Source organism: Bufo gargarizans, chromosome 3 (genome assembly GCF_014858855.1).
Source record: "Bufo gargarizans isolate SCDJY-AF-19 chromosome 3, ASM1485885v1, whole genome shotgun sequence".
In the NCBI taxonomy this organism is placed as follows: Eukaryota; Metazoa; Chordata; class Amphibia; order Anura; family Bufonidae; genus Bufo; species Bufo gargarizans.
The window spans coordinates 3,685,273-3,808,518 of record NC_058082.1 but is presented as its reverse complement, the minus strand read 5'-3'; the positions used below and the strand labels follow the sequence as shown (position 1 = coordinate 3,808,518).

The 123,246-nt window shown below is 49.1% G+C and overlaps 2 protein-coding genes across 3 annotated transcripts; one reads left to right on the top strand and one right to left on the bottom strand.

The window, feature by feature from the left end:
• Positions 1-18,413: 18,413 nt before the first annotated feature.
• On the top strand, positions 18,414-43,524 carry ILK (integrin linked kinase). 2 transcript variants are annotated; one of them, XM_044286768.1, is made up of 13 exons: positions 18,414-18,460; positions 22,851-22,958; positions 23,030-23,195; positions 24,452-24,547; positions 27,192-27,288; positions 30,020-30,103; positions 32,172-32,257; positions 32,328-32,437; positions 33,449-33,576; positions 35,901-36,022; positions 36,269-36,368; positions 42,134-42,264; positions 42,354-43,524. In XM_044286768.1, exons 2-13 carry the CDS (start codon positions 22,870-22,872, stop codon positions 42,501-42,503), a joined length of 1,359 nt encoding a protein of 452 aa, XP_044142703.1. In that variant the 5' UTR covers positions 18,414-18,460; positions 22,851-22,869; the 3' UTR covers positions 42,504-43,524. The 2 variants fall into 2 exon arrangements, with proteins under 2 accessions (XP_044142703.1, XP_044142704.1); XM_044286769.1 differs by having other exon boundaries at positions 18,420-18,465.
• A 5,468-nt stretch (positions 43,525-48,992) lies between these two features.
• On the bottom strand, positions 48,993-86,157 carry TPP1 (tripeptidyl peptidase 1). The gene is made up of 13 exons (XM_044286684.1): positions 86,080-86,157; positions 80,072-80,152; positions 70,597-70,736; positions 58,578-58,728; positions 56,865-56,986; positions 55,625-55,803; positions 54,430-54,628; positions 54,082-54,270; positions 53,509-53,581; positions 53,248-53,368; positions 53,000-53,158; positions 51,820-51,954; positions 48,993-50,051 (listed from the first exon to the last, which is right to left on the bottom strand). Exons 1-13 carry the CDS (start codon positions 86,088-86,090, stop codon positions 49,917-49,919), a joined length of 1,695 nt encoding a protein of 564 aa, XP_044142619.1. The 5' UTR covers positions 86,091-86,157; the 3' UTR covers positions 48,993-49,916.
• Between the last annotated feature and the right edge of the window lie 37,089 nt (positions 86,158-123,246).

Here is a 123,246-nt window from a genome sequence, read left to right as displayed (position 1 = left end):
TATCCTGGAAAATATAGAAGTACAAGCTGAATGGCTTACAGGCACACTGGACATTCAATCACTCTATACTGTGATTGACCATCGTCAAGGAACGAATGCCGTTAAGCAACAACTAGAGAGGGACAACACTGAGATTTTATTATAGATGGGATAGAATATATTCTAAACCACAATTATTTCTTTTTCGAGAGGGAATACTTTTTACAGAAAGGTGGCACCGCCATGGGGACCAGATTCGCCCCTAGTTATGCTAATCTGTTCTTGGCCGAATGGGAACATAACTATATTGAGCCAAGACTGGGGTCAGAGCTGGCTATCTTTCAGAGGGTAGGGTGTTCCCTCTTCTGGGCTAATAGGACCACGCCAGAGCTAGCCAGACGGGAGCCACCACTGTTATTACAATACCTGAATTATTATTATGTAGAATAGTCATTTTTCTGTAAATGTAAGTGTTTTTCCTTTCACCTTTTATTAAAAGAATGAAAAATCTTATTTGCTAAGTCTTCCGTGTTCTAAGCAAAGGAATTAACAAATCCTGTCTCTGAAGAGAGTAACGTTACCATTTTGTGTGAGAAAGGTCATTTTGATTGTTGCTTGGCTGAACGATTGCGATCGCCCAGCGATATAATTCAGTATACTGCCACCATGTGTTTTAACGGCACTCGAACCGACTACCGGTCACTCACGCAGAGCAGGGAATGAACCAGGTACCGCTTGTACTAATCAGTGACGGGCGGCGCTACCTGACTGCAGCTTATATAGAGCCCGGGTCACATGCTGCACTGGCCAATCACAGCCTTGCCATTAGTAGGCATGGCCATGATGGCTTCTAAGGTCAGACAGTTAACCGCTTGTACCTGGTTCATCCCCTGCTCTGCGTGAGTGACCGGTAGTCGGTTCGAGTGCCGTTAAAACACATGGTGGCAGTATACTGAATTATATCTATAAAGGGTTAACCGGAAGTTAACCACCCCTTGTCATGTGCGGTATGCGTCTGCGTACAGGTACGTTTGTGACATACTCCACCGCAGCTCGTGCTTTGCACTTAGGTGCCTGGTCATGCAGGTTGTGCTCAGGTTGAGAACGTTTATGCCTCGCTTCAGGCTCTGATTGCACAGCGTGCAAACCACTCGTGTCTTGTCATCAGCACATTGTCTGCAGAACTGCCACGCCAGGGAACTCCTTGGAGCTGGCTTTGGTGTGCTCGGTCCCTGGGCGCGGCGGGCAGTAGCAGGCGTACTGTCTAGAGGACGGCCGCTCCGCTTTTGCACCCTGCTCCCTCTTCTGCTGTGCTGGTGTCTCTGTGCGACCACCGCCTCTTCCTCCGAACTACATAGGTCACTCGCATGACCTTGATTCCATGTGGGGTCGAGGACCTTATCATCCTCCACATCATCTTCCACCCAGTCTTCACCCCTGCCCTCCTTGTCGGTCTGCACACTGCAGAAAGCCCCAGCAGTTGGCACCTGTGTTTCGTCATCATCCAATGCGTGCTGCGATCAGGGCCGGACTGGCCATAGGGCAGACCGGGCATTTGCCCGGTGGGCCGGGCCACCTCAGGGGGGCCGCCTCAGGGCTCCAGTGGGTGTGCCGTGACTGCCGGCTGGGTATGGCCTAATCACACCCCTGTCACTGTGACTGCTCCGCCTCCTGCCAGCCCACAGACACATAGAGATACTGACTGTGACTGCTCCGCCTCCTGTGCTCCGCCTCCGTGCTCTGCCTCCCATCTTCCGGCGGCCGGCAGCGCAACGTCGCTCACTCCGACGTCACGCGCCTGCTCTGCCTTCATTAATAAAGTGGGAGGAGCATGCGCGTGCAGCGTTACGTAGTGAGTGACGTCACGTTACGCTGCCGCCGGCCGCCTAGTTTGAACTTGAAGAGCGGGACTGGAGCCACCCACCAGCTGCCACCTGCCCACTGACTGTCCAAGGGCCTTGGACCAAGGTAGTAAGTTAGTGATGATAGTGATTGATAGATTATTAGATAGTAACTTATGTAAGTGAGCTATTGAGCTTGTAAATAAACTTGTGCAAAGTATATGAGTATTTACTAACCACTCATATACTTTGCACAAGTTTATTTACAAGCTCAATAGCTCACTTACATAAGGAACGGCGGGGTCTGTCTTACAATAGGGAGGGACACTGTTATGGGGGGGGGGGGAGATATCTGTGGATCATGTGGATGATGACACATATATATAGCACAAGATGCTTGCGCTGCCATATATGTGTGTCATCCACAGATCCCCCCCGGCCACCTATAACAGTGTCATCCACAGATGCCGCCATAACAGTGCCATGCAATCCACAGATATCCCCTTAACAGTCTATTAAGGGGATATCTGTGGATGACACTGTTATGGGGTGGGGTCTGTGGATGACGCACTGTTAATAACAGTGCATCATCCACAGATGTCCCCATAACTGTGTGTCATCCACTGATGCCCATAACACTTGAGTGTCCTCCACAGATGCCCATAACAGTGCGTCATCCACTGATGCCCCCATAATAGTGTCATCCACAGATGCCCCATTAATAGTGTAATTCACAGATCCCCCATAACAGTATGTCATCCACAGGTCCCCCCATAACCGTGTGTCATCCACTGATGCCCATAACACTTGAGTGTCCTCCACAGATGCCCATAACAGTGCGTCATCCACAGATCCCCCATAACAGTGCGTCATCCACAGATGCCCCCATAACAGTGCGTCATCCACAGGTCCCCCCATAACAGTGTGTCATCCACAGATGCCCCCATAACAGTGTGTCATCCACAGGTCCCCCATAACAGTGCGTCATCCACAGATCCTCCATAACAGTGTGTCATCCACAGAGCCCCCATAACAGTGTGTCATCCACAGATCCCCCATAACAGTGTCATCCACAGATCCCCCATAACAGTGTGTCATCCACAGAGCCCCCATAACAGTGTCACCCACAGATCCCCCATAACAGTGTGTCATCCACAGATCCTCCATAACAGTGCGTCATCCACAGATACCCCATAACAGTGTGTCATCCACAGAGCCCCCATAACAGTGTGTCTTCCACAGATGCCCCCATAACAGTGTGTCTTCCACAGATGCCCCCATAACAGTGCGTCATCCACAGAGCCCCCATAACAGTGTGTCCTCCACAGAGACCCCATAACAGTGTGTCATTCACAGATCCCCCATAACAGTGTGTCATCCACAGAGCCCCCATAACAGTGTGTCATCCACAGAGCCCCCATAACAGTGTGTCATTCACAGATGCCCCCATAACAGTGCGTCATCCACAGATCCCCCATAACAGTGCATCATCCACAGATCCCCCATAACAGTGCGTCATCCACAGATCCCCCATAACAGTGTGTCATCCACAGATCCCCCCATAACAGTGCATCATCCACAGATCCCCCATAACAGTGCGTCATCCACAGATCCCCCCATAACAGTGTGTCATCCACAGGTCCCCCCATAACAGTGTGTCATTCACAGATCCCCCATAACAGTGTGTCTTCCACAGATGCCCCCATAACAGTGCGTCATCCACAGATCCCCCATAACAGTGCGTCATCCACAGATCCTCCATAACAGTGCATCATCCACAGATCCCCCATAACAGTGCGTCATCCACAGATCCCCCATAACAGTGTGTCATCCACAGATGCCCCCATAACAGTGTGTCATCCACAGATCCCCCATAACAGTGCGTCATCCACAGATCCCCCATAACAGTGTGTCATCCACAGATGCCCCCATAACAGTGTGTCATCCACAGATCCCCCATAACAGTGCGTCATCCACAGATCCCCCATAACAGTGCGTCATCCACAGATCCTCCATAACAGTGTCAGTCATTCACAGATCCCCCATAACAGTGTGTCATCCACAGATCCCCCATAACAGTGCGTCATCCACAGATCCTCCATAACAGTGTCAGTCATTCACAGATCCCCCATAACAGTGTGTCATCCACAGATGCCCCCATAAGTGTGTCATCCACAGATCCCCCATAACAGTGTGTCATCCACAGATCCTCCATAACAGTGCGTCATCCACAGATCCCCCATAACAGTGCGTCATCCACTGATCCCCCATAACAGTGTGTCATCCACAGATCCCCCCATAACAGTGTGTCATCCACAGATCCCCTCCATAACAGTGCGTCATCCACAGATCCCCCATAACAGTGTGTCATCCACAGATCCCCCCATAACAGTGCGTCATCCACAGATCCCCCATAACAGTGTGTCATCCACAGATCCCCCATAACAGTGTGTCATCCACAGATCCCCCATAACAGTGCGTCATCCACAGATCCCCCATAACAGTGCGTCATCCACAGATTCCCCCCATAACAGTGTGTCATCCACAGATTCCCCCCATAACAGTGCGTCATCCACAGATTCCCCCCATAACAGTGTGTCATCCACAGATCCCCCATAACAGTGTGTCATCCACAGATGCCCCCATAACAGTGTCATCCACAGATCCCCCATAACAGTGTGTCATCCACAGATCCCCCATAACAGTGTGTCATCCACAGATCCCCCATAACAGTGTGTCACCCACAGAGCCCCCATAACAGTGTCATCCACAGATCCCCCATAACAGTGCGTCATCCACAGATCCCCCATAACACTGCGCCTGCGCACTGAGGAGAGACAGAAAGGAGGGCACATAATCAGTGGAAGCAAGCAGAGGACGGTACAGCAGACGACTGAATAGCTTCTTTTGTAAGTAAATTGTTTTATTATAAATGTAGTTTAATGTTTTTGTCTTTTATTATATTCTGGCTTTTGCTTGGTTATGTATGATGCTTTTTGATAATAAGTAAATGTAGTGGTGCTGTAATGTGGCCCCCAGGCCGCTCTGATGTCCTGCAGGCTGGGCTGGCGCTGTAATGTGGACCCCAGGCCCCTCTGATGTCCTGCAGGCTGGGCTGGTGCTGTAATGTGGCCCCCAGGCCGCTCTGATGTCCTGCAGGCTGGGCTGGCGCTGTAATGTGGACCCCAGGCCGCTCTGATGTCCTGCAGGCTGGGCTGGTGCTGTAGTGTGGCCCCCAGGCCTCTCTGATGTCCTGCAGGCTGGGCTGGTGCTATAATGTGGACCCCAGGCCCCTCTGATGTCCTGCAGGCTGGGCTGGTGCTGTAGTGTGGCCCCCAGGCCTCTCTGATGTCCTGCAGGCTGGGCTGGCGCTGTAATGTGGACCCCAGGCCCCTCTGATGTCCTGCAGGCTGGGCTGGCGCTGTAATGTGGCCCCCAGGCCTCTCTGATGTCCTGCAGGCTGGGCTGGCGCTGTAATGTGGACCCCAGGCCCCTCTGATGTCCTGCAGGCTGGGCTGGCGCTGTAATGTGGCCCCCAGGCCCCTCTGATGTCCTGCAGGCTGGGCTGGCGCTGTAATGTGGACCCCAGGCCCCTCTGATGTCCTGCAGGCTGGGCTGGCGCTGTAATGTGGACCCCAGGCCCCTCTGATGTCCTGCAGGCTGGGCTGGCGCTGTAATGTGGACCCCAGGCCCCTCTGATGTCCTGCAGGCTGGGCTGGTGCTGTAATGTGGACCCCAGGCCCCTCTGATGTCCTGCAGGCTGGGCTGGTGCTATAATGTGGACCCCAGGCCCCTCTGATGTCCTGCAGGCTGGGCTGGTGCTGTAGTGTGGCCCCCAGGCCTCTCTGATGTCCTGCAGGCTGGGCTGGTGCTGTAGTGTGGCCCCCAGGCCTCTCTGATGTCCTGCAGGCTGGGCTGGTGCTGTAGTGTGGCCCCCAGGCCTCTCTGATGTCCTGCAGGCTGGGCTGGTGCTGTAGTGTGGCCCCCAGGCCTCTCTGATGTCCTGCAGGCTGGGCTGGTGCTGTAATGTGGACCCCAGGCCCCTCTGATGTCCTGCAGGCTGGGCTGGTGCTGTAGTGTGGCCCCCAGGCCTCTCTGATGTCCTGCAGGCTGGGCTGGCGCTGTAATGTGGCCCCCAGGCCCCTCTGATGTCCTGCAGGCTGGGCTGGCGCTGTAATGTGGACCCCAGGCCCCTCTGATGTCCTGCAGGCTGGGCTGGTGCTGTAGTGTGGCCCCCAGGCCTCTCTGATGTCCTGCAGGCTGGGCTGGCGCTGTAATGTGGACCCCAGGCCCCTCTGATGTCCTGCAGGCTGGGCTGGCGCTGTAATGTGGACCCCAGGCCCCTCTGATGTCCTGCAGGCTGGGCTGGCGCTGTAATGTGGACCCCAGGCCCCTCTGATGTCCTGCAGGCTGGGCTGGTGCTGTAATGTGGACCCCAGGCCCCTCTGATGTCCTGCAGGCTGGGCTGGTGCTGTAGTGTGGCCCCCAGGCCTCTCTGATGTCCTGCAGGCTGGGCTGGTGCTGTAGTGTGGCCCCCAGGCCTCTCTGATGTCCTGCAGGCTGGGCTGGTGCTGTAGTGTGGCCCCCAGGCCTCTCTGATGTCCTGCAGGCTGGGCTGGCGCTGTAATGTGGACCCCAGGCCCCTCTGATGTCCTGCAGGCTGGGCTGGCGCTGTAATGTGGACCCCAGGCCCCTCTGATGTCCTGCAGGCTGGGCTGGCGCTGTAATGTGGACCCCAGGCCCCTCTGATGTCCTGCAGGCTGGGCTGGTGCTATAATGTGGACCCCAGGCCCCTCTGATGTCCTGCAGGCTGGGCTGGTGCTGTAGTGTGGCCCCCAGGCCTCTCTGATGTCCGGCAGGCTGGGCTGGTGCTGTAGTGTGGCCCCCAGGCCTCTCTGATGTCCTGCAGGCTGGGCTGGTGCTGTAGTGTGGCCCCCAGGCCTCTCTGATGTCCTGCAGGCTGGGCTGGTGCTGTAGTGTGGCCCCCAGGCCTCTCTGATGCAGACATCCCAACCTGCAAAAACTCATTTCAGGGAGGTGCACTTCTCATTTCAGGGAGGTTTTTTTTTTGGTTTTTTTCACGAACTTTTTATTACATTTTCCAAACATATGAAGTATCTGCACACTTTTCTCTATGGTGTGGAGGACCGGGATCATTACCCTGCCCCAAATTATCATATTTATATATATGATTAAAGCATCCAGGGGGTGTGAATTTAACACTGGGGTAAATAATATAATTAAAATGGAGGGTTAAATGTGTAAATGTATAAAAAAAAAAAAATACATCTCTTTCAATAGTTCTATAGCTACTGAATGAGACAGAAGGGATGCCTTTAACATATATATCTCCTTGAGAAGCCAATTTGACCCTAAAGGGTTAATTCAACCTGTAATCTAAACTCTGTCCTGTCACTTCTCTTATCTCTCTGCTCTGCTATCTGACTGAGATAAACCTTTCCGGGAGATATTGTTTCACATGCGGGTGTCAGGGAGCCGCTATCTAATAGCGGGAGACTCCCTGAACCTCCGGGAGAGTTGAGATCCCTGCTGATGTCCTGCAGGCTGGGCTGGTGCTGTAGTGTGGCCCCCAGGCCTCTCTGATGTCCTGCAGGCTGGCGCTGTAGTGTGGCCCCCAGGCCCCTCTGATGTCCTGCAGGCTGGGCTGGTGCTGTAGTGTGGCCCCCAGGCCTCTCTGATGTCCTGCAGGCTGGCGCTGTAGTGTGGCCCCCAGGCCTCTCTGATGTCCTGCAGGCTGGCGCTGTGGCAGCATACGGTTGGTCAGGCAGCAGAGAGGCTCTGGGGCTGTCATTGTGCTCTGGAACTTTTCCCTTCACAGCCACAGCTCTCTCTCTCTCGTACAGCGCGGACTCTGCAGGAGGCTTTCCATTTGCTCTCCGTCCTCTTAAAAGTCTATGGGAATCAAAACGGATCCATCTGGTTCCTGTTATGCAAGACGGAAAACAAAGTCCTGTCGACAGGGACCCAGACGGCTCCGTTATGCTTTCTCATAAACTTCTATTAGGACAGAGCAAAACGGAATGCCTTCCTGATCTGTTACGTTTTTTGCGGAACAGATCTGGACCCATTAATTTTCAATGGGTCCTGAAAAAAATCGGACAGCACAATGTCAGATTTTTTTTTCAGGACCCATTGAAAATGAATGGGTACAGAACTGGTCCAGATCTGTTCCGCAAAAAACGGAACAGATCAGGAAAGAAACAACGGACGTGTGAATGGACCCTTAAAGGTTTCCATTTTGCATTCCATCTGGCCATTCCGTTATATTCCGTTTGAAACGGAACGTATAACGGAATGGCATAACGCAGATGTAAACCCACCCTGTACGGAATAGGTGGTATTTGTCAGAGTTGCTGGAGAACTGTGAGTGTAATTTCGGGGGCACTGACCTGTACAGGGTGTGGAGGATTGGGAGGTTGAGATCCACTGAGGATATTATAAGACTTTTCTGTAGATTCCTATATTGTTGCAAAGCTTGTGTGTTGGCTGAAGCCTTCCTATCTTACTGGTGGCTGGCCCTGCCCCTCAATTGTGCTTCCGGATTTGGCTCCGCCCCTAGACTGCAAGGGGGTGGGGCCTGTTGGGGGTCATGTGATTGGGCTGCTCAGTCAAAAATGCCCGGGCCTATTTCTTGTCCCAGTCCGGCCCTGGCTGCGATGGTCCTCCCATGTACTCATCCTGAAAGATAAGTGGTTGGGCATCGGTGCCCTCAATCTCTTCCACTTCTGGGGCAGGGCTAGGTGGATGGCCCTGGGAAACCCTGCTAACAGTCATCAGAAAGCAGAGGAGACTGCTGCATGACTTGGGGCTCAGACTGCTTGGCTGATGTGCAAGGGGGTGAGGTGAAAGACTGATGAACATGGGCTGCAGGTGCCAACTGTGGTCTTTCAGCAGGAGACTGGGTGGGAGACAATGTGAAGGAACTGGATCCACTGTCAGCAACCCAATCTACTATCGCCTGTACTTGTTCAGGCCTCACCATTCGTAGAGCCGCATTAGGCCCGACCAAATACCGCTGCAGGTTCTGTCGCCTACTCGCACCTGAGTAAGGGGTTTCACTTGTGCGTGTAGCTGGCACAGATCGACCACGTCCTCTCCCTGCAACAGGAGCTCCACCAGCAGCACCACGACCGGGACCACGTCCTCTCCCTGCAACAGGAGCTCCACCAGCAGCACCACAACCGGGACCACGTCCTCTCCCTGCAACAGGAGCTCCACCAGCAGCACCACAACCGGGGCCACGTCCTCTCCCTGCAACAGGAGCTCCACCAGCAGCACCACAACCGGGGCCACGTCCCTTATTTGACGCTCTAATTTTTTTATGTCACCCACTGAAGTAACAGACGTTTTTACTAAATTTAGTTCCTTGTGAACAATGCAGAGCGGGGGTTTTTAAACGGCAAAAATGGGTTAATGTCACCCAACAATGGAACAGACAATTTTTTTAAAATTATCTCCCTGTCTGCGATGTAGAGCTGGGGTATAAAACAGCCGACAATGCAAATACTGTATGTCAACCCCTGAACTTACAGACAGATTAACTATATTATTGTCCCTGGCGCAGGTGCAGGTGTACTTCACACACAAATTGGCTTGTCACCGAACCAACAAACGGATTAAGGATTCAATTATTTATATATTTTTTTAGATGTTGCATTGCGCCCACCAAAAAATTGCTGTAGGAAGGTCAGCTACACAATGAACAGACAAATTATCTTTCTGTGTCTGGGGTGTAAAAATGGTGCATTACACCTGTGCCCGGGCTGGACAATTGTGTACCTGGCCTCTGTTGGTGCAGGAACCCACCCTCCGAGCCACTAGTGATAAACGTGGAAATGTCACCCCACAATCCTACAGATGGATTTACTGTATTTATTTGCCTGGCTGTCAGATATGCAGCGCAGGCCGCAAAGGTACTTTTTTTCACCCACAATGTCCCAGTTTTTTCACTGATTATATTTCACTATTACCTGATTTTCTTTCACTATCACAAATGCAGTGCAGGCCGCAAAGGTAGTTTATGGGGGAAAAAAATGTGTCCCCCCAGAATCTAACAGATGGATTTACTGAATTGATTACTCTCCCATATGCAGCACAGGGTACTTTACAGAAAACAATGTGAATGTGTCGCCCCACAATGGGACAGATGGATTTAACTGATTATATTTCACTCTCAGAAATGCAGCACAGGGTACTTTACAGAAACAAATGTGAATATGTCCCCCCCTGGGTCCCTGAACTCACAGACGGATTGCCTATATTATTTTCCCTTCCCCTGGCACATATGCAGTGCTGGTGCACTTAAAAAATGGGTATATGTCGCCCACTGAACTAAAAGAACAAGATTCAATTATTGTCCCTGGCACATATGCAGTGCTGTTGCACTGAACTTGCACAAAATGGCCGCCGATGCCCACCTAACAGACGGAAAAAACGTCTGGTTCACTGGGCTCAGGGCAGAGTACAAAAATGTTGCATTGCACCCACAAAAAAAAAAAATCGCTGTAGATCGCAGAGTTAACAACAAGTTCTGATATCAGATTCTCTCCTATTCTCTCCCTCACAGCAGCAGCATCCTCCCCCTACACTGATCAGAGCAGAGTGATGTGCAGCGCTACGTGACTCCAGCTTATATAGAGCCCGGGTCACATGCTGCTCTGGCCAATCACAGCAATGCCATTAGTAGGCGTGGCTGTGATGGCTTCTAAGGTCAGACAGTTAACCGCTTGTTGATTGGCTGCTCTGCAGCCTTTCAAAAAGCGCCAAGAAATCGCCAAACCTGAACTTTTACTGAAATGTTCAGGTTCAGCGTAAAGAATCGTAACGTTTTCGCTCAACCCTATCTGTGAATAAAGCAGTGATATGTAGATGAGCTTTCTGAGCAGATCTCAGTGTGATGAAGCTATAGTACATAGTGTATATGATATGTAGATAAGCTGAGCAGATGTCAGTGTGGTGAAGCTATAGTACATAGTGTATATGATAAGTAGATAAGCTGAGCAGATCTCAGTGTGGTGAAGCTATACTACATAGTGTGTATGATATGTAGATAAGCTGAGCAGATCTCAGTGTGATGAAGCTATAGTACATAGTGTATATGATATGTAGATAAGCTGAGCAGATCTCAGTGTGGTGAAGCTATACTACATAGTGTGTATGATATGTAGATAAGCTGAGCAGATCTCAGTGTGGTGAAGCTATAGTACATAGTGTGTATGATATGTAGATAAGCTGAGCAGATCTCAGTGTGGTGAAGCTATAGTACATAGTGTGTATGATATGTAGATAAGCTGAGCAGATGTCAGTGTGGTGAAGCTATAGTACATAGTGTGTATATGATATGGAGATAAGCTGAGCAGATCTCAGTGGGGTGAAGCTATAGTACATAGTGTGTATGATATGTAGATAAGCTGAGCAGATCTCAGTGTGGTGAAGCTATAGTACATAGTGTGTATGATATGTAGATAAGCTGAGCAGATCTCAGTGTGGTGAAGCTATAGTACATAGTGTATATGATATGGAGATAAGCTGAGCAGATCTCAGTGTGATGAAGCTATAGTACATAGTGTATATGATATGGAGATAAGCTGAGCAGATCTCAGTGTGGTGAAGCTATACTACATAGTGTGTATGATATGTAGATAAGCTGAGCAGATCTCAGTGTGGTGAAGCTATAGTACTGTCCCTGCCAGTTCTGTGAGAATGTCTGGCAGATGTTCTTCTCTACCTCTTGCATGACGTTCTTTGTTTTGGTTTCACTTTGTCATCTCCTTTCCTTCTCCCAGGTGTCACCTATTTAGACTAATTGTCTCCCTTTATATTCCCTCCCATACTGCCTCACTTTGCGGCTTATACTACTTCCTGGAAGAGGTGTTCACTGCTGGAGGCTGCTGTTTGCTAAGATAAGTCTTTTTCTTTATTTGTGTTTCCTTGCTGGCTTGATTCTAGGTGACCCTGACTCCGTCCGTATTAAATGCAGGGAGCCGGTGGTCGTGGCCCCTCACTATTATAGGGTCTTCAGATGTCACACAGTCTTAGGTACGTGGGCATGCAATCGTCTACCATTCAGACCCTTGCATGGGCATAGCAGTCAGGGAAAGCTCTTAGGGTTTTATAGGGCTCACCCATATGTTCCTTAGTTTGGGATCAAGCCAGTCGGATGTTTATTTATAAGTTCCAGCTTTCTGCAACATCATCCGTGACATTATAAACCGCCATAACCGTCTCAAGCATGGATCCGGTTTCAGTCTTGATTGACCGCATGCAAGGTCTTTCACTGGAGGTAGCAGATCTCTGTAAAACTGTTTCTCAGTTTCAGGTGACCGGTTCAGCTTGCGTTTATGGAGTTTGTTCTGAGCCTAAGATCTCGCTCCCGGATACGTTCTCCGGGGGTAGTGAGAATTTTGTGCGTTTTAGAGAGGCTTGCAAACTCCATTTTCGCCTACTTCCCCATTCCTCTGGTGATGAGGAGCAGAGGGTGGGGATCATCATCTCGCTGCTCTCAGGGATAACGCTCAGTCCTGGGCCTTTTCGCTGCCGGTCAGGGCACGGCCCCTCCGATCGGTGGATGAATTTTTTGTAGTCTGGGTCTGATATATGATGACCCGGATGGTATTGCTCTGGCTGAATCTAAACTGTGTCTTTTATGCCAGGGTAAACAATCCGCAGAGATATATTGTTCTGAATTTCGGAGATGGGCAGCTGATACTGGTTGGAATGATGCTGCACTCCGAAGTCAATTTTGCCATGGTCTTTCGGAAAGATTGAAAGATGTATTTGCTTTTCATGAGAGGCCTACCTCCTTGGACTCTGCCATGTCTCTAGCTGTTCGTATTGACAGGCGTCTTAGAGAGAGAGGAGAAATCACTCCTTCCTGTCATATTCAGTCCAAGGACAGTGCGGCGGTCTCATTCAGTGCGCAGGGGTCTCAGTCTCTCTCAATTCCCTCTGAGGAGGCCATGCAGCTGGGTTTGCTTGCCTCTGATAGTAGAGGATTCAGCTCTCAGAGGAGGGTTTGTTTCTGTTGTGGGGGTATAAATCATTTGGCTAATGTTTGCCCCTCTAGGAGATTCATGGAGTTTTTTGAGGGAAATAAAATAAAAATAAAAAACCTCTAAAAACTTTCCATTTGCTACTATTGGCAAGGTGGATGCGGAAATTGAAGGTTTGCCGTTTGCTTGTAGTTCCCGTTTTCTCCTACCTGCCAGGGTGGCGCTAGACAGCAAGAACATTGTGAGATTTTTTTAAATAGTGGAGCAGCTGTCAATCTCATTGATAATCAATTTGCTATAACGCATGGTTTCCAGGTGTGCACTTTGGAAAAGGATATTCCTGTTTTTGCTATCGATTCCGCTCCACTTTCTCAAAGATCGTTAAAGGGCATAGTTCACAATATCCGTTTGACTGTGGGTGACGCTCATGTTGAGGATATGACTAAAAAGGGGGTAGATTTTTCCTCGTGGTCGGTAGAGGCGCTTAAAGCCTTTTCTAGTATCAAAGAGAGTTTTGCTTCCGCTCCCATCTTGGTACAACCTGATATTTCTTTACCCTTCATAGTTGAGGTTGATGCTTCTGAGGTGGGTGTGGGGGCGGTCTTATCTCAGGGTCCCTCTCCTGCCAAATGGAGACCGTGTGCCTTTTTCTCAAGGAAACTCTCCTCTGCAGAAATTGCGATGTGAGAGATAGGGAGTTGTTGACCATCAAATTAGCTTTTGAGGAATGGCGCCATTGGCTAGAGGGAGTCAGACACCCTATTACCGTGTTTACCGACCATAAGAATCTGGCCTACTTGGAGTCAGCCAAGCGTCTGAACCCGAGACAGGCCAGATGGTCTTTGTTCTTTTCTAGGTTTAATTTTGTTGTCACGTTCCGCCCTGGGGTTGAAAATGTGAAGGAGAATGCCCTGTCACGTTGTTTTCCGAGAGGGGGGACTTTGAAGACCCAGGTCCCATTTTGGCTGAAGGGGTGGTGGTCTCTGCTCTTTATCCTGATTGGGAGGCAGAGGTTCAGGCAACCCAGGCAGAGGCTCCTGATCTTTGTCCTCCTGGGAGGTTGTTTGTGCCTCTCGCTTTACGACACAAGGTTTTTAAGGAGCACCACAATACTGTCCTTGCTGGGCACCCGGGGAGTAGAGCCACAGTGGATCTCATTGCTCGGAGACTCTGGTGGCCAGCTGTTCGTAAGACGGTTGAGGGTTTTGTGGCAGCCTGCGAGACCTGCGCTCGTGCCAAAGTCCCTCATTCACGGCTATCTGGTTCTTTCCTCCCGTTACCCATTCCTTCCCGTCCTTGGACGCATCTGTCCATGGACTTCATAACGGACCTGCCTCGTTCCTCGGGAAAGACTGTGATTCTGGTGGTAGTGGACCGTTTTAGCAAAATGGCGCATTTCATTCCCTTTCCTGGGTTACTCAATGCTAAGACGTCGGCGCAAGCGTTTGTTGATCACATTGTTAAATTGCATGGCATTCCTTCAGACATTGTTTCTGATAGGGGCACGCATCCTCAGAATTGGAAGATCCATAATGTTTTTCACATGTCCCTATTAAAACCTTATGTCCAACCCACTGTACCCTCCTCTTTGCCTCCTTCTCTGATTTTTGTTGATGGCAATATTTAATTTCAGGTCTTTAGAATTGTGGATTCTCGCATTATCCGCGGTTCTCTCCAGTACCTCGTTCATTGGGAGGGTTATGGTTCTGAGGAGAGGATGTGGGTCCCAGTGGCGGACATTAAGGCCACTCGTCTCATCAGGGCTTTCCATAGGTCTCATCCTGAGAAGGTGGGCTCTGAGTGTCCGGAATCCTAACCTCAGTATCTGAGGAAAGGGATTTAGGGATCATTATTTCAGAAGACTTAAAGGTAGGCAGACAATGTCACAGAGCAGCAGGAAATGCTAGCAGAATGCTGGGTGTATAGGGAGAGGCATTACCAGTAGACAGAGGGGGGCGCTCATGCCGCTCTACAGAGCACTAGTGAGACCTCATCTGGAGTATTGTGCTCAGTACTGGAGACCATATCTCCAGAAGGATACTGATACTTTGGAGAGTTCAGAGAAGAGCTACTAAACTGGTCCATGGATTGCAGGATAAAACTTACCAGGAAAGATTAAAGGACCTTAACATGTAGAGCTTGGAAGAAAGACGAGACAGAGGGGAGATGAGAGAGACGGCTAAATACATGAAGGGAATCAACAAGGTAAAAGCGGAAAGAATATTTAAAAGAAGAAAAACTGCTACAAGAGGACATAGTTTTAAATTAGCGGGGCAAAGGTTTAAAAGTAATATCAGGAAGTATTCCTTTACTGAGAGAGTAGTGGATGCATGGAATAGCCTTCCTGCAGAAGTGGCAGCTGCAAATACAGTGGAGGAGGTTAAGCATGCATGGGATAGGCATAAGGCTATCCTTCATATAAGATAGGGCCGGGGCTATCCATAGTATTCAGTATATTGGGCAGACTAGATGGGCCAAATGGTTCTTATCTGCCGACACATTCTATGTTTCTATGTTAAGTCCACCCGTAGAGGGAGAGGTACTGTCACCACCAGTTCTGTGAGAATGTCTGGCAGATGTTCTTCTCTACCTCTTGCATGACGTTCTTTGTTTTGGTTTCACTTTGTCATCTCCTTTCCTTCTCCCAGGTGTCACCTATTTAGACTAATTGTCTCCCTTTATATTCCCTCCCATACTGCCTCACTTTGCGGTTTATACTTCTTCCTGGATGATGTGTTCACTGCTGGAGGCTGCTGTTTGCTAAGATAAGTATTTTTCTTTATTTGTGTTTCTTTGCTGGCTTGATTCTAGGTTACCCTGACTCCGTCCGTATTGTACAGGGAGCCGGTGGTCGTGTCCCCTCACTATTATAGGATCTTCAGGTGTCACACAGTCTTAGGTATGTGGGCATGCAATCGTCTACCATTCAGACCCTTGCATGGGCATAGCAGTCAGGGAGAGCTCTTAGGGTTTTATAGGGCTCACCCATATGCTCCTTAGTTTGGGATCAAGCCCGTCGGAGGTTTATTTATACGTTCCAGATATCTGTAACATCATCCGTGACAAGTGCATAGTGCATATGATATGTATATAAGCTGAGCAGATCTCAGTGTGGTGAAGCTATAGTACATAGTGTATATGATATGTATATAAGCTGAGCAGATCTCAGTGTGGTGAAGCTATAGTACATAGTGCATATGATATGTAGATAAGCTGAGCAGATCTCAGTGTGGTGAAGCTATAGTACATAGTGCATATGATATGTAGATAAGCTGAGCAGATGTCAGTGTGTTGAAGCTATACTACATAGTGTGTATATGTAGATAAGCTGAGCAGATCTCAGTGTGGTGAAGCTATAGTACATAGTGTGTATGATATGTAGATAAGCTGAGCAGATCTCAGTGTGTTGAAGCTATAGTACATAGTGTATATGATATGTAGATAAGCTGAGCAGATCTCAGTGTGTTGAAGCTATAGTACATAGTGTGTATGATATGTAGATAAACTGAGCAGATCTCAGTGTGGTGAAGCTATAGTACATAGTGTATATGATATGTAGATAAGCTGAGCAGATCTCAGTGTGGTGAAGCTATAGTACATAGTGCATATGATATGTAGATAAGCTGAGCAGATCTTAGTGTGGTGAAGCTATAGTACATAGTGTATATGATATGTAGATAAGCTGAGCAGATGTCAGTGTGGTGAAGCTATAGTACATAGTGCATATGATATGTAGATAAGCTGAGCAGATGTCAGTGTGGTGAAGCTATAGTACATAGTGTGTGTGATATATAGATGTTAGGACACAGCTCTGCCCCAGCATGTCTTCCCTATACTTATAAGATAACAGATATTACTGGTGTCTGTATAATCATACATTGTGTCTGTGAATAAAGCAGTGATATGTAGATAAGCTGAGCAGATCTCAGTGTGGTGAAGCTATAGTACATAGTGTGTATGATATGTAGATAAGCTGACCCGATCTCAGTGTGGTGAAGCTATAGTACATAGTGTATATGATATGTAGATAAGCTCAGCAGATCTCAGTGTGGTGAAGCTATAGTACATAGTGATATGATATGTAGATGCTAGGACACACCTCTGCCCCAGCATGTCTTCCCTATACTTATAAGATAACTCATATTACTGGTGTCTGTATGATCATATATTGTGTCTGTGAATAAGGTCTGATGCACACAAACGTTGTGTGTCCATTCTGTGCATTGGGGATCGCAATTTATGGGCATGGGCAACGTATTGCGGCGGCTGGGACGGATTGAGACCCATTCAACTTGAAAGGGTCCGTGATCCGTCCATAGAACAAGTACTATTTTTTTGCGGTGCGAAGGCACGTCCAGAAACACCATGACGCAGCGCGTCCCTCGGTTACAGTCGTGACTCCGCAGCGCGTCGACCTGTTACAGTCGTGACTAGGCAGCGCGTCCCCCTGTTACAGCCGTGACTCCGCAGCGCGTCCCCCGGTTACAGCCGTGACTCCGCAGCGCGTCCCCCGGTTACAGCCGTGACTCCGCAGCGCGTCCCCCGGTTACAGCCGTGACTGCGCAGCGCGTCCCCCGGTTACAGCCGTGACTCCGCAGCGCGTCCCCCGGTTACAGCCGTGACTGCGCAGCGCGTCCCCAGGTTACAGCCGTGACTCCGCAGCGCGTCCCCAGGTTACAGCCGTGACTCCGCAGCGCGTCCCCCGGTTACAGCCGTGACTCCGCAGCGCGTCCCCCGGTTACAGCCGTGACTCCGCAGCGCGTCCCCCGGTTACAGCCGTGACTCCGCAGCGCGTCCCCCGGTTACAGCCGTGACTGCGCAGCGCGTCCCCCGGTTACAGCCGTGACTGCGCAGCGCGTCCCCCGGTTACAGCCGTGACTGCGCAGCGCGTCCCCCGGTTACAGCCGTGACTCCGCAGCGCGTCCCCCGGTTACAGCCGTGACTCCGCAGCGCGTCCCCCGGTTACAGCCGTGACTCCGCAGCGCGTCCCCCGGTTACAGCCGTGACTCCGCAGCGCGTCCCCCGGTTACAGCCGTGACTCCGCAGCGCGTCCCCCGGTTACAGCCGTAACTCCGCAGCGCGTCCCCCGGTTACAGCCGTGACTCCGCAGCGCGTCCCCCGGTTACAGCCGTGACTCCGCAGCGCGTCCCCCGGTTACAGCCGTGACTCCGCAGCGCGTCCCCCGGTTACAGCACACATATGGTTTCTTCCTCACACATTATACTCCCTCTCTAGTCTCTACACTTAGTCCCCTCAACAGCTCTGACATGGTACCGCCCTCACTCCTCAGCCCTATAATGGTATAGCCTCCGTAACACGTGATCACCACTCTCTCTCCACCTCCCTATATATGGTCAATAAGCTAAGCTCTAGTAAGGGGCGGAGTTAAAGTTTCCGATCTCATTCATTGGTGAACGAAGTTCTTTCACACGCCCCGTCATTCAGCTCCACTGAACTGTGCCACGCCCACAGCTCTAGTCCATTGGCTGGCGGCCGAACGATCCCGCCCATGCTTCATAGTCATTGGAAAGAACTTTCCTGGCTCCACCCAGTAGCGACGCCTTGCAGCGGAATGTGACGTGTCCGTGGAGCGCGCACGTAACGGGGCCGGCGGGAGCGAGCGCGGAGGTGAGGTGTGTGCGGATAACTGTGTGTACAGGGTGGAAAAGACAGAAAGTGCGTTATATGGAAAGCGTGCGATATCTTCCGTGTGATAGACACAGTGTGTGTGATATATATAGAGAGGGTGTGTGATAGATACAGGGTGTGTGATATATACAGGGTGTGTGGTATATACAGGGTGTTATATAGAGGATGTGTGATATATACAGGGTGTGCGTTATATACAGGGTGTGTGATATATACAGGGTGTTATATAGAGGATGTGTGATATATACAGGGTGTGTGATATATATACAGTACGTTATATACAGGGTGTGTGATATATATACAGTACGTTATATACAGGGTGTGTGATATATATACAGTACGTTATATACAGGGTGTGTGATATATATACAGTACGTTATATACAGGGTGTGTGATATATATACAGTACGTTATATACAGGGTGTGTGATATATATACAGTACGTTATATACAGGGTGTGTGATATATATACAGTACGTGATATACAGGGTGTGTGATAGATACAGGGTGTTATATAGAGGATGTGTGATATATACAGGGTGTGCGTTATATAGAGGATGTGTGATATATACAGGGTGTGCGTTATATACAGGGTGTGTGATATATACAGGGTGTTATATAGAGGATGTGTGATATATACAGGGTGTGCGATATATACAGGGTGTGTGATATATACAGGGTGTTATATAGAGGATGTGTGATATATACAGGGTGTTATATAGAGGATGTGTGATATATACAGGGTGTGCGATATATACAGGGTGTGTGATATATACAGGGTGTTATATAGAGGATGTGTGATATATACAGGGTGTTATATAGAGGATGTGTGATATATACAGGGTGTGCGTTATATACAGGGTGTGTGATATATACAGGGTGTTATATAGAGGATGTGTGATATATACAGGGTGTGCGATATATACAGGGTGTGCGATATATACAGGGTGTTATATACAGGGTGTGCGATATATACAGGGTGTTATATACAGGGTGTGCGATATATACAGGGTGTTATATGGAGGGTGTGCGATATATACAGGGTGTTATATGGAGGGTGTGCGATATATACAGGGTGTTATATGGAGGGTGTGCGATATATACAGGGTGTTATATGGAGGGTGTGCGATATATACAGGGTGTTATATGGAGGGCGTGCGATATCTACAGTGTGTTATATACAGGGTGTTATATAGAGGATGTGTGATATATACAGGGTGTTATATAGAGGATGTGTGATATATACAGGGTGTGCGATATATACAGGGTGTTATATACAGGGTGTGCGATATATACAGGGTGTTATATGGAGGGTGTGCGATATATACAGGGTGTTATATGGAGGGTGTGCGATATATACAGGGTGTTATATGGAGGGCGTGCGATATCTACAGTGTGTTATATACAGGGTGTGTGATATATATATATATATATATATCAGTGCGTTATATACAGGGTGTGTGATATATACACAGTGCGTTATGTAGAGGGTGTGTGATATATACACAGTGCGTTATGTAGAGGGTGTGTGATATATACACAGTGCGTTATATAGAGGGTGTGTGATATATACACAGTGCGTTATGTAGAGGGTGTGTGATATATACACAGTGCGTTATATACAGGGTGTGTGATATATATACACAGTGCGTTATGTAGAGGGTGTGTGATATATACACAGTGCGTTATATAGAGGGTGTGTGATTTATACAGTGCCTTATATAGAGGGTGTGTGATATATATATTACACAGTGCGTTATATAGAGGGTGTGTGATATATATATATATACACAGTGCGTTATGTAGAGGGTGTGTGATATATATATATATATACACAGTGCGTTATGTAGAGGGTGTGTGATATATATATATATATACACAGTGCGTTATGTAGAGGGTGTGTGATATATATATTACACAGTGCGTTATATAGAGGGTGTGTGATATATATATATATATATACACAGTGCGTTATGTAGAGGGTGTGTGATATATATATATATATATATACACAGTGCGTTATATAGAGGGTGTGTGATTTATACAGTGCGTTATATAGAGGGTGTGTGATTTATACAGTGCGTTATATAGAGGGTGTGTGATTTATACAGTGCCTTATATAGAGGGTGTGTGATATATATACAGTGCCTTATATAGAGGTGTGTGATATATATATATATATATATATATATATATATATATATATATACAGTGCCTTATATAGAGGGTGTGTGATTTATACAGTGCCTTATATAGAGGGTGTGTGATATATATACAGTGGCCTTATATAGAGGGTGTGTGATATATATATATATATATATATATATATATACAGTGCCTTATATAGAGGGTGTGTGATTTATACAGTGCCTTATATAGGGTGTGTGATATATATACAGGGTGTTATATACAGGGTGTGTGATATATATACAGGGTGTTATATACAGGGTGTGTGATATATACACACAGGGCGTTATATAGAGGGTGTGTGATATATATACAGGGCGTTATATAGAGGTGTGTGATATATATACAGGGCGTTATATAGAGGGTGTGTGATATATACACACAGGGCGTTATATAGAGGGTGTGTGATATATACACACAGGGCGTTATATAGAGGGTGTGTGATATATACACACAGGGCGTTATATAGAGGGTGTGTGATATATACACACAGGGCGTATATAGAGGGTGTGGATGTATACACAGGGCGTTATATACAGGGTGTGTGATATATACACACAGGGCGTTATATACAGGGTGTGTGATATATACACACAGGGCGTTATATACAGGGTGTGTGATATATACACACAGGGCGTTATATACAGGGTGTGTGATATATACACACAGGGCGTTATATACAGGGTGTGTGATATATACACACAGGGCGTTATATACAGGGTGTGTGATATATACACACAGGGCGTTATATAGAGGGTGTGTGATATATACACACAGGGCGTTATATAGAGGGTGTGTGATATATACACACAGGGCGTTATATAGAGGGTGTGTGATATATACACACAGGGCGTTATATAGAGGGTGTGTGATATATACACACAGGGCGTTATATAGAGGGTGTGTGATGTATACACAGGGCGTTATATACAGGGTGTGTGATGTATACGCACAGGGCGTTATATACAGGGTGTGTGATATATACACACAGGGCGTTATATAGAGGGTGTGTGATATATACACACAGGGCGTTATATACAGGGTGTGTGATATATACACACAGGGCGTTATATAGAGGGTGTGTGTGATATATATATATATATATATACAGTGCGTTATATACAGGGTGTGTGATTTATACAGTGCGTTATATACAGGGTGTGTGATTTATACAGTGCGTTATATACAGGGTGTGTGATTTATACAGTGCGTTATATACAGGGTGTGTGATATATACAGGGCGTTATATACAGGGTGTGTGATGTATACACACAGGGCGTTATATACAGGGTGTGTGATATATACAGGGCGTTATATACAGGGTGTGTGATGTATACACACAGGGCGTTATATACAGGGTGTGTGATATATACAGGGCGTTATATACAGGGTGTGTGATATATATACACACAGGGCGTTATATACAGGGTGTGTGATATATACACACAGGGCGTTATATACAGGGTGTGTGATATATATACACACAGGGCGTTATATACAGGGTGTGTGATATATATACACACAGGGCGTTATATACAGGGTGTGTGATATATACAGGGCGTTATATACAGGGTGTGTGATGTATACACACAGGGCGTTATATACAGGGTGTGTGATGTATACACACAGGGCGTTATATACAGGGTGTGTGATGTATACACACAGGGCGTTATATACAGGGTGTGTGATATATACAGGGCGTTATATACAGGGTGTGTGATGTATACACACAGGGCGTTATATACAGGGTGTGTGATATATACAGGGCGTTATATACAGGGTGTGTGATATATACAGGGCGTTATATACAGGGTGTGTGATATATATATACACACAGGGCGTTATATACAGGGTGTGTGATATATATACACACAGGGCGTTATATACAGGGTGTGTGATATATATACACACAGGGCGTTATATACAGGGTGTGTGATATATATACACACAGGGCGTTATATACAGGGTGTGTGATATATATACACACAGGGCGTTATATACAGGGTGTGTGATATATACACACAGGGCGTTATATACAGGGTGTGTGATATATACAGGGCGTTATATACAGGGTGTGTGAGGGCTGATGGGCTTCTCCTGGGTGTAAGGTCACAGCAGGTGGTTCCCTCTCCACCTTGCGTGTCCAGCCGCCGTGGTTCATGTATGATGCCGTGTATTCCAGGACACGGACTGCTCTCATCATGGATGACATCTTCACGCAGTGTCGGGAGGGGAACGCGGTGGCCGTCCGTCTGTGGCTGGATAACACTGAGAATGACCTGAACCAGGGGTAAGTCGTCTTCCTGCCGCCCGCCGTCAGTGTGAGGGGTCTTCACTTGCTCACTGCGGCCTGTCTTCCAGGGATGACCACGGCTTCAGCCCGCTGCACTGGGCGTGTCGTGAAGGCCGCAGTAACATCGTGGACATGCTGATAATGAGAGGAGCGCGAATCAACGTCATGAACCGCGGCGACGACACTCCGCTGCACCTCGCCGCCAGCCACGGCCACCGCGACATTGTCCAGAAGGTGAGGCTTGTGACTGGGCTGTGGTATTGTGAGGGGAGAAGTTTGGGGGGGGCGGCGGCATTAGGAGGGGAGAAGTTTGGGGGGGGCGGCGGCATTAGGAGGGGAGAAGTTTGGGGGCGGCGGGCCATACATAGGAGGGAGAAGAAGTTTGGGGGCGGCGGTATTAGGAGGGGAGAAGTTTGGGGCGGCGGTATTAGGAGGGGAGAAGTTTGGGGGGCGGTCGGTATTAGGAGGGGAGAAGTTTGGGGGCGGCGGTATTAGGAGGGGAGAAGTTTGGGGGCGGCGGTATTAGGAGGGGAGAAGTTTGGGGGCGGCGGTATTATGAGGGAAGAAGTTTGGGGGCGGCGGTATTAGGAGGGGAGAAGTTTGAGGGCGGCGGTATTAGGAGGGGAGAAGTTTGGCGGCCGGTATTAGGAGGGGAGAAGTTGGCGGCGGCGGTATTAGGAGGGGAGAAGTTTGGCGGCGGCGGTATTAGGAGGGGAGAAGTTGGGCGGCGGCGGTATTAGGAGGGGAGAAGTTTGGGGGCGGCGGTATTAGGAGGGGAGAAGTTTGGGGGCGGCGGTATTAGGAGGGGAGAAGTTTGGGGGCGGCGGTATTAGGAGGGAGAAGTTTGGGGGCGGCGGTATTAGGAGGGGAGAAGTTTGTGGGCGGCGGCATTGGGAGGGGAGAAGTTTGGGGGCGGCGGTATTAGGAGGGGAGAAGTTTGGGGGCGGCGGTATTAGGAGGGGAGAAGTTTGGGGGCGGCGGTATTAGGAGGGGAGAAGTTTGGGGGCGGCGGTATTAGGAGGGGAGAAGTTTGGGGGCGGCGGTATTAGGAGGGGAGAGTTTGGGGCGGCGGTATTAGGAGGGGAGAAGTTTGGGGGCGGCGGTATTAGGAGGGGAGAAGTTTGGCGGCATTGGGAGGGGAGATGTTTTTAGGGCTCATACACATGACCGTTGGGTGCTTCATTGTCCACAAATTGCAGACCTGCCGTGTGCATTTGACATTTTGTGGGCCGGCCGGCCGGCCCCTAACAGTCCTGTCCTTGTCCGTAATGCCGACGCATGGACACGGAGTCATGGAACGGACACGGAAACCACATCCGTTCGTGTGCATGAACCCTAAGGGTAGAGATTCTCAGACTTGTGTTATGAAGTGTTTCGGCCTGCAGGTGTCACCAGTGAGGGGCAGATTAGTGCATCACTAGTGCCCTCTGCAGGTTGGATCCATGTACTGCTGTCTCCCCCTGGTGACCGGACACTTTGGTCTCCCGCAGCTCATCCAGTATAAAGCGGATGTCAATTCCGTCAATGAACATGGGAACTCCCCCCTGCACTACGCCTGCTTCTGGGGGCAAGATGACGTCGCTGAGGTAAGCCCCAGAGCTGTCACTCCATGTCTGATGTCACTGTCGATGACTCCATCTTCTCTGCTCTGTCTCACATCGCTATCACTGATGACTCCATCTTCTACGTCTCATGTCCCTGTCCTGATGCCTCCATCATCTTCTCTGCTTCTCTTGTCCCTGTCCCTGTCACTGATATTTCCATCTTCTCTAGATCTCATGTCGTGGTCACTGATGACTCCTTCTTGTCCTCTAGGTCTCATGTCATGGTCACTGATGACTCCTTCTTGTCCTCCCTGTCTCATGTCATGGTCACTGATGACTCCTTCTTGTCCTTCCTGTCTCATGTCATGGTCACTGATGACTCCTTCTTGTCCTCCCTGCTCATGTCATGGTCACTGATGACTCCCTTCTTGTCTCCCTGTCTTCATGTCGTGGTCACTGATGACTCCTCCTTGTCCTCCCTGTCTTCATGTCGTGGTCACTGATGACTCCTTCTTGTCTCCTGTCTCATGTCGTGGTCACTGATGACTCCATCTTGTCCTCCCGTCTCATGTCGTGGTCACTGATGACTCCATCTTGTCCTCCCTGTCTCATGTCGTGGTCATGCTGACTCTTCTTGTCCTCCCTGTCTCATGTCGTGCGGTCACTGATGACTCCTTCTGTCCTCCCTGTCTCATGTCGTGGTCACTGATGACTCCTTCTTGTCCTCCCCTGTCTCATGTCGTGGTCACTGATGACTCCTTCTTGTCCTCCCTGTCTCATGTCGTGGTCACTGATGACTCCTTCTTGTCCTCCCTGTCTCATGTCGTGGTCACTGATGACTCCTTCTTGTCCTCCCTGTCTCATGTCGTGGTCACTGATGACTCCTTCTTGTCCTCCCTGTCTCATGTCGTGGTCACTGATGACTCCTTCTTGTCCTCCCTGTCCTCATGTCGTGGTCACTGATGACTCCTTCTTGTCCTCCCTGTCTCATGTCGTGGTCACTGATGGACTCCTTCTTGTCCTCCCTGTCTCATGTCGTGGTCACTGATGACTCCTTCTTGTCCTCCCTGTCTCATGTCGTGGTCACTGATGACTCCTTCTTGTCCTCCCTGTCTCATGTCGTGGTCACTGATGACTCCTTCTTGTCCTCCCTGTCTCATGTCGTGGTCACTGATGACTCCTTCTTGTCCTCCCTGTCTCAATGTCGTGGTCACTGATGACTCCTTCTTGTCCTCCCTGTCTCATGTCGTGGTCACTGGATGACTCCTTCTTGTCCTCCCTGTCTCATGTCGTGGTCACTGATGACTCCTTCTTGTCCTCCCTGTCTCATGTCGTGGTCACTGATGACTCCTTCTTGTCCTCCCTGTCTCATGTCGTGGTCACTGATGACTCCTTCTTGTCCTCCCTGTCTCATGTCGTGGTCACTGATGACTCCTTCTTGTCCTCCCTGTCTCATGTCGTGGTCACTGATGACTCCTTCTTGTCCTCCCTGTCTCATGTCGTGGTCACTGATGACTCCTTCTTGTCCTCCCTGTCTCATGTCGTGGTCACTGATGACTCCTTCTTGTCCTCCCTGTCTCATGTCGTGGTCACTGATGACTCCTTCTTGTCCTCCCTGTCTCATGTCGTGGTCACTGATGACTCCTTCTTGTCCTCCCTGTCTCATGTCGTGGTCACTGATGACTCCTTCTTGTCCTCCCTGTCTCATGTCGTGGTCACTGATGACTCCTTCTTGTCCTCCCTGTCTCATGTCGTGGTCACTGATGACTCCTTCTTGTCCTCCCTGTCTCATGTCGTGGTCACTGATGACTCCTTCTTGTCCTCCCTGTGTCATGTCGTGGTCACTGATGACTCCTTCTTGTCCTCCCTGTGTCATGTCGTGGTCACTGATGACTCCATCTTGTCCTCCCTGTGTCATGTCGTGGTCACTGATGACTCCATCTTGTCCTCCCTGTGTCATGTCGTGGTCACTGATGACTCCATCTTGTCCTCCCTGTCTCATGTCGTGGTCACTGATGACTCCTTCTTGTCCTCTAGGTCAGTGTTTCCCAACCAGTGTGCCTCCAGCTGTTGCAAAACTACAACTCCCAGCATGCCCGGACAGCCTTTGTCTGTGCGAGCATGCTGGGAGTTGTAGTTTTGCAACAGCTGGAGGCACACTGGTTGGGAAACACTGCTCTAGGTCTCATGTCATAGTCACTGATGACTCCTTCTTGTCCTCCCTGTGTCATGTCGTGGTCACTGATGACTCCTTCTTGTCCTCCCTGTGTCATGTCATGGTCACTGATGACTCCTTCTTGTCCTCCCTGTGTCATGTCGTGGTCACTGATGACTCCTTCTTGTCCTCTAGGTCTCATGTCGTGGTCACTGATGACTCCTTCTTGTCCTCCCTGTCTCATGTCGTGGTCACTGATGACTCCTTCTTGTCCTCCCTGTCTCATGTCGTGGTCACTGATGACTCCTTCTTGTCCTCCCTGTGTCATGTCATGGTCACTGATGACTCCTTCTTGTCCTCTAGGTCTCATGTTGTGGTCACTGATGACTCCTTCTTGTCCTCCCTGTCTCATGTCATGGTCACTGATGACTCCTTCTTGTCCTCTAGGTCTCATGTCATGGTCACTGATGACTCCATCTTGTCCTCTAGATCTCATGTTGTGGTCACTTATTTTTCCTTGTTTGTTTTCAGGACTTGGTGAATAATTCTGCACTGATTTACATCTGTAACAAGTATGGAGAGACCCCACTGGACAAGGCTAAGCCCCATCTCCGCGAGCTGCTCTGCGGTGCGTTATGTGTTATGTGTTGTGTGTATGTGCTGTACACGTCTGACTGTAGGTGTGTATGTGCTGTACACGTGTGGTATGTGTGAGACCCCCCCCCCCCCCCACCCCCACCAATCCCATCGTTCTATGCCACAGTTGCCATCCAGGTCTCGTCCACTAGAGACTTCTGGAGACGAATCCACTGTGAGCACAGCAGACGCATAAGATTGGTTGGTGTGCCCACACATGGTACAGTCGGTAAAATTATCGATTTCACGATGGAATTCCGGTTAATTTGCTGCCACCGCTCTTCGTAGTGAATCGGGCGCAGAGACCGCGGCTAGATAATCCTAAAGGGAAGACGCAGTTATTTGCAGCCGAGCTAACCAATCAGCAATGTATAGAAATAAGACGGTGGAATGTCTCCTCTGAGGACAGAGCTCTCAGCATAGACCAGATAATCAGGGAACAAGAGCAGAACTGGACCCATGAAATCGTTAGTTTTATTATAAAAGCTACATTATAACTGACAGATAAATCTACCGGCCGGACAGATTGGTCGGATGGAAATAAGTAAGAGGTGGAAGGGAACAGAATGTCTGTAAGGTCAGAATTACCGAGTCCAGTAAAAGATAAAGTCTATGTAAGGAATAATCCAAGATGGCGGTGTGCCCGTGTCCAGCGGGCGGTCGTGATGTTAGTCGACGTCAGATGGTAGATGACGGACCTGAGTGGGTCGCTGTGTTTTACCCCCTCTGGAGCTGGTGGTGGCTGTGACACGTACAGGTCCAGCCTTGTGGAATTGGAGCAGGGGGCAGTTCTTGCCTCAGAGAGAGTCTGGCAGAATCCCTGCTTTGCCAGTTTCTCCGTACCCGGAGGTCAAATCAAGAAATATAATCATATTTATAATCAGTAGAACTTTACGAATCATCTGATACCAAATATGACTAGAAGACAATACCGTGCGCCTGAGAACCGCCATATCGCAGAGCGGGAATCTCCGATTTGCTTGCGGATTTCCTGGAAGGTGTTAGAATAACCCCAACCATTTCTGAAGAGATTGTTCATTCTGTATTTTCCTAACCCAAGAAATATGAAGAAAATATGGGAAAAATATGCGATCTATGGATTGGAGGTGACTTTCAGGTCTTCTTGTACCAACCGGCTGTGTAATTAGGATCTGTCATTCTCTTCTGAAGTCTCTGACCAGGCTTAGGGTGTTAGGACCCCTGCGGTGCTGGGGCTGCTCAGACTGGAGGGAAGGCACTTTTATGGGGTTTTGTCAAGACAATATCAGATTGATGGATGTATAACCTGGCAGGGGGTCAGGAAGAATCTTTGGCAAGGATTTGCTAATTAACCCCTTCTCTGTGAGCTGTAACTGAGAGTTTTAACTCTTTGTGTGAATTAGAGGGCTCTTGTGATTTTTGTAATTTTAAAACGGGATGCATTCACGATTTCTTAGGTAATCAATATTGCAGAGATTGCGAAGCATCACAATGTGCTGTTCATGTGGGTCTGTGGGTGCGCCTGTGCTGTACACGTGGGTCTGTGGGTGCGCCTGTGCTGTACACGTGGGTCTGTGGGTGCGCCTGTGCTGTACACGTGGGTCTGTGGGTGCGCCTGTGCTGTACACGTGGGTCTGTGGGTGCGCCTGTGCTGTACACGTGGGTCTGTGGGTGCGCCTGTGCTGTACACGTGGGTCTGTGGGTGCGCCTGTGCTGTACACGTGGGTCTGTGGGTGCGCCTGTGCTGTACACGTGGGTCTGTGGGTGCGCCTGTGCTGTACACGTGGGTCTGTGGGTGCGCCTGTGCTGTACACGTGGGTCTGTGGGTGCGCCTGTGCTGTACACGTGGGTGCGCCTGTGCTGTTAGCGGGAGAGTGTACACCCGTGTACAGGGTGAGAAGGCTCTATGCCTCGATCGCTTTCCCACCGCCCCCTCCCTAGACTGGCGGAGATCACACCTGGATGAGGGGGGGGTTTCACCTGATCTATCTCAGGCTGTGTAGCAGCTAAAGATGGGAGTCTAGCTTTAAAGCAAACTACAAACTGGTAGAGATGGGGAGGGGGCCCTGCCGTGAGGGCTTACAATCTACAGGACCCTGGTCGAGAGTGAGAGCTGCAGGTATATGCAGATCCCCCTTCACCCAGCTCTATTGGGGCTTGTAGCTGCTATACAGCCTGAGATAGAGGCGAAGTGCTGTCCTGCTGCACGTATGAGAGGCGTCCCAGGCAGTGAAAGGGTCAATCATGTGAATCAGGCCGACCAGGTGAGTACATGTACAGGACGCCGTGTTCCCGGGGGCGGTTACATGAGATTGCAGATGCCCAGTATGTTACAGGCCGGACTGGGAGGCTGGAGAGGCGCGGCAGACGGATGGTTAGTCAGGACGTATAGTTCACCAGAGCCGTTCATTCTGGGGAGCTCGGCCGCCTCTCCGCTCTGACAACCAGCCGATTAGCCATAGGGAACCCGACAACTGAATGTGCGGTCTGATTATAAATATCTCACGGTGGTTCAGCTCGAGGGCTGATGTTAGCCGCTGATCCCACCAGAAGCATTAACCCTTTGAGTGCTAGACGCTAACTTATTTGATGCCAGGGCTGAGTGTGTACTTGTGAGAGGAGCGTTGGCTTTGGTCACGGGGTCAGTGTTTTTTGTGGATGGGTTTCGGGGTGCACATAACTCGTCTGTACCCTTGTGTGTGAAGCTGAGCGGGGTACCTGACCATGTCCTCTTGTCCCCACAGACCGGGCTGAGAAGATGGGGCAGAGCATGAACAGAATCCCCTACAAGGACACCTTCTGGAAAGGAACCACCAGAACCCGACCACGTGAGCATCCTTCCCTGTCCAAAAAACATCAGCCCCCCGGTCACCCCTCCACCTCACACCTACCGTCCAATCACCTGCCCTGCACCCTCTGTCCTATGTTATACCGCACAGTCCTGTCCTCCATTACCGTCCAATCACCTGCCCTGCGCCCTCTGTCCTGTGTTATACCGCACAGTCCTGTCCCCAGTACCGTCCAATCACCTGCCCTGCGCCCTCTGTCCTATGTTATACCGCACAGTCCTGTCCCCAGTACCGTCCAATCACCTGCCCTGCGCCCTCTGTCCTATGTTATACCGCACAGTCCTGTCCCCAGTACCGTCCATACACCTGCCCTGCGCCCTCTGTCCTATGTTATACCGCACAGTCCTGTCCTCCATTACCGTCCAATCACCTGCCCTGCGCCCTCTGTCCTATGTTATACCGCACAGTCCTGTCCTCCATTACCGTCCAATCACCTGCCCTGCGCCCTCTGTCCTGTGTTATACCGCACAGTCCTGTCCCCAGTACCGTCCAATCACCTGCCCTGCGCCCTCTGTCCTATGTTATACCGCACAGTCCTGTCCTCCGGTACCGTCCAATCACCTGCCCTGCACCCTCTGTCCTATGTTATACCGCACAGTCCTGTCCCCAGTACCGTCCAATCACCTGCCCTGCGCCCTCTGTCCGGTTATACCGCACAGTCCTGTCCCCAGTACCGTCCAATCACCTGCCCTGCGCCCTCTGTCCTGTGTTATACCGCACAGTCCTGTCCCCAGTACCGTCCATTCACCTGCCCTGCGCCCTCTGTCCTATGTTATACCGCACAGTCCTGTCCCCCAGTACCGGTCATTCACCTGCCCTGCGCCCTCTGTCCTATGTTATACCGCACAGTCCTGTCCCCAGTACCGTCCAATCACCTGCCCTGCGCCCTCTGTCCTATGTTATACCGCACAGTCCTGTCCTCCAGTACCGTCCAATCACCTGCCCTGCGCCCTCTGTCCTATGTTATACCGCACAGTCCTGTCCCCAGTACCGTCCATTCACCTGCCCTGCGCCCTCTGTCCTATGTTATACCGCACAGTCCTGTCCCCAGTACCGTCCATTCACCTGCCCTGCGCCCTCTGTCCTATGTTATACCGCACAGTCCTGTCCCCAGTACCGTCCAATCACCTGCCCTGCGCCCTCTGTCCTATGTTATACCGCACAGTCCTGTCCTCCAGTACCGTCCAATCACCTGCCCTGCGCCCTCTGTCCTATGTTATACCGCACAGTCCTGCCCCCTGTACCGGTCATTCACCTGCCCTGCGCCCTCTGTCCTATGTTATACCGCACAGTCCTGTCCTCCGTACCGTCCAATCACCTGCCCTGCACCCTCTGTCCTATGTTATACCGCACAGTCTTGTCCGCCAGTACCGTCCAATCACCTGCCCTGCACCCCCTGTCCTATGTTATACCGCACAGTCCTGTCCCCAGTACCGTCCAATCACCTGCCCTGCGCCCTCTGTCCTATGTTATACCGCACAGTCCTGTCCCCAGTACCGTCCAATCACCTGCCCTGCGCCCTCTGTCCTATGTTATACCGCACAGTCCTGTCCCCAGTACCGTCCAATCACCTGCCCTGCGCCCTCTGTCCTATGTTATACCGCACAGTCCTGTCCCCAGTACCGTCCAATCACCTGCCCTGCGCCCTCTGTCCTATGTTATACCGCACAGTCCTGTCCCCAGTACCGTCCAATCACCTGCCCTGCGCCCTCTGTCCTATGTTATACCGCACAGTCCTGTCCTCCAGTACCGTCCAATCACCTGCCCTGCGCCCCCTGTCCTATGTTATACCGCACAGTCCTGTCCCCAGTACCGTCCAAGCACCTGCCCTGCGCCCTCTGTCCTATGTTATACCGCACAGTCCTGTCCCCAGTACCGTCCAATCACCTGCCCTGCGCCCTCTGTCCTATGTTATACCGCACAGTCCTGTCCCCAGTACCGTCCATTCACCTGCCCTGCGCCCTCTGTCCTATGTTATACCGCACAGTCCTGCCCCCGCTCTCTGCTGTCCTCTGTGGCTCCTGACGTGTCGCCATCTTGTCTGCAGGTAACGGCACTCTTAATAAGCAGGCCGGTATAGATTACAAGCAGCTGACGCTCAGCCACAAGCTGAATGACAACCATTCTGGGGAGGTAAGTGGTGCTGAGCGCTGCTCCTGGACTCGCTGCAGCGATGGGGGTGACGACCTTGTTATCTCCACAGCTGTGGAAAGGCCGCTGGCAGGGCAACGACATCGTCATCAAAGTCCTGAAGATCCGGGACTGGAGCACCCGGAAGAGCCGAGACTTCAACGAAGAGTACCCCAAACTGAGGTAAGTCCCTGACAGGGAGGCTGCAGTGCGCCGTTAGGCTGAGGTAAGTCCCTGACAGGGAGGCTGCAGTGCGCCGTTAGGCTGAGGTAAGTCCCTGACAGGGAGGCTGCAGTGCGCCGTTAGGCTGAGGTAAGTCCCTGACAGGGAGGCTGCAGTGCGCCGTTAGGCTGAGGTAAGTCCCTGACAGGGAGGCTGGAGTGCACCATTAGGCTGAGGTAAGTCCCTGACGGGGAGGCTGCAGTGCACCATTAGGCTGAGGTAAGTCCCTGACAGGGAGGCTGCAGTACACCATTAGGCTGAGGTAAGTCCCTGACAGGGAGGCTGCAGTGCACCATTAGGCTGAGGTAAGTCCCTGACGGGGAGGCTGCAGTGCGCCATTAGGCTGAGGTAAGTCCCTGACAGGGAGGCTGCAGTGCGCCATTAGGCTGAGGTAAGTCCCTGACAGGGAGGCTGCAGTGCGCCATTAGGCTGAGGTAAGTCCCTGACGGGGAGGCTGCAGTGCGCCATTAGGCTGAGGTAAGTCCCTGACAGGGAGGCTGCAGTGCGCCGTTAGGCTGAGGTAAGTCCCTGACAGGGAGGCTGCAGTGCGCAGTTAGGCTGAGGTAAGTCCCTGACAGGGAGGCTGCAGTGCGCCATTAGGCTGAGGTAAGTCCCTGACGGGGAGGCTGCAGTGCGCCATTAGGCTGAGGTAAGTCCCTGACAGGGAGGCTGCAGTGCACCATTAGGCTGAGGTAAGTCCCTGACAGGGAGGCTGCAGTGCACCATTAGGCTGAGGTAAGTCCCTGACAGGGAGGCTGCAGTACACCATTAGGCTGAGGTAAGTCCCTGACGGGGAGGCTGCAGTACACCATTAGGCTGAGGTTAGTCCCTGACAGGGAGGCTGCAGTGCACCATTAGGCTGAGGTAAGTCCCTGACAGGGAGGCTGCTCCGCTCTTGTTGGCTCCTCCCACAGTGTCTCACGTTTTCCAGACCCCCATCCCCCATGCTTTCTCTCTCTGCTCCTCTCCTAGGATATTTTCCCACCCCAATGTCCTCCCGGTGCTGGGTGCCTGTCAGTCTCCTCCGGCCCCTCACCCCGTCCTTATTACACACTGGATGCCGTATGGATCCCTCTACAACGTCCTGCACGAGGGGACCAGTGAGTATGAGGGCAATGCAGGGGGGACACAGGGGCGTCAGGTCTGAGGGTATCTTGTGCAGGACAGTACTCCAAGGCCGGGCAGTGGTGAAGAGTAGGAGTGGGGGGCATCGTTCTGTAGTTGTGCAGCTGGGTGTCCTGTGCCCACTGCTGCAGGTTATGGGGGGTGTCCTGTACCCGTTGCTGCAGGTTGTGGGGGGGGGTGTCCTGTACCCGTTGCTGCAGGTTGTTGTGGGGGGTTGTGCCAGTTGCTGCAGGCTGTGATGTGTGTGTGTGTGGGGGGGTGTCCTGTACCCGTTGCTGCAGGTTGTGGGGGGGGGGGGGGTGTCCTGTACCCGTTGCTGCAGGCTGTGATGTGTGTGGAGGGGTGTCCTGTACCCGTTGCTGCAGGCTGTGATGTGTGTGGGGGGTGTCCTGTACCCGTTGCTGCAGGCTGTGATGTGTGGGGGGGGGGGGGGTGTCCTGTACCCGTTGCTGCAGGCTGTGATGTGTGTGGAGGGTGTCCTGTACCCGTTGCTGCAGGTTGTTGGGGGTGGGGGTGCCAGTTGCTGCAGGCTGTGATGTGTGTGTGGGGGGGTGTCCTGTACCCGTTGCTGCAGGTTGTGGGGGGGGTGTCCTGTACCCGTTGCTGCAGGTTTTGGGGGGGGTGGGGTGTCCTGTACCCGTTGCTGCAGGCTGTGATGTGTGTGGGGGGTGTCCTGTACCCGTTGCTGCAGGTTGTTGGGGGTGGGGGTGCCAGTTGCTGCAGGCTGTGATGTGTGTGTGGGGGGGTGTCCTGTACCCGTTGCTGCAGGCTGTGATGTGTGTGGGGGGTGTCCTGTACCCGTTGCTGCAGGTTGTGGGGGGTGTCCTGTACCCGTTGCTGCAGGTTGTGGGGGGTGTTCTGTACCCGTTGCTGCAGGTTGTGGGGGGGGGGGGGGGGGGGTGTGTGTCCTGTACCCGTTGCTGCAGGCTGTGATGTGTGTGTGGGGGGGTGTCCTGTACCCGTTGCTGCAGGCTGTGATGTGTGTGGAGGGTGTCCTGTACCCGTTGCTGCAGGCTGTGATGTGTGTGTGTGTGTGGGGGGTGTCCTGTACCCGTTGCTGCAGGTTGTGGGGGGTGTTCTGTACCCGTTGCTGCAGGTTGTGGGGGGGGGGGGGGGTGTGTCCTGTACCCGTTGCTGCAGGCTGTGATGTGTGTGTGGGGTGTCCTGTACCCGTTGCTGCAGGTTGTTGGGGGTGCCAGTTGCTGCAGGCTGTGATGTGTGTGTGGGGTGTCCTGTACCCGTTGCTGCAGGTTGTTGGGGGTGCCAGTTGCTGCAGGCTGTGATGTGTGTGTGGGGTGTCCTGTACCCGTTGCTGCAGGTTGTGGGGGGGGGGGGTGTCCTGTACCCGTTGCTGCAGGCTGTGATGTGTGTGTGGGGTGTCCTGTACCCGTTGCTGCAGGTTGTTGGGGGTGCCAGTTGCTGCAGGCTGTGATGTGTGTGTGTGGGGTGTCCTGTACCCGTTGCTGCAGGTTGTGGGGGGGGGGGGGGGGGGGTGTCCTGTACCCGTTGCTGCAGGCTGTGATGTGTGTGTGGGGTGTCCTGTACCCGTTGCTGCAGGTTGTTGGGGGTGCCAGTTGCTGCAGGCTGTGATGTGTGGGGGGGTGTCCTGTACCCGTTGCTGCAGGTTGTTGGGGGTGGGTGTGCCAGTTGCTGCAGGCTGTGATGTGTGTGTGTGGGGGGTGTCCTGTACCCGTTGCTGCAGGTTGTGGGGGGGGGGGGGGGGTGTCCTGTACCCGTTGCTGCAGGCTGTGATGTGTGTGTGGGGTGTCCTGTACCCGTTGCTGCAGGTTGTTGGGGGTGCCAGTTGCTGTGATGTGTGTGTGTGTGTGGGGGGGTGTCCTGTACCCGTTGCTGCAGGTTGTTGGGGGTGGGTGTGCCAGTTGCTGCAGGCTGTGATGTGTGTGTGTGGGGGGTGTCCTGTACCCGTTGCTGCAGGTTGTGGGGGGGGGGGGGGGGGTGTCCTGTACCCGTTGCTGCAGGCTGTGATGTGTGTGGGGGGTGTCCTGTACCCGTTGCTGCAGGTTGTGGGGGGTGTGCCAGTTGATGCAGGCTGTGATGTGTGTGGGGGGTGTCCTGTACCCGTTGCTGCAGGTTGTGGGGGGTGTGCCAGTTGCTGCAGGCTGTGATGTGTGTGTGTGTGTGTGTGGGGGGGTGTCCTGTACCCGTTGCTGCAGGTTGTGGGGGGTGTGCCAGTTGCTGCAGGCTGTGATGTGTGTGGGGGGTGTCCTGTGCCCGTTGCTGCAGCTTGTGGGGGGTGTGCCCGTTGCTGCCCGCTCCTGATCTTTTCCTCTCTCCTCAGATCTGGTGGTTGACCAGTGCCAGGCAGTGAAGTTCGCCCTGGACATTGCCCGTGGCATGGCCTTCCTGCACACATTGGAGCCGCTCATTCCTCGCCATTACTTGAACAGTCGCAGCGTCATGGTGAGTGCACGGGGTCCACCGCCCTCCTCCTCCATCATCGTGGTTGGTATCATGGACCTCATGAGATACGTGGTCACCTGACTGCGGATGCGGAGGGTCGGTTGTAGGCACGTCATCTGCTCACGGCACAGGTTCTCCCTGGACGGTCTCCTACACATGATGCTGTAGAAGGCCATGGCCAGGGGTGAAGTCTCGGTTCTTCTGTCCTTCTCCACCAGCCACCATGTTTTCTCCTGTCCTCTACAGATTGATGAGGACATGACTGCTCGAATAAGCATGGCAGACGTGAAGCTCTCCTTCCAGTGTCCGGGACGCATGTACTGCCCGGCGTGGATTGCACCAGAAGGTAACCTTCACCCTGGATAGCCTGCTCCTACACAAATCTGCTAAAAATGGATGTTTATTGTTAACGTGTATTTTGTTTTTGTAAATCTTCATTTTTTTTTTTTTTTTTTTTCATTTATACTTAATATTTTTTTATTTTTTTTTACTACTAACTTTTAGCCCCCTTAGGGACTAGAACCCTTGTCCTATTCACCCTGATAGATCACTATTAGAGTGAATAGGAGCTCACACTGTCCCTGCTGCCCTGTGCTTTGTGCACACCGCAGCAGGGAGGTTACCATGGCAGCCAGGGCTTCAGTAGCGTCCTGGCTGCCATGGTAACCGATCGGAGCCCCAGCATTACACTGCTGGAGCTCCGATGGGAACTGCCACTGAGGAGGAGGGGACCCTGTGGCCACTGCCACCAATGATTAATACTGGGGGGCTTGGGTGAGGGGGTGCACTGCGCCACCAATGTCTTTAACCACCTCCGGACCGCCTAACGCAGATCTGCGGTCCGGAGGTGGCAGCTGTGCGCTGAGCGACGCATATACGCGTCATCTCGCGAGACGCGAGATTTCCTGTGAACGCGCGCTCACAGGAACGGAAGGTAAGCGAGTGGATCTCCAGCCTGCCAGCGGCGATCGCTCGCTGGCAGGCTGGAGATGTGATTTTTTTTAACCCCCTAACAGGTATATTAGACGCTGTTTTGATAACAGAGTCTAATATACCTCCTACCTGGTCCTCTGGTGTCCCTTTTGCTTGGATCGACCACCAGAGGACACAGGCAGCTCAGTAAAGTACCACAAAACACCACTACACTACCCCCCCCCCCCCCCCCTGTCACTTATTAACCCCTGATCACCCCATATAGACTCCATGATCACCCCGTCATTGATCACCCCCCTGTAAGGCTCCATTCAGACGTCCATATGATTTTTACAGATCCACTGATACATGGATCGGATCCGCAAAACACATGCGGACGTCTGAATGGAGCCTTACAGGGGGGGAATCACCCATATAGACTCCCTGATCACCCCCTCTGTCATTGATCACCCCCCCTGTCATTGATCACCCATATAGACTCCCTGATCACCCCCCCTGTCATTGATCACCCCCCCTGTCATTGATCACCCCCCCTGTCATTGATCACCCATATAGACTCCCTGATCACCCCCCTGTTATTGATCACCCCCCTTTAAGGCTCCATTCAGACATTTTTTTGGCCCAAGTTAGCGGAAATTATTATTTTTTTTTTCTTACAAAGTCTCATATTCCACTAACTTGTGTCAAAAAATAAAATCTCCCATGAACTCACTATACCCCTCACGGAATCCAAATGCTTAACATTTTTTAGAAATTTATATTCCAGACTTCTTCTCACTCTTTAGGGCCCCTAAAAAGCCAGGACAGTATAAATACCCCACATGTGACCCCATTTCGGAAAGAAGACACCCCAAGGTATTCCGTGAGGGGCAGATTGAGTCCATGAAAGATTGACATTTTTGTCCCAAGTTAGCGGAAAGTAAGACTTTGTGAGAAAAAAATAAAAATAAAAAATCCATTTCTGCTAACTTATGCCCATAAAAAAATTCTATGAACTCGCCATGCCCCTCACGGAATACCTTGGGGTGTCTTCTTTCCAAAATGGGGTCACTTGTGGGGTAGTTATAATGCCCTGGCATTTTAGGGGCCCTAATGTGTGAGAAGTAGTTTGCAATCAAAATCTGTAAAAAATGACCGGTGAAATCCGAAAGGTGCTCTTTGGAATATGGGCCCCTTTGCCCACCTAGGCTGCAAAAAAGTGTGACACATCTGGTATCGCCGTACTCAGGAGAAGTTGGGGAATGTGTTTTGGGGTGTCATTTTACATATACCCATGCTGGGTGAGATAAATATCTTGGTCAAATGCCAACTTTGTATAAAAAAAATTTGAAAAATTGTCTTTTGCCAAGATATTTTTCTCACCCAGCATGGGTATATGTAAAATGACACCCCAAAACACATTCCCCAACTTCTCCTGAGTACGGCGATACCAGATGTGTCACACTTTTTTGCAGCCTAGGTGGGCAAAGGGGCCCATATTCCAAAGAGCACCTTTCGGATTTCACCGGTCATTTTTTACAGATTTTGATTGCAAACTACTTCTCACACATTAGGGCTTCTAAAATGCCAGGGCAGTATAACTACGCCACAAGTGACCCCATTTTCAAAAGAAGACACCCCAAGGTATTTTGTGATGGGCATAGTGAGTTCATGGAAGTTTTTATTTTTTGTCACAAGTTAGTGGAATATGAGACTTTGTAAGAAAAAAAAAAATAATAAATAATAATCATTTTCCGCTAACTTGTGACAAAAAATAAAAAGTTCTATGAACTCACTATGCCCATCAGCGAATACCTTAGGGTTTCTACTTTCCTAAATGGGGTCATTTGTGGGGTGTTTCTACTGTCTGGGCATTTGTAGAACCTCAGGAAACATGACAGGTGCTCAGAAAGTCAGAGCTGCTTCAAAATGCGGAAACTCACATTTTTGTACCATGGTTTGTAAACGCTATAACTTTTACCCAAACCATTTCTTTTTTTACCCAAACATTATTATTTTTTTTGATCAAAGACATGTAAAACAATAAATTTAGCGAAAAATTTATATATGGATGTCGTTTTTTTTGCAAAATTTTACAACTGAAAGTGAAAAATGTCGTTCTTTTTTTTTTTTTTTTTTGCAAAAAAATCGTTAAATTTCGATTAATAACAAAAAAGTAAAAATGTCAGCAGCAATGAAATGCCACCAAATGAAAGCTCTATTAGTGAGAAGAAAAGGAGGTAAAATTCATTTGGGTGGTAAGTTGCATGACCGAGCGATAAACTGTGAAAGTAGTGTAGTGCCGAAGTGTAAAAAGTGCTCTGGTCATTAAGGGGGTTTCAGCTAGCGGGGTTGAAGTGGTTAATAGGGTTGGGGGGCGCACTGCCGTAAAACCTTTAATCGGTCGATCCCTAGTCTGCACACTGTTTTATGTCCTCCTACTCATGTCTCCATATTGTGTGGTGTCCTCTCCGTGTCGTCCCTCCTCGTGTCTCCATATTGTATGGTGTCCTCTCCGTGTCGTCCCTCCTCGTGTCTCCATATTGTGTGGTGTCCTCTCCGTGTCGTCCCTCCTCGTGTCTCCATATTGTGTGGTGTCCTCTCCGTGTCGTCCCTCCTCGTGTCTCCATATTGTGTGGTGTCCTCTCCGTGTCGTCCCTCCTCGTGTCTCCATATTGTGTGGTGTCCTCTCCGTGTCGTCCCTCCTCGTGTCTCCATATTGTGTGGTGTCCTCTCCGTGTCGTCCCTCCTCGTGTCTCCATATTGGGTGGTGTCCTCTCCGTGTCGTCCCTCCTCGTGTCTCCATATTGGGTGGTGTCCTCTCCGTGTCGTCCCTCCTCGTGTCTCCATATTGGGTGGTGTCCTCTCCGTGTCGTCCCTCCTCGTGTCTCCATATTGGGTGGTGTCCTCTCCGTGTCGTCCCTCCTCGTGTCTCCATATTGGGTGGTGTCCTCTCCGTGTCGTCCCTCCTCGTGTCTCCATATTGGGTGGTGTCCTCTCCGTGTCGTCCCTCCTCGTGTCTCCATATTGGGTGGTGTCCTCTCCGTGTCGTCCCTCCTCGTGTCTCCATATTGGGTGGTGTCCTCTCCGTGTCGTCCCTCCTCGTGTCTCCATATTGGGTGGTGTCCTCTCCGTGTCGTCCCTCCTCGTGTCTCCATATTGGGTGGTGTCCTCTCCGTGTCGTCCCTCCTCGTGTCTCCATATTGGGTGGTGTCCTCTCCGTGTCGTCCCTCCTCGTGTCTCCATATTGGGTGGTGTCCTCTCCGTGTCGTCCCTCCTCGTGTCTCCATATTGGGTGGTGTCCTCTCCGTGTCGTCCCTCCTCGTGTCTCCATATTGGGTGGTGTCCTCTCCGTGTCGTCCCTCCTCGTGTCTCCATATTGGGTGGTGTCCTCTCCGTGTCGTCCCTCCTCGTGTCTCCATATTGGGTGGTGTCGTCTCTCCTCGTGTCTCCATATTGGGTGGTGTCCTCTCCGTGTCGTCCCTCCTCGTGTCTCCATATTGGGTGGTGTCCTCTCCGTGTCGTCCCTCCTCGTGTCTCCATATTGGGTGGTGTCCTCTCCGTGTCGTCCCTCCTCGTGTCTCCATATTGGGTGGTGTCCTCTCCGTGTCGTCCCTCCTTGTGTCTCCATATTGGGTGGTGTCGTCTCTCCTCGTGTCTCCATATTGGGTGGTGTCCTCTCCGTGTCGTCCCTCCTCGTGTCTCCATATTGTGTGGTGTCCTCTCCGTGTCGTCCCTCCTCGTGTCTCCATATTGTGTGGTGTCCTCTCCGTGTCGTCCCTCCTTGTGTGTCCATATTGTGTGGTGTCGTCTCTCCTCGTGTCTCCATATTGGGTGGTGTCCTCTCCGTGTCGTGTCTCCATATTGGGTGGTGTCCTCTCCGTGTCGTCCCTCCTTGTGTCTCCATATTGTGTGGTGTCGTCTCTCCTCGTGTCTCCATATTGTGTGTCGTCCCTCCTCGTGTCTCCATATTGTGTGGTGTCCTCTCCGTGTCGTCCCTCCTCGTGTCTCCATATTGTGTGGTGTCCTCTCCGTGTCGTCCCTCCTCGTGTCTCCATATTGGGTGGTGTCGTCCCTCCTCGTGTCTCCATATTGGGTGGTGTCGTCCCTCCTCGTGTCTCCATATTGGGTGGTGTCGTCCCTCCTCGTGTCTCCATATTGGGTGGTGTCGTCCCTCCTCGTGTCTCCATATTGTGTGGTGTCCTCTCCGTGTCGTCCCTCCTCGTGTCTCCATATTGGGTGGTGTCCTCTCCGTGTCGTCCCTCCTCGTGTCTCCATATTGGGTGGTGTCCTCTCCGTTTCGTCCCTCCTCGTGTCTCCATATTGGGTGGTGTCCTCTCCGTGTCGTCCCTCCTCGTGTCTCCATATTGGGTGGTGTCCTCTCCGTGTCGTCCCTCCTCGTGTCTCCATATTGGGTGGTGTCCTCTCCGTGTCGTCCCTCCTCGTGTCTCCATATTGGGTGGTGTCCTCTCCGGGTCGTCCCTCCTCGTGTCTCCATATTGGGTGGTGTCCTCTCCGGGTCGTCCCTCCTCGTGTCTCCATATTGGGTGGTGTCCTCTCCGGGTCGTCCCTCCTCGTGTCTCCATATTGGGTGGTGTCGTCCCTCCTCGTGTCTCCATATTGTGTGGTGTCGTCCCTCCTCGTGTCTCCATATTGTGTGGTGTCGTCCCTCCTCGTGTCTCCATATTGTGTGGTGTCCTCTCCGTGTCGTGTCTCCATATTGTGTGGTGTCCTCTCCGTGTCGTGTCTCCATATTGTGTGGTGTCCTCTCCGTGTCGTCCCTCCTCGTGTCTCCATATTGGGTGGTGTCCTCTCTGTGTCGTCCCTCCTCGTGTCTCCATATTGTGTGGTGTCCTCTCCGTGTCGTGTCTCCATATTGTGTGGTGTCCTCTCCGTGTCGTGTCTCCATATTGTGTGGTGTCCTCTCTGTGTCGTCTCTCCTCATGTCTCCATATTGGGTGGTGTCCTCTCTGTGTCGTCCCTCCTCGTGTCTCCATATTGGGTGGTGTCCTCTCTGTGTCCTCGTGTTTCTCGGTCTTCGGGGCAGCTCTGGAGGAGATTTGCTTTCCTTGGTTCTATGGTTCTCGGCTGTTGCACTAGGACACTGACTCTCTGATTGTGTGAGATGCCTGGCTGTAGGGCGGCCACATGACGAAGCTTCCTGTCCAACGTCAACCACAGATAATATTCTCTCTTCAGCTCTGCAGAAACGCCCGGAGGACATTAACCGTCGCTCGTCTGACATGTGGAGCTTTGCCGTCCTGCTGTGGGAGCTGGTGACTCGAGAGGTTCCTTTTGCAGATCTTTCAAACATGGAGATCGGTATGAAGGTAGGTCCCAGCTCGCCCTTTAGGAGAACTCCGTCTCATTAGGAGTTTAGAGGTATTGTGGGCTCATCTGCTGTGTCCTTCTGCTGTAGGTTTCTCTTGAGGGTCTGCGCCCCACAATTCCTCCTGGGATCTCTCCACACATCTGCAAACTCATGAAGATCTGTATGAACGAGGATCCTGCCAAGAGACCCAAATTTGACATGATTGTGCCCATCCTGGAGAAGATGCAAGACAAGTAATGTGCCTCATCTGTGCCTTGTCCCATCCTGACTATGCAAAGCCACCACCTGCACTAAGAGGACCCGTCTCACAGCTACTGAAGCCAAAAGCCACCTGCCGAGCAGTATATTCCCACCCCTGTCCTCTTCCTGCTCAACATCCAAGTGCCTTCTGGAATCCTGTGTCCTCTGTACAGTGGTGACACGGAACGTGCTGATCTGTCACAGGAGGCCACATACGTGAAGAGTGTCACGCCTTTTCCATCCTGCATCTTCTCCCATGTGTCCCTGCCAGTAGCGCTCTCTAACAGTATTCACACATGGAGGCAATCGCAGTGTAATGGTGAGTTTCTGGGGGCCCCTGTGAGCCTCTGTCAGTGTTGGGGGGCCCCTGTGATCCTCGGTCAGCGCGGTACATTACAGCAGTCTCTGTAGCATGTTCTCTATATCTATTCTCTGCTTCTTTAACCTCATATAAAAGATTATTTTTTTTCACAGAGGAAATATGTGGCCCCCAACAGGGACGAGGGGCCGGTGTATGATAGGTGGTATGTGATCCTTCCTCAGTTCTCAGTGTTTTCACCAGTCGGCTTTAGGTCGGGGGTGAGGACGCTAGTGTGGAGGTGCAGTCAGTCCGCAGGATGTGTTAGATGGCCGCCGTTACGGTGGGAGCGGTCCCTGATATTTCATTGTGCTCTGCAGACCAGGGGGGGGACAGAATGGTTGCGCACAGGCTTTTCTTCATGAAGCTCTGCCCGGAGGATGGAGGGCAGTGCATTAACGAGCCCTTACTTCATTCTTTGCTGCCACACTTCTGTATACTGTCTGCTCTGCCATGTATAAATGTATGTGTATATAATATATATATGTATCTCACAGCATATCACCATAACATGTATGATAACCTGGAGGTGGAGGAGAGCTGGTGCTCGGATCTTCTCCTCACCTTCCCTTCTGCAGGAGTTGAGAAATGTATTTTTATACCTATATAATAAATTAACCATGCGCACCTTGTGATAGCTTAATAAATATTCTCCAACAACCGAGGCCTCTCGTGTCGTCTTCAGAGCTGATCATCCGATCCAACCCTTCTGACCAGCAGCTGGTTACAGAGCGACCACCTACAGTCATTATGCCATGGTTACAGAGCGACCACCTACAGTCATTATGCCATGGTTACAGAGCGACCACCTACAGTCATTATGCCATGGTTACAGAGCGACCACCTACAGTCATTATGCCATGGTTACAGAACGACCACCTACAGTCATTATGCCATGGTTACAGAGCGACCACCTACAGTCATTATGCCATGGTTACAGAGCGACCACCTACAGTCATTATGCCATGGTTACAGAGCGACCACCTACAGTCATTATGCCATGGTTACAGAGCGACCACCTACAGTCATTATGCCATGGTTACAGAGCGACCACCTACAGTCATTTATGCCATGGTTACAGAGCGACCACCTACAGTCATTTATGCCATGGTTACAGAGCGACCACCTACAGTCATTATGCCATGGTTACAGAGCGACCACCTACAGTCATTATGCCATGGTTACAGAACGACCACCTACAGTCATTATGCCATGGTTACAGAACGACCACCTACAGTCATTATGCCATGGTTACAGAGCGACCACCTACAGTCATTATGCCATGGTTACAGAGCGACCACCTACAGTCATTATGCCATGGTTACAGAGCGACCACCTACAGTCATTATGCCATGGTTACAGAGCGACCACCTACAGTCATTATGCCATGGTTTACAGAGCGACCACCTACAGTCATTATGCCATGGTTACAGTGCGACCACCTACAGTCATTATGCCATGGTTACAGTGCGACCACCTACAGTCATTTATGCCATGGTTACAGAACGACCACCTACAGTCATTTATGCCATGGTTACAGAACGACCACCTACAGTCATTAATGCCATGGTTACAGAACGACCACCTACAGTCATTAATGCCATGGTTACAGAGCGACCACCTACAGTCATTATGCCATGGTTACAGAGCGACCACCTACAGTCATTATGCCATGGTTACAGTGCGACCACCTACAGTCATTTATGCCATGGTTACAGAACGACCACCTACAGTCATTATGCCATGGTTACAGAGCGACCACCTACAGTCATTTATGCCATGGTTACAGAACGACCACCTACAGTCATTAATGCCATGGTTACAGAGCGACCACCTACAGTCATTATGCCATGGTTACAGAGCGACCACCTACAGTCATTATGCCATGGTTACAGTGCGACCACCTACAGTCATTTATGCCATGGTTACAGAGCGACCACCTACAGTCATTATGCCATGGTTACAGAACGACCACCTACAGTCATTTATGCCATGGTTACAGCGTCTCTAAGCTCCAGGAGGTTGACTTGTGGTTGGAGGATGTCTGATTCTGGGGGTAGTAGTATTTCTTCTGCAAGTTCAGCTTGTTGGGGGGGAATTTAACTTCTATGGAACTTGTATGTGAGGAGCCAGAGCAGTAACCACCTTGCCGTGGTCCCTGTTTTGATTGTTGGCTTTGCCTTGGCCACTGCTTCACCCTTGATTAGTGTTGTGGCCAGGGCCGTCTTTACCAAGGGGCAAAAGGGGCAGCTGCCCTGGGCGGCCCAAGGCAGCTGCCTCTTGAGCCCTGCTAGCTACTGCCCCGGGTGTCAGGCTGTCGGCTACACAGGCATCATGATCGTACTGTGTTAATGATCTTAATTCTAGGACCTTAATGAGTTTTGATCTAGGACCTTAATGACATCATTACCATGTGACCAGTAACCTAGCAATTACTGGTCACATGGCTATGAGGTCATCACAGGTCCTAGCAGGAGTGTTGCAGAAGTTAACTGTGGAGCTTTTTTGTGTAAAGATTACATCAGAAAAAGGTGACAGGGGCTGTTATGTTAATATACTGTAAACTACTGTACTGTGTGGTGGGCTGTGTACTGTGTGGTGGGCTGTGTACTGTGTGGTGGGCTGTGTACTGTGTGGTGGGCTGGGCTGTGTACTGTGTGGTGGGCTGGGCTGTGTACTGTGTACTGTGTGGTGGGCTGGGCTGGGCTGTATACTGTGTACTGTGTACTGTGTGGTGGGCTGGGCTGGGCTGTGTACTGTGTACTGTGTGGTGGGCTGGGCTGGGCTGTATACTGTGTGGTGGGCTGGGCTGGGCTGTATACTGTGTGGTGGGCTGGGCTGGGCTGTATACTGTGTGGTGGGCTGGGCTGGGCTGGGCTGTATACTGTGTGGTGGGCTGGGCTGTATACTGTGTGGTGGGCTGGGCTGTATAGTTTGGGGTGTTGTATACTGTGGGCTTCTATACTGATCTACTATATACTGTGGGGTACTGTATAGTGTGGGGTGCTATACTGCATACTGTGGGGTGCTGGGGGTGCACTGTAACACTAGGGTGAGCCGAGCCCTGGTCTCCTTCCTGCAGAGCGGTGCCCACTTCCAGCCTGAGCCCAGCTGCCCAGAGCGCTGATCCTGAGCCGCTGGAGTCTTCAGACCTGGAAGTATTTACAGTCATTCATTGTACTCTACCAGATGTGTGGATTGTTTGTGTGTGTTGTGGTGGAGGCGTGATTGCTGCTAAGGTGTGGGAAGGCGGGGTCCAGGGGGCCCAAGTAAATTTTTGCCCAGGGTCCAATCAATATTAAAGACGGCCCTGGTTGTGGCCACAGCTTGATCATTGACTGGTCTTAGCCTTCATCCGTGGCCTGCCCATTTTGCAATATTATTATTAAAGCGCCATTCCTTCCCTGGCGCTGTACATATGATAAGCGGCGCACATACATAATACAGACAATTGCACTAATCATAAACAAGACGAGTTACAAACTGGTGCAGAAGGAGAGAGCTCTGCCCGCGAGGCTTACAATCTACGTGGTGTGGGAGAAGGACACAGTAGGTGCGGGTGAAGTTGGTCGTGGCGGTATAGAGGCAGCAGGGTCACTGGTTGTCGGCTTGTCTGAAGAGGTGGGTTTCAGGTTTCTTTTGAAGGATTCCACTGTAGGTGAGAGTCTGATATGTTGGGGCAGCGAGTTCCAGCGTGTGGGGGATGCACGGGAGAAATCCTGGAGGAGATTGTGAGGATCGGAGAGTGCGTGTGGGGGTGTAGCGGGAGCTCAGAGATGTAGGGAGGGGACAGGTTATGGACGGCCTTGTATGTATTTGTTAGTACTTTTTGAAGTGAATTTGTTGGGCAATGGGGAACCAGTGAAGGGAGAGGCAGAGGAGTAACAGGGGGAGAGGTGGATGAGTCGGGCAGCAGAGTTGAGGATAGATTGGAGGGGTGCGAGAGTGCTAGATGGGAGGCCACAGAGGAGGATGTTGCAGTAGTCTAGAAAGGAGATGATAAGGGCATGTACAAGCATTTTAGAAAATTCAAAGTTAAGGAAAGCGCGGATGCGGGAGATGTTTTTGAGTTGGAGACGGCAGGTGGTGGAAAGGGCTTGGATGTGCAGTCGGAAGGAGAGGGCAGAATCCAAGGTCACTCCAAGGCAGCGGGCTTTGTTGACCGGGGAGAGTGTGCAGCCATTGATCGTGATAGATAGGTCTGTTGGGGTTGAGCAAGATGGGGGAAAGATGAATTCTGTCTTATCCATGTTAAGTTTTAGAAAGCGAGAGGAGGAGAAGAAGGAGGATATAGAAGATAGACATTGTGGGATTCTGGATAGTAAGGGGGTGATGTCTGGACCAGAGAGGTAGATCTGTGTGTCGTCAGCATACCTGACAAGTCATCTGTGCCAGCAACTGTAGGAACATGAAGGTGGCCTTACACATTGAATAGAATCAGGTTGATGATGGGTGCGATTGTCTACACGTATTAGGCGACATTGGTTATACATGTTCATCAACACTGGCTGAAAATTAAAGGATCTTTCTTTTCTTCGATGTAAATATCAAACATGACCGACTTTTTTCTAGACATCACGGGTCGTTGGTCAGCTGAAATGATCACGTTAAATTTCATTGTTTTGGTTGAACTTGTCCATTTTGTTCAACTTTTTTGTATTGGAACCCTTATGCCTCATTCACACGTCAGTGATTTGTGAGCCAAAACCAGGATTGGAACCTCCACAGACATGAGGTATAAGGGAAAGATCTGCAGCTGTTCTGTGTTCAGAGCCGCACCTGGTTTTGGCTCACAATAACTGATGGAAATCACTGACCGAACACTGACTGTGTGAATGAGGCATTAGAGATGAATTTCACAGATCTCTTCAGGGGATGACAACAAGTGGGTGATGTCTCTAAATCACCAGTGTGTGACCCTCTGCAGGGTGAGGACTACTGATGGACGAACATCAGCCGGGATGTTTCGCGAACCACACGTTCGCGGCGGGCCCCATTCACTCTTTTGGCAGGCAAACCTGAAAAACCTTCAGGTCATATTTGCAGCCAGCAAACACTTACTAGAAGTGCACAAATAGTCCCACAACATGGACAGTGATATACCAGAGGGGGATCATTGGCAAAAATTCCCACAAAAAAAATATGTATTTTAATTGGGCCATTTTTATGCGTCTTAAAGGAAAACTTAAAAATGTGCCCATCTGGAGCCTAGAAAAATGTTTTTAGGCAACGGGAGTACAGACCCCAAAAAATTAGGCATTTACCTGACAGAAAAGAACTTATGATGATGTGGCTGGAGGTACAATAGGCAGGCGCCGGCTAAAAATTTTACTGTAGGCCAGTACAGACCCCAAAAATTAGGCATTCACCTGACAGAAAAGGCCTTTTATGCCGCTGTATATACATAAGACAAGGACCATTCTTTGTTCTGGGTGGTGGCGGATTTGTGTGGGCTGGCATGAGGAAATTCAATTACATGTGGTCGTCACAGATGTTGAATTCCTCTGAGATCCACGCCTCATTCATTTTTAGAAATGTGAGGTAGTCCACACTGTAGGTGAGTGCGCTTATCGATCACGATCCTTATAATAAACTACATATAAACCAATGCCATGGACCCCACAGCAGACATGGGGTTAAAGCTTGTGGCTGCATATCTCTGAGCTGTAGTTATGGATCCTGCTCCCTTAGGAACCAGCAATGTGTGGAAATGTGGAGAGATGTAAGGAAAGATTGGAGATAGGAGGCAGCAGACACAGGTCGATGCTGAGGATGTAGGACAAGGGTCCTGGGATTGGTCTATGGGTTATGCTGGGAGTTGTTGTCCCTCTGAATCTGCTACTTACCTATCCTATCCCCTGTGGCTGCTCCATCCTGGATGGAGCAGGAGGATAATGAGGGCGACACCAGCTGTGCCCACTACGGGTGTCTACAGGCTGTCTGCCAGTCCCGGCCACCTTCATCTGTTGACGAGAGCTGGGATTGGGATGATATAAGAGGACAATTGTTGGGGGAATGTAACTGACTAGGCCTGATGTCAAGTCTAAAGCTTCAACCGGCAAACGTGTCATGATGGTGGAGTAATGGCGGGTTCTTCTGCCTTGGTGAGAAGAATTAGCTGCACAATGTAAGAAAGCGAAAAATTTATTAGACTCAAATCCAAAAAAAGCAAAGAAGTCAAAGCCTTGAGGGCCGGCATTTCCTGTGGCATCTTCAGGCCTCTACAATAAGTCCTGTTAGTAGTGATGGTGACGAAGGCCGTGCAGTAAGGACTGGCTGGTACACGTGTTGTGGCTAATATAACAGTATGAGATATACAAATCCTCGAATGCAGACCACAAATCCTGGCCGGCCTCCTCCTATCCATGGGCTCATAGTCAGGGTTTCATGACTGTGTTCCCTCTGGTATCCTGGATCAGCAGAAATGTGGAAAGTATAATATCTACAATCAACAGACTAAAGAACCGCAATGATGTGCATATCTGCACTCCCTGAGATCAAGATAAAGCTCAAAGTGACTCCGGGAACTCCTCTGAGTATATGGAGGTGCAGAGAGGAGACTGGGGCTTGCAGAGTCTGGGCTTCTAGGGCGGAGTAGCAGGTGCGTTATAAGGGAGGTATCTCAATAGTATCACTCGGGTGGACATAGGGAACTACAGAGGCGGTAACGGAAGAGAATGGTGACACGGATGGGGTGCGTTACCCCATTAGGCATGGGTGGAGGGGGTCACACACCTCAGTCAGGGTGTGAGGGTTGTTTTGTAGGAGAATTACTTTGACTGGTGTGGAATAATTTATGTAGCACCCTACTGCTTAGCGAGGACCCAGTTATTTGTTCTCTGCTTGTATGTAGAGATCCCTCATGAACGATTAACCAGACTCGGCCGCTCATCTCACAAATCGCCTCACTCCACCAAAGGCCACGCCACCAGGACAGGTACTGAAGACACAATGCCACAGACACACAATTATCAATTATCATTTCTGGCCAATTTTTTTCAGTAGTTTGATTGTCAGGCGTCCACCTGGAGGCCGTAGCTCTAGAAGTGATATCACAGTAATGACTTCAGTAGTTCCGGATAGTTCGGTGTCCCCCAGCCAGTCACTGGGTCCCAGTTGGGTGCTGCACAGAATCCTTGTGCTAGAACCTGGTCATCGAAGCAAGCGATGTGGCATCCTTCTGTGACCTGTGGTGAGAGAAGGTATAAAGGATCACTAGGAGGATATCTGCTGGAGGGACAAGGGTGGAAGGGCAGAGTTAGACTGGGAAACCTGGGATCAGGCCACAGAACTGGCATTTATTTAGGACTAGCTGAAGGACGCGGCTTCACTCAGGTATATTCTATTTCATTTAATGTTTGTGTGTGTCATTAAAATATATCAACACTATAACAGTGACCTCCAGAGCCCCCAAAACAGTGCCCCCCCACAGCGCCCCGTCCCTTAAAAGTGGACCTCCAGAGCAGCCCACCCCTTTACAGCAGCCTTCCCCTTTAACAGTGACTTTCACAGCATACCACTCCCTTGACACTGAACTCCACAGGGGCCAGCCCCCTTAAAAGTGGCCTTTACTGGATCAGGGGCGTCTCCTTTTGAACAGCTCACTCTAAGACAGCATCACTGTACTGTCTAAGTGTAAGCTGCAGGGAGAAAGTCACCCTCCCTCCCACCCCTGCAGCTGACAGAAGTTGATTTTTACCTTCATTTTTTTAATCCCTGTCAGGTAAGGAGTGGAGGGGATGTGGCCTAACCAGATATGGGCGTGGCTTAGCAGGGCCTAGAAGTTGATTTTTAACTTCATTCGGCTGAGGAGTGGGAGGGGGCGTGGCCTAACCGGATTAGGGCGTGTCCTTTTGAAAAGCTCACTCTAAGACAGCAGCACTGTCTGAGTGTAAGCTGCAGTGTAAGTGTAACCTCCATCCCTCCCCTGCAGCTGACAGAAGTTGATTTTTACTTTCATTTTTTCAATTCCTGTCAGCTCAGGAGTGTGTGTGTGTGTGTGTGTGTGTGTGTGTGTGGGGGTGGCCTAGCCAGATCAGGGGCCTGGCTTAGCTGGACCTGGAGGCGGGGTTTTAAGTCTTTTGAGGGTGGACACATTGAGGCAGGGGAGGTGTCTGGGCTCCTCCCTGCAAGAGTGACGCCCCTCTAGGCGCCTTACTGGCTCATTTGCATACCAAATAAACTGGATTTTGAGAGGATAAAAACATCTATTGCTGGAACAAAGGCACATCTGGAAATAAGGTACTAAGTGCTATTAGGCCACGGCTTTACTTAAATAGCAATTATCCTGGTGACAGATTTCCTTTAAAGCTCTCCTACAGCAGTGAAGATAAATGGCTGGGTTGTTATGGAAACCTGGAGTAAAACTGTATGTGGAGGCTGGAGGACCTGCGAGCTTCTATTGGCTGATAAGGGTCATGTGACCAAGCTTCTATTGGCTAATGCATTTTCTGGGAATATCTCAGGAACAGTACGTGCTAGAGAGCTGAGACCTGCTCTAAAGTACATACACTCAGCTTTATATATTAGATTGACTCAACATGTGTTGTTGCTGCAGTTGCGCTGCCACTTACTGGTCCTCACACATCACCTCTGCAGCACTCAGCTACTAGCTGCCAAGATCACATGATGGATGACACTTCCTCATGACTGAAAGCAGCAGTGGAGCCGGTGAAGCAGGCACATTTTAAAGGGAAGCTTCAACTTTTTTTTTTTTTTTGTGATTTGTGTGTAAAAGTTGGAGGAAAACATTGGACACAACTGAAATCATCACTTGCGACCAGATGTCATCGGTCCTACATGGCAAAAGGTTACAGGTTCCTTCAACCCTGCCATAAGGCCAGTTTCCCAATGAAGAAACAGACACAGACCATGTATTTCTTTCAGCTGGAAGGAACGAATTCCCCTTCCTGATATATGCGAGTGGTGGATTGGCGTCTGAACCCCACAACTTACATCATACAAAGCACCGGTGCCATTCCCATGTAGACGATACAGTGCTGGATTTAGGAAACCCAAAGGCGAGAGACCTCTCTTTATCCGCTGGTCGTTAATTAGAGAAAGAATCCCACCGAACACAGGAGTGGAAGCCTGCAACGTGACACAATGGAGGGGAAAATGATGTCATTGTACAGTCCAGATTCACAAAGAGGCACCACAGACACTGGACAACACCCTTACCCATCTTTATGGGTCATAAACTAGACTCTACATTGTGGACAGTAAACCAGATCTATAGGTGATGTCAACAAATGTAGAGGACTTCATGGAGGCCCCAGAGATGTCACGCTCAGAAAGGCCACCAGGACGTCTATGTGAAATGTGGCTACAATGAACCACAACATGAAGTCTTGTGATCAGGCGGAGGCGGCTTCACTTACTGTGGCCAGCAGCCATCATCTCTCAGAATGGAGAGCAAGATGTGGATGAATGGAAAGAAGAGGATCAGAAGTGATCAAGGATGGGCAGATACACGTTCCTGTCTCTACTGGATGGTCTACCGCTATGACCTGCTTCCAGGTAGCCCTGCAGCATGTCCTATATACCATGCCACATACATTAAATACCACTCAGACTTTGGTTCATTGTGGAGTCCAGCTGGTATGCTAGTGGATCTCCTGCACGCTCATATATCCTCCTACATGTTCCTAAATGCTTTGCCTGACATTTGGGTGTTTTTTACCTTGATTTGATTTTCTGTTTTTTCTGACTTGCCTATTTCTACTTTTACTCTGTGGCCTCCATGATACGGCCGACTACCTGTACAGAACTTGGACTGTTCTCCTGTCTTCTATCCTGTTACATTATAAGACCATTTTGAAGGCTGTGATCTACAGAATAGCATGTTGTCAAGTCCATAACTACTTAGTTCAAGAACATTCCTCATAAGAGGATAAACATTGGTAAGAAAGAGAAGTGGGGATGTGGCAAAGGGAACCCAGGGAGGATGGAGAAAGAAAGAAAGAAGGACAGAGAATGAAAATGAAAGGTAGCGAGACAAAGGTCTGGGTGGGTTTGGGCAATGGCTTGGGGTGAGGTCTTGTTCTTCTCTTCAGGTTATTCGTTTTGTTTTCTACACACGTAGAATTGACACAAATCTGACCATTATGTGGATAGAAGGTTTGAAAATACTTACTGAGGTTCCTGACACCCAAGGGATCGGGACACGATTTGTCACCACCCAGTAGTTATCAGACAGAGCTGCCACATCAGGATAGGCCCGTCCGCTGCCGTTGTAGTAACTCTCTGGTGGCATCTTCACTGAGGATGTGAAATACTTTGATACTGCAGAAACCTTCAGGATATGAGAGGAGGATGAACTACATGTCTGCTGACCTCTAGAATATTAAGATGTGTAGAGTCCAGTGCATCATGGCATCTTACCTGGTAGTCAGGCATTGGAAAAACATTGCTGAATCCTCCCCCACTGATGTAATCTGTCACTTCATATGTAACCTGGAATGGATTCTTAAAAGAAGTCCCACCAACCGTAGTCACATAAGGGCTATGAGGAGACATGAAATATGGCAAGTATAAGGTTGGGAATGTGGAGTGGGTCAGGGTGGTCATCTGGCCCCCAGCCTAGAGGATGCTCTGCTGTATATATACAGTATATGGCTTGTGTAGTGGTCACTCTCGTCTCACCTGGAGGCTGGGAAACTAGGACGGAAGACATTTCTGTCTTTGGAAATTTGTCTGCAACCGGCTCCATCATCACCTGAAAAGTCACCAGGAGAAGTTGTTTTTAGTTACTGAAGCAGTTTTAGGTGCAAAAATATTAGAAGACACAACTTTAACTAGTCTATGCTAATCTGTCTAAACAAATTGACAGAAATGACTAGCAAGCAGGACAAACTGAATCCAAAGATACATTCTTTGACCTGATTGCCTCACTGAAAAGAACTTTCCAGTTTGCAGTACACAATCGGAGGGCCAAAACACTGTGTGAACGCTCTCCACCCGGGATTCTTGTGCAATATATTTGTACTATATGAGGCAACGACAACATTCTGGAAGTGCAGAGCCTTCTGTAGAGGTAGACAAAGTGGGCGAGACCAAGCTGATCCTTGCCTGAATGCTGCTATGACCATTACAAAACAGAGCAGCCATTTTGTTTTTCTGTCATTGACGCCTGTTGTTCACTGGACCATTCATGATGGCGGCTATGCTACACCAGGCTCCAGAGATGATGACCAATGCATTATTGTATTCGGTTACCTGATGCAAACAGGATTGTGAGGCCCCGAGCAGCTGCCTTCATGAACTCCACGTTGATTCTTTGCATAAAAGCCACAGACAGACTGTCTTCATCATCACCATAACTGATAGTATGGACCCAAGGGACAGAGGACATGTTACTCAACAATAACATCCAGTCTAGGAAGGGCTCCTGAGACTCGTGGCGGCCTGAGGACATCAATCACATTGTGAGTGGTTCTACAATGTACACAGCAGCACTGAACAGATTCTATGGATGACTTCTCCTGCCTTCCCAAGGCTTATCCAGGTGATCTAAAAAAAACGGTTCATAATCCAATGTGTGGCACTCAAAATAGATCAACTTACCGGGATTGCTGAACACCCAGGTTGAAATGTTGGCACCCATACTCATGATGTACTCAACATCCAAGCTGGCCTCTAGACCAGCCCGTCCTCCTCCCTGCTGGCCAACAACATGATCCACCTCCAAGCGATGTTCAAAACTTCTTCCAAACAGGCTCATGAACTCCGAGAGGTCATCAGGATGGAAATACTGCTCTAAAAACTGAGAAGAACCAGTATTAAATCATCAGTCCCAGCCTCTCATTATGTCAGTCCCACCCAGACTGATGCTAACAAGTTTCATATTTGGGGGCAGGTCATACTTTCCCGAGCTCATGAAAGAATAAAGGTACGTTAAAACCAAGCACACCATTGTTTTTCTTGTGAAATTCCCAATAAGTTTGATGTGTCACATGACCCAGTGCTCCCTTCCCCACGCAGCAGAATCAAGGCCTCTCATCCCACCAACAGTACCCCGTCCTGATCTGTACTGGAGGCGTCTTTGATTTGGCTAATGTGAGCTAAATTATATACTCCATTCCCATGAAGCATTGCCTGAAAATACTTATTCATACTGCAGCAGGGTTTCTTCTATGAGAACCAGTGCTTCCAGGACACGTGGAGGTTACAACTGATTCTGTGGTGTTGACTTCAGACAGTCCTAATCCTGAAAGGAACATTGATCTGAACTTAGAGAGTGTCAGATCTCCTGGGCTTAGAAGAGTCTTTCTTCCAGGAAAGTACAGAACACCTTCCAGCTTTTGTACAGTTGCTATGTAGTTTGTGCCATGGTTGGGACTGGTTCCTCTGAGATCCCAATCTAGCCCTGTTCATTGCTCTGACTGTATGGACGTGGTCATGAGCTCCTACATAAAACGGTCTTTACCTCTAGTTCCAGGACGAATGATATCTATGACTTCTGCCATTCTACATACATTACGTGGCTTCTATCGCCTATAGTCACCTATATTACAAAAAAACTGCTGAATATATGTCTAACTCCCAGAGTGGTGTCACCACTCCGGCACCATGCTACTGTCTGAGCACAGGCCTGGAGAGGGACATTCCCCAAGAATGATCTGGTCAGGAGGGTAAGTACCTGAGCACAGGCCTTGAGTGGGACGTGACTTGAGAATGATCTGGTCAGGAGGGTAAGTACCTGAGCATAGGCCTGGAGTAGGACGTGACCCGAGAACGATCTGGTCAGGAGGGTAAGTACCTGAGCACAGGCCTGGCTGTTGTTCGGATGTGTCCCGATATCACTGGTGGACAGGTTGTATCTTTGACGTAAAATGGATGGGGTGACTCCCAAGTGAAATTCAGCAGCCACTTCATCCTGCTTGCCCTTCACTCGTCTCAGTACTTTCTGATCTTGTGGAAAGCGGTGAAGTCCCCCAACTGTAGAAAAAGGCAGAGAAAGCGTGAGCTATGTCCAGCTACAAACATCACCATGCCATACGCTGTCTGTATATACTTGTTTCTACAGGTGACTGTCTATCCTTGAGACAAGCAGCCATCAGTCCTCACTACTGTGACAGATAACTGTCTATCCTCTCCTCCTGTACTGTAACAAGTGACTGTCTATCCTCTGCTCAGTACTGAGACAAGCAGCCTTCTATCCTCTACTCTATACTGTGAAAAGGTAACATTCTAGTCTATGCTCCCCTCCTGTACTGTGTTAGGTGACATTCTACAATCTCCTCCTGTACTGAGATAGGTGACACTCTAGCCTCCTGTACTATGACAACCAACCTTTTATCCTCTCCTCCTGTACTGTGACAGGTGACTGTCTATCCTCTCCTTTGTACTGCACAGGTGACCTACTATCCTCTCCTACTGTACTGTGACAGGTGACTGTCTATCCTCTCCTCCTGTACTGTGACAGGTGACTGACTATCCTCTCCTCCTGTACTGTGACAGGTGACTGACTATCCTCTCCTCCTGTACTGTGACAGATGACCTATCCTCTCCTCCTGTACTGTGACAGGTGACCGACTATCCTCTCCTCCTGTACTGTGACAGGTGACCGACTATCCTCTCCTCCTGTACTGTGACAGATGACTGACTATCCTCTCCTCCTGTACTGTGACAGGTGACTGACTATCCTCTCCTCCTGTACTGTGACAGGTGACTGACTATCCTCTCCTCCTGTACTGTGACAGGTGACCGACTATCCTCTCCTCCTGTACTGTGACAGGTGACTGACTATCCTCTCCTCCTGTACTGTGACAGGTGACCGACTATCCTCTCCTCCTGTACTGTGACAGGTGACCGACTATCCTCTCCTCCTGTACTGTGACAGGTGACCGACTATCCTCTCCTCCTGTACTGTGACAGGTGACCGTCTATCCTCTCCTCCTGTACTGTGACAGATGACCTATCCTCTCCTCCATACTGTGACAGGTTACCGTCTATCCTCTTCCCATTAAATGGATGTCTTTTTCTCATTGGCGACTCACCAAAGTCAATGTGTGCCGCCACATTGGGATCCAGCGAGTACAAGGAACTAGATCTGATGACACTTTTCTCCCCCTTCACGTATCGGATAAATTGGGATCCGGGCAGCAGCTTCTCTGCGGATCTGTAACATAGAATGGAGATGCTTGATCGGGTGATAGGACCGCGCCTAGGGGCAGGAGCTGCGGGGAACGTGGTTTTTTGACTAGGAAACCATTTTTATCTAAACTTCTTCAAACTTTTTATTCACCAATGGCAGGAAGTCTGTGCTGCTTGTAATGGGGACACAAATGGGGTGGCAGATAAAATCCATACCCCAACCCTCCAGGTGGGCTGGTCTGGTGTTGTGACCCACATCTCACCTCCTAAGACCCTGCTCTACGTCCATATTAGAGATAATTGTAGGAGGACAGAACGTGGCAGCTATTGATGGCCACCATGGAGGGACAGCTGCTGGGGAGGTATTCTTTGCTGCACTGTGGGATTTGCCTCTTTGGGATGAGGTTCTGTGCTATGGTATTATTGACCCTGACAACTTGCATTAGGCCCATCTACTTGTGTAGCCCCACCTTCCATCAATTTGGACCCACCTAGGACACTGGGGCCACTTTAAGTTTCCAGTCCGCCCCAGCTACCAGCCCTTCTCTATGGCTACTCCCTCTTGTGTTTGCCAGTGTTCGGCCTCCCCATCATACGGACTTGTCTTTGGCACATACATTGGTGTCAACCTCAACACAATCGACAGGTTGGGTACTTTGGCTATTCCCATTTCTCTAAAGGTAAGCAGGTCTATGCCTTCGTCTGTACTGTGACAGGTGACAGTCTATCCTCTCCCTATGTACTGTGACAAATGATAGTCTATCCTCTCTTCTGTACTGTGCTAGGTGACTGTCTATCCTCTCCTCCTGTACTGTGTCAGGCAACATGTTAACCTCTCCTCTTGTACTGTGACAGGCGACAGTCTATCCTCTTTTCTGTACTGTGACTGGCGTCTGTCTATCCTTTCCCCTCTGTGCTGAGACAGACGACCATCTAGCCTCTGCTCCTGTACTGTGACTGGTGACAGTCTATCCCTCTCTTCTGTACTGTGACTGGTGACCGTCTATCCCTCTCTTCTGTACTGTGACTGGTGACCGTCTATCCCTCTCTTCTGTACTGTGACGGGTGACTGTCTATCCTGTCCTCCTGTACTGTGAAGGGTGACTGTCTATCCTCTTTTCTGTACTGTGACGGGTGACTGTCTATCCTGTCCTCCTGTACTGTGACGGGTGACTGTCTATCCTGTCCTCCTGTACTGTGACGGGTGACTGTCTATCCTGTCCTCCTGTACTGTGACGGGTGACTGTCTATCCTGTCCTCCTGTACTGTGACGGGTGACTGTCTATCCTGTCCTCCTGTACTGTGAAGGGTGACTGTCTATCCTCTTTTCTGTACTGTGAAGGGTGACTGTCTATCCTGTCCTCCTGTACTGTGACGGGCGACTGTCTATTCTGTCCTCCTGTACTGAGGCCATTGTCTATCCTGTCCTCCTGTACTGTGACTGGCGACTGTCTATTCTGTCCTCCTGTACTGAGGCCATTGTCTATCCTGTCCTCCTGTACTGTGACGGGTGACTGTCTATTCTGTCCTCCTGTACTGTGACAGGCGATGGTCTATCCTGTCCTCCTGTACTGAGACAGGCGGTAGATGATGGGTGACCCTGGCACAAGGCTGACCTGGCATCTGTTTGGCACTGCAAGAAGTCTCCAGTCACAATGCTATCACAGTTTAGGATTTCGTGCTTCTCCAGCCAGGTCTTCACTGTCCTTAGGGTATCGGCTGATGGCTGCACAAGGGACTGGAGAGTCTCCAGGGACAGGAACTGACCTGAAGGAGATACCAAAGAAGATGTCACAAAATTCATGAGCCCTGAAGACGTACCCACCACATGCATGTGTCATGTAGCAGAGTGGAGAAGTAATGAGGGTGCGGAGGAGGAGCAATAATCACATTGTGACCTCTATCCTTCAATGGCCTCCCTAATACCTTCACCCTGTTGACTTTTCTACATTCCTTGTACCAGAACAGGATAAAGTGTCCTGAGGCTTCTCAATGGCACGGTGGAGAGGGGAGGCCTACACAATTTCAGACAATACATGGGGCCTCCACCGGCTTCTGTCCAGAGCAGCTTGATAGGCCTTATTTTTAGAGAATCAAGCCCAGCCACCGAACAGCCCACCCTTCTGAATGCTACACAAAGATCTCCATTTTGGTTCAGGTTCAAAGAAAAAACATGAGGAGAACTTTGAACCCAGGAAAAATGTGACCCAAACCGAAATATATGGGAGATGTAGGGGAGAAACATGATATGCTGGGTCGCCTGTAGGATCAGAGGTATTACAGTATTTAGGATTCAAGTGAAAAGTGGCGACCACAATGATGGCAGCATTATACCTCGATGTGGAGTCATGGAGACTTTGGATGACCTTACAGTGGGGGTGACATGGGACCTGCAGGAGGCACAGTGCAGACACTCGGATGCTGGTTCTGGCTTTATATTGTACTGTACATACACAATCTACATACAGTACAGACCAAAAGTTTGGACGCACCTTCTCATTCAAAGAGTTTTCTTTATTTTCATGACTATGACAATTGTAGATTCACACTGAAGGCATCAAAACTATGAATTATCACATGTGGAATTATATACATAACAAACAAGTGTGAAACAACTGAAAATGTGTCATATTCTAGGTTCTTCACAGTAGCCACCTTTTGCTTTCATTACTGCTTTGCACACTCTTGGCATTCTCTTGATGAGCTCCAAGAGGTAGTCACCTGAAATGGTCTTCACTTCACAGGTGTAATAAGTGGGATTTCTTGCCTTATAAATGGGGTTGGGACCATCAGTTGCGTTGTGGAGAAGTCAGGTGGATGCACAGCTGATAGTCCTACTGAATAGACTGTTAGAATTTGTGTTATGGCAAAAAAAAAGCAGCCAAGTAAAGAAAAACGAGTGGCCATCATTACTTTAAGAAATGAAGGTCAGTCAGTCCGAAAAATTGGGAAAACTGTCTCACATGCGGACGGCCCCAGGAAAGGAAGACCAAGAGTCACCTCTGCTGCGGAGGAGAAGTTCATCCGAGTCACCAGCCCCAGAAATCGCAGGTTAACAGCAGCTCAGATTAGAGACCAGGTCAATGCCACCCAGAGTTCTAGCAGCAGACACATCTCTAGAACAACTGTTAGGAGGAGACTGTGTGAATCAGGCCTTCATGGTAGAAGATCTGCTAGGAAACCACTGCTAAGGACAGGCAACAAGCAGAAGAGACTTGTTTGGGCTAAAGAACACAAGGAATGGACATTAGACCAGTGGAAATCTGTGCTTTGGTCTGATGAGTCCAAATGTGAGATCTTTGGTTCCAACCACCGTGTCTTTGTGCGACGCAGAAAAGGTGACCGGATGGACTCTACATGCCTGGTTCCCACCGTGAAGCATGGAGGAGGAGGTGTGATGGTGTGGGGGGGGGCTTTGCTGGTGACACTGTTGGGGATTTATTCAGAATTGAAGGCATACTGAACCAGCATGGCTACCACAGCATCTTGCAGCGGCATGCTATTCCATCCGGTTTGCGTTTAGTTGGACCATCATTTATTTTTCAACAGGACAATGACCCCAAACGCACCTCCAGGCTGTGTAAGGGCTATTTGACCATGAAGGAGAGTGATGGGGTGCTGCGCCAGATGACCTGGCCTCCACAGTCACCGGACCTGAACCTAATCGAGATGGTTTGGGGTGAGCTGGACGCAGAGTGAAGGCAAAAGGGCCAACAAGTGCTAAGCATCTCTGGGAACTCCTTCAAGACTGTTGGAAGACCATTTCAGGTGACTACCTCTTGAAGCTCATCAAGAGAATGCCAAGAGTGTGCAAAGCAGTAATCAAAGCAAAAGGCGGCTACTGTGAAGAACCTAGAATATGACATATTTTCAGTTGTTTCACACTTTTTTGTTATGTATATAATTCCACATGTGATAATTCATAGTTTTGATGCCTTCAGTGTGAATCTACAATTGTCATAGTCATGGAAATAAAGAAAACTCTTTGAATGAGAAGGTGCGTCCAAACTTTTGGTCTGTACTGTACACCGTACACACATAATCTACATACACAATCTACATACATACACCATACACATACCATACATACATATTCTACATACACATACTGTACATAATCTACATACATATACCATACACATACCGTACATACATATTCTACATACATACACATACTGTACATAATCTACATACATATACCATACACATACTGTACATACACACACATACCATACATCTGAAGTGCAACTAATAAGTGCAGAACTGGAATTATAGCAGGAATGGATCATGGAAGATAAACCCACAAGGAAATCCACCACGTGGCGGAAAAAGGCAGAAAAAATGTATAAAAGATCCAATTTTATTGAAACAGATTTACAAATAAATAGAATATACTTTAAAGAATAAGTATGAGGACAGAAATCCTCTATGGGACGGTCTTCAGACACGAGAACCCCCCCCCCCCTTCCACACATAAACGCACTCCCTCAAAAGGTTGGAACCTCCTGACGAATACAGGAAACGCTTGGAGTTGTGTTTGGCCTCTGACTCCCGGCTCAGACATATCTACAGGTGGGTTGTTACCTGACTTTTCATGTTGGGGTTCCTTCTCTCCCTTCTTCTTGGTCCTACAGTGACTGGGAAGTGTGGGGATTTGAGGGTGGGGGTGACCACCCCCCATTGCAGTATGGGGTACACTGCGCAGGATTCCACCCCAAAGGGCACATTCATTTTGATGGTAATGAGGTTACTCACTTCTGGGCAATGACACGAGTTTCCAACCTTTATGTGGGGGTTCTCATGTCTGGAGACCGTCCCGTAGAGGTTTTTTGTCCTCCTATTTATTCTATTTTGTATATCTGTTTCCATAAAATTGGATCTTTGATGTTTTCTTTCAGCCTTTCTCCCTCCGTGTGGGGGATCTTCTTGCAGGGACAGGCTGTCTTACACCTTTTTTTTAGGCTCTTTTTGAACGTGCCTCCATCACACCAATACTTAAGAAGCCTTCCCTGGACCCACCTTCTTTATCCAGCCATCGCCCTATCTAACTACTCCCATGCACATCAGAACTCCTGGAACAAGATGTCCATCTCAAACTGTCCTCTCATCCCACTCACTATTTGATCTGCTACAATTTGGCTTCAGACCAAATCCCTGCACTGAAACCAGCCTAACCAGAGTCGCATGTGTCTATGCATGCTGCTTGTTTTGCAGAAGATCTATGTGGCAAGCTTATCTCTACTAGGGGGTATGCAGTACCCCAGAACAGGGGCCCTGCAAAGTATTATTTGGTACATTACCAAGAGAGTTCATGCTTTCTATTATGATCTTCTTTGAATGCATTCCTAAAAGCTGTCTGGAGGGGTCGCTGTTTAGTTAATCATGCCCTGTAACAGAAAAGGGAACTAGCTTGGTAGTCTCTGTACCAGGAACTTTAGGGACCTTTTGATGTCACCGGGTCAAATGACATTTTAAAGTCACATGGGTTTGAAGCAGCCGTGGGATGTAGCAGAAGGTTAATATCTACATCCCATGTGCCGTGGTCTTGAAGACTAGTCATATAACATAAATAATAACTAAGCTTAATCATGGCGTTTACATGGTGATTTTGTGACCGAGGCTTCCAATGTCATGTGACATCACAAGGTCCCTACGGCTCGTGGAGTTTAGACGCTACCGAACCAGCATTTCCCTCTGAGGGAGGACCTTACCAGTTAGTATTGCATCAGCCACTTCAGTTCAGCTCTGTTTGTTCTTTAGAGAAAGTGCTAGTCTATTCTGGACTGTGCTTGTGGGAGAAGCAGAAGCCTAGAAGCTGGAGACAATGAAATCTTTCCTCCTCCTCCTTCTAGAGCTGTCCTCTGCCTTCTACATTACTCTGTGCTCCTCCTTCTAGAGCTGTCCTCTGCCTTCTACATTACTCTGTGCTCCTCCTTCTAGAGCTGTCCTCTGCCTTCTACATTACTCTGTGCTCCTCCTTCTAGACCTGTCCTCTGCCTTCTACATTACTCTGTGCTCCTCCTTCTAGACCTGTCCTCTGCCTTCTACATTACTCTGTGCTCCTCCTTCTAGACCTGTCCTCTGCCTTCTACATTACTCTGTGCTCCTCCTTCTAGACCTGTCCTCTGCCTTCTACATTACTCTGTGCTCCTCCTTCTAGACCTGTCCTCTGCCTTCTACATTACTCTGTGCTCCTCCTTCTAGACCTGTCCTCTGCCTTCTACATTACTCTGTGCTCCTCCTTCTAGACCTGTCATCTGCCTTCTATATTACTCTATGCTCATCCTTCTAGACCTGTCCTCTGCCTTCTACATTACTCTGTGCTCCTCCTTCTAGACCTGTCCTCTGCCTTCTACATTACTCTGTGCTCCTCCTTCTAGACCTGTCCTCTGCCTTCTACATTACTCTGTGCTCCTCCTTCTAGACCTGTCCTCTGCCTTCTACATTACTCTGTGCTCCTCCTTCTAGACCTGTCCTCTGCCTTCTACATTACTCTGTGCTCCTCCTTCTAGACCTGTCATCTGCCTTCTATATTACTCTATGCTCATCCTTCTAGACCTGTCCTCTGCCTTCTACATTACTCTGTGCTCCTCCTTCTAGACCTGTCCTCTGTCTTCTATATTACTTTGTGCTCCTCCTTCTAGACCTGTCCTCTGCCTTCTATATTACTCTGTGCTCCTCCTTCTAGACCTGTCCTCTGCCTTCTATATTACTTTGTGCTCCTCCTTCTAGACCTGTCCTCTGCCTTCTATATTACTCTGTGCTCCTCCTTCTAGACCTGTCCTCTGCCTTCTACACTACTCTGTGCTCCTCCTTCTAGACCTGTCCTCTGCCTTCTACATTACTCTGTGCTCCTCCTTCTAGACCTGTCCTCTGCCTTCTACATTACTCTGTGCTCCTCCTTCTAGTCCTGTCCTCTGCCTTCTACATTACTCTGTGTGCTCCTCCTTCTAGTCCTGTCCTCTGCCTTCTACATTACTCTGTGTGCTCCTCCTTCTAGACCTGTCCTCTGCCTTCTACATTACTCTGTGCTCCTCCTTCTAGACCTGTCCTCTGCCTTCTATATTACTCTGTGTGCTCCTCCTTCTAGACCTGTCCTCTGCCTTCTACATTACTATGTGCTCCTCCTTCTAGACCTGTCCTCTGCCTTCTACATTACTCTGTGCTCCTCCTGGACCTCTCCTCTGCCTTCTACATTACTCTGTTCTCCTCCTTCTAGACCTGTCCTCTGCCTTCTATATTACTCTGTTCTCCTCCTAGACCTGTCCTCTGCCTTCTACATTACACTGTTCTACTCCTTAACCTGTCCTCTGCCTTTGACACTGCTGACCACTCTCTCCTGTTACAAAACCTCTCAACCCTCTCCTGGATCTCCTCGTACCTCACCAACAGAACCTTCAGCGTTTCCCATTCATACACTACCTCCTCATCACGCCCCTCTCTGTTGGTGTCCCTCAAGGCTCTGTCCTGGGTCCCCTGCTTTTATTCACTTATACATTCGGCCTGGGACAGCTCATAGAGTCCCATGGCTTCCAATCACACCTCCAACCTCCACACTCAGGTCTCTCTCTCCGGCCCACATGTCCCTTCCCTCCTATCCAGAATCCCAGCGTGTCAGCAATATCTTCATTTTTCTCTAACTGCTTCCTAAAATTCAGCATTAAGAAAACAGAATTCATCATCTTTCCCCAGGTCACTCACCCCCCTACCTGACCTGTCCATCACAGTTAATAGCACCACGCTTTCTCCAGTCTCGTGGCCTACTGCCTGGGGGTAACATTGGATCCTGCCCTGTCCTTTAAGCCACACATCAAAACCCTCACCTCCACCTGCTGCCTCCAACTCAAGAACATCTCTCGTCTTCACGCCTTCCTCACCAGTTAGCCAACTAAAATACTAGTGCATTCTCTCGTCATCTCCCACCTGGACTACTGCAACATCCGTCTGTGTGGCCTCCCATCCAGCACTCTCGCACCCCTCCAATCTATCCTCAACTCTGCTGCCCGTTCAATCCACCTCTCCCCGCGCTTCTCCTCTGCCTCTCCCCTCCGACAAGCTCTCCATTGCTCAGTGAATTCAGTTCAAGATGCTTACAACTAGAAATAGAAGGCCGTCCACAACCTATCCCCTTCTCACATCTCGGATTTGCTCCACTGGTACATCCCCACACGTAATCTCCGATCCTCACAAGACCCCCTCCTCTGCTCTCTCGTCATCTACATCTCCCCTGCCTATCTCCTAGATTAGTACTCTCTACCCCAACATCCAAACCTTCAAAAGGTAACCTGAAAACTGCCTCTTCAGGAAAGCCTACCCCTTGCAATGAGCATGCACACAGCCAGACGAGCAGCTTCTACCCTCACCTACTGTGTCCTCCCCTTGTAGAGTGTAAGCTCTTGCGGGCAGGGTCCTCTCCTCTCTGTACCAGTCTGTACGTAAGTTCATGCTCATTGAGCTTGTGTTTTATGTTATGTATGTGAACCCCCTCGTAGATGTACAGCTCCATGGAAGTAATAGCGCCTTATAATACATAAAACATACATACATCATCTACATACACCTACCACACAGACACACACACACACAATACACCTACCACACACACACACACACAATACACCTACCACACACACACACACACACACACTATATACACCTACCACACACAAGCTATACACCTACAACACACACACACACTATACACCTACCACACACACACTATACACCTACCACACACACACACACACACACATATACACCTACCACACACACTATACACCTACCACACACACACACACACACACCTATACACCTACCACACACACACACACCACACTATACACCTACCACACACAAGCTATACACCTACCACACACACACACACACACACTATACACCTACCACACACACTATACACCTACCACACACACACACACACACACACACACACACTATACATCTACCACACACACACACACACTATACCACCTACCACACACACACTATACACCTACCACACACACACTATACACCTACCACACACACACTATACACCTACCACACACACACTATACACCTACCACACACACACACTATACACCTACCACACACACACACTATACACCTACCACACACAAGCTATACACCTACCACACACAAGCTATACACCTACCACACACAAGCTATACACCTACCACATACACACACACGCTATTCACCTACCACATACACACACACTATACATCTACCACACACCACACACACACACTATACACCTACCACACACACACACTATACACCTACCACACACACACTATACACCAACCACACACACACTATACACCTACCACACACACACTATACACCTACCACACACACACTATACACCTACCACACACACACTATACACCTACCACACACACACACACACTATACACCTACCACACACAAGCTATACACCTACCACACACAAGCTATACACCTACCACATACACACACGCTATTCACCTACCACATACACACACACACACTATACACCTACCACATACACACTATACACCAACCACACACACTATACACCAACCACATACACACACACACACTATACACCAACCACATACACACACTATACACCTACCACACACACACACGCTATGCACCTACCACATACACACACACACACTATACACCTACCACATACACACTATACACCAACCACACACACTATACACCAACCACATACACACACGCTATTCACCTACCACATACACACACACACACACTATACACCTACCACATACACACTATACACCAACCACACACACTATACACCAACCACATACACACACACACACACTATACACCAACCACATACACACACTATACACATACCACACCAGCACAGCACTATACACCAACCACATACACACACACACACTATACACCAACCCACATACACACACTATACACCTACCACACACACACACGCTATGCACCTACCACACACACACACACTATACACCTACCACACACACACACACACACACACTATACACCTACCACACACACACACACACACATGCTATACACCTACCACACACACACATGCTATCCACCTACCACACACACTATACACCTACCACACACACACACACACACACTATACACCTACCACACACACACACACACACTATACACCTACCACACACACACACACACACACTATACACCTACCACATACACACACGCTATATCTGGTATAACTACTGTGAGGGGCACATATCTGGGTATAACTACTGTGAGGGGGCACATATCTGGGTATAACTACTGTGAGGGGGCACATATCTGGGTATAACTACTGTGAGGGGGCACATATCTGGGTATAACTACTGTGAGGGGGGCACATATCTGGGTATAACTACTGTGAGGGGGGCACATATCTGGCCATAACTACTGTGAGGGGGGCACATATCTGGCCATAACTACTGTGAGGGGGGCACATATCTGGCCATAACTACTGTGAGGGGGGCACATATCTGGCCATAACTACTGTGAGGGGGGCACATATCTGGCCATAACTACTGTGAGGGGGCACATATCTGGCCATAACTACTGTGAGGGGGGCACATATCTGGCCATAATTACTGTGAGGGGGGCACATATCTGGGTATAACTACTGTGAGGGGGGCACATATCTGGCCATAACTACTGTGAGGGGGCACATATCTGGGTATAACTACTGTGAGGGGGCACATATCTGGGTATAACTACTGTGAGGGGGCACATATCTGGGTATAACTACTGTGAGGGGGCACATATCTGGGTATAACTACTGTGAGGGGGGCACATATCTGGCCATAACTACTGTGAGGGGGGCACATATCTGGCCATAACTACTGTGAGGGGGGCACATATCTGGCCATAACTACTGTGAGGGGGCACATATCTGGCCATAACTACTGTCAAGGGCTCCGATGTGTTCCTGACAGGATTACAATGGCTAAAGTCTCCGTTCTTAACATCAGCCTGAGGGATTAGCCCGTGTTGTCAGTTGCATATCATTGTGGGGCCCCTTTTGCAGCGATTTATGTATTTTTATATTTGCGTCCACACATTACCTTATCTTGTGTAGGAGGCCATTGTGGTGCATGTGGTCCGCTGCCGACATCCTCCATTGTATGCGTTTTTGCTGGGGATTGCCGTTCGCAACGGATCACATGCGGAGGAATTGCTCCCCCGGTTATAAACACGCCACAGTGTTTGGGGGTTTTGAGCATTTCCTCCCATTTAGGTGACTTTATTTCAGTTATTTTACTGTGAAGGGGGACACAATCTGGGCATAGCTACTCTGAAGGGGTACAAGTGGGCATTACTGCTGTGAAGGGGGCACATGTGGGCATTACTATTGCTGTCCAGCCATTCTCATCCCTTATACGTCGCTGACATATTCCACAGCGCTGTCCAGCCATTCTCATCCCTTATACGTCGCTGACATATTCCACAGCGCTGTCCAGCCATTCTCATCCCTTATACGTCGCTGACATATTCCACAGCGCTGTCCAGCCATTCTCATCCCTTATACGTCGCTGACATATTCCACATCGCTGTCCAGCCATTCTCATCCCTTATACATCGCTGACATATTCCACAGCGCTGTCCAGCCATTCTCATCCCTTATACGTCGCTGACATATTCCACAGCGCTGTCCAGCCATTCTCATCCCTTATATATCACTGACATATTCCACAGCGCTGTCCAGACATTCTCATCCCTTATACATCACTGCCATATTCCACAGCGCTGTCCAGCCATTCTCATCCCTTATACGTCGCTGACATATTCCACAGCGCTGTCCAGCCATTCTCATCCCTTATATATCACTGACATATTCCACAGCGCTGTCCAGCCATTCTCATCCCTTATACATCGCTGACATATTCCACAGCGCTGTACAGACATTCTCATCACTTATATATCACTGACATATTCCACAGCGCTGTCCAGCCATTCTCATCCCTTATATATCACTGCCATATTCCACAGCGCTGTCCAGCCATTCTCATCCCTTATACATCACTGCCATATTCCACAGCGCTGTCCAGCCATTCTCATCCCTTATACGTCGCTGACATATTCCACAGCGCTGTCCAGACATTCTCATCCCTTATACGTCACTGCCATATTCCACAGCGCTGTCCAGACATTCTCATACCTTATACGTCGCTGACATATTCCACAGCGCTGTCCAGACATTCTCATCCCTTATACGTCACTGCCATATTCCACAGCGCTGTACAGACATTCTCATCCCTTATACGTCACTGCCATATTCCACAGCGCTGTACAGACATTCTCATCCCTTATACGTCACTGCCATATTCCACAGCGCTGTACAGACATTCTCATCACTTATACGTCACTGCCATATTCCACAGCGCTGTACAGACATTCTCATCACTTATACGTCACTGACATATTCCACAGCGCTGTACAGACATTCTCATCCCTTATACGTCACTGACATATTCCACAGCGCTGTACAGACATTCTCATCCCTTATACGTCACTGCCATATTCCACAGCGCTATACAGACATTCTCATCACTTATACGTCACTGCCATATTCCACAGCGCTGTACAGACATTCTCATCCCTTATACGTCACTGCCATATTCCACAGCGCTGTACAGACATTCTCATCACTTATACGTCACTGCCATATTCCACAGCGCTGTACAGACATTCTCATCCCTTATATATCACTGACATATTCCACAGCGCTGTACAGACATTCTCATCACTGATATATCACTGACATTCCACAGCGCTGTCCAGACATTCTCATCACTTATACATCACTGACATATTCCACAGCGCTGTACAGACATTCTCATCCCTTATATATCACTGACACATTCCACAGCGTTGTACAGACACATCACTTATATATCACTGACATATTCCACAGCGTTGTACAGACATTCTCATCACTTATATATCACTGACATATTCCACAGCGCTGTACAGACATTCTCATCCCTTGTATATCACTGCCATATTCCACACCGCTGTACAGACATTCTCATCCCTTATATATCACTGACATATTCCACAGCGCTGTACAGACACATCACTTATATATCACTGACATATTCCACAGCGTTGTACAGACATTCTCATCACTTCTATATATCACTGACATATTCCACAGCGCTGTACAGACATTCTCATCCCTTGTATATCACTGACATACTCCACAGCGCTGTACAGACACTCATCACTTATATATCACTGACATATTCCACAGCGCTGTACAGACATTCTCATCACTTCTATATATCACTGACATATTCCACAGCGCTGTACAGACATTCTCATCACTTCTATATATCACTGATATATTCCACAGCGCTGTACAGACATTCTCATCACTTATATATCACTGACATATTCCACAGCGCTGTACAGACATTCTCATCACTTATATATCACTGACATATTCCACAGCGCTGTACAGACATTCTCATCACTTCTATATATCACTGACATATTCCACAGCGCTGTACAGACATTCTCATCACTTCTATATATCACTGATATATTCCACAGCGCTGTACATAGTCACTTATCACTTACCATAATGGGGGGAGTCAGGATCGGACACTCTCCTCACCAGATCCTCCAACTTATCTACATTCTGCTGCTTCAGAGCAAAGGTCAGGACAATGGAGTCGTTGCTGGAGAGGCGCCCTGCAGGCAGCCACCCTTGAGGGACCCTGGAGGAGACATGCAGATCATTAACGTTGAGCTGACATGCAGACATGAGCAGGAATACTTTAGAAGAACATACAACTGCCTGCTGCAGCACCTAGCATCCTGAGGATACCCGGGTGTGGAGCGCTCATATCTCCTGCAGGATAGCCCTGGCTGTATAAACATATAATAATATACTATTATCATGTGCAGGCATATGGTGCAGGTATATGGAGGATAGCCGAGTGTAGAGGGCTCATATCTCCTGCAGGATAGCCCTGGCTGTATAAACATATAATAATATACTATTATCATGTGCAGGCATATGGTGCAGGTATATGGAGGATAGCCGAGTGTAGAGGGCTCATATCTCCTGCAGGATAGCCCTGGCTGTATAAACATATAATAATATACTATTATCATGTGCAGGCATATGGTGCAGGTATATGGAGGATAGCCGAGTGTAGAGGGCTCATATCTCCTGCAGGATAGCCCTGGCTGTATAAACATATAATAATATACTATTATCATGTGCAGGCATATGGTGCAGGTATATGGAGGATAGCCGAGTGTAGAGGGCTCATATCTCCTGCAGGATAGCCCTGGCTGTATAAACTTATAATAATATATTATTATCATGTGCAGGCATATGGTGCAGGTATATGGAGGATAGCCGAGTGTAGAGGGCTCATATCTCCTGCAGGATAGTCATGGCTGTATAAACATATAATAATATACTATCATCATGTGCAGGCATATGGTGCATCGGGGTAGAGGACTCGTATCTAGAATCTCCTGCAGGATAGCCCTGGCTGAATATATAATATGTGCAGGTATATGGATTAGCCAAGTGTAGAAGGCTCATATCTCCTGCAGGATAGTCCTGGCTGTATATATAATATGTGCAGGTATATGGAGGATAGCCGAGTGTAGAGGGCTCATATCTCCTGCAGGATAGTCATGGCTGTATATATAATATATGCAGGTATATGGATTAGCCGAGTGTAGAGGGCTCATATCTCCTGCAGGATAGCCCTGGCTGAATATATAATATGTGCAGGTATATGGATTAGCCAAGTGTAGAGGGCTCATATCTCCTGCGGGATAGTCATGGCTGTATATATAATATGTGCAGGTATATGGAGGATAGCCAAGTGTAGAGGGCTCATATCTCCTGCAGGATAGTCATGGCTGAATATATAATATGTGCAGGTATATGGATTAGCCAAGTGTAGAGGGCTCATATCTCCTGCGGGATAGTCATGGCTGTATATATAATATTTGCAGGTATATGGAGGATAGCCAAGTGTAGAGGGCTCATATCTCCTGCAGGATAGCCCTGGCTGAATATATAATATGTGCAAGTATATGGATTAGCCAAGTGTAGAGGGCTCATATCTCCTGCAGGATAGTCATGGCTGTATATATAATATGTGCAGGTATATGGAGGATAGCCGAGTGTAGAGGGCTCATATCTCCTGCAGGATAGTCATGGCTGTATATATAATATGTGCAGGTATATGGAGGATAGCCGAGTGTAGAGGCCTCATATCTCCTGCAGGATAGTCATGGCTGTATATACACATAATAATATATTATCCTGTGCAGTCATATGGTGAATGGGTGGATGGAGCTGGGTGTTGAGGACTCTTATATTTAGCAGGATAGTCCTGGCTGTGTATATAATTATATACTATTGTAGTAATATGTGGAGGATACGGTCGGCACTGCTGTAGGCGTGGGATTTCATTTGGTGCTGCCCTGATCGAGTAGTGGTGCTCAGCATGAAAAACAAACGTGAAAGATAGAATGCGGCACTCACCAAGAAATACTCTTTGCAGCTCTACCCAGCTAGGAGGCGACAGCCGTTTTGCGCTTGTTGCGCTTTTTCAAGCTTTATGTGAATAAAGCTGTAAAGAGTATTTTTGGCGAGTGCCGCATATTTTTGGTGAATGCCGCATTCTTTTTTCTTTTCTCTCCTTTGTTGCAAATGAAATACTATTGTGTGGAAGGATATAGAGGCTAGCCGGGTGTAGAAGACTCGTTTCTGGTTTGTTTTGCATGATAGTCATGGCTGTTTATATATAGGGATGTACTACCATTTCCATGTATTTGGAGGATAGCAATATGTAGAGGACTCGTATCTTGCATCTCCGGCAGGATAGTCATGGCTGTGTATATATAATATACTACGATGTGCAGGTATTTGGAGCATAGTCGGGTGTAGAGCAGTCATCTCTTCTGTAGGACAGTCACTGCTGTGTATATATTATTATATACTATTATGTACAGCATACCTCCTAACCGTCCTGACCAGTGGTCCCAATACGGCCGAGATATGTCCCGCTCTCATCTGACTGTGAAGCAGGGAGCGGTCCACTCCTCCTCACCATTCAGCTGCCAGCGGGATATCTGTCACCCATCATGCTGCTGGACTCTGTAGGAGGAGCTGGGAATCAGCCGATGGACTCCTCCTACACCGCAGCGCCACGTGTGACCGCATCCCGCTGCTGGGGAACGATGATCATCGGAGGAAGCAGGCCCTAACTCCTGCGAGGGGCCACCTATCTGGCCCTAACTCCTGCGAGGGGCCACCTATCTGGCCCTAACTCCTGCGAGGGGCCACCTATCTGGCCCTAACTCCTGCGAGGGGCCACCTATCCGGCCCTAACTCCTGCGAGGGGCCACCTATCTGGCCCTAACTCCTGCGAGGGGCCACCTATCTGGCCCTAACTCCTGCGAGGGGCCACCTATCCGGCCCTAACTCCTGCGAGGGGCCACCTATCTGGCCCTAACTCCTGCGAGGGGCCACCTATCTGGCCCTAACTCCTGCGATGGGGCACCTATCTGGCCCTAACTCCTGCGATGGGGCACCTATCTGGGCATAACTACTGTGAGGGGGGGGCACATATCTGGGCATAACTACTGTGAGGGGGGGGCACATATCTGGGCATAACTACTGTGGGGGGGGGCACATATCTGGCCATAACTACTGTGGGGGGGGGGGGCACATATCTGGCCATAACTACTGTGGGGGGGGGGGCACATATCTGGCCATAACTACTGTGGGGGGGGGCACATATCTGGCCATAACTACTGTGAGGGGGCACATATCTGGGCATAACTACTGTGAGGGGGGGGTATCAGTATATGGCAGGAGGCCAGCGGGGTGATCCTCCACACTGTCACCCGCGATGCAGCGGTGCAGAGACCAGGAGCGACGCATGGAGCCAAGTAAGTAGAATTAGTGCGAAGGGCCTGGCAGGATAGTCATGGTTGTGTATCTATAATATAAAATCCCTGTGTGTCATCAGTTTTGCACTGGGCATGCGCGGCGTCCAATCAGGACACAGCGCTCCACACGGACACAGCGCTCCACACAAGTTTCCCTGCAGCCCGACTGGCCATAGAGGCCACAGTTCCCCCGCTGCCGTCCGCTCCTCTCTCGGCTCAGGAGATGCAGAGCGCCCAGCACCCCCTTCCTTTCAGGATGGCAGAGTGTGAGCTGTAATGTCCAGCTAACACTCTGCTTGAAACAGCTGTTTAACCCCTCCCATGCCGTGGTCTTGCTGTATGGAGGGGCTAACCATCGGGCCGCTGCTCTGCCCTGACAGCGGGCCGATGCTTGAAGGGTTAATACCCCCTTCAAGATGCCAAAATGGCAGAGCGCGCAGCATTCCCCCCCACCTCAACCCTTTCAGGATGGCAGAGCTGCAGCGGGCAGAGTGTTGGCTCACTTAGCTGTAATGTCCAGCTAACACTCTTCTTGAACCAGTTGTCCTTAGGGACCTCTGTATGGAGGGGGCTAACCGTCGGGCTGCTGCTCTGCTGTGGCAGCGGCCGATGCTTGAAGGGTAAACTGTGGGAGGGAGCTCCCTCCTCCATCGGGCCGATGCGCTGTTGCAGTGTTCCGATTGTTACCATGGCAACCGGACGCCTTGACAGGCATTCGGCTTGCCATGGTTTATCTAAGCCTGATCAGGCTTAGTGCGAGTTCTATATATGCGCTTTCAGAGTACAATGGGAGATAACGAAGGGGGGGTTGGGTGCTGACAGTCTTTGGTTTACAAGTTACACAGTATAACATAGTTACACATATCCAACACCAATACACATTTAAACTCAAACTGATGACCATGTCGTCACATAGCTCCCCCAAGTTAAAGGATGGCAGATCAGGTGAGACCCTCTACGGGTCCACTTTGGGATGTCCATGTTAGTCACCCTTCCAGTTCTTTTTGGCGAGATAGTCCATCAGCATTCGCATTGTGTTTCCTAGGCCGGTCTTAGATTGTGAAAGTGAATGGCTGTAGGGACAGGCTCCACTGCAACAGCCGTTCACGTGCCCCGGACACCTGGTTCAACCAAACAAGGAGGATCTCCAAAATCCTAGGTCCGTAGTCACTAGGAAGGAGGCTGGCCCTCAGTCTTCTCCAGCAGCCCCAGTGACGGTTCAGTCCATCACATCTCTCCCCTCCCAAGAGTAGACTTACCAGGTACCAGACCCCCAACTGGTCCTGCACCGGTGTTAGACAAGATAAATCCAAAACCTCTTCCAACTGGTCCGCTTGACTCTGCTGCAGGAGAGTGATGCCACCCACATCATCTCCTGTTTAAACACACTGCCGCTGGGGAGAGAGGTCGGCTACCTCTTCTCTCTGGGTCTCCATCTGCCGCTGGGGAGAGAGGTCGCCTACCTCTTATTCCTGGAGCTCCCCCTGCCGCTGGGGAGAGAGGTCGGCTACCTCTTCTTCCTGGAACCCTCTGACACTGGGGAGAGAGGCCGGCTACCTCTTCTCCCTGGGTCTCCATCTGCCGCTGGGGAGAGAGGTCAGCTACCTCTTATTCCTGGAACTCTCTGACACTGGGGAGAGAGGTCAGCTACCTCTTCTCCCTGGGTCTCCATCTGCCGCTGGGGAGAGAGGTCGGCTACCTCTTATTCCTGGAACACCCTCTGCCGTTGGGGAGAGAGGTCGGCTACCTCTTATTCCTGGAACGCCCTCTGCCGCTGGGGAGAGAGGTCGGCTACCTCTTCTCCCTGGGTCTCCATCTGCCGCTGGGGAGAGAGGTCAGCTACCTCTTCTTCCTGGAACCCTCTGACACTGGGGAGAGAGGCCGGCTACCTCTTCTCCCTGGGTCTCCATCTGCCGCTGGGGAGAGAGGTCGGCTACCTCTTCTCCCTGGGTCTCCATCTGCCGCTGGGGAGAGAGGTCGGCTACCTCTTCTCCCTGGGTCTCCATCTGCCGCTGGGGGGAGAGGTCGGCCACCTCTTCTCCCTGGGTCTCCATCTGCCGCTGGGGAGAGAGGTCGCCTACCTCTTATTCCTGGAACACCCTCTGCCGTTGGGGAGAGAGGTCGGCTACCTCTTATTCCTGGAACGCCCTCTGCCGCTGGGGAGAGAGGTCGGCTACCTCTTCTTCCTGGAACCCTCTGACACTGGGGGGAGAGGTCGGCTACCTCTTCTTCCTGGAACCCTCTGACACTGGGGAGAGAGGCCGGCTACCTCTTCTCCCTGGGTCTCCATCTGCCGCTGGGGAGAGAGGTCGGCTACCTCTTCTCCCTGGGTCTCCATCTGCCGCTGGGGAGAGAGGTCGGCTACCTCTTCTCCCTGGGTCTCCATCTGCTGCTGGGGGGAGAGGTCGGCTACCTCTTCTTCCTGGAACTCTCTGACACTGGGGAGAGAGGTCGGCTACCTCTTCTCCCTGGGTCTCCATCTGCCGCTGGGAGGAGAGGTCGGCCACCTCTTCTCCCTGTGTCTCCATCTGCCGCTGGGAGGAGAGATCGGCTACCTTTTCTCCCTGGAATGCCTTCTGCTGCTGGGGGGAGAGGTCGGCTACCTCTTGTCCCTGGGTCTCCGTGTTGCTCTCTGGCTGGGAGTGGAGGTTGCTTTGTGGGCACAGATCAGCGGTACCCTGCTCTGGTGCCAGCGCTTCAGCTGGGAAAACTGGTGCACAGTTCTGCCCTGTAACAAAGGGGCAGGTAGGGCAGAGGCCAGCGGTGCTCTACCCAGATGCCAGCTCTTCTGCTGGGATGTGGTCAAGGAATCCTACCCCCAGGACCTGGTTGCGGGTCTGTGGTGGAGAGGAGGGATCGCTTACCTCCTCCTACTGGCATTCCTGCGGGATGGTTGGGGATCTGTACCGGCCGTCCAGCATCCATGTAGGTCTGGTGCAGAGACCGCGGTCCCATCCGCACCATCGGAGTTAGGTGTGCTGTCCCCCTGTGGTTGGGGAGAGAGACCGGTTGTCTCCTCTCCCTGCAAGGTACACTGCCGCTGGGGAAGAGAGACGATGATCTCCTCTCCCTGCAAGGTACACTGCCGCTGGGGAAGAGACACGATCCTCTCCTCTCCCTGCAAGGTACACTGCCGCTGGGGAAGAGAGACGATGCTCTCCTCTCCCTGCAAGGTACACTGCCGCTGGGGAAGAGACACGATCCTCTCCTCTCCCTGCAAGGTACACTGCCGCTGGGGAGAGAGAATGGTTGTCTCCTCTCCATGCAAAACATACTGCTACTGGGGAGCAGGACCAACTGTCCCTACTCCCTGAACCTGGCTGCCGTTGGGTATCTGGGCCGACTGCCTTGCATCCCTGTAGGGCCGGTGGAGAGACCTTGGTCCCATCTCCACCTGCCAAATGGAGTTCCCCCCCAGCACCCATCTATCAGGTCCCCTACCTCTGTAGCTGGTAACGAGGCAATGGGTGCGGGGCAGAGGCTAACAGCACTCTGCCCTGTTTCCAGCTCTTCTGCTGGGAAGTAAACTGCCAGTTTGGTGGCCTTGGAGAGAATCTCCAGGGTTCACGGATTGTTGTAGGCAGAGGCCTGTGGAGCTTTGCCCTGATGACAACTCTTCAGCTGGGGCTAGTAGTTCCTCTGCATCTGTCTGCCCTTGCTCCCTGGAGTTTCAGAGGTGCATTTGGTGCTGGGCGGAGGTCAGCAGTGCCCTTCCCTGATGCCAGCTCTTCAGCTGGGACTAGTAGTTCCATGACATCTGTGCTTCCTGGGTCATGCCGTTGAGCACTGTCGAACAGTTTTTGGTATGCCTGTTCCAGCTCCCATTCCTGTGTAACTAAAAAGTCCAAATCAGTCCTCAATCCGAGCTCACTGGGAAGTTCCAACTCCCTTAAATCACGCATGTCCTCCCTTCTCCACTCCTGTGCACTCCTAAATTGTGGATCCTCCTGGAGTGCCTCAAATATACAGTACAGACTAAAAGTTTGGACGCACCTTCTCATTCAAAGAGTTTTCTTTATTTTCATGACTATGAAAATTGTAGATTCACACTGAAGGCATCAAAACTATGAATTATCACATGTGGAATTATATACATAACAAAAAAGTGTGAAACATCTGAAAATATGTCATATTCATGGTTCTTCAAAGTAGCCACCTTTTGCTTTGCTTACTGCTTTGCACACTCTTGGCATTCTCTTGATGAGCTTCCAGAGGTAGTCACCTGAAATGGTCTTCCAACAGTCTTGAAGGAGTTCCCAGAGAGGCTTAGCACTTGTTGGCCCTTTTGCCTTCACTCTGCGGTCCAGCTCACCCCAAACCATCTCGATTGGGTTCAGGTCCGGTGACTGTGGAGGCCAGGTCATCTGGCGCAGCACCCCATCACTCTCCTTCATGGTCAAATAGCCCTTACACAGCCTGGAGGTGCGTTTGGGGTCATTGTCCTGTTGAAAAATAAATTATGGTCCAACTAAACGCAAACCGGATGGAATAGCATGCCGCTGCAAGATGCTGTGGTAGCCATGCTGGTTCAGTATGCCTTCAATTCTGAATAAATCCCCAACAGTGTCACCAGCAAAGCCCCCCCCACACCATCACACCTCCTCCTCCATGCTTCACGGTGGGAACCAGGCATGTAGAGTCCATCCGTTCACCTGTTCTGTGTCGCACAAAGACACGGTGGTTGGAACCAAAGATCTCAAATTTGGACTCATCAGACCAAAGCACAGATTTCCACTGGTCTAATGTCCATTCCTTGTGTTCTTTAGCCCAAACAAGTCTCTTCTGCTTGTTGCCTGTCCTTAGCAGTGGTTTCCTAGCAGATCTTCTACCATGAAGGCCTGATTCACACAGTCTCCTCCTAACAGTTGTTCTAGAGATGTGTCTGCTGCTAGAACTCTGGGTGGCATTGACCTGGTCTCTAATCTGAGCTGCTGTTAACCTGCGATTTCTGAGGCTGGTGACTCGGATGAACTTATCCTCCGCAGCAGAGGTGACTCTTGGTTTTCCTTTCCTGGGGCGGTCCGCATGTGAGCCAGTTTCTTTGTAGCGCTTGATGTATATAATTCCACATGTGTTAATTCATAGTTTTGATGCCTTCAGTGTGAATCTACAATTTTCATAGTCGTGAAAATAAAGAAAACTCTTTGAATGAGAAGCTGTGTCCAAACTTTTGGTCTGTACTGTAAGTCCTGGGCCGCTAAAGTCATAGCCCTCTGGGGGATCATTATTCTCCAGCCATGGACACAATTGGGCGACATACCACTGCAGCGCACGATACCCATCATCCAGCATCAGTTCCGTTTGGAGCAGCTCATCCATCTCCGACAGTCATTTCTCCCGGGGCTGCTCTCCCAGGAATGGAACACGCAAGTCCCATTGTTGCCAGTATCGTTCCTCAGATGTAGGGAGGACCTTGCCACAATAGTGCTGCTGCAATTGAAGAGTCTCCTTCCAGATCTCCCGGCGCAAGGCGTCTCTCCTTCTCAGCATTACCTGGGCAGAACCACGATTCTGGAACTGGGTCAGCGCTTCCGTGGCCGTAGGCAACTGTGGCTCTTCTCCTATGTCAGCAGAAAACTTGGTCCCGGTGGTGGATTGAATGTCTCCTTATGAAAGGAAGAGCATCCCACTGCTGCCACCAATGTGAAGGACCCCCAGTACTCAGGAAGAGTTTGTCCCCCTCTGTATTATTCCTTACTCAGGAGATACCGCTGGTCTTTAGCTCACAGTTTCCCCAGTCACTGGTCGAGACTCAGTGCAGGTGAAATAAAGTCTCTATTATTGAGCAACTGCACAAACTTATACACAGAAAGTGATCAGATGAAAGTGTAATCCCATCACACCCCCTCCCCAGACATTCTGTCTGCACCACAGGGGTCCACCTGCTAAAACAGCTCCAGACAGCCCTAGCAGGAGCCTGGCCAAAATGTCATTGTCCTGAGCAGAGTACAATTAGAGATAAAGAAGGGGGGGGGGGGGGGGGGGGGGGGTGGTGGACTTGTATCTGCTATCTCCTCGTGGCTGTGTACTGTATATAGTAATAGTTCAGTTCTTTCTGATCTCCTCTCAGTATTACTCTCTCCTGGAAGAAAGCCTCCATACATGGTGCATCGTTCACACTGACCTGAGACTCTGGTCCGGCTCTGGAAAGACCCCACAAGTTACAATGTTGAGTTGCACAAAGAGGAGAAGTAGAGAAGACAACCTGTATCGGGGAAAGTGCAGAATATGCTTATTAAAGTTCAGAGATATCCTCAGGGTCATTCATCTCCATATTTCTATCAATCCAGATACTAACACCTGTGGGAAAAGAACCCATCACTACGGCCACAGATTGCGATGAAAAGAGGGCCCCACATACACCTGGAAGCTGTGATAGGACCACACATCTCCTCTATAGACAGATACTGAGGGCCACACATCTCCTGCTCCATACACAGATACTGAGGACCACACATCTCCTCTATAGACAGATACTGAGGACCACACATCTCCTCTATAGACAGACACTGAGGGCCACACATCTCCTCCTCCATACACAGATACTGAGGACCACACATCTCCTCTATAGACAGATACTGAGGACCACACATCTCCTCTATAGACAGACACTGAGGGCCACACATCTCCTCCTCCATACACAGATACTGAGGGCCACACATCTCCTCTATAGACAGATACTGAGGACCACACATCTCCTCTATAGACAGATACTGAGGGCCACACATCTCCTCTATAGACAGACACTGAGGGCCACACATCTCCTCCTCCATACACAGACACTGAGGGCCACACATCTCCTCCTCCATACACAGATACTGAGGGCCACACATCTCCTCTATAGACAGATACTGAGGACCACACATCTCCTCTATAGACAGATACTGAGGGCCACACATCTCCTCCTCCATACACAGATACTGAAGGCCACACATCTCCTCCTCCATACACAGATACTGAGGGCCACACATCTCCTCCTCCATACACGGATACTGAGGGCCACACATCTCCTCCTCCATACACAGATACTGAGGGCCACACATCTCCTCCATACACAGATACTGAGGGCCACACATCTCCTCCATACACAGATACTGAGGGCCACACATCTCCTCCTCCATACACGGATACTGAGGGCCACACATCTCCTCCTCCATACACAGATACTGAGGGCCACACATCTCCTCCATACACAGATACTGAGGGCCACACATCTCCTCCATACACAGATACTGAGGGCCACACATCTCCTCCTCCATACACAGATACTGAGGGCTACACATCTCCTCCTCCATACACAGATACTGAGGGCCACACATCTCCTCCATACACAGATACTGAGGGCCACACATCTCCTCTATAGACAGATACTGAGGGCTACACATCTCCTCCTCCATACACAGATACTGAGGGCCACACATCTCCTCCTCCATACACAGATACTGAGGGCTACACATCTCCTCCATACACAGATACTGAGGGACACACATCTCCTCCTCCATACACAGATACTGAGGGCCACACATCTCCTCCTCCATACACAGATACTGAGGGCCACACATCTCCTCCTCCATACACAGATACTGAGGGCTACACATCTCCTCCTCCATACACAGATACTAGGGGCCACACATCTCCTCCTCCATACACAGATACTGGGGGCCACACATCTCCTCCTCCATACACAGATGCTGAGGGACACACATCTCCTCCTCCATACACAGATACTGAGGGCCACACATCTCCTCTATAGACAGATACTGAGGGCCACACATCTCCTCCTCCATACACAGATACTGAGGGCCACACATCTCCTCCTCCATACACAGATACTGAGGGCCACACATCTCCTCCTCCATACACGGATACTGAGGGCTACACATCTCCTCCTCCATACACAGATACTAGGGGCCACACATCTCCTCCTCCATACACAGATACTGGGGGCCACACATCTCCTCCTCCATACACAGATACTGAGGGACACACATCTCCTCCTCCATACACAGATACTGAGGGCCACACATCTCCTCTATAGACAGATACTGAGGGCCACACATCTCCTCCTCCATACACAGATACTGAGGGCCACACATCATCTCCTCCATACACAGATACTGAGGGCCACACATCATCTCCTCCATACACAGATACTGAAGGCCACACATCTCCTCCTCCATACACAGACACTGAGGGCCACACATCTCCTCCTCCATACACAGACACTGAGGGCCACACATCTCCTCCTCCATACACAGATACTGAGGGCCACACATCGCCTCCTCCATACACAGATACTGAGGGCCACACATCGCCTCCTCCATACACAGATACTGAGGGCCACACATCTCCTCCATACACAGATACTGAGGGCCACACATCTCCTCTATAGACAGATACTGAGGGCCACACATCTCCTCCTCCATACACAGATACTGAGGGCCACACATCTCCTCTATACACAGATACTGAGGACCACACATCTCCTCTATAGACAGATACTGAGGGCCACACATCTCCTCCTCCATACACAGATACTGAGGGCCACACATCTCCTCCTCCATACACAGATACTGAGGGCCACACATCTCCTCTATATATAGATACTGAGGGCTACACATCTCCTCCCCCATACATAGATACTGAGGGCCACACATCTCCTCCTCCATACACAGATACTGAGGGCCACACATCATCTCCTCCATACACAGATACTGAGGGCCACACATCATCTCCTCCATACACAGATACTGAAGGCCACACATCTCCTCCTCCATACACAGACACTGAGGGCCACACATCTCCTCCTCCATACACAGACACTGAGGGCCACACATCTCCTCCTCCATACACAGATACTGAGGGCCACACATCGCCTCCTCCATACACAGATACTGAGGGCCACACATCGCCTCCTCCATACACAGATACTGAGGGCCACACATCTCCTCTATAGACAGATACTGAGGGCCACACATCTCCTCTATAGACAGATACTGAGGGCCACACATCTCCTCTATAGACAGATACTGAGGGCCACACATCTCCTCCTCCATACACAGACACTGAGGGCCACACATCTCCTCCTCCATACACAGATACTGAGGGCCACACATCGCCTCCTCCATACACAGATACTGAGGGCCACACATCGCCTCCTCCATACACAGATACTGAGGGCCACACATCTCCTCCATACACAGATACTGAGGGCCACACATCTCCTCTATAGACAGATACTGAGGGCCACACATCTCCTCCTCCATACACAGATACTGAGGGCCACACATCTCCTCTATACACAGATACTGAGGACCACACATCTCCTCTATAGACAGATACTGAGGGCCACACATCTCCTCCTCCATACACAGATACTGAGGGCCACACATCTCCTCCTCCATACACAGATACTGAGGGCCACACATCTCCTCTATATATAGATACTGAGGGCTACACATCTCCTCCCCCATACATAGATACTGAGGGCCACACATCTCCTCCTCCATACACAGATACTGAGGGCCACACATCATCTCCTCCATACACAGATACTGAGGGCCACACATCATCTCCTCCATACACAGATACTGAAGGCCACACATCTCCTCCTCCATACACAGACACTGAGGGCCACACATCTCCTCCTCCATACACAGACACTGAGGGCCACACATCTCCTCCTCCATACACAGATACTGAGGGCCACACATCGCCTCCTCCATACACAGATACTGAGGGCCACACATCGCCTCCTCCATACACAGATACTGAGGGCCACACATCTCCTCTATAGACAGATACTGAGGGCCACACATCTCCTCTATAGACAGATACTGAGGGCCACACATCTCCTCTATAGACAGATACTGAGGGCCACACATCTCCTCCTCCATACACAGATACTGAGGGCCACACATCTCCTCTATACACAGATACTGAGGACCACACATCTCCTCTATAGACAGATACTGAGGGCCACACATCTCCTCCTCCATACACAGATACTGAGGGCCACACATCTCCTCCTCCATACACAGATACTGAGGGCCACACATCTCCTCTATATATAGATACTGAGGGCTACACATCTCCTCCCCCATACATAGATACTGAGGGCCACACATCTCCTGCTCCATACACAGATACTGAGGGCCACACATCTCCTCCTCCATACACAGATACTGAGGACCACACATCTCCTCCTCCATACACGGATGCTGAGGGACACACATCTCCTCCTCCATACACAGATACTGAGGGCCACACATCTCCTCCTCCATACACAGATACTGGGGGCCACACATCTCCTCCTCCATACACAGATACTGAGGGCCACACATCTCCTCTATATATAGATACTGAGGACCACACATCTCCTCTATAGACAGATACTGAGGGCCACACATCTCCTCCTCCATACACGGATACTGAGGGCTACACATCTCCTCCCCATACACAGATACTGAGGGCCAAACATCTCCTCCTCCATACAAAGATACTGAGGGCCACACATCTCCTCCTCCATACACAGATACCGAGGGCCACACATCTCCTCCTCCATACACAGACACTGAGGGCCACACATCTCCTCCTCCATACACAGATACTGAGGGCCACACATCTCCTCCTCCATACATAGATACTGAGGGCCACACATCTCCTCTATAGACAGATACTGAGGGCCACACATCTCCTCCTCTGTACACAGATACTGAGGGCCACACATCTCCTCTATATATAGATACTGAGGGCCACACATCTCCTCTATAGACAGATACTGAGGGCCACACATCTCCTCCTCCATACACAGATACTGAGGGCCTCACATCATCTCCTCCATACACAGATACTGAGGGCCACACATCATCTCCTCCATACACAGATACTGAAGGCCACACATCTCCTCCTCCATACACAGACACTGAGGGCCACACATCTCCTCCTCCATACACAGACACTGAGGGCCACACATCTCCTCCTCCATACACAGATACTGAGGGCCACACATCGCCTCCTCCATACACAGATACTGAGGGCCACACATCGCCTCCTCCATACACAGATACTGAGGGCCACACATCTCCTCTATAGACAGATACTGAGGGCCACACATCTCCTCCTCCATACACAGATACTGAGGGCCACACATCTCCTCTATACACAGATACTGAGGACCACACATCTCCTCTATAGACAGATACTGAGGGCCACACATCTCCTCCTCCATACACAGATACTGAGGGCCACACATCTCCTCCTCCATACACAGATACTGAAGACCACACATCTCCTCTATATATAGATACTGAGGGCCACACATCTCCTCCTCCATACACAGATACTGAGGGCCACACATCTCCTCCTCCATACACAGATACTGAGGGCCACACATCTCCTCTATATATAGATACTGAGGGCTACACATCTCCTCCCCCATACATAGATACTGAGGGCCACACATCTCCTCCCCCATACACAGATACTGAGGGCCACACATCTCCTCCCCCATACACAGATAATGAGGGCAACACAGATACTGAGGGCCACACATCTCCTTCCCCATACACAGATACTGAGGGCCACACATCTCCTCCTCTATACACTGATACTGAGGGCCACACATCTCCTCCTCCATACACTGATACTAAGGGTAACACATCTCCTCCTCCATACACAGATACTGAGGGCCACACATCTCCTCCCCCATACACTGATACTGAGGGCCACACATTTCCTTCCCCATACACCGATACAAAGGGTAACACATCTCCTTCTCTATACACTGATACTGAGGGCAACACAGATACTGAGGGCCACACATCTCCTTCCCCATACACAGATACCGAGGGCCACACATCTCCTCCTCTATACACTGATACTGAGGGCAACACAGATACTGAGGGCCACACATCTCCTTCCCCATACACAGATACTGAGGGCCACACATCTCCTTCCCCATACACAGATACTGAGGGCCACACATCTCCTTCCCATACACAGATACTGAGGGCCACACATCTCCTTCTTTTCCTCTTTTTCCTCCTCCATACACCGAGGGCCACATATTTCCTCTCTAAAGTGACATGTGGGGCCCCTGACATGTGCAGACACACACAGAGACATTGTTACCTGAAGTCCATGGCGCCTGCAGACAGACTGTTACATTGTATCTGGGTCCTGTCCTTCTCTCTTTCCCCTCCCTGTTGGGTGTGAGTCATGTGACTGTCAGCTGACCCCCCCCCTGTACAGCTCAGTCACCAGAGCACAGGAGGAGTGTGCGAGCCGGCGACCAGAATCTAATGATCCCACACACGGCACATGCATGTCAGTATACACCGTATACAGGAGTATATCGCACGGTACATGCATGTCAGTATACACCGTATACAGGAGTATATGACACGGTACATGCATGTCAGTATACACCGTATACAGGAGTATATCACACGGTACATGCATGTCAGTATACACCGTATACAGGAGTATATGACACGGCACATGCATGTCAGTATACACCGTATACAGGAGTATATCACACGGTACATGCATGTCAGTATACACCGTATATACACCGTATACAGGAGTATATGACACGGTACATGCATGTCAGTATACACCGTATACAGGAGTATATGACACGGTACATGCATGTCAGTATACACCGTATACAGGAGTATATGACACGGTACATGCATGTCAGTATACACCGTATACAGGAGTATATCACACGGTACATGCATGTCAGTATACACCGTATATACACCGTATACAGGAGTATATGACACGGTACATGCATGTCAGTATACACCGTATACAGGAGTATATGACACGGTACATGCATGTCAGTATACACCGTATACAGGAGTATATCACACGGTACATGCATGTCAGTATACACCGTATACAGGAGTATATGACACGGCACATGCATGTCAGTATACACCGTATACAGGAGTATATCACACGGTACATGCATGTCAGTATACACCGTATATACACCGTATACAGGAGTATATGACACGGTACATGCATGTCAGTATACACCGTATACAGGAGTATATGACACGGTACATGCATGTCAGTATACACCGTATACAGGAGTATATCACACGGTACATGCATGTCAGTATACACCGTATACAGGAGTATATCCCACGGTACATGCATGTCAGTATACACCGTATACAGGAGCATATCACACGTACATGCATGTCAGTATACACCGTATACAGGAGTATATCACACGGTACATGCATGTCAGTATACACCGTATACAGGAGTATATCGCACGGTACATGCATGTCAGTATACACCGTATACAGGAGTATATCACACGGTACATGCATGTCAGTATACACCGTATACAGGAGTATATCGCACGGTACATGCATGTCAGTATACACCGTATACAGGAGTATATCACACGGTACATGCATGTCAGTATACACCGTATACAGGAGTATATCGCACGGTACATGCATGTCAGTATACACCGTATACAGGAGCATATCACACGGTACATGCATGTCAGTATACACCGTATACAGGAGTATATCGCACGGTACATACATGTCAGTATACACCGTATACAGGAGTATATGACACGGTACATGCATGTCAGTATACACCGTATACAGGAGTATATCACACGGTACATGCATGTCAGTATACACCGTATACAGGAGTATATCCCACGGTACATGCATGTCAGTATACACCGTATACAGGAGCATATCACACGTACATGCATGTCAGTATACACCGTATACAGGAGTATATCACACGGTACATGCATGTCAGTATACACCGTATACAGGAGTATATCGCACGGTACATGCATGTCAGTATACACCGTATACAGGAGTATATCACACGGTACATGCATGTCAGTATACACCGTATACAGGAGTATATCACACGGTACATGCATGTCAGTATACACCGTATATACACCGTATACAGGAGTATATCGCACGGTACATGCAGCTCAGTATACACCGTATACAGGAGTATATCGCACGGTACATGCATGTCAGTATACACCGTATACAGGAGCATATCACACGGTACATGCATGTCAGTATACACCGTATACAGGAGTATATCGCACGGTACATACATGTCAGTATACACCGTATACAGGAGTATATCACACAGTACATGCATGTCAGTATACACCGTATACAGGAGTATATCGCACGGTACATGCATGTCAGTATACACCGTATACAGGAGTATATCACACAGTACATGCATGTCAGTATACACCGTATACAGGAGCATATCGCACGGTACATGCATGTCAGTATACACCGTATACAGGAGTATATCACACGGTACATGCATGTCAGTATACACCGTATACAGGAGTATATCGCACGGTACATGCATGTCAGTATACACCATATATACACTGTATACAGGAGTATATCACACGGTACATACAAGTCAGTATACACCGTATACAGGAGTATATCGCACGGTACATGCATGTCAGTATACACCGTATACAGGAGTATATCACACGGTACATGCATGTCAGTATACACCGTATACAGGAGTATATCACACGGTACATGCATGTCAGTATACACCGTATACAGGAGTATATCGCACGGTACATGCATGTCAGTATACACCGTATATACACCGTATACAGGAGTATATCACACGGTACATGCATGTCAGTATACACCGTATACAGGAGTATATCGCACAGTACATGCATGTCAGTATACACCGTATACAGGAGTATATCACACGGCACATGCATGTCAGTATACACCGTATACAGGAGTATATGACACGGTACATGCATGTCAGTATACACCGTATATACACCGTATACAGGAGTATATGACACGGTACATGCATGTCAGTATACACCGTATACAGGAGTATATGACACGGTACATGCATGTCAGTATACACCGTATACAGGAGTATATCACACGGTACATGCATGTCAGTATACACCGTATATACACCGTATACAGGAGTATATGACACGGTACATGCATGTCAGTATACACCGTATACAGGAGTATATGACACGGTACATGCATGTCAGTATACACCGTATACAGGAGTATATCACACGGTACATGCATGTCAGTATACACCGTATACAGGAGTATATCACACGGTACATGCATGTCAGTATACACCGTATACAGGAGTATATGACACGGCACATGCATGTCAGTATACACCGTATACAGGAGTATATCACACGGTACATGCATGTCAGTATACACCGTATATACACCGTATACAGGAGTATATGACACGGTACATGCATGTCAGTATACACCGTATACAGGAGTATATGACACGGTACATGCATGTCAGTATACACCGTATACAGGAGCATATCACACGGTACATGCATGTCAGTATACACCGTATACAGGAGCATATCACACGGTACATGCATGTCAGTATACACCGTATACAGGAGTATATCGCACGGTACATGCATGTCAGTATACACCGTATACAGGAGTATATGACACGGTACATGCATGTCAGTATACACCGTATACAGGAGTATATGACACGGTACATGCATGTCAGTATACACCGTATACAGGAGTATATCACACGGTACATGCATGTCAGTATACACCGTATACAGGAGTATATCACACGGTACATGCATGTCAGTATACACCGTATACAGGAGTATATGACACGGCACATGCATGTCAGTATACACCGTATACAGGAGTATATCACACGGTACATGCATGTCAGTATACACCGTATATACACCGTATACAGAAGTATATCACACGGTACATGCATGTCAGTATACACCGTATACAGGAGTATATCCCACGGTACATGCATGTCAGTATACACCGTATACAGGAGCATATCACACGTACATGCATGTCAGTATACACCGTATACAGGAGTATATCACACGGTACATGCATGTCAGTATACACCGTATACAGGAGTATATCGCACGGTACATGCATGTCAGTATACACCGTATACAGGAGTATATCACACGGTACATGCATGTCAGTATACACCGTATACAGGAGTATATCGCACGGTACATGCATGTCAGTATACACCGTACACAGGAGTATATCACACGGTACATGCATGTCAGTATACACCGTATACAGGAGTATATCGCACGGTACATGCATGTCAGTATACACCGTATACAGGAGCATATCACACGGTACATGCATGTCAGTATACACCGTATACAGGAGTATATCGCACGGTACATACATGTCAGTATACACCGTATACAGGAGTATATGACACGGTACATGCATGTCAGTATACACCGTATACAGGAGTATATCACACGGTACATGCATGTCAGTATACACCGTATACAGGAGTATATCCCACGGTACATGCATGTCAGTATACACCGTATACAGGAGCATATCACACGTACATGCATGTCAGTATACACCGTATACAGGAGTATATCACACGGTACATGCATGTCAGTATACACCGTATACAGGAGTATATCGCACGGTACATGCATGTCAGTATACACCGTATACAGGAGTATATCACACGGTACATGCATGTCAGTATACACCGTATACAGGAGTATATCACACGGTACATGCATGTCAGTATACACCGTATATACACCGTATACAGGAGTATATCGCACGGTACATGCAGCTCAGTATACACCGTATACAGGAGTATATCGCACGGTACATGCATGTCAGTATACACCGTATACAGGATCATATCACACGGTACATGCATGTCAGTATACACCGTATACAGGAGTATATCGCACGGTACATACATGTCAGTATACACCGTATACAGGAGTATATCACACAGTACATGCATGTCAGTATACACCGTATACAGGAGTATATCGCACGGTACATGCATGTCAGTATACACCGTATACAGGAGTATATCACACAGTACATGCATGTCAGTATACACCGTATACAGGAGCATATCGCACGGTACATGCATGTCAGTATACACCGTATACAGGAGTATATCACACGGTACATGCATGTCAGTATACACCGTATACAGGAGTATATCGCACGGTACATGCATGTCAGTATACACCATATATACACTGTATACAGGAGTATATCACACGGTACATACAAGTCAGTATACACCGTATACAGGAGTATATCGCACGGTACATGCATGTCAGTATACACCGTATACAGGAGTATATCACACGGTACATGCATGTCAGTATACACCGTATACAGGAGTATATCACACGGTACATGCATGTCAGTATACACCGTATACAGGAGTATATCGCACGGTACATGCATGTCAGTATACACCGTATATACACCGTATACAGGAGTATATCACACGGTACATGCATGTCAGTATACACCGTATACAGGAGTATATCACACGGTACATGCATGTCAGTATACACCGTAAACAGGAGTATATCACACGGTACATGCATGTCAGTATACACCGTATACAGGAGTATATCACACGGTACATGCATGTCAGTATACACCGTATACAGGAGTATATCGCACGGTACATACATGTCAGTATACACCGTATACAGGAGTATATCACACAGTACATGCATGTCAGTATACACCGTATACAGGAGTATATCACACGGTACATGCATGTCAGTATACACCGTATACAGGAGTATATCACACGGTACATACATGTTAGTATACACCGTATACAGGAGTATATCACACGGTACATGCATGTCAGTATACACCGTATACAGGAGTATATCGCACGGTACATGCATGTCAGTATACACCGTATACAGGAGTATATCGCACGGTACATGCATGTCAGTATACACCATATATACACTGTATACAGGAGTATATCACACGGTACATACAAGTCAGTATACACCGTATACAGGAGTATATCGCACGGTACATGCATGTCAGTATACACCGTATACAGGAGTATATCACACGGTACATGCATGTCAGTATACACCGTATACAGGAGTATATCGCACGGTACATGCATGTCAGAATACACCGTATATACACCGTATACAGGAGTATATCACACGGTACATGCATGTCAGTATACACCGTATACAGGAGTATATCGCACAGTACATGCATGTCAGTATACACCGTATACAGGAGTATATCACACGGCACATGCATGTCAGTATACACCGTATACAGGAGTATATCACACGGTACATGCATGTCAGTATACACCGTATACAGGAGTATATCACACGGTACATGCATGTCAGTATACACCGTATACAGGAGTATATCACACGGTACATGCATGTCAGTATACACCGTAAACAGGAGTATATCACACGGTACATGCATGTCAGTATACACTGTATACAGGAGTATATCACACGGTACATGCATGTCAGTATACACCGTATACAGGAGTATATCGCACGGTACATACATGTCAGTATACACCGTATACAGGAGTATATCACACAGTACATGCATGTCAGTATACACCGTATACAGGAGTATATCACACGGTACATGCATGTCAGTATACACCGTATACAGGAGTATATCACACGGTACATACATGTTAGTATACACCGTATACAGGAGTATATCACACGGTACATGCATGTCAGTATACACCGTATACAGGAGTATATCGCACGGTACATGCATGTCAGTATACACCGTATACAGGAGCATATCACACGGTACATGCATGTCAGTATACACCGTATACAGGAGTATATCGCACGGTACATACATGTCAGTATACACCGTATACAGGAGTATATCACACAGTACATGCATGTCAGTATACACCGTATACAGGAGTATATCACACGGTACATGCATGTCAGTATACACCGTATACAGGAGTATATCACACGGTACATGCATGTCAGTATACACCGTATACAGGAGTATATCGCACGGTACATGCATGTCAGTATACACCATATATACACTGTATACAGGAGAATATCACACGGTACATACAAGTCAGTATACACCGTATACAGGAGTATATCGCACGGTACATGCATGTCAGTATACACCGTATACAGGAGTATATCACACGGTACATGCATGTCAGTATACACCGTATACAGGAGTATATCACACGGTACATGCATGTCAGTATACACCGTATACAGGAGTATATCGCACGGTACATGCATGTCAGTATACACCGTATATACACCGTATACAGGAGTATATCACACGGTACATGCATGTCAGTATACACCGTATACAGGAGTATATTGCACAGTACATGCATGTCAGTATACACCGTATACAGGAGTATATCACACGGCACATGCATGTCAGTATACACCGTACACAGGAGTATATCACACGGTACATGCATGTCAGTATACACCGTATACAGGAGTATATCACACGGTACATGCATGTCAGTATACACCGTATACAGGAGTATATCACACGGTACATGCATGTCAGTATACACCGTAAACAGGAGTATATCACACGGTACATGCATGTCAGTATACACCGTATACAGGAGTATATCACACGGTACATGCATGTCAGTATACACCGTATACAGGAGTATATCACACGGTACATGCATGTCAGTATACACCGTATACAGGAGTATATCGCACGGTACATACATGTCAGTATACACCGTATACAGGAGTATATCACACAGTACATGCATGTCAGTATACACCGTATACAGGAGTATATCACACGGTACATGCATGTCAGTATACACCGTATACAGGAGTATATCACACGGTACATACATGTTAGTATACACCGTATACAGGAGTATATCACACGGTACATGCATGTCAGTATACACCGTATACAGGAGTATATCGCACGGTACATGCATGTCAGTATACACCATATATACACTGTATACAGGAGTATATCACACGGTACATACAAGTCAGTATACACCGTATACAGGAGTATATCGCACGGTACATGCATGTCAGTATACACCGTATACAGGAGTATATCACACGGTACATGCATGTCAGTATACACCGTATACAGGAGTATATCACACGGTACATGCATGTCAGTATACACCGTATACAGGAGTATATCGCACGGTACATGCATGTCAGTATACACCGTATATACACCGTATACAGGAGTATATCACACGGTACATGCATGTCAGTATACACCGTATACAGGAGTATATCGCACGGTACATGCATGTCAGTATACACCGTATACAGGAGTATATCACACGGCACATGCATGTCAGTATACACCGTATACAGGAGTATATCACACGGTACATGCATGTCAGTATACACCGTATACAGGAGTATATCACACGGTACATGCATGTCAGTATACACCGTATACAGGAGTATATCGCACGGTACATGCATGTCAGTATACACCGTATACAGGAGTATATCGCACGGTACATGCATGTCAGTATACACCATATATACACTGTATACAGGAGTATATCACACGGTACATACAAGTCAGTATACACCGTATACAGGAGTATATCGCACGGTACATGCATGTCAGTATACACCGTATACAGGAGTATATCACACGGTACATGCATGTCAGTATACACCGTATACAGGAGTATATCACACGGTACATGCATGTCAGTATACACCGTATACAGGAGTATATCGCACGGTACATGCATGTCAGTATACACCGTATATACACCGTATACAGGAGTATATCACACGGTACATGCATGTCAGTATACACCGTATACAGGAGTATATCGCACGGTACATGCATGTCAGTATACACCGTATACAGGAGTATATCGCACGGTACATGCAGGTCAGTATACACCGTATACAGGAGTATATCACACGGTACATGCATGTCAGTATACACCGTATACAGGAGTATATCGCACGGTACATGCATGTCAGTATACACCGTATACAGGAGTATATCACACGGTACATGCATGTCAGTATACACCGTATACAGGAGTATATCGCACGGTACATGCAGGTAAGTATACACCGTATATAGGAGTATATCACACGGTACATGCATGTCAGTATACACCGTATACAGGAGTATATGACACGGTACATGCATGTCAGTATACACCGTATACAGGAGTATATCGCACGGTACATGCAGGTCAGTATACACCGTATACAGGAGTATATCACACGGTACATGCATGTCAGTATACACCGTATACAGGAGTATATCGCACGGTACATGCATGTCAGTATACACCGTATACAGGAGTATATCGCACGGTACATGCAGGTCAGTATACACCGTATACAGGAGTATATCGCACGGTACATGCATGTCAGTATACACCGTATACAGGAGTATATCACACGGTACATGCATGTCAGTATACACCGTATACAGGAGTATATCGCACGGTACATGCAGGTCAGTATACACCGTATACAGGAGTATATCACACACGGCACATGCAGGTCAGTATACACCGTATACAGGAGTATATCACACGGTACATGCATGTCAGTATACACCGTATACAGGAGTATATCACACGGTACATGCATGTCAGTATACACTGTATACAGGAGTATATCGCACAGTACATGCATGTCAGTATACACCGTATACAGGAGTATATCACACGGTACATGCATGTCAGTATACACCGTATACAGGAGTATATCGCACGGTACATGCATGTCAGTATACACCGTATACAGGAGTATATCGCACGGTACATGCAGGTCAGTATACACCGTATACAGGAGTATATCACACACGGTACATGCAGGTCAGTATACACCGTATACAGGAGTATATCGCACGGTACATGCAGGTCAGTATACACGTAAAACAGGAGTATATCGCACGGTACATGCAGGTCAGTATACACCGTATACAGGAGTATATCACACACGGTACATGCAGGTCAGTATACACCGTATACAGGAGTATATCGCACGGTACATGCATGTCAGTATACACCGTTTACAGGAGTATATCGCACGGTACATGCAGGTCAGTATACACCGTATACAGGAGTATATTGCACGGTACATGCAGGTCAGTATACACCGTATATACACCGTATACAGGAGTATATCACACACGGTATATGCAGGTCAGTATACACCGTATACAGGAGTATATCGCACGGTACATGCAGGTCAGTATACACCGTAAACAGGAGTATATCGCACGGTACATGCAGGTCAGTATACACCGTATACAGGAGTATATCACACACGGTACATGCAGGTCAGTATACACCGTATACAGGAGTATATCGCACGGTACATGCATGTCAGTATACACCGTTTACAGGAGTATATCACACACGGTACATGCATGTCAGTATACACCGTATACAGGAGTATATCACACGGTACATGCATGTCAGTATACACCGTATACAGGAGTATATCGCACAGTACATGCATGTCAGTATACACCGTTTACAGGAGTATATCGCACGGTACATGCAGGTCAGTATACACCGTATAAAGGAGTATATCGCACGGTACATGCATGTCAGTATACACCGTATACAGGAGTATATCGCACGGTACATGCAGGTCAGTATACACCGTATACAGGAGTATATCACACGGTACATGCATGTCAGTATACACCGTATACAGGAGTATATCACACGGTACATGCATGTCAGTATACACCGTATACAGGAGTATATCACACGGTACATGCATGTCAGTATACACCGTATATACACCGTATACAGGAGTATATCGCACGGTACATGCAGGTCAGTATACACCGTATACAGGAGTATATCACACACGGCACATGCAGGTCAGTATACACCGTATACAGGAGTATATCACACGGTACATGCATGTCAGTATACACCGTATAAAGGAGTATATCACACGGTACATGCATGTCAGTATACACCGTATACAGGAGTATATCGCACGGTACATGCATGTCAGTATACACCGTATACAGGGGTATATCGCACGGTACATGCAGGTCAGTATACACCGTATACAGGAGTATATCACACACGGTACATGCAGGTCAGTATACACCGTATACAGGAGTATATCGCACGGTACATGCAGGTCAGTATACACCGTAAACAGGAGTATATCGCACGGTACATGCAGGTCAGTATACACCGTATACAGGAGTATATCGCACGGTACATGCAGGTCAGTATACACCGTATACAGGAGTATATCGCACGGTACATGCAGGTCAGTATACACCGTATACAGGAGTATATCACACTGTACATGCATGTCAGTATACACCATATACAGGAGTATATCACACGGTACATGCAGGTCAGTATACACCGTATACAGGAGCATATCACACGGTACATGCATGTCAGTATACACCGTATACAGGAGCATATCACACGGTACATGCATGTCAGTATACACCGTATACAGGAGAATATCACACGGTACATGCATGTCAGTATACACCGTATACAGGAGCATATCACACGGTACATGCATGTCAGTATACACCGTATACAGGAGTATATCACACGGTACATGCATGTCAGTATATACCGTATACAGGAGTATATCACACGGTACATGCATGTCAGTATACACCGTATACAGGAGTATATCACACGGTACATGCATGTCAGTATACACCGTATATACACCGTATACAGGAGTATATCACACGGTACATGCATGTCAGTATACACCGTATACAGGAGTATAACACACGGTACATGCATGTCAGTATACACCGTATACAGGAGTATATTACACTGTACATGCATGTCAGTATACACCGTATACAGGAGTATATCACACGGTACATGCATGTCAGTATACACCGTATACAGGAGTATATCACACGGTACATGCATGTCAGTATACATCGTATATACACCGTATACAGGAGTATATCACACGGTACATGCATGTCAGTATACACCGTATACAGGAGTATATCACACGGTACATGCATGTCAGTATACACCGTATATACACCGTATACAGGAGTATATCGCACAGTACATGAATGTCAGTATACACCGTATATACACCGTATACAGGAGTATATCGCACGGTACATGCATGTCAGTATACACCGTATATACACCGTATACAGGAGTATATCACACGGTACATGCATGTCAGTATATACCATATATACACTGTATACAGGACTTTATAACACGGTACATGTATGTCAGTATACACCGTATATACACCGTATACAGGAGTATATCACACGGTACATGCATGTCAGTATACACCATATATACACAGTATACAAGAGTATATCACACGATACATGCATGTCAGTATACACCATATATACACCGTATACAGGAGTATATCACACGGTACATACATGTCAGTATACACCGTATACAGGAGTATATCGCACAGTACATGCATGTCAGTATACACCGTATATACACCGTATACAGGAGTATATCACACGGTACATACATGTTAGTATACACCGTATACAGGAGTATATCGCACAGTACATGCCTGTCATTATATACCGTATACAGGAGCATATCACACGGTACATGCATGTCAGTATACACCGTATACAGGAGTATATCACACGGTACATGCATGTCAGTATACACCATATATACACCGTATACAGGAGTATATCACACGGTACATACATGTTAGTATACACCGTATACAGGAGTATATCACACTGTACATGCATGTCAGTATACACCGTATATACACCGTATACAGGAGTATATCACACGGTACATGTATGTCAGTATACACCGTATACAGGAGTATATCGCACAGTACATGCCTGTCAGTATATTTATCTCAGCCAGGCTGGTAATTAGAGGTAAGTAGCAGCTGAGGAGCTCAGGTAAAGGTGGGCCGGGCTCCGCAATCAGGGATGGAGCAGGCTGTGGGAGCCGGGACCCTCTAACCCTGTGCGCGGGGTAAGCACGGTGCTGTGTTTGGGGAGCTAGGTGGTAGACCCAGATCCCGATAGAGAGGGAGAAATACTGTGTAGTCAGTGGCCGGACGGCCGAGAATTTATGTTTATGGGTAATAATTTGATGCCTGTAAAAGTGACAATAAAGCCGGTCGTGGCCGCGTGCCCCCAAATCTGTTGGCGCGGCTTCTTGAGGTGTGCCAACCGTCTAAGCTGAAAAGACGGCGATCCTGGCGAGGTAAGTGACCTCGAGATGTTACAATGTATACTACATACAAAGGTATTTTTATGGCTGGGTATGTGTTTGTCACTTACCTGGAGAAGAGATGGCACCAGGTGCACTATGGGAAGAAGGCGGCCTGGTCTGAGGAATCACATTACATCATGTGGACGGCCCCCATAAAATAACATTATTTATTATTATAATTTGACCTCCACACTAAGATGGTATAATGGTGGTCTCCTGGTCTTATCTATGAGGTTGTCATGGAGGGTGAGAGCGGTCAGTACTATGTGTACACCACTGACCTCCACACTGAGATGGTATAGTGGTGGTTGCCTGGTCTTATCTATGAGGTTGTCATGGAGGGTGAGAGCTGTCAGTACTATGTGTACACCACTGACCTCCACACTGAGATGGTATAGTGGTGGTTGCCTGGTCTTATCTATGAGGTTGTCATGGAGGGTGAGAGCGGTCAGTACTATGTGTACACCACTGACCTCCACACTGAGATGGTATAGTGGTGGTTGCCTGGTCTTATCTATGAGGTTGTCATGGAGGGTGAGAGCGGTCAGTACTATGTGTACACCACTGACCTCCACACTGAGATGGTATAGTGGTGGTTGCCTGGTCTTATCTATGAGGTTGTCATTGAGGGTGAGAGCTGTCAGTACTATGTGTACACCACTGACCTCCACACTAAGATGGTATAGTGGTGGTTGCCTGGTCTTATCTATGAGGTTGTCATGGAGGGTGAGAGCGGTCAGTACTATGTGTACACCACTGACCTCCACACTGAGATGGTATAGTGGTGGTTGCCTGGTCTTATCTATGAGGTTGTCATGGAGGGTGAGAGCTGTCAGTACTATGTGTACACCACTGACCTCCACACTGAGATGGTATAGTGGTGGTTGCCTGGTCTTATCTATGAGGTTGTCATGGAGGGTGAGAGCGGTCAGTACTATGTGTACACCACTGACCTCCACACTGAGATGGTATAGTGGTGGTTGCCTGGTCTTATCTATGAGGTTGTCATGGAGGGTGAGAGCTGTCAGTACTATGTGTACACCACTGACCTCCACACTGAGATGGTATAGTGGTGGTTGCCTGGTCTTATCTATGAGGTTGTCATTGAGGGTGAGAGCTGTCAGTACTATGTGTACACCACTGACCTCCACACTAAGATGGTATAGTGGTTGTAGCAAACATCGCCACTTATCGAATGTCTTTCTTGTCTGTACCTCTTCCCCTCCCCCCTCAACCTCCCATCAGCCCTCGCTATTGTCTGACCCCACCTCTCCTTGTACCATAGTAATCTATGTATTGTATGTAAATGAGGCTGTTGGGGGTTTGAATCCAGGTGCGCCATGCCTAGTAAAGTCAGTGACTCCCAAACTGTGTGTCGTCACTGGGGAAATTGTCTCTTGAATATTGACCTGTTTCTTCAGCTACAAGGGGATTTAAGTGAAGATATTGAGGGTATATCTTCAAGCTCCGCAACAATTGGTGGCAGTGGCGGGATTCAAACCGCACAGCAAAGCAGCAGTTCGTTGAAACAGCCATTCGGATATACCGGAGTTCAAGAATATGTGCAGTCATTCGAACGAACGGTGAATGGAGACGAATTATGCAACATTGAAACGAACTACGTTAAAGGAATTATTAGAAGCAAGGGGAAGAAAAGCCAGCAGCAAAACCAAAGCTACTCTTGTGGCCGAACTCATGGAGGGGGACAGAGCGACCACTGCGGCAACTCCACAGGAGACAGAGCCAACGGAATTTGCAAGAGAGCTCAATAGCAGGTTAGCTTTTTACCCAAACACCCCCTCCGTGGAGACACTAGAAAGACTGATAGCAGATGTACACGAGTACATTGTAGCTAAGCAAAACGCTATTCAGCGAGTTGGGGAAGGAGCCCCAGCGCCCACCAGCACTACCCAGGGAAAAGCTAAGATTCCCTACCAAGCTTTTAAAAATTACACAGAAGGAGAAAGTGATATTGACGAATACCTACAGGATTTCGAAAGGTTGTGCCAGCTACACGACATCAGCCCAGCCGACCAAGTACCCCTGCTGGCAGGTAGATTGTCAGGCCGCGCAGCAGAGGCATACCGAACCAGTCCCAGACGAAGACATCAGGAATTATCACAAAGTCAAACAAGCCATCCTAGCACGGTATGCCATTACCTCTGAGGCATACCGACTCAAATTCCGGGACATCAAGAAACAAACAAAAGACTCACACACTGAATGGGCACACCAACTACAACGAGCCGCCAAGGGGTGGATGGAAGCGACACGGGTCACCACTATGGAAGAGATGTTCCAGTTAATAGTAATGGAGCAGTTTTTTAATGGACTAACCACAGAACTGCAAAATTGGGTACGAGATCGCAAACCCCGTACCCTACCAGAGGCAGCCAAGCTAGCTGACGAGTTCCAAGACACCAGACGAGACCAACGCACACCACACCGGACCACGTATGGATCTACCACCCCTCTGCCAGCAGTGACTACCTTGGCTCACCCACGACCAGCCGCGAGCCACAACCAGTACCCTCCTAGGTACAATACCCGACCACCGATCCGCTGCCACACCTGCAACCAACAGGGGCACATCCAGAGAGACTGCCCACGTAACCGACCTTGCCAGAACTGGAACCACCAGGGTCCTCCTCCCCCCCCCAATCGGGCTGCAGTACACTGCTGCCAAAGAGAATCTGTGCTCCCAACATCCACAGTCACCTCAATAGAAGAGCCTCTGGGGATCCTACACGAGGTAAACCCCATACAAGCCGCCTCAGACAACCGTCAGGGGCACCGCCAGGTGGTACACATGGAGGGGAAGAGTATACAAGGATTACGTGACTCTGGGGCCACGTTAACCCTGGTCCGAAATCATTTGGTGCCTAAGTACACCCTCACCGGAGACTGTGTAGCTGTACGGGTGGCAGGGGGAGCAATTTACAAAGTTCCCACTGCCAAGGTGCATTTGAATTGGGGGGCAGGGCATGGAAACGTGGAGGTGGGAATTATGCAGGATTTGCCCGCTGATGTTATTTTGGGTAACGACTTGGGGGAGCTCACCTCTGCTTTTGTCCCTCAACCAACTATCCAAGAGGCCTACCCGGTTGTTACCCGGCAGCAAGCACGCACCACGGCTCCATCCGATCACTCTGAGGCTCAGGTAAACAATATGCCACACACCCCTCCTATTCTCCCCTGGGATGCCCCCCTGGAATTTGGCAGTGAGGTGGCCCTAGATCCCTCCCTGCAGGTATATAAAGATAGGATTAACAAGGACCAAGGAGGGTTGGAGGGAGAGAGATATGCTTGGGATAAAGGTCTCATATACCGCTATGCAGAGAAGGTAGTAGCAGGGTCCATACCCGTGCCCACTAAGCAGTTAGTGGTACCCCGAAAGTATAGACAAGAGTTGCTGCGCATCGCGCACGATATACCATTATCAGGACATTTAGGAATCAGCCGAACGAAACATCGGCTGACACAGAACTTCTTCTGGCCAGGTATCTCAAAGGATATTAGACAATACTGTCAAACGTGCGATACCTGCCAGAGGGTAGGGAAGAGAGGGGATCGCTATAAAGCCAAACTCAGATCCCTGCCCATAATTGAAGAACCCTTCAGTCGAGTAGCCGTAGACATAATAGGACCCCTAGCGAAACCCAGTCCCTCCGGTAAGAAATACATCTTGACCGTGGTGGACTACGCCACTAGATACCCAGAGGCAGTGGCGTTGACCAATGTACATGCAGAGACTATAGCGGATGCCCTTATGCAAATATTCTCCCGTATGGGATTTCCCCGGGAGATTATATCGGATAGGGGCACCCAGTTCACTGCAGAGGTCACCCACCAACTCTGGAAAGTGTGTGGGGTGAAACCGATCTTAAACTCCGCCTACCACCCCCAGTCCAACGGGCTCTGTGAACGGTTTAACGGAACACTTAAACAGATGATCCGCACGTTCATAGACACTCAAAAAGACTGGGTACGGTTTTTGCCCCACTTGCTCTTTGCCTATAGGGAAGTACCCCAAGAATCCACAGGATTCTCCCCTTTTGAATTATTGTTCGGAAGGAGAGTGAGGGGTCCCTTAGACCTTATCAGAGAACACTGGGAGGGAGGGCTAACTACGAATGGTACCCCTATTGTTCCATACGTGCTGGAGTTTAGGGAACGCTTGGAGGCTCTGACCCAGGCGGTACGTACTAACCTCCAAGCGGCCCAACAACGACAGCGCAGATGGTATGATAAGGGGGCCAGGGACCGCAGCTTTCAGGTCGGGCAGAAGGTGTTAATCCTACGGCCAGTCCCTAATGACAAGCTGCAGGCCTCCTGGCAGGGCCCATACAAGGTGGTGGAGCAAATCTGTGATACCACCTATGTGATCGGCCTGTGCGCTGGAGCAGGGGGCAGACGCATGCTCCATGTGAACATGCTGAAGCCCTACTACGAGCGCATAGAAGAGGTGACTGCTATTTGCGCCTCTGCCGCAGAGGACTTTGACAATTTACCTCTCCCAGACCTCCTAGAGAAAGAGGGCCAGAAAGAGGACCTGGAAGAGGTTCAGTTAGGTGAACGGCTGAGTCCCCAGGAAAGGGCGCAGGTTCATAGTCTAATAAGGGAAAAAGGAACCACTTTTTCTAATATCCCCGGGTACACCCTGTTAGCCACCCACAGAGTAGAAACACCAGGGCAGACCCCTCTCCGCCAACCTCCTTACCGCATACCTGAATCTGTAAAGGATAATATGCGCAAGGAAATTGAAGAAATGCTAAAACTAGGAGTCATAGAGCACTCTGAAAGCCCTTGGGCCTCCCCAGTAGTTCTGGTGCCGAAGCGGGATGGGACTACCCGCTTCTGCGTAGACTACCGGAGGCTTAATGATAAGACCATATCCGATGCCTACCCTATGCCCCGGATAGACGAGCTCCTGGACAAAATGGCCAGGGGCCAATACCTCACCACAATAGATCTTTGTAAGGGGTATTGGCAGATTCCCCTAGCCGAAGACGCCATCCCTAAGTCGGCGTTTGTCACCCCGTTTGGCCTGTACCAGTTTAAGGTCATGCCATTCGGGATGAAAAACGCTCCGGCTACTTTTCAGAGGATTGTGGATCGGCTATTGGATGGGTTCCAGGAGTACGCTTGCGCCTATCTAGATGATATAGCGATCTTCAGCCGCTCCTGGACTGAACACCTGACCCACATAGGAGCCGTACTAGACCGTATTAGGGAGGCAGGATTAACTCTGAAACCCAGTAAGTGCCATATAGGGATGGCAGAAGTCCAATACCTAGGACACCGGGTAGGGAGCGGCCAACAAAAACCCGAACCGGCTAAGGTAGAGGCTGTAGCCAAATGGCCAACCCCTCGGACCAAAACTCAAGTACTGGCATTCCTAGGTACCGCAGGATACTACCGTAAATTTGTACCCAACTACAGTACCCTGGCCAAACCCCTCACCGATTTGACCCGCAAGAATCTTCCTAAGATAGTAGTCTGGACCCCAGAGTGTGAGCAGGCATTCCAGCAACTAAAAACGGCTCTTGTGAATGCACCTGTACTTGCCTCCCCTGATCCAACTAAACGCTTTCTCGTCCACACAGACGCTTCTATGTTTGGATTGGGGGCAGTACTGAGCCAAGTCGGAGAAGATGGCGGCGAGCATCCAGTGGCTTACTTAAGCAGAAAACTTTTACCCCGGGAAGTAAGCTACGCCGCCATAGAATGCCTGGCCGTGGTGTGGGCCCTTAAAAAGCTGCAGCCCTATTTGTATGGACAACCCTTTTCCTTATTCACAGATCACAACCCGCTGGTGTGGCTGAACAGGGTGTCAGGAGACAATGCCCGGCTGCTGCGCTGGAGTTTGGCGCTGCAGCCTTTTGACTTTACCATCCACTACCGCCCTGGGAAGCAAAATGGCAACGCCGACGGGTTATCCAGACAAACTGAACTTGAAAAGTGATCTGTGAGCGCTCCTCCGGACATCCCCAAGCCGATCCGTTGGGATCAGACTGTGTATGCCGGCTTGGTTCTGGGGGAGCATTGTGGCAAACATCGCCACTTATCGAATGTCTTTCTTGTCTGTACCTCTTCCCCTCCCCCCTCAACCTCCCATCAGCCCTTGCTATTGTCTGACCCCACCTCTCCTTGTACCATAGTAATCTATGTATTGTATGTAAATGAGGCTGTTGGAGGTTTGAAAGCAGGTGCACATGCCTAGTAACGTCAGTGACTCCCAAACTGTGTGTCGTCCAGTCACTGGGGAAATTGTCTCTTGAATATTGACCTGTTTCTTCAGCTACAAGGGGATTTAAGTGACGATATTGAGGGTATATCTTCAAGCTCCGCAACAGTGGTGGTCTCCTGGTCTTATCTATGAGGTTGTCATGGAGGGTGAGAGCGGTCAGTACTATGTGTACACCACTGACCTCCACACTGAGATGGTATAGTGGTGGATGCCTGGTCTTATCTATGAGGTTGTCATGGAGGGTGAGAGCGGTCAGTTCTATGTGTACACCACTGACCTCCACACTGAGATGGTATAGTGGTGGATGCCTGGTCTTATCTATGAGGTTGTCATGGAGGGTGAGAGCGGTCAGTACTATGTGTACACCACTGACCTCCACACTGAGATGGTATAGTGGTGGATGCCTGGTCTTATCTATGAGGTTGTCATGGAGGGTGAGAGCGGTCAGTACTATGTGTACACCACTGACCTCCACACTGAGATGGTATAGTGGTGGTTGCCTGGTCTTATCTATGAGGTTGTCATGGAGGGTGAGAGCGGTCAGTACTATGTGTACACCACTGACCTCCACACTGAGATGGTATAGTGGTGGTCTCCTGGTCTTATCTATGAGGTTGTCATGGAGGGTGAGAGCGGTCAGTACTATGTGTACAGAACTGACCTCCACACTGAGATGGTATAGTGGTGGATGCCTGGTCTTATCTATGAGGTTGTCATGGAGGGTGAGAGCGGTCAGTACTATGTGTACACCACTGACGTCCACGCTGAGATGGTATAGTGGTGGTCTCCTGGTCTTATCTATGAGGTTGTCATGGAGGGTGAGAGCGGTCAGTACTATGTGTACACCACTGACATCCACACTGAGATGGTATAATGGTGGTCTCCTGGTCTTATCTATGAGGTTGTCATGGAGGGTGAGAGCGGTCAGTACTATGTGTACAGAACTGACCTCCACACTGAGATGGTATAGTGGTGGATGCCTGGTCTTATCTATGAGGTTGTCATGGAGGGTGAGAGCGGTCAGTACTATGTGTACACCACTGACGTCCACGCTGAGATGGTATAGTGGTGGTCTCCTGGTCTTATCTATGAGGTTGTCATGGAGGGTGAGAGCGGTCAGTACTATGTGTACACCACTGACCTCCACACTGAGATGGTATAGTGGTGGATGCCTGGTCTTATCTATGAGGTTGTCATGGAGGGTGAGAGCGGTCAGTACTATGTGTACACCACTGACCTACACACTGAGATGGTATAATGGTGGTCTCCTGGTCTTATCTATGAGATTGTAGTGGAGGGTGAGAGCTGTCAGTACTATGTGTACACCACTGACCTCCACACTGAGATGGTATAATGGTGGTTGCCTGGTCTTATCTATGAGGTTGTCATGGAGGGTGAGAGCGGTCAGTACTATGTGTACACCACTGACCTCCACACTGAGATGGTATAATGGTGGTCTCCTGGTCTTATCTATGAGGTTGTCATGGAGGGTGAGAGCTGTCAGTACTATGTGTACACCACTGACCTCCACACTAAGATGGTATAATGGTGGTCTCCTGGTCTTATCTATGAGGTTGTCATGGAGGGTGAGAGCGGTCAGTACTATGTGTACACCACTGACCTCCACACTAAGATGGTATAATGGTGGTCTCCTGGTCTTATCTATGAGGTTGTCATGGAGGGTGAGAGCGGTCAGTTCTATGTGTACACCACTGACCTCCACACTGAGATGGTATAATTGCGGTCTCCTGGTCTTATCTATGAGGTTGTCATGGAGGGTGAGAGCGGTCAGTTCTATGTGTACACCACTGACCTCCACACTGAGATGGTATAGTGGTGGATGCCTGGTCTTATCTATGAGGTTGTCATGGAGGGTGAGAGCGGTCAGTACTATGTGTACACCACTGACCTCCACACTGAGATGGTATAGTGGTGGTTGCCTGGTCTTATCTATGAGGTTGTCATGGAGGGTGAGAGCGGTCAGTTCTATGTGTACACCACTGACCTCCACACTAAGATGGTATAATGGTGGTCTCCTGGTCTTATCTATGAGGTTGTCATGGAGGGTGAGAGCGGTCAGTTCTATGTGTACACCACTGACGTCCACGCTGAGATGGTATAATGGTGGTCTCCTGGTCTTATCTATGAGGTTGTCATGGAGGGTGAGAGCGGTCAGTTCTATGTGTACACCACTGACCTCCACACTAAGATGGTATAATGGTGGTCTCCTGGTCTTATCTATGAGATTGTCATGGAGGGTGAGAGCGGTCAGTACTATGTGTACACCACTGACCTCCACACTGAGATGGTATAGTGGTGGATGCCTGGTCTTATCTATGAGGTTGTCATGGAGGGTGAGAGCGGTCAGTACTATGTGTACACCACTGACCTCCACACTGAGATGGTATAGTGGTGGTTGCCTGGTCTTATCTATGAGGTTGTCATGGAGGGTGAGAGCGGTCAGTTCTATGTGTACACCACTGACCTCCACACTGAGATGGTATAGTGGTGGATGCCTGGTCTTATCTATGAGGTTGTCATGGAGGGTGAGAGCGGTCAGTACTATGTGTACACCACTGACCTCCACACTGAGATGGTATAGTGGTGGATGCCTGGTCTTATCTATGAGGTTGTCATGGAGGGTGAGAGCGGTCAGTACTATGTGTACACCACTGACCTCCACACTGAGATGGTATAGTGGTGGTTGCCTGGTCTTATCTATGAGGTTGTCATGGAGGGTGAGAGCGGTCAGTTCTATGTGTACACCACTGACCTCCACGCTGAGATGGTATAGTGGTGGTTGCCTGGTCTTATCTATGAGGTTGTCATGGAGGGTGAGAGCGGTCAGTTCTATGTGTACACCACTGACGTCCACGCTGAGATGGTATAGTGGTGGTTGCCTGGTCTTATCTATGAGGTTGTCATGGAGGGTGAGAGCGGTCAGTACTATGTGTACACCACTGACGTCCACGCTGAGATGGTATAGTGGTGGATGCCTGGTCTTATCTATGAGGTTGTCATGGAGGGTGAGAGTGGTCAGTACTATGTGTACAGAACTGACCTCCACACTGAGATGGTATAGTGGTGGATGCCTGGTCTTATCTATGAGGTTGTCATGGAGGGTGAGAGCGGTCAGTACTATGTGTACACCACTGACCTCCACACTGAGATGGTACAGTGGTGGATGCCTGGTCTTATCTATGAGGTTGTCATGGAGGGTAAGAGCGGTCAGTTCTATGTGTACACCACTGACCTCCACACTGAGATGGTATAGTGGTGGATGCCTGGTCTTATCTATGAGGTTGTCATGGAGGGTGAGAGCGGTCAGTTCTATGTGTACACCACTGACCTCCACACTGAGATGGTATAGTGGTGGTTGCCTGGTCTTATCTATGAGGTTGTCATGGAGGGTGAGAGCGGTCAGTTCTATGTGTACACCACTGACCTCCACACTGAGATGGTATAATGGTGGTCACCTGGTCTTATCTATGAGGTTGTCATGGAGGGTGAGAGCGGTCAGTTCTATGTGTACACCACTGACCTCCACTGCCTGGTCTTATCTATGAGGTTGTCATGGAGGGTGAGAGCGGTCAGTACTATGTGAGAGGAGAGGAGAGAAGAAGGTCTTGTGAGGATCGGAGATTGCGTGTGAGGATGTATCAGGAAAGTAGCTCAGAGATGTAGGGAGGGGACAGGTTGTGGACGGCCTTGTATGTATTTGTTAGTACTTTGAACTGAATTCGCTGGGCAATGGGGAACCAGTGAAGGGATTGGCAGAGGGGAGAGGCAGAGGAGTAACAGGGTGAGAGGTGGATTAGTCGGGCAGCAGAGTTGAGGATAGATTGGAGGGGTGCAAGAGTGCTAGATGGGAGGCCACAGAAGAGAGTGTTGCAGTAGTCTAGGCGGGAGATGATGAGAGCATGTACAAGCATTTTCACAGACTCAAAGTTGAGGAAAGCAAGGATGCGGGAGATGTTTTTGAGTTGGAGGCGGCAGGTGGTGGAAAGGGCTTGGATGTGCGGTCGGAAGGAAAGGGCAGAATCCAAGGTCACTCCAAGGCAGCGGACCTGGTTGACGGGGAGAGTGTGCAGCCATTGATTGCGATAGATAGGTCTGTTGGGGGGGTTGAGCCAAGATGGGGTAAAGATTATGAATTCTGTTTTATCCATGTTAAGTTTTAGAAAGTGAAAGGAGAAGAAGGATGTTACAGAATATAGAAAATGTGGGATTCTGGTTAGTACGGTGGTGATGTCTGGACCAGATAGGTAGATTTGTGTGTCGTCAGCATAAGAGTGATACTGAAAGCCATGGGACTCTATGAGTTGTCCCAGGCCAAAAGTGTAGATAGAGAAGAGCAGGGGTCCTAGGACAGAGCCTTGTGGGACACCAACAGAGAGGGAATGAGACGAGGAGGTGGTGCGAGAGTGGGAGACGCTAAACTTCCGGTCTGTGAGGTATAATGTGATCCAGGAGAGGGCCAGGTCAGTGATGCCAAGAGATGAGTTTGTAACAGAAGGGAGTGGTCGACAGTGTCAAAGGCAGAGGACAGGTCAAGGAGAAGGAGGACAGAGTAATGGAGAAGGCAGAGAACAGGTCCAGGAGGAGAAGGACATAGTAATGTTTTTTGATTTTGGCTGTTAGTAGGTCATTGGTGACTTTGGTGAGGGCAGTCTCAGTTGAGTGGTGGGGTCTGAAGCCAGATTGTAGGCGGTCTAAGAGGGAGCAGGAGGAGAGGTGGGAGGACAGTTTTGAATGCGCATGTTGTTTAAGTAGCTTTGAGGCGTATGGAATAAGTGATATGGGGCGATAACTGGGCAAAGAAGATGGATCAAGTGAAGGCTTTTTGAGGATGGGTGTGATGGTAGCATGTTTAAAAGCAGAGGGGAAGACACCAAAGGTTAGTGATAGGTTGAAGAGATGAGTTAGGGCTGGGATAAACACTGTGGTGAGGTTAGGGATGAGGTGGGATGGGATTGGGTCAAGTGCACAGGTGGTGAGATGTGATCTGGAGAGTAGAGTGGAGAGTTTTTCTTCTGTAATGGTGGAGAAGCAGGTTTTGGGAGAAGAGGACCGAGCAGTTGTGTAGAGGGTCTGTAGGGACTGTGCACTGAGGCTATCTCTGATGTTGACTGTCTTGTGTTTGAAGTATGTGGCAAAGTCCTCAGCTGAGATGAGAGGAGAGGGTGGGGGCGCTGGGGGATGGAGAAGGGAGTTAAAAGTGTTAAAAAGTTGTTTAGAGCTTTGGGACAGGGAAGATATGAGAGATGAGAAGTCGCCTGTTTTGCATCAGCGAGTGAGGATTTGAATATGAGGAGGGATTGCTTGTATGCGGTGAAGTGATCCTTAGGCCTCATGCACACGACCGTTTTTTTTTAAGGTCCGCAAAAACGGGGTCCGTAGGTCCGTGATCCGTGACCGTTTTTTCTTCCGTGGGTCTTCCTTGATTTTTGGAGGATCCACGGACATGAAGGAAAAAGTTGTTTGGTGTCCGCCTGGCCGTGCGGAGCCAAACGGATCTGTCCTGACTTACAATGCAAGTCAATGGGGACAGATCCGTTTGACGTTGACACAATATGGTGCAATTGCAAACGGATCCGTCCCCCATTGACTTTCAATGTAAAGTCAGGAGTCCCTTTTATACCATCAGATCAGAGTTTTCTCCAATCCGATGGTATATTTTAACTTGAAGCGTCCCCATCACCATGGTAACGCCTCTATGTTAGAATATACCATCGGATTTGAGTTACATTGTGAAAACTCAGATCCGACAGTATATTCTAACACAGAGGCGTTCCCATGGTGATGGGGACGCTTCAGGTTAGAATATACTGAAATACTGTGTACATGACTGCCCCCTGCTGCCTGGCAGCACCTGATCTCTTACAGGGGGCTGTGATTCGCACAATTAACCCCTCAGGTGCCGCACCTATGGGGTTAATTGAGTGTATCATAGCCCCCTGTAATAGATCAGGGGCTTACAGGCAGCAGGGGTCAGACCCCCCTCCTTTCCCAGTTTGAATATCATTGGTGGCCAGTGCCCCCCCCCTCCCTCCCTCCCTCTATTGTATTTATATCATTGGTGGCACAGTGTGCGGCCTCCCCTCTCCCCCCCCCCAATCATTAGTGGCAGCGGAGAGTTCCGATCGGAGTCCCAGTTTAATCGCTCCGATCGGTAACCATGGCAGCCAGGACGCTACTGCAGTCCTGGTTGCCATGGTTACTTAGCAATATTAGAAGCATCATACTTACCTGCGATGTCTGTGACCGGCCGGGGGCTCCTCCTACTGGTAAGTGACAGGTCTGTGCGGCGCATTGCTTAATGATCTGTCACTTACCAGTAGGAGGAGCTCCCGGCCGGTCACAGACAGCGCAGCAGGTAAGTATGATGCTTCTAATATTGCTAAGTAACCATGGCAACTAGGACTGCAGTAGCATCCTGGTTTCCATGGTTACCGATCGGAGCCCTAGCGATTAAACTGGGACTCCGATCGGAACCCTCCGCTGCCACCAATGATCGGGGGGGGGGGCCCGCACTGGCCACCAATGAAATTGAAACTGGGGAGGGAGGGGGGTCTGCCCCCTGCTGCCTGGCAGCACCCGATCTCTTTCAGGGGGCTATGATATGGGGGCTATGATACGCATAATTAACCCCTTCATGTGCGGCACCTGAGGGGTAATTGTGCGGATCACAGCCCCCTGTAAGAGATCGGGTGCTGCCAGGCAGCAGGGGGCAGTCATGTACACAGTTCGTATTATATTCTAACTAGAAGTGTCCCCCATCACCATGGGAACGCCTCTGTGTTAGAATATACTGTCGGATCTGAGTTTTCGCGAAGTCAAAACTCAGCTCTGAAAAAGCTATTATGCAGACGGATCTTCGGATCTGTCTGTGTGAAAGTAACCTACGGCCACGGATCATGGACACGGATGCCAATCTTTTGTGCATCCGTGTTTTTTCACGGACCCATTGACTTAAATGGGTCCGTGAACTGTTGTCCGTCAAAAAAATAGGACAGGTCATATTTTTTTGACGGACAGGAAACACGGATCACAGACGCGGATGAACAACGGTGCATTTTCCGAGTTAACTTGGAAGAAAGACGAGACAGAGGGGAGATGAGAGAAACTGCTAAATACATAAAGGGAATCAACAAGGTAAAAGAGGAGAGAAGATTTACAAGAAGAAAAACTGCTACAAGAGGACATTGTGTTACATTAGAGGGGCAAAGGGTTAACAGTAATATCAGGAAGTATTACTTTACTGAGAGAGTAGTGGATGCATGGAATAGCCTTCCTGCAGAAGTGGTAGCTGCAGATACAGTGGAGGAGGTTAAGCATGCATGGGATAGGCATAAGGCTATCCTTCATATAAGATAGGGCCGGGGCTATCCATAGTATTCAGTGTATGGGGCAGACTAGATGGGCCAAATGGGTCTCATCTGCCGACACATTCTAGGTTTCTATGTTTCTATGTTGAAGTCACCCATGATGATAGTGTGGATGTCGGCAGAAAGTGTAGGAGCCAGGTGTTAAAGTGGTCAAGAAAAATGGTGCCTTTCTGACCTCCACACTGAGATGGTATAGTGGTGGTTGCCTGGTCTTATCTATGAGGTTGTCATGGAGGGTGAGAGCTGTCAGTACTGTGTGTACACCACTGACCTCCACACTGAGATGGTATAGTGGTTGTAACGGACCGTTTCAGCAGACAAGGGGTTAAAATCCGTTTAGGCGATATGCCCCTTTCGGAGAGACAGGCACAGCTGCTGCAGAACACCAAACTCCCGAACTGGATACAAAATAGCACTCCAAACTGGAACCTCGCGAATAGCTGCCAGCAGACGAACAGGAAAGGCATACAATCAGCTTACACTCCTGGCAATCAGTCTCTAACAGCATACAGGGAATCCCCCCAATAACGAGACAAGGCTCCGTGTTGAGGGTCAAGCAGAGGTCTGACGTGCTGGCACACCCAGCCTGGTTTTTATTACAGTTGTTGCAAATACAGGACAGATACAACACATCCCCACAATGCATCATGGTTTCCTCCTCTCTGTCCCGGAGACAACCAAGGGCAATCAAATTATCTCTCAGGACAAAGGGAAGTCGCCAATACACATGTGGAGACAACAGGACAGACATCACCATTTAAACACACAATGGGACAATAGAAACACACCCACACAAAATCCTCCCCTCTGCCGGTGATGATTATTGAACACAATGGCAAATATAATTATCAAAGGCAGAGAAATACAGTTTTATAAAACATATCACAGGAACCCCAAAACATGCAATAACCCCATAACCAATATATCCTCGGAACCGGGGGATCTGGGTGAACCACATGTCCAAAATTCACCCACATCCATTCAGTAGTTTGGAAGATACAGTTACACTGAAAATATACAAGTTATACAGAAAATAGTCACTAATAAATGTGTCCCCTGTTTGATAGTTTCAAACTACTGAATGATGTCTCTGTGCACCAAATACAGGCAAGATAGCACCGTGTGGGAAAGTCAGAACAGTGTCTGTGAGCTAAAATGGCCGCTATCTATTGTTCTCACCATGTGCTTCATCCAAGCAAGTAAGGCAAAGGATGCAATCCAGGGACAGAGGGCTCCGTCCCAAGTGCCTTAAGACCCAATAACTTAAGGGACCATAATCCCAGGGCAGGAGGCTGGCAAACAGCCCCCTCCAAAACACCGTGGCGAGGTTGGTTTCGCCACAGTGGTGGTTGCCTGGTCTTATCTATGAGATTGTCATGGAGGGTGAGAGCTGTCAGTACTATGCGTACACCACTGACCTCCACACTGAGATGGTATAATGGTGGTCTCCTGGTCTTATCTATGAGGTTGTCATGGAGGGTGAGAGCTGTCAGTACTATGTGTACACCACTGACCTCCACACTGAGATGGTATAGTGGTGGTTGCCTGGTCTTATCTATGAGGTTGTCATGGAGGGTGAGAGCGGTCAGTACTATGTGTACACCACTGACCTCCACACTGAGATGGTATAATGGTGGTCTCCTGGTCTTATCTATGAGGTTGTCGTGGAGGGTGAGAGCGGTCAGTACTATGTGTACACCACTGACCTCCACACTGAGATGGTATAGTGGTGGTTGCCTGGTCTTATCTATGAGATTGTCATGGAGGGTGAGAGCGGTCAGTACTATGTGTACACCACTGACCTCCACACTGAGATGGTATAGTGGTGGATGCCTGGTCTTATCTATGAGGTTGTCATGGAGGGTGAGAGCGGTCAGTTCTATGTGTACACCACTGACCTCCACACTGAGATGGTATAGTGGTGGTTGCCTGGTCTTATCTATGAGGTTGTCGTGGAGGGTGAGAGCTGTCAGTACTATGTGTACACCACTGACCTCCACACTGAGATGGTATAGTGGTGGTTGCCTGGTCTTATCTATGAGGTTGTCGTGAAGGGTGAGAGCGGTCAGTACTATGTTTACACCACTGACCTCCACACTGAGATGGTATAATGGTGGTCTCCTGGTCTTATCTATGAGGTTGTCATGGAGGGTGAGAGCTGTCAGTACTATGTGTACACCACTGACCTCCACGCTGAGATGGTATAGTGGTGGTTGCCTGGTCTTATCTATGAGGTTGTCATGGAGGGTGAGAGCTGTCAGTACTATGTGTACACCACTGACCTCCACACTGAGATGGTATAGTGGTGGTTGCCTGGTCTTATCTATGAGGTTGTCGTGGAGGGTGAGAGCGGTCAGTACTATGTTTACACCACTGACCTCCACACTGAGATGGTATAATGGTGGTCTCCTGGTCTTATCTATGAGGTTGTCATGGAGGGTGAGAGCTGTCAGTACTATGTGTACACCACTGACCTCCACGCTGAGATGGTATAGTGGTGGTTGCCTAGTCTTATCTATGAGGTTGTCATGGAGGGTGAGAGCTGTCAGTACTATGTGTACACCACTGACCTCCACACTGAGATGGTATAGTGGTGGTTGCCTGGTCTTATCTATGAGGTTGTCGTGGAGGGTGAGAGCGGTCAGTACTATGTTTACACCACTGACCTCCACACTGAGATGGTATAATGGTGGTCTCCTGGTCTTATCTATGAGGTTGTCATGGAGGGTGAGAGCTGTCAGTACTATGTGTACACCACTGACCTCCACGCTGAGATGGTATAGTGGTGGTTGCCTGGTCTTATCTATGAGGTTGTCATGGAGGGTGAGAGCGGTCAGTTCTATGTGTACACCACTGACCTCCACACTGAGATGGTATAATGGTGGATGCCTGGTCTTATCTATGAGGTTGTCATGGAGGGTGAGAGCGGTCAGTTCTATGTGTACATCACTGACCTCCACTGCCTGGTCTTATCTATGAGGTTGTCATGGAGGGTGAGAGCTGTCAGTACTATGTGTACACCACTGACCTCCACACTGAGATGGTATAGTGGTGGTTGCCTGGTCTTATCTATGAGGTTGTCATGGAGGGTGAGAGCGGTCAGTTCTATGTGTACACCACTGACCTCCACACTGAGATGGTATAATGGTGGATGCCTGGTCTTATCTATGAGGTTGTCATGGAGGGTGAGAGCGGTCAGTTCTATGTGTACACCACTGACCTCCACACTGAGATGGTATAGTGGTGGATGCCTGGTCTTATCTATGAGGTTGTCATGGAGGGTGAGAGCGGTCAGTTCTATGTGTACATCACTGACCTCCACTGCCTGGTCTTATCTATGAGGTTGTCATGGAGGGTGAGAGCGGTCAGTTCTATGTGTACACCACTGACCTCCACACTGAGATGGTATAATGGTGGATGCCTGGTCTTATCTATGAGGTTGTCATGGAGGGTGAGAGCGGTCAGTTCTATGTGTACACCACTGACCTCCACACTGAGATGGTACAGTGGTGGATGCCTGGTCTTATCTATGAGGTTGTCATGGAGGGTGAGAGCGGTCAGTTCTATGTGTACACCACTGACCTTCACACTGAGATGGTATAATGGTGGTCTCCTGGTCTTATCTATGAGGTTGTCATGGAGGGTGAGAGCTGTCAGTACTATGTGTACACCACTGACCTCCACACTGAGATGGTATAGTGGTGGTTGCCTGGTCTTATCTATGAGGTTGTCATGGAGGGTGAGAGCTGTCAGTACTATGTGTACACCACTGACCTCCACACTGAGATGGTATAGTGGTGGATGCCTGGTCTTATCTATGAGGTTGTCATGGAGGGTGAGAGCGGTCAGTTCTATGTGTACACCACTGACCTCCACACTGAGATGGTATAGTGGTGGTTGCCTGGTCTTATCTATGAGGTTGTCATGGAGGGTGAGAGCTGTCAGTACTATGTGTACACCACTGACCTCCACACTGAGATGGTATAGTGGTGGTTGCCTGGTCTTATCTATGAGGTTGTCATGGAGGGTGAGACCGGTCAGTACTATGTGTACACCACTGACCTCCACACTGAGATGGTATAGTGGTGGTTGCCTGGTCTTATCTATGAGGTTGTCGTGGAGGGTGAGAGCTGTCAGTACTATGTGTACACCACTGACCTCCACACTGAGATGGTATAGTGGTGGTTGCCTGGTCTTATCTATGAGGTTGTCGTGGAGGGTGAGAGCGGTCAGTACTATGTTTACACCACTGACCTCCACACTGAGATGGTATAATGGTGGTCTCCTGGTCTTATCTATGAGGTTGTCATGGAGGGTGAGAGCTGTCAGTATTATGTGTACACCACTGACCTCCACGCTGAGATGGTATAGTGGTTTGTTGCCTGGTCTTATCTATGAGGTTGTCATGGAGGGTGAGAGCTGTCAGTACTATGTGTACACCACTGACCTCCACGCTGAGATGGTATAGTGGTGGTTGCCTGGTCTTATCTATGAGGTTGTCGTGGAGGGTGAGAGCGGTCAGTACTATGTTTACACCACTGACCTCCACACTGAGATGGTATAATGGTGGTCTCCTGGTCTTATCTATGAGGTTGTCATGGAGGGTGAGAGCTGTCAGTACTATGTGTACACCACTGACCTCCACGCTGAGATGGTATAGTGGTGGTTGCCTGGTCTTATCTATGAGGTTGTCATGGAGGGTGAGAGCTGTCAGTACTATGTGTACACCACTGACCTCCACACTGAGATGGTATAGTGGTGGATGCCTGGTCTTATCTATGAGGTTGTCATGGAGGGTGAGAGCGGTCAGTACTATGTGTACACCACTGACGTCCACGCTGAGATGGTATAGTGGTGGTTGCCTGGTCTTATCTATGAGGTTGTCATGGAGGGTGAGAGCTGTCAGTACTATGTGTACACCACTGACCTCCACACTGAGATGGTATAGTGGTGGTTGCCTGGTCTTATCTATGAGGTTGTCATGGAGGGTGAGAGCTGTCAGTACTATGTGTACACCACTGACCTCCACACTGAGATGGTATAGTGGTGGTTGCCTGGTCTTATCTATGAGGTTGTCATGGAGGGTGAGAGCGGTCACGAGTAGCGCTATTTTTATCTGAGTCTTGTGACTCTGGAGACTTTGCTGTGTCAGACAAGGAGGGACGCATTCCTCAGGTGTCAGGTGTCAGGTGATGATTAAGGTCCTCGCCATAGAAATAGACTCGGTCACATTCACTGAGCCCAGGACAGGTCTGAGCCTCCAGATCTCCACATACATGATATAAGTATAGTGGGCTGCTCCCCCGGCTGTCCCCTGGAGGGTTACACCTGATGGGGCTGGAGGGGTCTCTGCACTGGTACAGAGCCACCATGCTGTGCTTGATGATATCTCCAGGCAGGGGAGACTCAGTAAAGCAGCATAACCTGCTGAGGAAAGTTGTTTTTTTATGTCTTTCTGGTTGACCATTTTCATTCTGCTACAGAAAGCAGTTTTAGTAGATTTCAGATAAGTCCCTCCATCCTCCCCATCTTCGGTAGGAGACCGACTGTTATCGGTCAATGTGCACTTACCTGACCTCGAGGTCCCACAGGAAGGTCAATGGGGGGGATTAACTGCAATACACTTCAATGGACAGAGTAGCTTCTTACGAAACCCTCCCTGTATGTGTGCAGCAGACAGTACTACCCAGCTTTCCCAGGTGCCTGAATCTCGTTTGCCTATATAGGCAGGAAAGATTTCTCTCTTTCTAAGCAGACCTGACACGTATCAGTGCGGGCAAGCTGGACTCCAAGTCCTGTGGAGCTGTGCGCACTATGCGGATAATGGTCCTCTTCCATCGTGCAAGTAACCCAGTTCGTGTTTTTATAAATTTTTGCTCTTGAACACAATGACAGCAATAGTAAATGATGAGTGACAATGACACACATAGCTGTGGGGAACACATGTATGGTGGCGGTAACATACCGCGTGTTTAATATCACACCACAGAGGGTTAATGCTCAGAAGAAGAAGTGGCTGGCTATGACGGAGTCTAGAAGAATTCTTTATGTTAATTGGGAGCAGCAGCAGTGCAGTGTGAATAAGGCAGATGGGTGTAGTAGTAGTGGTAGTTGTAGTAGTTGTAGTGGCAGTATTAGTGGTAGTTTATAGTAGTAGGAGTGGTAGTAGTAGTGGTAGTTGTAGTAGTTGTAGTGGCAGTATTAGTGGTAGTTTATAGTAGTAGGAGTGGTAGTAGTAGTGTCACGGATCAGCGGATGTGAACCCACTGGGCCACTGACTAGCAATACTCTGGGGGGGGGGGGGGGGGGGTAACTAAGTAACTAAGTAACTACCCTGATTTCACTAGCTTCTCAGATGTGAGGATAGATTTGACCATCAGTAATTGCTAGGGGCTACTCCAGAGCGTAAGCCAGTCAGTGGCAGCTCGTTCAGGCAGACCAGGAGGTACCTGCAAAGGTACAGACAGTACAGACGTGGTCAGACAGGCAGGGTCGTTACCAGGAGCAACAAGACAGGAACCGGAGGAAGAGGCAGAGACGTAGTCAGAAAAAGCAATGGGTCAGGGCAGGCGGCACAGGAACAAGGTCAGACAATCTGGGTCGGCAACAGGAGAGGCGATGCAAGCAGGCAGGGATCAGGCGATAAACGAAGTCCAGGAACCAAGTACGAAGTCAGGAACACGAGTGGTAAGCAAGCTCTTTACCACAAGATCAGGACCTTGACTCTGAGGCCCTGAGTAAAGGGCTGAGCCACTTAAATACATGCAGGAGAGCCAGGGTAGGTTAACGAGATCACATGACATGACTCAGCCCCGCCCAGGGAGTGATGCGTACTGCCACATCAGCAGCCGAGTACAAGCAGTGTCCAGGTTAAATGGAAGTTATGGAGCGGAATCCACATAGGTAATACCAACCGCACAGGCAGAGTCCAGAGCTGCAACAGAGGCTGGAAGTAGAGATCACAGATGAGCACGGCGTCCGGGACCAGGCTGATGAGTGGGGGAACAGCGCCGTACAGAGGTCGCTGTTACAGTACCCTCCACCTTACGCCCCCTCTTCTTGAGTCTGCACCGAGACATAAAGCTTTTAATTAGATCCGGAGCATAAATGTTCTCCTGAGGTTCCCAGGATCTTTCCTCAGGACCAAAACCTTTCCAGTCCACCAGAAAATAGATCTTCTTACTCCCGCTTCTTGATGTCTAGAATGTCCTTGACTTCAAAGACTTCGTCAGCATTCTCAGATGCCGGAGTGGGAGTAGAATGAATCATAGAAAAGCGGTTAAGGACTACTGGTTTCAATAAGGAAACGTGGAAGGCATTGGGAATTCGCAGAGAGGGAGGCAGATGTAACTTCCTCGTTGATCCTCTTCAACACTTCAAAGGGTCCGAAGAATCTAGAAGCAAACTTAAAACTGGGGACTCTTAACTGGATGTTCTTAGAGGAAAATGTAACACCCCAGAGTTGTGTTACTACACTCCTCTACCCCGCTACTATCTCCTAAGAGCCTTTACCTTGTCATATAGACCATGTTAAATACAATTATTGTTGTAATTTTACATGTTCACCAGCAGGTAACAGCAATGGATTGGTAAGGAATTAGTTTCAGTTTTAGTATATCTAGGCTGGAATGGTTCATTCCAGCTTAGCTCCCGCTTTGTGGAGGTGTGGACTGTTCCCACATCCTGCACTTGGGTGGAGAAGGAAGTTAGGTCAGTGTGCCAGCCACCTCTGTTGGGGAAGGCTGTGTGATAGAGTTCAGGAGTCCCCCTGCATAGGGAAGAAAGCCAGGATTTTGTCTCGGCTGAGACATTGATCAAATCCACAGACTAAGCCATGCAGCCTCAGCTGGATGACAGAAACAGCAGACAACCTCCAGAGTTCCAGGACGAAAGCAATCCCTGTGAGCCTATCTGTGAGTAAAGTCCAGAGACCTAGGAGAAGCCATATTCCTCCTTAGCTAGTCAGTCCCCATAAAGCAGAAGATATAAAGAAGTGCAGAAGCCAAATTCCTGGCACAGTTTGAGCTACTAAGCAGACGTCCTTTCCTGCAAACTCCAGATTGATAGAACAGAAGATTCATTCCTGCCAACCATTGCCAAAGCCTGCTGGGACCAGAGACCAAAGCTGTATTTTTCTTGGATATAAGTTATCTTCAGTAAAGACAAGTTTGAACTTCACCTAAAGGTCTGAACATCAGTTTTTGCTGCAAAATTCCTCTATTACTCCTACTAACACTACACTCAATTTATTGCAAGTGAGCCAGGATCCAGGAGTCCAGCCGTACCCAGGTAGGAGACACTGTTGACACAATTATCATTGCCATACAGAGACATTATAGGCAAACACACCACTCTGGCATTCCTAACCTGGGGCGTGAGTTATAACATCTTGGAAGGGCCCTGTGATCATACCCTGCGCATGCTGTAATTGGCGTCACGAACAACTACAAAACATAGACTACCATCTACACCTGACCCAGTCATTGCATAATTTGGCATCAGTGTGTATACCCCATATCCTGCTCATTGCAAAAGCCATACCTTCCTCCCAGACGAAAACTGAGGTGGTTTCCTTCTTTTCTTGTCCACATTTTTCTTCATATGGGACTGTCACGGACGGTGTACAGGAAACAAGGCAAAGCAACATGTATAAACGACTCGCTGGATCCAAAAACGAAGGAACCAAGGGAGACCCCTGCAGAAGACCTGGCACTTTCCCTGGCTGCTCAGCCTATGCAAAGATCCAAATGGTGGAGGTTTGCATATCCACGAACCTTGACTATAAAGCCCTGAGCACCCTACAATAGTGAGGGGACATGACCACCGGCTCCCTACACAAGATACGGAGGGAGTCAGGGTCACCTGGGATCCAGCAAACAGATAATAACAGATAAAGGTACAACACTTAGCTTTGACGCAAAGAGGAGGACAGAGTCAGCATCAACACACACTCCAGGAAGTAGTATAAGCCGCCCAGAAAAGCATTCTGGGGAAGAATTTAAAGCTAAGCAATTAGTCCAACACATGACAGCTGAGAGAGGCTGACGAGAGGAGGAGCTGAATACCACAACACAGAAACTCAAGGAGGAGGTTCTGAAAGGCCTCTGTCAGAGCTTCTCAGCTGTCTGGTTGTGACAGTACCCCTCCCTCTACGAGTGGACTCCGGACACTCAGAACCCACCTTCTCAGGATGGGACCTATGGAAAGCCCTGATGAGACGAGAGGCCTTAATGTCCGTCACTGGGACCCACATTCTCTCCTCAGGACCATACCCCTCCCACTGAACAAGGTACTGAAGGGAACCGCGGACAAGACGAGAATCCACAATCCTAGAGACCTGAAATTCAAGATTCCCATCAACCATAATCGGAGGAGGAGGCAAAGGCGAGGGTACAATGGGTTGAACATAAGGTTTCAATAAGGACTTATGAAAAACATTATGGATCTTCCAAGTCTGAGGAAGATCAAGACGGTATGCAACAGGATTGATTACAGACAGGATTTTGTAAGGCCCAATAAACCTAGGACCCAACTTCCAGGAGGGAACCTTCAATTTGATATTCTTGGTAGACAACCACACCAGATCACCAACATTCAGGTCCGGACCAAGCACACGTCTCTTATCAGCCACACGCTTATATCTCTCACTCATGCTCTTTAGATTATCTTGAATCTTTTGCCAAATAGATGACAAAGACGAGGAGAATCTGTCCTCATCAGGTAAACCAGAAGACCCCTCTCCCGAGAAAGTCCCAAACTGTGGATGAAACCCATATGCACCAAAAAATGGTGACTTATCAGAGGACTCCTGACGACGGTTATTTAAAGCAAACTCAGCAAGGGACAAAAAAGAACACCAATCCTCTTGATTCTCCGCCACAAAACAACGCAGATATGTCTCCAGATTCTGATTGACGCGCTCTGTCTGGCCATTCGACTGCGGGTGGAAAGCAGAAGAGAATGACAACCGAACCCCCAAGCGAGAACAGAAAGCCTTCCAGAATCTGGAAACAAACTGCATGCCCCTATCAGAGACTATGTCTGAGGGAATACCGTGCAATTTGACAATGGGATCAATAAATGCCTGCGCCAGCGTCTTAGCATTGGGCAAACCAGGAAAAGGGATGAAATGCACCATTTTGCTAAAACGGTCCACCACCACCAGAAGTCACAGTCTTCCCCGAGGAACGAGGCAGGTCCGTTATGAAGTCCATGGACAGATGTGTCCAAGGACGGGAAGGAATGGGTAAGGGAAGGAGAGGACCTGATGGCCGTGAATGAGGGACTTTGGCACGAGCGCAAGTCTCGCAGGCTGCCACAAAACCCTCAACCGACTTACGAAGCGCAGGCCACCAGAATCTCCGAGCGATGAGATCCAGTGTGGCTCTTACCCCCGGGTGCCCAGCAAGGACCGTATCGTGGTGTTCTTTAAAAATCTTGTGTCTTAAAGCGAGAGGCACAAACAACCTCCCAGGAGGACAAAGATCAGGAGCCTCTGACTGGGCTGCCTGCACCTCTGCCTCCAATTCAGGAAAAAGAGCA

Bases quoted from the DNA above. Each gene is read 5' to 3' on its own strand.
- ILK (XM_044286768.1), top strand. From the start codon at position 22,870: ATGGATGACATCTTCACGCAGTGTCGGGAGGGGAACGCGGTGGCCGTC. The intron at 22,959-23,029 runs GTAAGTCGTCTT...CCTGTCTTCCAG, and splicing joins GAGAATGACCTGAACCAGGG to GGATGACCACGGCTTCAGCC. The intron at 32,258-32,327 runs GTAAGTGGTGCT...TTATCTCCACAG, and splicing joins ATGACAACCATTCTGGGGAG to CTGTGGAAAGGCCGCTGGCA.
- TPP1 (XM_044286684.1), bottom strand. The intron at 58,729-70,596 runs GTAAGTGATAAG...TATCTCCTTCAG, and splicing joins TCCTGACTCCCCCCATTATG to GTCAGTTCCTGTCCCTGGAG. The intron at 53,159-53,247 runs GTAAGATGCCAT...CATATCCTGAAG, and splicing joins TTCCAATGCCTGACTACCAG to GTTTCTGCAGTATCAAAGTA.